Source organism: Copadichromis virginalis, linkage group LG3, assembly GCF_057382275.1.
Source record: "Copadichromis virginalis isolate Kocher_CV1m ecotype Utaka linkage group LG3, C_Virginalis_male_GT1.1, whole genome shotgun sequence".
Classification (NCBI taxonomy): Eukaryota; Metazoa; Chordata; class Actinopteri; order Cichliformes; family Cichlidae; genus Copadichromis; species Copadichromis virginalis.
In genome coordinates, this window is record NC_140620.1 from 13,126,162 (window position 1) to 13,247,504 (window position 121,343).

Genomic DNA, 121,343 nt, shown 5'->3' on the forward strand with positions numbered 1-121,343 from the left:
TTTTTAATGAATACATTCTCTTCTGACCATAGTTGTTTTATTGCCTAATGAGATTTGACTAATCAATATAATAGTCCACTCTTGTGCGCTCTATCCTCGATGAGGACATGACCCTCACTGTCCAATCAAATTCTTTCCTCCCATTAAAGGTTTGTGATTGGACAGTAAATTTATAAAAGGTCATGTCAGCACATAGTGTCCATAGTAGTAATGGTAAATTTGATTCTTTTTACTGAATCGAGTTTTAATGAGTCACTCACCAAAGTGAATCGGATTTGTTGACTCATTTGATTCACTGAGTCGGTCGACCAGAGAGTGCAAAAAATGTACATTTTCACTCAAACTTAATTTGTTTCTCTTTTCATGTAAATCCTACTGCTAAGATGAATGATTCTAAAAGAAAACAACTATTTTACAGAGCAAAAAAGAGCAAAACATTTCTAAAATTAAGCAATTTTCTATCAAAATTGCTTAATAAACATTTATTTTATTTTATTTTAATATATTTTTATTTTTTATTTTATTAGTATTTTCCTTAAATGTGTTAAATATATATTTTCTCATCTAAATGTCCACTGAGCTGTGAGCCAGTAATGCACCTTAACATTGGTTGCCAACCAAGAAGAAGAAGAAGCTGTGAGCCAGGAGGGAGGGGGTGAGTGAGTCCTGAGTGATTTGCTTATGCTTACAAATCAGCACAGGAGGGAGGGGGTGAGTAGCTCAAATGTGCTGTTAGCATGTTAGCAGAGCGATGCTACTGTGAACCGAGGAGCTATTTTCTTGATGTGAGCTTCTACTCAGGGTTTTTTCTTCCAGTTCAGAGCAGAAATTTTTTGTTACGATACTGGATGTTGTGTTTTTCTCCACAATTTTAATTATAAGCTAGATACATTGCTGCTAACAGCAACAGGGATGAGTCAGTGAGTCAGTTGGGCTTGTGAATCATGATTCACGAGTCAGTAAAGTGATTCTCGAGTATTGAACGATTCGTTCATGATTTGCGCATCACTAGTCCATAGTTATAAATCCCACCACTCAGTATTATTAACACATTCTCTCCATGACCCCAGTAAGCTACTGAAGGCTAACCCAGGCAAATATCCCAGAATGCATTTCGTCGAAAACGTAAGAGGCAGTTTCGGAGGGATGCACAGTTTAAAATATTCTTTCTGAATGTAGCTGTGTAAACTTCAAATATCTACTCGATTTATCAAGACATCACAGATTTGCAAAAGTGCTCTAACGTTTTCCGAGATGTAGGACAGTCCACAGTGGGTTGAGAGTGTGGATCTGTGACCTGCGTGAGAATCAGCTTCCTAACATTTGTCTGGAAGAAACACACAGACAGGAAGCAGCAACAAGTGTGAACATTTCACAGATCATGTGTAATCGGTCATTATCAGGATGTCTTAAAAACTCCCATAAAACCTTCAGCTGATGCAAAATGCTGCAGTCGACTCCTGACAGGGACTAGAAGGACAGAGCAGCTTCCTCCTATTCTGGCCTCTCCTCATTGGCTTCCTGTTAAATCCACAATTTAAAATCCTGCTCCTCATATAGAAGAACTTTAATCAGGCCTATCTTATTTCATTGACCTTAGAGTACCATATGTCCAAATCATGGTTCAACAGCAGCTAGGTGGATGTCAGCAGCTTACATGGTGGAGATAAATCCAGGGTTTGAGATTGTTTACAACTTAAACTCAGAGCCTTTTAACACAATTACTGACAAATAACGCACTCAGAGTACTAAACACACTGTGTACAGGACTTTGATTGGTGTTTGCAGAGATGAAAATGATGCAGCCTGCTGACCAGTTGAATCAGCTGATCCAGCCTCTTATCTGAGCTGCAGTCAGTCACACAAACAGACTGAACAGGATGTGTTCTGTGCAGCACCTGCATGTAAAACAGAAGCAAAGCTGTTCCTGTGAAATGAAACTGAAAGCCTGTCTGAGCGTCTCCCTGTAGAAAATGGAGGCTGAGCTCAGTCAGATCACTCAGCCTGCAGACAAATGGAGGCGTGTTTGAGACGTGCAGATAAACACTCAGCTTAGTGTCGGCCTCTGAGGGCTCAGGGCCGTCCTGTTGTCATGTTATCAAGTGCATGACGGCTCTCTGCACACACTTTGAGTCCTTATGCACATTTTCACGAGTCCTCATCTCTGTGGACCTGAGGGATTACCCACAGTTCATAGTGTTGTGATTAGGGATGGGTATCGTTTAGGTTTTATCCGATACCGGTGCCAAATCGGTACTTTTGAAACGGTGCCGGTGCTCAAACGGTGCTCAAACCGGTGCTTAAAGAATGGAGAAGACAAAATTGGTCCAAAAACCTCTCATGTTCAGCTGGTTTTATGTAAAAAGATAACAATGTTAGCCTTTTCTGCAGCTATGGGGCATATATGGTATCACTCTTGGCTGGAAGCAGTGCTTAAACAATGGAAAAAATACAAACTTTGTCCAAAAACCTCTCATGTTCAGCTGGTTTTTTGTAAAAAGATAACAATGTTAGCCTTTTCTGCAGCTATGGGGCATATATGGTATCACTCTTGGCTGGAAGCAGTGCTTAACCAATGGAAAAAATACAAACTTTGTCCAAAAACCTCTCATGTTTAGCCGTTTCCCTCTTTTTCTTTGGTCATTTTAGCCTTTTTGTCCAGGGTGAAGGGAGTATCTGCCATCAAACAAGAAGACAGCCGCATGTAGCTATGATGATGTTTGCTAGTTCACCTTACATGCATTAATGTAATAACGTGGTTAGCCTACTCAGCGTAAATTACACGCGAACAACATTAAGCTACTCACGCAGAGAAGAACGGCTGCTGCTGCCATCAAATACGGTGCATTTCTCGGCTTTAAAAAAAAACAAAAACGCTATGCGTCACCAGGTGTTTCATCGGATTTGAGGTGTTACCTCCTTTGCACAGTATCAGCTTAAAGCACTTGTTGCTGCTGAGTTTGCATATTTTGCTGTGAAGTACAGCCAGACTTTTGACCGCTTCGCCTTGGACATTTTTAATCTGTAGCTCTGCTCTAACAGAACGTACGTACCTGGACCTGCCTACTATCCTCGGAAACGTAAAATGATTGGCTAGAAGTGTATCACAGCTCAGGAAAAAAAAAGCACCGAAATAAAGCACCGAAATGTGCGCTGCTTTTTGGTCTGGTTACTACCGTTTATGTCAGAACCGGTGCCATCATGGCACTGGACACCGGTACCCATCCCTAGTTGTGATGGTGAAAGCATTAAGAACAAGGATGGAAAATAAATAAATAAATAACCAAACTGAAGGTTCAGAGGAATGTAGCTCATCACAAATGCTTCATGATGAAGTTTTCACAATGATGAATAATTTGATTATTTTACAGTTTCTTCCTGTAAAGTTAGAGCCTGAAAACAGACAAAATCAATCAGTAAATGTCAGATCACACGACGAGGTCTGAGGCACCACGACAGTTAGCATCACAGCAGAGGTGACAAAGTGCTTTCTGTGGCCTGTTTATCTTCAGTTCTTTGAATTTAGTTAGACATTAATTTCATTAATTAGAATTAATTTCAGTACATTAAACATTAGCAGAAGGATGGAGAGCGTGCTATATGTATTTCTTGCACTTGCACAAACACAAACAGCAGCTCTTCTTGTTTTTGCCACTCAATCTAGAAGAGAATTTAGATCAAGAAATTTCCACGATCATTATGATTTGATTTGATTTTATAGGAAATGCAGTTTGACGTGTTTCCAATACTGAGGATGAGGATACACTATAAAAAATTTAAAGCTTAGTTTTCCTGTCTTGTAAAAATAAAGTTTTTGTTCATGCACAGAAAATGAATATTTTTCAGATTTCAATGGACTTTCTGTCATTTTTGTTTTGTTTTGTTGGGGTTAAAACGATGCCACCTTAAAATGAAACTGAAAAATAAATATTGACATTAAGACAAGAAAAAAGTTTTCACACTTACATCTTTTTTTTTTCTTTTTTGCTTACAGTTTTTTTTTTCAGTTTCAGTTTGCTGGCACTGTTTTGGCGTCTGGGGGCACGATTGTTAATAACAAACACACAAATATTACATCTTTTGAATCTGTGATGACATGTGACAATATGATGAAGTTCACATGATGTAGCTTCTCTGCCAACAACACAAATGAAAGAATAAATAATTTAAACCAAAGTAAGAGTTTATTGTTCAAATACAGAGACACTCTCACACTGACCTTTGTTGTTTGTTCTCTGTCCTTCATACAAACATTTGGGGCTTACAGACTCTGTGAACACTGAGTTTTCAGGCTTTTCTAATGCTGTGTGAGCAGCAGGAAAATACAATCAGAGCATAAACACACATACATACAAGGTCAAAGACGAGTAGCTACACTTTTTAAACGCAATAACTGATCACTTATGTGAAGTCAGCGAGTACCGAGGTGAACTTTTCTTATCTTTGAGATCTATTGAAACAACTACATTAAATCATACTGCTGAGTGACAACAATAGCGTTATCTAAGGTTAGAGGGTTACCTAGGCAACCAGGGATGTGCATAACCATCTGTCAGCTACAAATTGATGCATGAACGATGGGATGAGTTCATACTTGGATGTAATTTTAGTGAAACAGCTGATCGAGGATTAGTGTTGTTGAGGTTTTGTGGTCCACAGCTCACACTCACATAATGAGGTCATATTTGATCTTATAAACAAAAACACTGATCCCAGGTCTGTAACACTGTTCATGGATACTGAGGGTAAACAACACACACAGCTCACAAAGATAAAGAGAAAACTGAAACCAGATCTTGATGATTGAAAGATTCAGGTGTGAAAAACTTCATAAATATGTAATCTGAGCTCAAAATGATGTAACTACAGTCAGTGGAAACAAAACCATCAAAGTGAAAAATGTTCAAGTGTTGATTTCATTTGTTTGAAGAGTTAAAAGTAGGCGTGCACAACAAAATGTCTCAGTGAGCTGTGTCACACTCAAAGTCAGAGCTTTCTGTGTCAGAAAGAGGCTAAATCACCATGGTAACTGATGGTGAAAGATCACCTGGTCAGGAGCATTTCATGTTCAGAGTTTTGTTTTTAAATCAGCTGTTAGAGCCACGTTTTCACTGTGATGTCGATTCTCTGCTGGAGGAAATGTTTCATATGTGCAGCTTGTTAAACTGTAACTTGCTGAAGCCACTGAGTGAAGCTAAACTGCACATCACACTGTTACAATGTACCTGTATTCATGTAGTGGAGACATTAGTGAAGTTATCAGTGAGTAACGTCTCTGATTGGACTGGGTGGCGCTCACAGGGACCATTTTGTGTAGAAGAAAAGTCACATGGTACATGAAACGCTCCTTTTCATCTGAGCGTGCTCAGAGCCTGAAGCAGAGAAAGGTGATAATCACCACGGTGATACCTGCTGTCTCTGACTGCAGTTTCAGGTTTAGTTGAGCCAGCTAACACAAAGAAAGCCTGACTGTGTTGAAGTTGATTTGTAGTCACAGCCCTCTGGATGTTCCAGTTACTATGAAATGTAAAGACTGTTTTTAAAGATGAAACTCGTCCACTGAGATGAGCTGTCAGCAAAAACAGAAGCAGCCATTAAAGATAAAACTGAAATAAACCTACAGTGCTGTGGGCCTGCTGTCTGTGCTCAGTTCATCTGTTTCTGCAGGATTTTAAACACTGACAACACCCAGAACTCTGAACAGCAGCGGCAGACTCAAAGCTGGAAAAACCTCTGAGACATTTTAAACCTGCTGCACTTAAACAGGAGGCTGGTTTGTTTCCACTCTCTGCTGTTGTTTATGTTTTCTGTAGATCAAAAAACCAACAACAGCAACAAGAAGCAGAGCAGAAACTGACAGACCAACAATCAGTCCAACAGATCCATCCTCCTTCTCTTTGTCTTCATCCTTCTCTTGTCCTCCTGTCAGACCTGCAGGTGAGAAACAGGTGTGAGGTGTCAGGTAGGTGATGAGTGAAGAACAGAACAGAATCCATTTCCTCTTCAAACTGCTGTCAGACATTATCTACTGCACTCTGATCACATCACTCAGACCAGCTGCTTTCTACAAAGTCTCATCAACAACATCTTTAGAAACAAACATCAACAACCAGGAAGCAGCTTCACCTCTGATCACACACACACTCAACTCTACTCACTCACCTGGAGGAACAACATGAAGGTGGATGCTGCTGATGAACTTCCATGAGCGTGTTTCTTCCATGAAGACACGACACTCATATGTTCCACTATCAGCAGTGTTCACATCCTTCAGAATCAAAGACACGTCTCCATCCTTCATCTGTCTGTCCTGCAGATCCACCCGGTTCTTAAAAGATGGATGCTGGTCATCTGGAACAAAGTGACCGTCCCGATAAACAAGCACATATTCATCTCTCAGGTCAGCTCTGCTCCACTCTAAAATAATGATGTTGTTGTTTGCAGCTCGACATGTCAGAGTGACGTCCTGTCCAGACTCAGCTGTGATGGTTTTCTGGTCTGAAAGATGAAACAACACAGAGCAGAGAGGTTAAAGGTCAAAGTACAGCTGTTCACTTCTACAGCAGCCAATCAGAAACACACAATAAAAGATTGTCTTCTGTTATTAGATGATGATCTTTGATTGTGTTTCTTCTTGTGTCCCTTCAGGCGTCACCACAGCGAGTCTTCTCCTCCTCCTCACCTGATCCCGAGCATCTTCATCAGGGCTGATTTGTGACAGAAGGACAGCAGCAAGAGTGAAAGGGAAGGTTTGAAGATGGCAGTGAGCTGCTGTCATGTTTGCTTTGGAGACTCTGACACAAAGACAGGAGGCCGAGCTGAACATGTTCAGATTTTCATTGAGAGCAGAATGGACGAGATTATGAACGAGTTCATCAGAGGGAAGCTCAGGCTGAGACGTTTGGAGACAAAGTTCATGAGCAAAGACTGAGACGGATGAAAAACATCATCTGAAAAACAAATCTTTGGTTTTAGAATCTGTTAGTTTGATAAAATGTTGTTGATGGACGAGTTCATTGAGACTCTGGATGTCTGTCAGACTGAGTCACTGCTTTTTATTGTAACAGCTGTACTGATGCTCCTGAATCTGGCCTCTGACACAAACCTCCAAACAGTAAGAATGAAAAAAGAATAAAACTATTAAAACTCTTCAAGCAATAAATAATCAAACCTGAAAAAGAAGAAAATCATCTGGAAACTAAACTGAACTAAACACAAAAAGTCCAAATGGAATAAAAACTCAAACTAATGAGAAAAAACTACAATAACTCTGTTCCACAAACAACAACATGTGCTGATAATAAGTGAACATAATGTGTGAGAGAAAGCAGCCTCTCATTATAAGACACTGTGAGTCTCTGCATGCTGCCTTTATGGAGCTACAGCTGTTTGTATACACTGAACAAGAAGCTTTGTAGCTGCATCCTGACTCCTGACACTACAACACATCACACTGACACACACATTACACTTCTTTGTGTCTGTGCTGCAAACTGCACCAACACACAGACTCCACCCAGCTTTGTGTCGATCGCAACACTGAATGAGTAATAAACTACTTCTTAGAGAAATATAATCAGCATGTAAACCAGACTGAGACTCTTTATCTCAGAAATAAACTCAGTTTAGTTTCTATCAGTTAAATCTCACCTGCAGAGACGAACAGGACAAACATCAGCGTGGAGCAGAGCGACGCAGTTACAGCAGACATGTCCGTGTTCTCTGTTTCTGCTGATCTGACTCTTAGTTTGTCCTAAATGTTTGAGTCTGTTGGTGTTTTCACTCAATAACTGAACCTGAGTTTAAACCTGAACACATCAGATTACATTTAAGGTTTAAATAAATCTGAAGCTGCGGTTCAAACTCTTCCGTGTCTTTGAGGACGTGGCGTTAGAGTGACGTTTGGTAGGTTGGACTGAGGATGCGCAGAAATGAGTGCGTCACAACAAACGAGGCGAAGTAGAAAAGTTTTAGTGTTCAGCTGTTGAACGATCTCCACAGAACAAAATCAGAACCGCTCATGTGTCGTCATGTAGGAACAGTTTGTGTTTCAGTCGCTGAAGCAGAAGAACGTTTTGTTTCTGACGGCAGTTTGATTCTTGTTTCATCGTCACAAACAGAAAAACTGAAACAATATGAAAATAAGTCTCAGGGAAATATTTTTACTGTGCAGCCAAAACTTCCTGTTTTATCTCAGAGTTAAATCTCACCTGCAGAGACGAACAGGACAAACATCAGCGTGGAGCAGAGTGACGCAGTTACAGCAGACATGTCCGTGTTCTCTGAGTACTTTTCAGAGCCTGTAGTTTTCACTTTTACTTCTGTAAAGAAGTTTAATGAGTACTTCAGCTATTACCGGAGTATTTGTACAGCTTGAGTATCTGTACTTCTTAACTACAGATTTTTTTTTTTACTTTTGTCCCTCTGAAAGTGTCTAATTATCAGTAATTATCTATTATTTACTGAATAATATGTAGAATATAAAGCAGAAGCTGTGGATGACTTACTGTAGTCAGTTCAGGAGAATCCTCAGAGTTTCTGCTCCTCATCATGATGGAAACATGAAAACATGTTGATGCTCTTTGAGCTGGAATCAGTCCAAAGCAGCCGTGAGTGTGAACCAACAGACATCATTATAATAAATCTGACATGAATCCTGATAGAAATCCTGCTCACTGACCTCTCTAACTGTAACTCTGTCACTGACACATCTGCCAACATCTGTTCCTGTAACAGCTCAGAGGAGTTCAGCACTTTCTGATTATTATCAGAAAAATCAGAACAGGAGGAGCGTTTTTGTAAATGTGGCTGAAAGCGGCGAGGCAAGTTTATTTATATAAGTTCATTTATATAGCACAATTCAACAACAAGGTGATTCAAAGTGCTTTACAGAGACATTAAAAAACAAAAACAATAAAAAGCATGATTTAAAAAACTGTAGATAAAATCAGTAGTTAAAATGTTAGTTTTGAAATTTAAGCTTAAAAGTGTGGATTTGGTGCTTTATTCAAATGCAGCTGAGAACAGGTGAGTCTTCAACCTGGATTTAAATAAACTGAGTGTTTCAGCTGATCTGAGGCTTTCTGGGAGTTTGTTCCAGATATAAGGAGCATAAAAGATGAATGCAGCTTCTCTGTGTCTGGTTCTGACTCTGGGAACTGATAAAAACTGGATCCAGATGACCTGAGGGATCTGGAAGGTTCATACTGGGTCAGGAGGTCATTGATGTATATGTGTATGGGAGACTGTGCATTGTGGCAACATCTGTTCCTTTGGAGGGTCTTCTCAAAAACTGGGCAGATACTAAGGAGAAACCACATCAGCCCATCCAAGCTGAGGCAGCTGGTTTTTCTGAATGTCGACCTGCACTGAGGACAAACTGTTTGGCTGCTGAGTTTGGTTCTGTTCTGTGTCCTCACAGATTACAGTCACAACATCTCCCTCAGAGACATCAGAGCTGTTGGGACTCACGATCAGACGAGCTGCGAGGAAGAGGAGAGGTTAGATATCACTCACGACTGAACTTCTGGGACCGCTCCGCCCCCTGGTGGCCTGATTTGATAGTGAAAAATTATTTTCTACCAGGCTGATGTAATAAAGCTGTGGAATCAGGACTGAGGTTTTGGGCATTTCCCCTCGGCTATTTGCAAGTAAGAAGAGCAAACATCTGAAGAGGCACAAGCTCCAACATTTTAGTAATATGAAGAACAACTTTGTTGCCTGACCAGCACGTTGTGGCCTGCAGCCTTCATAGGTTTAAGGTTTAAAAACATTTTTAGGATTATTTGGTTCAGTGGAAACTACTGCTACTGACAGTGAAAACATTTGCAGACCTTTTCAGAGGATGAGCATTTGTTCGAGGGTCCACTTTCTGCCCTGAGCCTGGTTCTGCCGGAGGTTTCTTCCTGTTAAAAGGGAGTTTTTCCTTCCCATTGTCGCCAAAGTGCTTGCTCATAGGGGGTCATATGATTGTTGGGTTTTTCTCTGTATCTATGAAGCGCCTTGAGGCAACTTTTGTTATGATTTGGCGCTATATAAATAAAATTGAATTGAATTGAATTCTGCCAGCTCTTCATTTCTGTGTGCACAGGATTCTCTCCCTTTCCTCTCCTTTCACTGGTGGGTGAGAGGAAGTGGGCAAATTCTACAAATGTCATTTAAAGATTAAACGACTCACTACATGTTAGCTAGATAACACACATGTCTTAAAGATATAAAGACCTGGATGGCCGCTAACTTTCTGCTTCTTAATTCAGATCAAACTGAGGTTATTGTACTCGGCCCTGAAAATCTTAGTAATATCGTATCTAAGCAGATTCTTACTCTGACATTGTTGGGGATCACTCCTGAATTTACTTAAGCCTTAGAAAAGTAAAGTAGCCTAACAAAGTAGCTAAAATCGTGGACGTACAGCATTTGGACAGAGAGAGTGATATTAATTTTCTTTGCAAACAAACAAGAATCTTCAGGGTGCAATGTGTGCTGGGCAGCAGCCAGGAGCGAGGTCTCTGGTGAACCAATCCCTCGCTACAGATTCTAGCGAAGGGACGAGGCGTGTCACATCTCTGGTGGGGATGGAGCCTCAGTGCTTCTTTTAATATCTCTGAGCTTTCCCAATCACAACTATCTCTACTGAACTTTGGCTCCGTCTAAACAGTTCTTTGAATTACTTACTAAAACAATATATGACAGTAATGAGAAAGTGGCCACTTTCATGAGTAAATCATGTAAGCCTTATAAGATTTACTTATATGTAGTCTATGTTGTGATTCTACTGGTGTTACTGGTTCTGCTGGTGAGACGATGTGTTCACAGGAAACTTGAAGGTTTGTACATATTCATTCTTATTCATCGTGGTATTTTGTTTCCATTCTGTCATCATAATTTGGTCCATTTAGATTCTTAAATCATAAAAGTGTTTACTTTAACTCATTTCAGCAGATGGAGAAGATGACATCACCAGTGACATCACATACAGTGTTGTGAAATCATCAAATCCTCAACAACCTCCAGTCAAAGAAACCAGAGATGGAGGTTTGTGTGTTCACCCAGGTGTCATCCACATACCTGAACCAATGACTTGGTGGTGTTTCAGGGTAGGATAGCAAAGCCCTCTTTCCCACGTCTTCCACATACAAGTTGCCCACAATGGGTGAAACTGGGGAGCCCACGGCACACCCACGTTCCTGCCTGTAGAACTGACCCTTGCATGTGAAACAGGTGGAATTAAGACACAGTTTCAAAAGCAAGCACACCTGGTCCAACAGCCTTGTCTTGTTCTAACTGCTTCAGACAGTCTGTCACCCTCGTCCTGTGACCACTTCCTGGGTCTCTTTCAGTCTTCAAATATAAAGTTTTTACAGCTTATAGATTTTAAGTTCTGCTCCAATTATTTGGGTAAAGACAATAAACACTTTGATGGTCAATAAGTGAAAGTGAAAATGTGATAAACGAATAATATAATTAATAAATAATAAATAATTATATTTTTTGATAAGTGAAGTTCACTGAACTGAAAGGAAATTTTGGTTTGATGATGGTTGACATGTTTTCCAAATAGAAGTTTTTCCTCTAGTGAGGAGATGCAGGTGCAGCAGAGCATTGCTGGAAGAAATGATCCCAAGGGTGGAATCTCCTGAGAAACCTTCAGAGACACAGCGAGAAGTAGGGACCATAGCTGACAGCCCAGGCAGGGGTTGAGGTCAAAGGTCATGCTGTTTGGGGACCTACTGGTCATCATGAGAAGATTCTGGAACCACAGCAATGACCATAAAGCTGCACTGGATGGAGAGCTGTGCCACGGGGCTTTCCAGAGGTAATCACGAGGAGATTGTGGACAACAGATGGAGATCTGAAGGATGAGGGGAGCGTTCCAAGCTCCAATCGACAGTGCAGAGAGGAAGTTCAAGGATGGCATCATGATTCTGTGAACAGAAAGCAGAAGCTATGGTGGTGACGGGGAATGACTGACAGCAGTTTCCTATGAACATCACCTAATGCTGTGTCACTGTGCTATGCATGCTTTGACACTCTGAAGAGGGTCTTCCTTTGTGTCATTGTTGTTGTCATTTGCATCATGAACAAGACTGCTGAAGTGACTCAACAGGTGGGGTTACAACAGCAGTAAAATCATTGAATCCAATACCCTTTCCAAAAAAGGTTTTCTGCAGAGACGAAAGGACAATAGAGGAGTCATAAGTATCCCCCACAGGAAGAATGCATGAAATGAGGTGATGAGGGTTGATAGAGGCCATAAAACAGGAGTGCTGACAAAGGCCTGCAGCCTTGAAGATAACTGAAAGCCACATTGACAAACAGCAAAACTAACTGGTGTGTTTGTTATACCCATGTCTGCATACATTTGGACTCTGGTCATATGGACAGTGATAGAAACAACTGGAAGAGACATTTATGAAGCTCTGAGGAACTCAAACCACTCTGCATGTGTGATTTACACACCTGGAGGAGATGCACCACAAAGCTGGAATGATTTTGCAAATGTTAATTTCTATGTTTGACTGTTAACATTCATTTGCTTACTTGGAGGGTGTCAATGGAAAATTGTATTTAGTAGTCAGTATAATCTTTTAGTGATATAAGTTTGCATATGGTAGAATGCTGCATGTAACATTCTAGGGTGTTCACCCCACATCCTAGGAGCATGAGAGAGGTCGTACCTTGTCTTATTGTTTTATGGTAGGATTAACGTAGCTATGTCTGTTTTAGTCTAAGTGCCTTTTGGTTTGATGAACTGCTGGACTTTGAGACCAGCAGGTTTAGGGAAGATCTTATGGGGCCACACTCTGACCCCCCCCCCCCACACACACACACACACACACACACACACACCCAATGAAGTATAAAATAAAGACCGGGGCAGTTTCTCAGGCGCGAGTCTCCCAGTCCGGAGACTGCCCTTGCTTGCAAGAAATTCTGTGTGTTTCTCTTCTCTGAGTCTTTGCTGAAGAAGTATTTTAGAATATATTCCTTAACAGAGAGAACGATGCTCGTCACAGTTCTCTCCCTCATGCACGAGCAACACAAAGAGCTCTGGTGACTTGCGTCTTGTCTTTGCCATTGTAGTAGAATTGTCTTGGCGTTCCAGCAATAGGTCTGTGCTAGATGAACGTATCAGCAACCTTCAAACACGTGTGGAGAATTCATTATTTCTTTGACAGATTCTTTAGTAAATAACAGAAAAAAGAAAGTAAGAGAAAAATCACCTGCACAAGTGCCGAGGTAGGTCTCCCTGCAGAATTGGTTTTCCCTTCATCAGGAGCAGCGCTGGGCTGTTTAAATCACGGACAAACAGGATCCTACAGTTGTTTATGTTTTTAAACCCATTTTGCACAGAGAGGCATTTTTTGGAAAATGCATTGATAGTAATGTTGAATATTATTACACATCAAAAAAAATAACTACAGTAAAATAATCACATCGTGACGCCTCTGCCTTTCTAAATGGAGGGACAGTAACTGTGTGTGTATGTAAGCGTGTAAAACCTGAAGATGGTAAGATTAACAGTATTTTGTCTCTATCTGCCATTCTGCTATTCATCTCAACAATAACGTGGCGCACAGCGTGGCGTGAAAATAGCCACATGCAATGGAGCAAAATATGGGTGTGTGTGGTTGGAGGATGTCTTCATGCACACAAAGGGGGGGGGGGGGGGGGGGGGGTGGAAATTTTTCTTGTGAAACAAAGTTTGGGAACCACTGGTTTAAACGATGTTAGCACAGAAATATTAGCTTCTGTCATGACTGACGAAGTTACTGGTTAATAAAGTTTCCAGTAAAGTGTTTAATCGCAGCCACAGATTGACGGTAAATATCCAGTTTTTCTTTAGTGCATCTATAATAAATATGTGCAAGTTTCAGTGCTTCGTTTGAACTGTATGATACTTATACTGACCCAGGGTCAGTGTAAAATACAATCCTAGCTGTGTGAACAAAGCCTGGCTCCTTTAATCCTGCATGACAAACCTCAGGATGCAGGTTATTATTACTCTTTCCTGCTGGCACACCTGTCACACCTGAGAGTCAGCTAGAAACTTACAGTGACGTGGACATCATGCAAAGACTGCCAGACTCTGTAATACTGCAAATGATCAGTGACTCAGGTTAACAAAAAAGAAAGTAAGAGGAAATTTAATTCTATAAAACGTGAAAAATTCCACACACATGTAACTCACCACTGTGTGAAGATCACAGGGGAGAAATCGTTTCTCTGAGTCAGAGATGAGTGTCAGTAACACAGAAGTTGTCATGGTCCCCGCACCTCGCCAGCTGACAGCAGTCAGGCGCTTTGTTTTGTTTATTCTCCTCTCTCGCCTCTGCTCTCCCTTTCTCTCTCGTCCTCTCCCACTCTCTCTTTCTCCTGCCGGGGCGGAGCTCAGTATGGGCTCCTGCTCCTGGCCCACGCACCTGGAGATGATCAGCACACCTGCCGCTGATTATGAGAATTGGAGTCCTACTTAAGATGGCGAGTCTGTTCTACTCGTCGCTGGATCGTTGAGCCGTCAGCGTCAGTCGTCCTGCACTCTGCAAAGTTTGTTCGTGTCTGAACCAGGAGACTAACTGTTTCTCTGTCTGTGTATAGATTTCCCCTGGACCTGTTTTCCCTGTGCACGGTGACTGAGCGTGAGCAAGAGTGATGGAGGAAAGAAGAGGAGCTGTGTGTGGTTGCGAGGGCTGTATGGAAATCTCCCCTCCCTGGACTCCTGCCCCTTTCACTCCCGGACCCTGGAACCCTTTTTCCCAGACACCTGTGTGTGTGTGTGTGTGTGTGTGTGTGTGTGTCACCGTGGAGAACACTGTAAATAAATTCACTTTTGATTTGAAGAAACTTGTGGTCTGCGCCTGAGTCCGCTCCACTAATCGTGACAGAAGTAAAACTCAGTGTCATGCAGTGACTTTTACACAACCAGATCAGATGAACCAGCTCACACTAAAACATTTTGCTGCACTCTTTACACTTATTTCTTTTCTTTCTGCTTTCTGAGATAAAAGCTCTTTATCAGTAACTTTTACAACTTCTGGCAGGTTAATGTCTGAACTTTGGAGTGAAACACACCCGTAGTTACAGGAAATAACACCACTGTCTGTAACTAAGTGAATCCACCTTAACACCACCTGTGTGTGTGTGACTGCATTACACTCCCACTGCTGGGAACCTGAACAAGAACCAGAACAAAGTCTAAAATAGAAGCTGACAAACAGCTGCACCACCGAGTGACACTTTATTTTATAAACTTCACAACAGGTTTCATGTTGTGACCTGTGGAGGTGAAAAGACACAAAACCTGTTTTACAGCTTTTGAGCTGCAGGCAGGATTGAAACACACCTTAGTTAAAAGTCAAACAGCAACATTTGTCTCCTCCCCTCACGTCACTCAAATGTGACAAACCAGGAAACAGGAAGTTCTTCGTCCTCAGTAAAGAGAGACGCACAGACGATCAGACTGAGCTCAGACCAAACTAGCAGCTTCCTCTGAGTGAGTCCAGCTACAGGAGAGAAAAGTGGAAAACTCCAACACTGCTGCTTCAAGCTGCTGACGCTCCACACACTGAATGTGAGTTTGAGCAAAAACACGACTCAAAGGAAGTTTCAGTGAAGGTGGTAGAGGAGGGAGGGGAGCCAGGACTGACTGTACTTCCTGTCTGCTGTTTTCAGCTTCACTCACAGACTCAATGGCTTCCAGATCAGAGGAGGATCTCTGCTGTCCGGTCTGTCAGGAGGTCTTCAGAGATCCTGTTCTTCTGTCATGTAGCCACAGCTTCTGTAAAGACTGTCTGAAGAGATGGTGGAGAGAGAGACCAACACACGAGTGTCCAGTTTGTAACAGAAGATCTTCAAGGAATGATCCACCTTTAAATCTGGCTTTAAAGAACCTGTGTGAGTCGTTCTTACAGGAGAGAGATCAGAGAGCTTCAGAGGCTCTCTGCAGTCTGCACTCTGAGAAACTCAAACTCTTCTGTCTGGACCATCAGCAGCCAGTGTGTGTCGTCTGCAGAGACTCAGAAAAACACACCAATCACAGATTCAGACCCATCGATGAAGCTGCACAACAACACAAGAAGGAACTTCAGGAAACTCTGGAGCCCTTAAAGAAGAAGTTAAAGGTTTGTGAAGAAGTTCAAGTGAAGTTTGATCAAACAGCAGAACACATTAAGGTCCAGGCCCGACACACGGAGAGGCAGATTAAGGAGCAGTTTAAGAAGCTTCACCAGTTTCTAGCAGAGGAAGAGGAGGCCAGGCTGGCTGCACTGAGGGAGGAAGAGGAGCAGAAGAGTGGGATGATGAAGGAGAAGATGGAGGCTCTGAGCAGAGAGATAGCAGCTCTTTCAGACACAGTCAGAGCCACAGAGGAGGAGCTGAGAGCTGAAGACGTCTCATTCCTGCACAACTACAAGGCTGCAGTGGAAAGAGTCCAGCGCTGCCCCCTGCTGGATGATCCACAGCTGCCCTCAGGAGCTCTGATAGACCAGGCCAAACACCTGGGCAACCTGACCTTCAACATCTGGAACAACATGAAGGACATGGTCTCCTACACTCCTCTCATTCTGGACCCAAACACTGCAAATCCAAACCTCATCCTGTCTGAAGATCTGACCAGTGTGAGACGAGGAGGAGAGAAGCAGCAGCTTCCTGATAATCCAGAGAGGTTTTATTATTCCTGCTCTGTCCTGGGCTCTGAGGGCTTTAACTCAGGGACTCACAGCTGGGATGTTGAAGTTGGAGACAGTACATGGTGGAGACTGGGTGTGTTAGCAGAGTCTGTGCAGAGGAAGGGAAGCATGCTGCCTGGATTTTGGAGAATATGGTTTGATGAAGGTAAATACTCAGCACGCTCACCATCAGCTGGTGTCACTGCTCTCTCAGTAGAGAAGAAGCTCCAGAGGATCAGAGTGAATCTGGACTGGAACAGAGGAAAGCTGTCGTTCTCTGATCCTGATACTAACACACACATACACACCTTCACACACACTTTCACTCACAGGATGTTTCCATTCATTAGCACTGATGATGGTGGTAAAGCAAAGGTGTGTCCGTTGAAGGTGTCAGTGTCAGTGCAGCAGATGAGTTGAGGATGATGATGTTTCTAATGTTGTTTCCTGTCAGTGAGTTGAAGCTGTTAAACTGCAGCTGTCCTCCTGCTGCCTCGTTGTTCCAAAGCTCTTTGTTTCTCTTTTAGTTTCACTGTTTCTTTCTGTTTCTTCTGTCCACCTTTTCACATGGAAAATCATTTCACTGTTTCTCACTGAATGACTCCCCAAACTAGATTTGAAATTCTATCAAGTTTCTAATCATTACAAGTGATTCATGTTTCTATTTGATGTGTAAATGGAGATGATTTAGTTTGCTGGGATATGGACTGACATGTGTTGAATGGGAGGAGCAGTTTGTTGTTGTCTTCTTGTCTGTTTATGACAACAATAAATATGTTGTTGAAACAATGATTCATGTTTAACTCCATATATGAAATGTTTCTGATCTTTGAATTCTGTTTGATTAAAGACTTTCTTCATGACACAAATGAGATTTCAGTGTATTAATAGAACTAAATAAGCTCAGAGTTGAAAGGCTGGAGTATTATGTACGTGCTTCACTGTCAGGATCTTCAGGGGGATTCAAAGGGAAACATCAAACTGCTGTAATGAGATAAACTAGTTGGGCTGAACACACTTATCTGTAGTTTGTCTCCATCCAGGATCATCAGAATATAATGAACATGTGTGAAGAGCCACAAAATGCTGCTGCCCTCTCAGCATGATGAGCTCCAGCCTTTGTTAACAGGACAACAGGAAACATGAGACAACTTTCAGAGACAGTAACCAACTGTGGCCACAAGATGGCAGCAGCTGATCTGAGATCCTTTATTGGACAGAAGGACTCTGCTCTGTGACGTCATCAGAGAGACGGCCTTCACTCTGATAGATCTGACGTCATGTCTGCACTGCGATGATGAAAGCTGATAAACACATTGTTATTGATCCATGAAATCACCTCTGTCCTCTCAAGTGTAGCTGTTTACAGAGCTGAAGAAGTCCTTCATCATCAAAACAGACAAACATGTATTTCCTGTATTAAGTGACGTCATCCTCACTCTGACCTCTTACATACATTCTGTTCAGTTTTCCTGCTGTAAGAAATAAACTGTGTGAAAATAGAAATGCAGGGAAACATCCATTAATCACAGCTGAGCCGTTTGTTTCTGACTCACATTCAATGAGGCTTCAGGTGTAAATCCCTCAGAAGTGTTTGTGAGTTCAGTAGAAGCAGACCCAGTCGACCATCATGGCCTCCACAGCACTACACAATGCAACAGAAAGGCCTTCATCATCTGCTGAACCACCTCTGAACCACGACGCTCTCCCTGCATCTAAAAGCTGTTAGTCAGGATGAGATGCTGCTGTGATCGCTCACAATTTACCTGTGAGACCTTTGTAAATATTGTCTTTGTTTCTGGAGGAAACACCTTTAGTCTGTTTGTATTTGGAGTGCAGATCTGGGCGTCCATCACTTTAACCTGCACACGTTTAGTTATTGAGTGTAGTTGATGTTTGGCAGCATTTTATAAGTGACAGTTCATGAACGGTGAAGGAACAGAGGACGCCTGACCATCCTACCTGTGTCAGTAAGAAGACTTTCATCACAACTTCACAACTTAACACAACTGAAACCTGAATTCAGTGTTGCATAGTTTACTAACAGTGTGTGCTGACACTGAAGTTAGCAGTTTGTTTCCTAAGAGCTGCTGGGACAAACCACAGTGAGCGGCTACAGAGTTTAGTTAAGGTGGTTCTAACATGTGACCTGTTGAATTATTTACAGGGATTTATTTTTCATTTAAAGCATCATTTGTGAAGTTTTTATGAAGTTTACTTCTTTTATGTTCTTTGTGTAACGTTTAGATTTTCTTCTCTGGTGTTTTGACTCTTCAGGTTTCCTGTAACAGAGATGTAAACCACCGTTTTCTGATGCTGCTGCACTGTGACATAAACACGGCCACTTTATTAGGCACACCTTGCTGACTGCAGGTTATAACCCCTGCTGGAAACATCCCACAGATTTGGATCCTTATTGCCATGACAGCACCACACAGCTGCTCCAGATGCTGCAGGATGCTGGTCAGGGCTCTAACAGTGAAACTTTACTGAAAGTAAGAAACCTGAGAGGAAATCAACTTTGACTTTAGTAAGCTGAGCTCTGAAGCTGTGATGGAGCTCAGTCGGTGTGAAGGCGGCTGCTGTGTAACAAACGTTTGTCTGAGGTGCTGCGACTGATCGTGGTCATGTTTATTTAAAGAAGTCGGTGATGAAGCAGGCTGTGCAGTCCGAGCTCTTCATCAGTTAACAGTCCTCCAGAGCTGCTGCAGGGAGCTGACTGTCCTCCAGGTGGCGCTAAGTGAACAAAGTCCAAAGAAGTAAACTTGGACTGTTTTTTGAAGCCTAAATAAAATGTGAATAAACTTTATAGATACATTTGAAACCAGCTACTCTGTGACTTTACACACTCACACAGTAACAGAGCTGATTCCTGATTGGAGCAGCACAGAGTTAGACTTCTTTTCTGGCTGTGGATTGGTTCGTCAGGATTTCCTCCTTTACAGGTTTAAAAACAATCTCTGTTTCTACATTTTTTGACCTCCTTCTTGTGTCTAAAGGTGAAGCAGCACCAGCCTCCTCTGATCCTCATGTTGTAGCTCTGTGTGTCCAGCAGGGGGCAGAACACCTCCAAACTGTGCCAGCAGCTCTCACTGTGAGCTCAGACGTTTGTGGACACTCAGTTTGTTTGAACATAGTAAATAATCAGAGCTTCTCACACTGTTTATGGGGACACCACCTGCCCGAGGGTGTACTGTGTCAGAGAGGTGGTGTATGGTGCTGGGTGTAGTCTCTCTGCTGGTTCACAGTTTTTACTGAGGAGCTGTGTTCATGTCAGGAAGGTTTCATCTGATCACTGTGGTGCAGTTTGGTTTACTCTGTTTCTGAGTGTTTGTAGGATCAGTCTCTGCAGGTCACCTGATACCTGGCAGTGAAGTGTTTATGAATCAGCTCCGTCAGATTTAATCCAACAGAATAACATGTAAAACACTCCAGGGCTTTTACTCTGAAACTTTCTCCAGAGCTGTCTGGAGTTTTCTTACATTAAAATATTCTGGTGGAGGCAGAGTGACAGTGTTGTAGATGCTGCATTTTGAAGCCTCAGTGTTTATATTTTTGTTCACAGCCATGTAGACAGAGAGGCAGAGAGAGACAGTGTTGTCACTGAGCTACATGTGTCAGAGCTCAGATGAGGCCCACACATGTGTGTTATCTGTTGTTGCTACACACAGTTAAGATATGGAACATGTGTGTAACCAACTTTCATAGGTTTTAATATCCTGATGTTGACAATTGATGCAAATACAATAAAATAATAACTACACATGTTATGTGTTAGTCTTTAATACAGCTCTCCAACACACACACAACAAATAAATAATCAGTCACTTTGATTTTTTAAAATCAAATTTATCATTATTTTACTAACAGATTTGCAAATCGTTACATAAAAATATTATTAACTGCTTTTAGAAGTAGAAATGATTTATGAGGTTTTAGATATTTAAGATAACTAGATTGCCACCTATTGAATTAATGCACATTTTAAAACATCAGAAGCTGGTGGATAATAGAAGACAACTTAAGGAAGCGTTTCCCTTTTTACATGGTGAAAAGAAGATGACCACTGAAGGTGGAATGGTGAAAATGATTGTCATATATTTTAAAACTAACCCAGAGACATAAAAACACCTGATCTCCAGTCTCTAGACGCAGTGAGGCTCCATTAGAAGCTGTTCCGAAATGTGAGGCCTGACGCTCCCACGCTGAAAAAATGCGTTCTCCATTCTTAAACAACACAACAGCTACACCATAAACAGGATCTCCAGGTCCACATACGTACCACTCAAAGTGGTAGGCTCCTCTCACTGGTGCAGTGAAAATACCTGTGGGACATTTGTTAAGTGGAAAATCAGATGTTCGAACATCGTGAACATCAGTCTGACATCAACATAGCTGAGAAGTGACATTCAGTCTTATTACCTGTGTGTGGGTTGTAGGCATTTCCAATGTTTGTGACAAGATGTTTAAAGACAAGCGTAGTGTGTGTGTTAAATGGGCCAGTAATTCCACCACCTTCAGCCAGTAAAGAAGCTGAAAAAGCCACCTGTTTGACTAAGAAAGAGAGAAATGTCATGAATTTAAAATTTTTGCTGCGGTGTCCCCCCCCCTCCCCAAAAGACGAAATGAAAAAAGTTTTAGTGAAAGCATTTGATAGATTTCATTCTTACAGAAGCCAAAACCAACTAAGAACAGCTGCAGTGTGGTAGCTGTCCACAGACAATTTGGAGGAGGAGTGCTGAGATAAATACATTTAAAGAAAAGGTTGTAGATATGTTTTGCCACACAGTGTGTAGCAGTCTTCTTGGTAACTGGATTGCAGCCTTAATACACAAAAAAATACACAGATATTTTAAGATGAAAATAATCAGAGCCATGTTGACTTCATCACATTACCTAGTAGCTGTTGATTAAGATTTTCAATTGCAGTCCTCTGCTTATCCACTTCCTCCAACTTTGCTGCATTGTCTGAAAAAAAAACAGTTTAAAAAATAACATTCTCTAAAAATGTATAAATACCCTGTGTGTGTGTAAGGAGTTTTAATTATTGTTCTAACTACAGAGTGCTACTGAGGATATCGTCGGGTGGTGGAAGAAATAATTCGAGGACCTCCTTAATCCCACTGACATGTGGGATTGAGGGAGATGAGTCTGTGGACAAGGAGGATGGCTCGTCTATCACCGGGGGCGGGGTCACTGAGGCAGTTACACAGCTCCTTGGTGGCAAGGCCCCTGGGGTGCATGAGGTTCGTCCTGAGTTCCTGAAGGGTCTGAATGTTGTTGAGCTGTCTTGGTTGACATGTGTCTAAAATGTTGACCTTCAACAGGTCCTGGCATCCAGCTCCCACTGGAGCAGTATGCAGCCATGGTCCTCAGTGGAAAAGGGTAGAGCGCCCACTCCGTGTCGGGGACGTGTTCCTGCACAAAGTGGAGGAGTTTAACTATCTCAGGATCTTGTTTAAGAGTGAGGAGAGTGGGAGATCAACAGACAGATTGGTGCTGTGGCTGCAGTGATGTGGACACTGTATCGGTCCATCATGGTGAAGAGACAGCTGCGTGAAAAAGTAAAGCTCTTTCCTATCCAACACGTTGCAACACGTTCTCACTCCCAAAGCGTAACATTTTACGCTAGGTGACAAATCGTCAACATATTACGTTTTCGGCTACCCACAACGTTCCTAAATGACGACCTCGGAAAAAAGAGGAAATATGAGAACCGTCTGGACTCCATCTACACGTTTTCACTCTTTTTCTTCAAATCGCTTAGAAACACGTTATTTAACATCATTATAGTCCTGGTTAAGGTCAGGAATAAGGTTATGGTCAGGGCTAGGGATAAGGTCAGGTTTACTGCTGGAATACAGGGCTGGAACGTCTGTTACCGCGGGAGCGTCATTTCACTGGATTCCAGCCATAACCCGCCGCGCACCATAAGAACGCCGAAGGTCTCCTTTCGCGTTCCTCAGGAACGCCGCGGGACGTGACAAAACGTCGACATGTTACGCCTCGGGAGTGAGAACGGGTCCTATCAGTTTGTCCCCACCTTCACCTATGGTCACGAGCTTTGGGTAATAACCAAAAGAATCAGATTCTGGATAAAAACAGTGGAAAAGAGCTTTCTCAAGCCTGGGAATGCCTTGGTGTTCCCCCGGATGAGCTGCAGGTGGGGGCCGGGGAGGGGAATGTCTAGGCTTCTGTGCTTAAGCTGCCGCCCCTGCGACCCAGCCTTGGATAAGTGGAAGATGTATGGTTGGGTTGAAACTACCCTTAGATAAATTATACTTTGCACATATTAGTACATATTACATTTTCCCCACTGAACCCATAAAAAGCACAAATTTTGATGATTTCATATACTTTAACCTATAATTATTAATCTCACACATTGGAATAAATGAACTCTAACAAATAATAATGAATCACTAATATTCTGTTATACAATGAAACATGTGTACATACAGTACCTTGTTGTTGATGTTTAAGCTTGTCAATTTCAGACCTCTGTCTCTGAAGTTCAACGTTCTGCATTTCCAGGTCTTTCAGTTTTGCGACATGGTCTGACAGAAAAGAACATAAATAAGTCAATATGAATTTTATTTATCTGCATCATTTGAATCCCTTTTCATTTTTAGTAGGTTAGATTATTGAATAAATAATGAATAAATAATAAAAATAAAAAGATTAATGAGAAACGTTAGTGATAGATTCATGAAGTGACATTGATTGAATTTCATTATCTGCCTCTGTCTGATTTGTGGAAACAGAGCAGACCAGAAGCAACAGCGGGAACTTCAGCGTGATCTCCATTCTGTCAGTGAAAACTCAACAGTATCTGTGTGTCATCTGCAAACCTGACTGACTTTTATATTACACAGTACAGAGGGGAGGTCACTGTAGCATTAGATTCAACCTTATTCTAGTGAATCAGTGACTAATGTAATCTTTATGACTTCAGATGCAGTGCAAGGAGAAGAACAAGTGAGTATCAATGATTGTCAACTGATAGTAAAACATGAGCATGTGTGTTTCCACCAACTGACCAGAGCTTAGAGGACAAATATCAAAATGTGTGCTCAGATACAGATGTTTAAGCAGCTGTGAAAGAACATATCTGGAAGTTTTTGGCACTGAGGAAGTAATTGCCTTTGATTATGGAATTCCTCTAATAACTCAGAGCAAAAATACTCTAAGCGACAAAATGCATAAAGTAATCTTTACAACTTTTACAAGGTACAAGACTACAAAGAGATAAACAAGTGAATGTCAATGATTATCAGCCGTTCATAAAATTAATCAGCACGTGTTGTTTTAGAAAATCCAATGTGAATGTAGGAACCATGAAGGTCACTGACATGGTATAACTTGAAGATGAACTTCTACTCTTCATGTGTAACATGACACTTGGTTGACCACCCTTCCCACTGCAGTTCAATAAAACCACAGCTGTCCTTTTTTGTTTCTTTCTTCTCTGACCACTTAGGTGAGAAAGCTAGTGTTCAATGCTTTTCAGAGAATGAATTAATCTCTGACCCTTCCACTCCAAGCACTCCTCCAGATGCAGTGAACAGTCTTATAAGCAATACAAGAGCATGCCGAAGAGTCTTGGTTGCTAAATACAGCAAAAGTATTCGGCCCCCTTGAATTTTTCCACATTTTGTCACATTACAGCCACAAACATGAATCAATTTTATTGGAATTCCACGTGAAAGACCAACACAAAGTGGTGACCACGTGAGAAGTGGAACGGAAATCATACATGATTCCAAACATTTTTTACAAATAACTGCAAAGTGGGGTGTGCGTAATTATTCAGCCCCCTTTGGTCTGAGTGCAGTCAGTTGCCCATAGACGTTGCCTGATGAGTGCTAATGACTAAATAGAGTGCACCTGTGTGTAATCTAATGTCAGTACAAATACAGCTGCTCTGTGACGGCCTGTGTTCACACCGAACGCGATAGAGGTGGCCAGAGCGTCAGGTTTATGGTATTTTTTTATTTTTTCACTCTTCCCAGTCTGGTGCAGGTCTACAATACTTTTCCTGGTGTCCTTCGAAAGCTCTTTGGTCTTGGCCATGGCGGAGTTTGGAGTCTGACTGTTTGAGGCTGTGGACAGGTGTCTTTTATACAGATGATGAGTTCAAACAGGTGCCATTCATACAGGTAACGAGTGGGGGACAGAAAAGCTTCTTACAGAAGACGTTACAGGTCTGTGAGAGCCAGAGATTTTCCATGTTTGAGGTGACCAAATACTTATTTTCCACCCTGATTTACGAATAAATTCTTTACAAATCCTACCATGTGAATTCATGGATTTTTTTTCACATTCTGTCTCTCACAGTTGAAGTGTACCTCTGGTGCAAATTACTGACCTCTGTCATCATTTTAAGTGGGGGAACTTGCACAGTCAGTGGCTGACTAAATACTTTTTTTCCCCACTGTATGTGCACATCTTTACTTTTAATAAGATGTTTCAACATGCAGACGTGAATCTAACACAGTAACAGCTGCCTTTGTTTCAGATCCAGCTCATTCCAGTTCACTGACAAAGATTTGGTGCTGCGATAACGACTCTGAGCCGATGAAGCTCTGATGACTCTGATAACATCTCCCTCCCAGTAATAACCTCCCAGCAGCAACTATGACAGACACGTCTCCTGACAGTGACACTCTTACAGATACACATTCAAGACTCAAGAGCTTTATTGTCAGTACAGCAGTAGACACAGTATACAGCTTACCACATGGTGCATTTATAAGTATGCAAAAGATATCTCTCTCCAAGAGATGTAAAACTCAAAATTACAAATACATAACATACTAAACTTTGATGCGGCTGCTGCTGCTCCACATGTTAGTAAATCTGACCCTAAATCTTCCTGCTTCTCTTAGAGCACACAGGTAACGGCTGCCCTGAGCATGAAGGTGTGTCTGCAACATGATGAAGCTCGTCTAGAGCAATGATTACAATCTGCTCCGGGGCAGCTGGAGAGTCCTGTTTGCTGTTTGCCTCCTTTAGAAAATATAATAAGAGCCAGAAACTTCTTCTCAACACAAAATAGTCTTTGAATGTGTTTTATCTTATTTTCTAGGGTCCATTAGAGTGACCGTGGATACAAAGTGATGTTAGTGAGAATTAAAGGTTTTAGTAAAAAGTGTGAAGGTTGACAGTTTGATTACAGCTGCTCAAACTGATTTCTTGTTCTTTGTATGTTTGTCACACTTATTAAATGTTTCAGATCAGGATGATGTAGCTTTGGATTTGTTCCCTTAATAACAAACATCTTCATTTACAAACTTCAGTTTGTGTTTCCTTTGTTTAATATTTTAATGTGTTTGATCTGAAACATTTAAGTGTGACAAACATACAGAAACCAGGAAACCAGGAAGGAAACAAACTCTGTTTCACTCTGTTTGTTTCCATCTTATGTTTTTATATGTTGTTTGACTGCAGGTTTCCTCAATCTTATAAACAGAACATTTGCATAATGACTGAAAGCAGCCCACTGAAGGAAGAATGGGCTGGGAGGTCAGAGATCAGTGGGCTTTGGTCAGTGGTTGTTGATCATGACCTGACAGATCTGTATCCTGTGTGTGCACCCACTGTGGGCCTTTCCTGTGCTTAGTGTCAGCCTGAGCTCCATGCAGGCCTCAAAGGCCAAGCAATTCAAAAGCTTCACCAAAACAAGGCACCACTCAAATAGCTGGACCCAGGCTCGCCGCCCTTATGGAGGAAAACATAGAAGATGATCTCTGTGAGTTATTTTTACTGTCATATTATAAAATGTGATGTTCTAGCATCATGTTGTTCTTCTTAAGCCTTTGAAAAGCTTCCTCTGTGTCCATTAAACTGATGACTTTAGTGCTGCTGTCTACTTGTTACATTTAGTACTGTTTAATTTTCAACCTAGGAAGATCTGTAAGAAGGACTCACAATATAACATAATACTGTAAGATTACTTACAGGTAAAATACTCAGATTGTACTTAGATAAAAGTCATCACAGACTCGCCCAGCCTGACTGCCTTGAAGCTCAGGTGTCTTCACTGCCTCCTCTGATAAGAGCTGGAGACCTGAGTAGGTTCGTCACCCATCAGCAGCAGATCACCTCTCGATCGGGCACGTTTTCATCTGGGAGGCTTTTAGAGCTCACTGCCCTCGGCGTCGCTGCTGGAACAACCAAGTTTTGCTATTGAATCTTTGACCTGCTGATCTCACAGAGGCAGGAGACCCAGAACATCCATGCGAGCTTCAGTTTATGCTCTGTCCTGTCATCCAATCAGATTTGCATGTAATACACTGATATTCAGCCCCAGCCTGGTGTTCTCTCCATCTCTGACCTTTCACACAATTTAAACTAACAAACTTTCTCTTTAAAACTGTTTGTCAATCACAATTTACTCGATTTATTATTCTTCTATCACATATTTATATCAGTCATAATGAACTCAGTATGATCTGAGCTGTAAACCTGTATTGATCATCACAAACCTTTATAGCGCTTCAGAGCAGCTCCTTCAGTGGCTGCAGCACCCACGATGTGGGACGGAGAGATTTCCTCCCCTCTGCTGTCAGACTCCACCACAAAGACTTTGCAGCTGATCAAACACACACATGTGCAATAGGACTAAGTGTAACACTCTTTTTCTGACAACGTTGTATTTGTACTCAGTTGTATATAGCATGTGTATTCTATTTTTATCCTATCATTCTATTCTATTCTACTGGGTACAGTTGTGTACAGTTTCTTATTCTATTCCAGGGTTCTCTCATGTTTGCTATGTAACTGCACTGTCCACTTCCTGCTGTAACAAAACAAATTTCCCACATGTGGGACTAATAAAGATGCTCTTATCGTTACTGTATAACCACAGGTTCACTTCACATTTGGTAGAATATAAAAGGACAAAGCTGGACAATTGTCATCACATTTCTCATTAGTTGCTGTTAGCACAGGCACACAAAGAAAGCAGAGCTTTAGCTTTAGCTCCCTACATCACTTTTAAGCCTGGATGTTGAGGCTTTTGCTTCCTCTCAGCTGTGATGACATCTCTGTCTGCTCCATCTCACCCAACATCATCCATCTGACCTGATGCTACCTGACAAACTAAAGATAAAATATTAAATTCATTTTGCATCACTTACATTTAAAATACATTTAAGGTGGATTTCTTAAAAGGGAAGGGACTGACCTGACTGTTGTGTCGAGACAGGTGTGAAGGGAGTTAAATCCAGTCTTATACTACGGACGTGTTTGGTTTTGGTCTGTAATACGTTGAGTTTATTATCTATAAGTTAACATAGCAAATCCTCCATCCAGAGGCTAAAGTGATATCAGAGCTAGACTACTTTAAGTGAAAACAGATGATCGTCTGAGCCTTAAATGAAATAAGGTTAAAAAGAAATGCTGCTATCGACAGTGTGAGGCAGTGAGCTCTGTTATACCATATTTTTTAATTTTCTTTATTATTATTATATTATAGTGTTATTACCTTCCTGTTACTTCATAATAGAATGACAGTTAATGGTAAAAGTCTTGAATAGTTTTGAATTTATTTTTCCATGATCACATTTCATTCAATCACTCGTGGACTTGTATGAATGTTACATGTGTTATTTTCACCCGTGGATTTACAGACACTGTGTGAACAGTTTTCATTTTATCCAAAGTTTTACTTGATGTCCAACTGATAAAATCACTGACAGACAACAGAAACAGGAGCTCAGAGAGAAATTCAATTCAACTTTATTCATAAAGAGACAAATCACAACGTTTGGTTTTATTTTACAGAAACTTCAAACTAAACCAAATTCAGGACGTGTATTAAACCTGCAGCTGATCCCTGTCTGCTGTTCACTCCCTTTGATTTCTGTTACCAGCATCATCTCATGTTCCCCAGGTTCACTGACAACGCTGAAACCACCAGCGGGAGACTAAGAGTGCTGATTTAAAAAGATTCAGACATTTTATTTTGCTGCAGCTCAACATGAGGCTGGATCCTGATTCTTTGTTGTTTTTGTTTTCTCTACATGAAGAAAACAGCAGCAACAAGAAGCACAGCAGGAACTGACAGGCTGACCTTCAGTCCAACAGATCCTCCTGTGTGGCCTGCAGGTGAGAAACAGCTGTGAGGTGTCAGGTAGGTGATGATGAAGAACAGAACAGAATCCATTTGCTCTTCAAACTGCTGTCAGACATTATCTCCTGCACTCTGATCACATCACTCAGACCAGCTGCTTTCTACAAAGTCTCATCAGCAACATCTTTACAAACCAACATCAGATTGTGTGTTTTGTGGTCTAAAGTTTTGTGCCTCTGGTTTCTCATTGGCTCACACTCTTGCAGAGCCGTAACACGCACATGAATGAGAGGTGGTGAGTGTAGTTCCTGTTAACAGGGTATTGCAGACCATCCCGCTAATTGCTGAATTTACTTTTGTCTGTCATATTTATGATGAAAAACAAATGTAATCAAATTAGATATTGATATTTTCATATGGGAATTGATCCTGCAACATGAAACGCTGGGACTGGAAGTTCAGCATCGCTCCGCACATCATACCTGTGAGATGACAGACAGCAGTGTGGAGGAGAGTGCGACACAAAAACACAGAAATATGACTGACAGCTGCAAACGAAGCAGCATCTGCTGCAGGTGAAAGATATTGGGACTAGCAGAGCAGAGTGGCTTCACTGTAAAACAAAATTAGCAGTGAGTGTGAAAAGTTTCTGTGTGTGGAGTTCAACACCGTCCACTCAGAAGCTGCATCACTGGATGGTAGATTTAAAAAGCTTGCATTCAGTGACAACAGAGCTGTTGATGAGGCACTTCAGAGAATAACTGCAGCAGCAAAGTGCACTCCCACCCAGCTCCACCATTACAGGGCCAAGTGAAGGAGGAGCCACAGACGTCTGCTGTGTGGAGCCTCTTTGATGAAAGAGCTGCAGGAGATGCTGCAAAGAGAAATACTACAGCTGATGTTATGATGGAGATGAAATGTTATCTTGAGGAGCCCCTCATCCAACAAGGAGAAGGCCCACAGAGCTGGTGGGAGGCCAAGGCCACAGTCTTTCCCTACCTGTTGAAGGTGATGGAGGGGAGACTGTGCATTGTGGCAACATCTGTTCCTTTGGAGGGTCTTCTCAAAAACTGGGCAGATACTAAGGAGAAACCACATCAGCCCATCCAAGCTGAGGCAGCTGATTTTTCTGAATGTCAACCTGCACTGAGGACAAACTGTTTGGCTGCTGAGTTTGGTTCTGTACTGTGGATTTGTTTACAGTGGGGCTTTTTGTGCTGAATTAAACTTAAAGGTTTGATTAAAATATTAAACAACAGTAAGAATGCCTGCTTTTGTAACAGAACAAAAACACAAAATTAGGCAATTATAAGGCTTTTCATAAAAACACTACATGCAAAAGGGTTTGTCAGCACACAAAGCATTCACATTTGCCAAGTAAAGCTAAAGTATGAGGCTACAGAGGATAATAACTTAAGAGACATTTGGGAGCCACGAGACGTGCAAGATAATCCAGAGCTTAGATCTAAATAAGGAAGTCTTAACTCAGTAATGGAGAATATCCTCACACATTAAGAAGCACCGAGGGAGGGAAGTCCTTCATTACTCTGTCAGTCAGGTAGGTGATCAGTGAAGAACAGCACAGAATCTATGTACCTGCATGTTCAGCTCAATTTGTGGATGCAATAAGAAGTAAAGTGAGAGTGATCAGCTTACCAGTGACTGTGATATTAACCAGGTTACTGATGGCACCATTACTGGACTCACACCAGTAAACTCCGGTGTCGTGAGGCACCAGCGTACTGATTGAACATGATTGATCACGTTGCTGTTGTCCCCGCCCATCTCCACACTCAGCCCTCTGCAGTTTGCTTGTGTTTCTCCTCACAGTCCAATCAGAAAAGCTTTGGTCCTCCTCACAGATTACAGTCACAACATCTCCCTCAGAGACATCAGAGCTGTTGGGACTCTCGATCAGACGAGCTGTGAGGAAGAAGAGAGGTTAGATATCACTCACGACTGAACTTCTGGGACCGCTCCGCCCCCTGGTGGCCTGATCTGATAGTGAAAAATTATTTTCTACCAGGCTGATGTAATAAAGCTGTGGAATCAGGACTGAGGTTTCGGGCATTTCCCCTCGGCTATTTGCAAGTAAGAAGAGCAAACATCTGAAGAGGCACAAGCTCCAACATTTTAGTAATATGAAGAACAACTTTGTTGCCTGACCAGCACGTTGTGGCCTGCAGCCTTCATAGGTTTAAGGTTTAAAAACATTTTTAGGATTATTTGGTTCAGTGGAAACTACTGCTACTGACAGTGAAAACATTTGCAGACCTTTTCAGAGGATGAGCATTTGTTCGAGGGTCCACTTTCTGCCCTGAGCCTGGTTCTGCCGGAGGTTTCTTCCTGTTAAAAGGGAGTTTTTCCTTCCCACTGTCGCCAAAGTGCTTGCTCATAGGGGGTCATATGATTGTTGGGTTTTTCTCTGTATCTATGAAGCGCCTTGAGGCAACTTTTGTTTTGATTTGGCGCTATATAAATAAAATTGAATTGAATTCTGCCAGCTCTTCATTTCTGTGTGCACAGGATTCTCTCCCTTTCCTCTCCTTTCACTGGTGGGTGAGAGGAAGTGGGCAAATTCTACAAATGTCATTTAAAGATTAAACGACTCACTACATGTTAGCTAGATAACACACATGTCTTAAAGACATAAAGACCTGGATGGCCGCTAACTTTCTGCTTCTTAATTCAGATAAAACTGAGGTTATTGTACTCGGCCCTGAAAATCTTAGTAATATCGTATCTAAGCAGATTCTTACTCTGACATTGTTGGGGATCACTCCTGAATTTACTTAAGCCTTAGAAAAGTAAAGTAGCCTAACAAAGTAGCTAAAATCGTGGACGTACAGCATTTGGACAGAGAGAGTGATATTAATTTTCTTTGCAAACAAACAAGAATCTTCAGGGTGCAATGTGTGCTGGGCAGCAGCCAGGAGCGAGGTCTCTGGTGAACCAATCCCTCGCTACAGATTCTAGCGAAGGGACGAGGCGTGTCACATCTCTGGTGGGGATGGAGCCTCAGTGCTTCTTTTAATATCTCTGAGCTTTCCCAATCACAACTATCTCTACTGAACTTTGGCTCCGTCTAAACAGTTCTTTGAATTACTTACTAAAACAATATATGACAGTAATGAGAAAGTGGCCACTTTCATGAGTAAAGCCTTGTAAGCCTTATAAGATTTACTTATATGTAGTCTATGTTGTGATTCTACTGGTGTTACTGGTTCTGCTGGTGAGACGATGTGTTCACAGGAAACTTGAAGGTTTGTACATATTCATTCTTATTCATCGTGGTATTTTGTTTCCATTCTGTCATCATAATTTGGTCCATTTAGATTCTTAAATCATAAAAGTGTTTACTTTAACTCATTTCAGCAGATGGAGAAGATGACATCACCAGTGACATCACATACAGTGTTGTGAAAGCATCAAATCCTCAACACCCTCCAGTCAAAGAAACCAGAGATGGAGGTTTGTGTGTTCACCCAGGTGTCATCCACATACCTGAACCAATGACTTGGTGGTGTTTCAGGGTAGGATAGCAAAGCCCTCTTTCCCACGTCTTCCATATACAAGTTGCCCACAATGGGTGAAACTGGGGAGCCCACGGCACACCCACGTTCCTGCCTGTAGAACTGACCCTTGCATGTGAAACAGGTGGAATTAAGACACAGTTTCAAAAGCAAGCACACCTGGTCCAACAGCCTTGTCTTGTTCTAACTGCTTCAGACAGTCTGTCACCCTCGTCCTGTGACCACTTCCTGGGTCTCTTTCAGTCTTCAAATATAAAGTTTTTACAGCTTATAGATTTTAAGTTCTGCTCCAATCATTTGGGTAAAGATAATAAACACTTTGATGGCCAATAAGTGAAAGTGAAAATGTGATAAACCAATAATATAATTAATAAATAATAAATAATTATATTTTTTGATAAGTGAAGTTCACTGAACTGAAAGGAAATTTTGGTTTGATGATGGTTGACATGTTTTCCAAATAGAAGTTTTTCCTTTAGTGAGGAGATGCAGGTGCAGCAGAGCATTGCTGGAAGAAATGATCCCAAGGGTGGAATCTCCTGAGAAATCTTCAGAGACCCAGCGAGAAGTAGGGACCATAGCTGACAGCCCAGGCAGGGGTTGAGGTCAAAGGTCATGCTGTTTGGGGACCTACTGGTCATCATGAGAAGATTCTGGAACCACAGCAATGACCATAAAGCTGCACTGGATGGAGAGCTGTGCCACGGGGCTTTCCAGAGGTAATCACGAGGAGATTGTGGACAACAGATGGAGATCTGAAGGATGAGGGGAGCGTTCCAAGCTCCAATCGACAGTGCAGAGAGGAAGTTCAAGGATGGCATCATGATTCTGTGAACAGAAAGCAGAAGCTATGGTGGTGACGGGGAATGACTGACAGCAGTTTCCTATGAACATCACCTAATGCTGTGTCACTGTGCTATGCATGCTTTGACACTCTGAAGAGGGTCTTCCTTTGTGTCATTGTTGTTGTCATTTGCATCATGAACAAGACTGCTGAAGTGACTCAACAGGTGGGGTTACAACAGCAGTAAAATCATTGAATCCAATACCCTTTCCAAAAAAGGTTTTCTGCAGAGACGAAAGGACAATAGAGGAGTCATAAGTATCCCCCCACAGGAAGAATGCATGAAATGAGGTGATGAGGGTTGATAGAGGCCATAAAACAGGAGTGCTGACAAAGGCCTGCAGCCTTGAAGACAACTGAAAGCCACATTGACAAACAGCAAAACTAACTGGTGTGTTTGTTATACCCATGTCTGCATACATTTGGACTCTGGTCATATGGACAGTGATAGAAACAACTGGAAGAGACATTTATGAAGCTCTGAGGAACTCAAACCACTCTGCATGTGTGATTTACACACCTGGAGGAGATGCACCACAAAGCTGGAACGATTTTGCAAATGTTAATTTCTATGTTTGACTGTTAACATTCATTTGCTTACTTGGAGGGTGTCAATGGAAAATTGTATTTAGTAGTCAGTATAATCTTTTAGTGATATAAGTTTGCATATGGTAGAATGCTGCATGTAACATTCTAGGGTGTTCACCCCACATCCTAGGAGCATGAGAGAGGTCGTACCTCGTCTTATTGTTTTATGGTAGGATTAACGTAGCTATGTCTGTTTTAGTCTAAGTGCCTTTTGGTTTGATGAACTGCTGGACTTTGAGACCAGCAGGTTTAGGGAAGATCTTATGGGGCCACACTCTGACACCCCCCCCCCCCCCCCCCACACACACACACACACACACACCCAATGAAATATAAAATAAAGACCGGGGCAGTTTCTCAGGCGCGAGTCTCTCAGTCCGGAGGCTGCCCTTGCTTGCAAGAAATTCTGTGTGTTTCTCTTCTCTGAGTCTTTGCTGAAGAAGTATTTTAGAATATATTCCTTAACAGAGAGAACGATGCTCGTCACAGTTCTCTCCCTCATGCACGAGCAACACAAAGAGCTCTGGTGACTTGCGTCTTGTCTTTGCCATTGTAGTAGAATTGTCTTGGCGTTCCAGCAATAGGTCTGTGCTAGATGAACGTATCAGCAACCTTCAAACACGTGTGGAGAATTCATTATTTCTTTGACAGATTCTTTAGTAAATAACAGAAAAAAGAAAGTAAGAGAAAAATCACCTGCACAAGTGCCGAGGTAGGTCTCCCTGCAGAATTGGTTTTCCCTTCATCAGGAGCAGCGCTGGGCTGTTTAAATCACGGACAAACAGGATCCTACAGTTGTTTATGTTTTTAAACCCATTTTGCACAGAGAGGCATTTTTTGGAAAATGCATTGATAGTAATGTTGAATATTATTACACATCAAAAAAAATAACTACAGTAAAATAATCACATCGTGACGCCTCTGCCTTTCTAAATGGAGGGACAGTAACTGTGTGTGTATGTAAGCGTGTAAAACCTGAAGATGGTAAGATTAACAGTATTTTGTCTCTATCTGCCATTCTGCTATTCATCTCAACAATAACGTGGCGCACAGCGTGGCGTGAAAATAGCCTCATGCAATGGAGCAAAATATGGGTGTGTGTGGTTGGAGGATGTGTTCATGCGCACAAAGGGGGGGGGGGGAATTTTTCTTGTGAAACAAAGGGGGGCCCAGCAAAAAAAGTTTGGGAACCACTGGTTTAAACGATGTTAGCACAGAAATATTAGCTTCTGTCATGACTGATGAAGTTACTGGTTAATAAAGTTTCCAGTAAAGTGTTTAATCGCAGCCACAGATTGACTCTAAATATCCCGTTTTTCTTTAGTGCATCTGTAATAAATATGTGCAAGTTTCAGTGCTTCGTTTAAACTGTATGATACTTATACTGACCCAGGGTCAGTGTAAAATACAATCCTAGCTGTGTGAACAAAGCCTGGCTCCTTTAATCCTGCATGACAAACCTCAGGATGCAGGTTATTATTACTCTTTCCTGCTGGCACACCTGTCACACCTGAGAGTCAGCTAGAAACTTACAGTGACGTGGACATCATGCAAAGACTGCCAGACTCTGTAATACTGCAAATGATCAGTGACTCAGGTTAACAAAAAAGAAAGTAAGAGGAAATTTAATTCTATAAAACGTGAAAAATTCCACACACATGTAACTCACCACTGTGTGAAGATCACAGGGGAGAAATCGTTTCTCTGAGTCAGAGATGAGTGTCAGTAACACAGAAGTTGTCATGGTCCCCGCACCTCTCCAGCTGACAGCAGTCAGGCGCTTTGTTTTGTTTATTCTCCTCTCTCGCCTCTGCTCTCCCTTTCTCTCTCGTCCTCTCCCACTCTCTCTTTCTCCTGCTGGGGCGGAGCTCAGTATGGGCTCCTGCTCCTGGCCCACGCACCTGGAGATGATCAGCACACCTGCCGCTGATTATGAGAATTGGAGTCCTACTTAAGATGGCGAGTCTGCTCTACTCGTCGCTGGATCGTTGAGCCGTCAGCGTCAGTCGTCCTGCACTCTGCAAAGTTTGTTCGTGTCTGAACCAGGAGACTAACTGTTTCTCTGTCTGTGTATAGATTTCCCCTGGACCTGTTTTCCCTGTGCACGGTGACTGAGCGTGAGCAAGAGTGATGGAGGAAAGAAGAGGAGCTGTGTGTGGTTGCGAGGGCTGTATGGAAATCTCCCCTCCCTGGACTCCTGCCCCTTTCACTCCCGGACCCTGGAACCCTTTTTCCCAGACACCGTTGTGTGTGTGTGTGTGTGTGTGTGTGTGTGTCACCGTGGAGAACACTGTAAATAAATTCACTTTTGATTTGAAGAAACTTGTGGTCTGCGCCTGAGTCCGCTCCACTTCACACTTTTACACAACCAGATCAGATGAACCAGCTCACACTAAAACATTTTGCTGCACTCTTTACACTTATTTCTTTTCTTTCTGCTTTCTGAGAGAAAAGCTCTTTATTAGTAACTTTTACAACTTCTGGCAGGTTAATGTCTGAACTTTGGAGTGAAACACACGCTTAGTTACAGGAAATAACACCACTGTCTGTAACTAAGTGAATCCACCTTAACACCACCTGTGTGTGTGTGACTGCATTACACTCCCACTGCTGGGAACCTGAACAAGAACCAGAACAAAGTCTAAAATAGAAGCTGACAAACAGCTGCACCACCGAGTGACACTTTATTTTATAAACTTCACAACAGGTTTCATGTTGTGACCTGTGGAGGTGAAAAGACACAAAACCTGTTTTACAGCTTTTGAGCTGCAGGCAGGATTGAAACACACCTTAGTTAAAAGTCAAACAGCAACATTTTCTCCTCCCCTCACGTCACTCAAATGTGACAAACCAGGAAACAGGAAGTTCTTCGTCCTCAGTAAAGAGAGACGCACAGACGATCAGACTGAGCTCAGACCAAACTAGCAGCTTCCTCTGAGTGAGTCCAGCTACAGGAGAGAAAAGTGGAAAACTCCAACACTGCTGCTTCAAGCTGCTGACGCTCCACACACTGAATGTGAGTTTGAGCAAAAACACGACTCAAAGGAAGTTTCAGTGAAGGTGGTAGAGGAGGGAGGGGAGCCAGGACTGACTGTACTTCCTGTCTGCTGTTTTCAGCTTCACTCACAGACTCAATGGCTTCCAGATCAGAGGAGGATCTCTGCTGTCCGGTCTGTCAGGAGGTCTTCAGAGATCCTGTTATTCTGTCATGTAGCCACAGCTTCTGTAAAGACTGTCTGAAGAGATGGTGGAGAGAGAGACCAACACACGAGTGTCCAGTTTGTAACAGAAGATCTTCAAAGAATGATCCACCTTTAAATCTGGCTTTAAGGAACCTGTGTGAGTCGTTCTTACAGGAGAGAGATCAGAGAGCTTCAGAGGCTCTCTGCAGTCGGCACTCTGAGAAACTCAAACTCTTCTGTCTGGACCATCAGCAGCCAGTGTGTCTCGTCTGCTGTGCCTCAGAAAAACACACCAATCACAGATTCAGACCTATCGATGAAGCTGCACAACAACACAAGAAGGAACTTCAGGAAACTCTGGAGCCCTTAAAGAAGAAGTTAAAGGTTTGTGAAGAAGTTCAAGTGAAGTTTGATCAAACAGCAGAACACATTAAGGTCCAGGCCCGACACACAGAGAGGCAGATTAAGGAGCAGTTTAAGAAGCTTCAGCAGTTTCTAGCAGAGGAAGAGGAGGCCAGGCTGGCTGCACTGAGGGAGGAAGAGGAGCAGAAGAGTGGGATGATGAAGGAGAAGATGGAGGCTCTGAGCAGAGAGATAGCAGCTCTTTCAGACACAGTCAGAGCCACAGAGGAGGAGCTGAGAGCTGAAGACGTCTCATTCCTGCACAACTACAAGGCTGCAGTGGAAAGAGTCCAGCGCTGCCCCCTGCTGGATGATCCACAGCTGCCCTCAGGAGCTCTGATAGACCAGGCCAAACACCTGGGCAACCTGACCTTCAACATCTGGAACAACATGAAGGACATGGTCTCCTACACTCCTCTCATTCTGGACCCAAACACTGCTCATCCAAGCCTCATCCTGTCTGAAGATCTGACCAGTGTGAGACGAGGAGGAGAGAGGCAGCAGCTTCCTGATAATCCAGAGAGGTTTGATTATTACATCTCTGTCCTGGGCTCTGAGGGCTTTAACTCAGGGACTCACAGCTGGGATGTTGAAGTTGGAGACAGTACAGTGTGGGGACTGGGTGTGTTAGCAGAGTCTGTGCAGAGGAAGGGAAGCATACTGTCTGGATTATGGAGAATACGGTTCTATCAAGGTGAATACTCAGCATGCTCACCATCAACTCAAAAAACTGCTCTCTCAGTAGAGAAGAAGCTCCAGAGGATCAGAGTGAATCTGGACTGGAACAGAGGAAAGCTGTCGTTCTCTGATCCTGATACTAACACACACATACACACCTTCACACACACTTTCACTCACAGGATGTTTCCATACATTTGGGCTGATAAAGTGAAGGTGTGTCCGTTGAAGGTGTCAGTGTCAGTGCAGCAGATGAGTTGAGGATGATGATGTTTCTAATGTTGTTTCCTGTCAGTGAGTTGAAGCTGTTAAACTGCAGCTGTCCTCCTGCTGCCTCGTTGTTCCAAAGCTCTTTGTTTCTCTTTTAGTTTCACTCTTTCTTTCTGTTTCTGCTGTCCACCTTTTCACATGGAAAATCATTTCACTGTTTCTCACTGAATGACTCCCCAAACTAGATTTGAAATTCTATCAAGTTTCTAATCATTACAAGTGATTCATGTTTCTATTTGATGTGTAAATGGAGATGATTTAGTTTGCTGGGATATGGACTGACATGTGTTGAATGGGAGGAGCAGTTTGTTGTTGTCTTCTTGTCTGTTTATGACAACAATAAATATGTTGTTGAAACAATGATTCATGTTTAACTCCATATATGAAATGTTTCTGATCTTTGAATTCTGTTTGATTAAAGACTTTCTTCATGACACAAATGAGATTTCAGTGTATTAATAGAACTAAATAAGCTCAGAGTTGAAAGGCTGGAGTATTATGTACGTGCTTCACTGTCAGGATCTTCAGGGGGATTCAAAGGGAAACATCAAACTGCTGTAATGAGATAAACTAGTTGGGCTGAACACACTTATCTGTAGTTTGTCTCCATCCAGGATCATCAGAATATAATGAACATGTGTGAAGAGCCACAAAATGCTGCTGCCCTCTCAGCATGATGAGCTCCAGCCTTTGTTAGCAGGACAACAGGAAACATGAGACAACTTTCAGAGACAGTAACCAACTGTGGCCACAAGATGGCAGCAGCTGATCTGAGATCCTTTATTGGACAGAAGGACTCTGCTCTGTGACGTCATCAGAGAGACGGCCTTCACTCTGATAGATCTGACGTCATGTCTGCACTGCGATGATGAAAGCTGATAAACACATTGTTATTGATCCATGAAATCACCTCTGTCCTCTCAAGTGTAGCTGTTTACAGAGCTGAAGAAGTCCTTCATCATCAAAACAGACAAACATGTATTTCCTGTATTAAGTGACGTCATCCTCACTCTGACCTCTTACATACATTCTGTTCAGTTTTCCTGCTGTAAGAAATAAACTGTGTGAAAATAGAAATGCAGGGAAACATCCATTAATCACAGCTGAGCCGTTTGTTTCTGACTCACATTCAATGAGGCTTCAGGTGTAAATACCTCAGAAGTGTTTGTGAGTTCAGTAGAAGCAGACCCAGTCGACCATCATGGCCTCCACAGCACTACACAATGCAACAGAAAGGCCTTCATCATCTGCTGAACCACCTCTGAACCACGACGCTCTCCCTGCATCTAAAAGCTGTTAGTCAGGATGAGATGCTGCTGTGATCGCTCACAATTTACCTGTGAGACCTTTGTAAATATTGTCTTTGTTTCTGGAGGAAACACCTTTAGTCTGTTTGTATTTGGAGTGCAGATCTGGGCGTCCATCACTTTAACCTGCACACGTTTAGTTATTGAGTGTAGTTGATGTTTGGCAGCATTTTATAAGTGACAGTTCATGAACGGTGAAGGAACAGAGGACGCCTGACCATCCTACCTGTGTCAGTAAGAAGACTTTCATCACAACTTCACAACTTAACACAACTGAAACCTGAATTCAGTGTTGCATAGTTTACTAACAGTGTGTGCTGACACTGAAGTTAGCAGTTTGTTTCCTAAGAGCTGCTGGGACAAACCACAGTGACCGGCTACAGAGTTTAGTTAAGGTGGTTCTAACATGTGACCTGTTGAATTATTTACAGGGATTTATTTTTCATTTAAAGCATCATTTGTGAAGTTTTTATGAAGTTTACTTCTTTTATGTTCTTTGTGTAACGTTTAGATTTTCTTCTCTGGTGTTTTGACTCTTCAGGTTTCCTGTAACAGAGATGTAAACCACCGTTTTCTGATGCTGCTGCACTGGGACATAAACACGGCCACTTTATTAGGCACACCTTGCTGGCTGCAGGTTATAACCCCTGCTGGAAACATCCCACAGATTTGGATCCTTATTGCCATGACAGCACCACACAGCTGCTCCAGATGCTGCAGGATGCTGGTCAGGGCTCTAACAGTGAAACTTTACTGAAAGTAAGAAACCTGAGAGGAAATAAACTTTGACTTTAGTAAGCTGAGCTCTGAAGCTGTGATGGAGCTCAGTCGGTGTGAAGGAGGCTGCTGTGTAACAAACGTTTGTCTGAGGTGCTGCGACTGATCGTGGTCATGTTTATTTAAAGAAGTCGGTGATGAAGCAGGCTGTGCAGTCCGAGCTCTTCATCAGTTAACAGTCCTCCAGAGCTGCTGCAGGGAGCTGACTGTCCTCCAGGTGGCGCTAAGTGAACAAAGTCCAAAGAAATAAACTTGGACTGTTTTTTGAAGCCTAAATAAAATGTGAATAAACTTTATAGATACATTTGAAACCAGCTACTCTGTGACTTTACACACTCACACAGTAACAGAGCTGATTCCTGATTGGAGCAGCACAGAGTTAGACTTCTTTTCTGGCTGTGGATTGGTTCGTCAGGATTTCCCCCTTTACAGGTTTAAAAACAATCTCTGTTTTTACATTTTTTGACCTCCTTCTTGTGTCTAAAGGTGAAGCAGCACCAGCCTCCTCTGATCCTCATGTTGTAGCTCTGTGTGTCCAGCAGGGGGCAGAACACCTCCAAACTGTGCCAGCAGCTCTCACTGTGAGCTCAGACGTTTGTGGACACTCAGTTTGTTTGAACATAGTAAATAATCAGAGCTTCTCACACTGTTTATGGGGACACCACCTGCCCGAGGGTGTACTGTGTCAGAGAGGTGGTGTATGGTGCTGGGTGTAGTCTCTCTGCTGGTTCACAGTTTTTACTGAGGAGCTGTGTTCATGTCAGGAAGGTTTCGTCTGATCACTGTGGTGCAGTTTGGTTTACTCTGTTTCTGAGTGTTTGTAGGATCAGTCTCTGCAGGTCACCTGATACCTGGCAGTGAAGTGTTTATGAATCAGCTCCGTCAGATTTAATCCAACAGAATAACATGTAAAACACTCCAGGGCTTTTACTCTGAAACTTTCTCCAGAGCTGTCTGGAGTTTTCTTACATTAAAATATTCTGGGATTACCAGACTGTCCACATCATGTGTCCTACCAAAACTTTCATCCACAAATATACCCTGACATTAAACCCAAATAGATGTGAGAGCGAGTCATTAGTATCAGTACTGTGTGTGTGTGTGTGTGTGTGTGTGTGTGTGTGTGTGTGTGTGTGTGTGTGTGTGTGTGATAGAGATATTCAGGTAACTTACTGGGTTACTGCACATGCTCACACCTTTTCAGCACAACAGGTGCAGTTTGGTGTTTTACTGCCTCCTGCTGGAACAATGATGGCAGCTCTCAAGACTTTATTGGTTATTGTCATTTCGTGTTACACAGCCTGAAACGAAATACTGTTCCTCAGCAGCCTCTACAGTGCAATAACCAATATATTTTAAAAAGAATAAATACAGTTTAAAGGGAATAAGTTTAAAAAAGAGCAGCAAAAAAGGCATAAATAGCTTAAAATCTAAGTTCTAAAAAAACCTCCAGTTTTTATTAATATTTTATTATTTATCAAATTATTATAAACTAAAAATATTTTTTACGTGATAAACGACTTCAGTGCTTCGTCCATGACCTCCTGAAGGTAAAGGGCCCAAAGAGCCAATCAGCAGGTCTGAAACAGGAAATATGACTCATGGAGAAGTTCACAACAGTTTCAGCTGCCATTTGTACTCATCACCATGGAGACGGTCTCCATGGTGGAGGCAGAGTGACAGTGTTGTAGATGCTGCATTTTGAAGCCTCAGTGTTTATGTTGTGCCCTTAAACAGGGGAAATAGTGAGGAGAGGTGAAAGAGCGGCACAGACACGCAGCTCTCACTCTCACTCGTCTGTATTGAGTGAAGGAGGAAGCGCGCGAACCCACCTACTGGAGCCCTGAGGCATTAACAATGGATCGACGCACAATCAACCCAGGCAAAACTTTCACTACTTATCTCCCTCTATATTCCCACTGCATATTCTATTCGAAAACAGTCAAAGCAACAAATAAAACATTAATAAGGGCATGACATGAAATGTAAGGAACAGAGATGTACAACTTCAAAACTAATCAAATTTATGATCCACCACATTTATATTTTTGTTCACAGCCATGTACACATCAAACTCTCATCTTTCTGTCCAAAAACAAAACAAAAAGATTCCCTGTAAATTTGACCTTTTCCTTCAACTGTCCATTATAGCGTGGTCTTCCTACTTATCTTGACACAATACTCAGTCGCGTTGCCTGCTGCAAACTTAAAAGAAGTCTGACGAATGAAGTGACTGTGAGTGTGTCTGACGTCACGGTGTGTGTGAAAAGGTATCCAGCTGGGGCAGACATGATTCTGCAGGTCACCTGCCCAGTGGACAAAAAGAAATAAAATAGTTGTGTGGATGATATATGAATGATAATGTCACACAGTGGAAATTTGTATTTATCTTGTATATTGTTTTTATTCTGATTTTTAGTGTTTATTTATGAGTGTTGTTTTATTTGCATGGTTTTATTCTGTTTCTATTGCATGATTTTTAGTGTTTTATGTGACATGGTTTTTATCCACTGTGGACTGGCTGCACATGGGACAAATTAGCTGATAGGGACCACCTGCTGAGGCAGGGGTGTGTCCAGAGGTGGCCTATCAGCTGTGTAAAGACCTTTTAAATACAGGCTAGCTGAGCACTGAAGGAGAGAGGCTGGAAGGTTAATGCGAGATGGCCAGTGTGATGCGGCGACCAAGTCCTGACCTCATGGAACGGCAACAGTAAGAGACAACGCGTGTGATTGGCAGCAGGGCAGAGGTTTACCTCTGCCTGCATTTGTGAATAGGGTCTCTACTGTTGTTTACTGGGTGCAGCTGGATTGGGAGAGGGTCACCATGGCCATGAGCCAGGGCCGCTTCTGGGACCATTGTTCTGGCCCCTATTTGTTATGTTGCAGGACACCGACGCAAGGGGAGCTGTGGCGGTGGTCGCATCATGGATTCGGGTGCAGAACGCAAGCCGGGCTGGGAAGTGATGGGCCAGCGGAAGGACAAGAAGATGGGTGGCTCTTTCTTTGCTGAAGACGGGGCTGGCGTGGACTCTGCTCTAAAGGAGGAATTCCTGGCCTGCTGATGGACCCATAATGAACATGTGGCCTAATTATAGCAGGGGGGGTTTTAGTGAATGTAGAAAATGGTAGTTTTATGGGTTTTAGAATTGTTTTTAGTAGAGAGCAAACATTTTATTATGTACATTTTAAGGGTGTTTTATTTGTGCTCCCTGGCCTAGTAATAAACTGTTTCGGATCAGACCTGCTCCCTCTCTGTGCCCGTGGTATCTGACTCGCTTGCTCCCCCTTGTATTTTAAAGAATCTTTCTTTTTAGCGTGACATTCTGGCGCGACCGCTTTAGTGTCCGCCGCGCGTTACATTAATACGAAGAGCGTTTTGTGTCTCTCAGCCTGAAACAACTGTAATGCCACTTTCTGTTTTGGAGAAAGGACAGTTAAAAAAAGATGTGTGTTGTTTTAAGCAGTGATGAGAATAATGAAGATGTGATGAGAGAGCAACACAAAAGTATAAGTACAGGGATGATGCTCTTTACAGGAAGGGTCAGAGCAGACTCTACCTGCTGAGGCGGCTGAGGTCATTTGGAGTCCAGGGAGCGCTTTTAAAGACCTTCTATGACTCTGTGGTGGCATCTGTCATTTTTTACAGTGTGGTATGTTGGAGCAGCAGTTTATCTCCCGCCCCATGCATGTAGATGTTGCTGAACTGCAGAGCTGCTTCAGTGACAGACTGCTGCATCCTCGATGCATGAAGGAGCGTTTCCGCAGGTCCTTCCTCCCTGCAGCTGTCAGACTGTACAATCTGAACTGCTCCCAACAAACACAGATGTTTACATCAGCGCTGTATCGTGCACTGTTTTATCAACCGATTCACACTACAACCAGGGTTGCCTCTTATCTGTATTTAATTTTATTTAATTTAACAACAGGATGGTACTCAGTTTTTGGTAACCATTGTCCTTCATGTAAATATGTAAGAATTGTGTATGTTTCTGTTCTGTGTCATGTGTACTGTTTGTTTGTATATGTGTTTTCTTGCTGCTGTTACACCCAAGTTTCCCCTTGTGGGACAATTAAATTGATATAACAACACTCGTGGTAAAGTTGTGGACTGGAAGAATACCTGACCAAGATTATCTTGCAATGTTTTGCAGCCGCCAGTCAAGGCGGTAGATAAATGTCTGTGATTGTCGCAGGTGGCTGTGTGGCTGGCAGGAGCTCTTTCCTATCAGTTTGTCCCCACCTTCACCTATGGTCACGAGCTTTGGGTAATAACCAAAAGAATCCGATTCTGGATATGAACTGCAACTCTCTTTACATTGGCCTTTCCTCCACCCTTCTCGTTAGATTGCAGACTGTCCAGAATGCGGCGGCACGCCTTTTGACAGGTAGCAGGAAGTTTTCTTCCATCACTCCTGTTCTTGCTGGCTTGCACTGGCTTCCAATTAAATACCGTATTCAATTTAAAATATTACTTTTCACCTACAAAACCATTAATAACTTTGCGCCGAGCTACCTCAATGAGCTTCTCAGGTTACACACTCCTGTCAGAGCACTTAGCTCTGCTACCCAAATTCTTCTGGAGCAACCTCGTTCTCGGCTGAAGTCTCGCAGTGACCGCGCGTTTGCTGTAGCTGCCCCGGTCTTATGGAACAACCTTCCTGTCGCTATCCGGGCGTCTGACTCTATGCCACTGTTTAAATCACGGCTTAAGACTTATTTCTTTAATCTTGCCTTTCCACCCAGTTAACACTTGTGTGCGCTGGTACATTTTTTATGCTTGTGAACTACTTTTATATCTTATGATGGTTTTTATAATTGATACGTGCCAGGTCCTTTCTCTTTTCCCTCCCATCTCCCTTTTCCTATTTTATTTTTGTCAAGCACCTTGGTATACCCTTGTTTTTTTAGTGTGCTTTATAAATAAAGTTTATTTATTTATTTATTATTTGTTGCTGTTTAAGTTTGTCAATTTCAGACCTCTGTCTCTGAAGTTCAACGTTCTGCATTTCCAGGTCTTTCAGTTTTGCGACATGGTCTGACAGAAAAGAACATAAATAAGTCAATATGAATTTTATTTATCTGCATCATTTGAATCTTTTCATTTTTAGTAGGTTAGATTATTGAATAAATAATGAATAAATAATAAAAATAAAAAAATTAATGAGAAACGTTAGTGATAGATTCATGAAGTGACATTGATATCTCTGTAACAGGGGCTCATATGAAGGTTTCCTCATGCTGTCATTTTTCTCACTACCTGACATCATACTCTACCTTTATTCTCTTGTTTTAAGGTCCTGATTTCCACTTTCTGTTCAGCCACTGAGGCAGTCAGCTCTCTGAGCACAGCATGGACTTCCTGTGGACAGGGTTGTTGGTTTGAAATCTGCTGGTCAAGAATTTCATCATCTGCCTCTGTCTGATTTGTGGAAACAGAGCAGACCAGAAGCAACAGCGAGAAAAACAGCGTGATCTCCATTCTGTCAGTGAAAACTCAACAGTATCTGTGTGTCATCTGCAAACCTGACTGACTTTTATATTACACAGTACAGAGGGGAGGTCACTGTAGCATTAGATTCAACCTTATTCTAGTGAATCAGTGACTAATGTAATCTTTATGACTTCAGATGCAGTACAAGGAGAAGAACAAGTGAGTATCAATGATTGTCAACTGATAGTAAAACATGAGCATGTGTGTTTCCACCAACTGACCAGAGCTTAGAGGACAAATATCAAAATGTGTGTTCAGATACAGATGTTTAAGCAGCTGTGAAAGAACATATCTGGAAGTTTTTGGCACTGAGGAAGTAATTGCCTTTGATTATGGAATTCCTCTAATAACTCAGAGCAAAAATACTCTAAGCGACAAAATGCATAAAGTAATCTTTACAACTTTTACAAGGTACAAGACTACAAAGAGATAAACAAGTGAATGTCAATGATTATCAGCCGTTCATAAAATTAATCAGCACGTGTTGTTTTAGAAAATCCAATGTGAATGTAGGAACCATGAAGGTCACTGACATGGTATAACTTGAAGATGAACTTCTACTCTTCATGTGTAACATGACACTTGGTTGACCACCCTTCCCACTGCAGTTCAATAAACCACAGCTGTGCTTTTTTGTTTCTTTCTTCTCTGACCACTTAGGTGAGAAAGCTAGTGTTCAATGCTTTTCAGAGAATGAATTAATCTCTGACCCTTCCACTCCAAGCACTCCTCCAGATGCAGTGAACAGTCTTATAAGCAATACAAGAGCATGCTGAAGAGTCTTGGTTGCTAAATACAGCAAAAGTATTCGGCCCCCTTGAATTTTTCCACATTTTGTCACATTACAGCCGCAAACATGAATCAATTTTATTGGAATTCCACGTGAAAGACCAACACAAAGTGGTGACCACGTGAGAAGTGGAACGGAAATCATACATGATTCCAAACATTTTTTACAAATAACTGCAAAGTGGGGTGTGCGTAATTATTCAGCCCCCTTTGGTCTGAGTGCAGTCAGTTGCCCATAGACGTTGCCTGATGAGTGCTAATGACTAAATAGAGTGCACCTGTGTATAATCTAATGTCAGTACAAATACAGCTGCTCTGTGACGGCCTCAGAGGTTGTCTAAGAGAATATTGGGAGCAACAACACCATGAAGTCCAAAGAACACACCAGACAGGTCAGGGATAAAGTTATTGAGAAATTTAAAGCAGGCGTAAGCTACAAAAAGATTTCCCAAGCCTTGAACATCCCACGGAGCACTGTTCAAGCCATCATTCAGAAATGGAAGGAGTACGGCACAACTGTAAACCTACCAAGACAAGGCCGTCCACCTAAACTCACAGGCCGAACAAGGAGAGCGCTGATCAGAAATGCAGCCAAGAGGCCCATGGTGACTCTGGACGAGCTGCAGAGATCTACAGCTCAGGTGGGGGAATCTGTCCACAGGACAACTATTAGTCATGCACTGCACAAAGTTGGCCTTTATGGAAGAGTGGCAAGAAGAAAGCCGTTGTTAACAGCAAACCATAAGAAGTCCCGTTTGCAGTTTGCTACAAGCCATGTGGGGGACACAGCAAACATGTGGGGGACACAGCAAACATGTGGGGGACACAGCAAACATGTAGGGGACACAGCAAACATGTGGGGGACACAGCAAACATGTAGGGGACACAGCAAACATGTGGGGGACACAGCAAACATGTAGGGGACACAGCAAACATGTGGGGGACACAGCAAACATGTAGGGGACACAGCAAACATGTGGAAGAAGGTGCTCTGGTCAGATGAGACCAAAATGTAACTTTTTGGCCAAAATGCAAAACGCTATGTGTGGCGGAAAACTAACACTGCACCTCACTCTGAACACACCATCCCCACTGTCAGATATGGTGGTGGCAGCATCATGCTCTGGGGGTGCTTCTCTTCAGCAGGGACAGGAAGCTGGTCAGAGTTGATAGGAAGATGGATGGAGCCAAATACAGGGCGATCTTGGAAGAAAACCTCTTGGAGTCTGCAAAAGACTTGAGACTGGGGCGGAGGTTCACCTTCCAGCAGGACAACGACCCTAAACATAAAGCCAGGGCAACAATGGAACGGTTTAAAACAAAACATATCCATGTGTTAGAACGGCCCAGTCAAAGTCCAGATCTAAATCCAATCGAGAATCTGTGGCAAGATCTGAAAACTACTGATCACAAACGCTGTCCATCTAATCTGACTGAGCTGGAGCTGTTTTGCAAAGAAGAATGGGCAAAGATTTCAGTCTGTAGATGTGCAAAGCTGGTAGAGACATGCCCTAAAAGACTGGCAGCGGTAATTGCAGCAAAAGGTGGTTCTACAAAGTATTGACTCAGGGGGCTGAATAATTATGCACACCCCACTTTGCAGTTATTTATTTGTAAAAAATGTTTGGAATCATGTATGATTTTCGTTCCACTTCTCACGTGTACACCACTTTGTGTTGGTCTTTCACGTGGAATTCCAATAAAATTCTGTCTGGACAATGTCATATCATGAGTAATAATTAAAAATAATCCATATACATAAAACAAACACATGCACACACACAGTGACATTTTAGACCTTCAGAATACTGTATATACTTTGGGCATCTCGGTGCTGATCCAGAATCCTTACATTATTATTTATTACTAGAGCTACAATAATAAAGCAATGAGGACGGGGAAGTAATAAATATGAAATAATGTATTTATGATGATTCCATTTGTTTCACTATCCACTCTGTGCAGGGCAAAGCTTATTACATGTTTAAACTGTAGAGATACAATCATTTTACTGCTGTAAAATCCAAATTTTGTCTTATTTAAAATATAAATCTAATATAATCTGCTTCTTAATGTATGTTCTTTAAAATACAGTGTGGCGTGGGTGTGGTCTCTGGCCAGCTGCAGAGGAGGGGTGACGCAGTGAGCTCCCGGGGCGGTGCAGGGGCGGGGTGAACAGGTGTGCTGGGATCTGACAGTGATTGTGTCTCTTTATATGTTGGCAGTGACAGTCGGAGGAGGAGGGCGGACATGACAGCAGAGAGAGAGCGGGAGTGTCTGTGTCCCTGTACAAACGCACAGTATTAAATAAAAGTTCGGCTGTCGTCAAATTCGCTCCAGCTTATATTTCTTGGGTCCAACGTTACATACAGCTTGTGTTTTTTAATATATCATAATTATAATAATGCATAATTATGTGGACATGCATATTAGATCGTTTTTTAGTGGAATATAATCCCTCCAGAAAGGCAGGAAAAGCTCTGTAACTTGCTTTAAAACGAAATATGTTCTAAATACTTTAAAACTAAATATGTTCCCTAAAACGGTGACAGAGCTACAGACACATGACAGCCTTACACAGGTAGCCAGCAGCTATGACCAGCACTACCTGTGCAGTTAATACAAGGACAGGTAATGTTTGTCGCGCTGTTGCACACACAGCACGCTCGTTTGTTTCAGTTCGTCAGTTGCAACAAGACAGCTTACCAACGTGTACGTCATAAGCTGATACTCCTGGGTGCTACACACTACAGTGTACGCTGTACACCTACTTACTGGTTTTGTCGCATCAGTCTGTGTCTCTGAGTTAACTTGTGTTTCTCCTACAGCTCCGGACCGCTAAAACTGCGCGTGCTCTTTGTGAGCTCGTTCCCGGCTCGTAACCAGCGCGTTCTGCCGTCAAGGGCGATCATTGGTTAAATGTGATCATGTGACTGATGCAAGCCAGATCCTTTTATTTAGCAAAACTATGATTAATAGTTAAATATTATTGTTGAGGGGCACAGACAGGACTCCGCAAAAATTTTTTAAAAGTTGCCTCAACAAAAGGGCACTCTGGGCACCCATCAGGAAAGGGGCGGGTGCTCAAGCCCCCCTGCACGTGCCTGCTGTTACACCATCGTAGGTTATACAGGCACTGATCCAATAGGTGTTTTGGCAGCCATCTGCTGTGACTGGTTGGGGGTGACGGAAAAGAGACGAGGGCAGATGGCGACAGGATAAAAGACACACATCAGGAAGAGACAAAGTTTATTACTCCTACTGATTAAATATCACAAACAACAGCCAATACAAACTAAACAACAAGCTAACAGGGGTGCTGCAGTCTTGGAATAAAACTGCAGAGATGATCAGTCTATGAAACCAAAGGTGCGTTTTATATTGGGAGAAGTACCAAAAAATGTAAATAATGGGATATAAACTTGGCACTAGGACAAGCAAATGATTTTAAACTGGGCAGGAAAAATAAGATGCTTTTGAGTGGAGTCTCATGGGTCCCCCAAATATTTGTATCTTTACAAAAAATAATAATAACCAAAGCGCAAAAAAAGAGTAATATTTGGCATAATTAAAACTTGCCTACTAAGAATGACATAAAAATTACATAAAGTAGCACAAACACTTTAATATGCCACGGGTAAATTGAGCTGTGGCATTTTTCCTTTTTAAATCCGCCTTTTTTCTGAGCTAATTGAAAGCTGTTTAGAGATCCGTGGTTCTTTCACAGAAAATGATGCATTACTGTAAACTGAACACAATATAAAGTATTTAAAATGAGTTAAGCTTTACACATGTGCCGCAGTGACATTACTGCAGGTGTGATTTTCGGTTTTCGGTTTTCGATACCCATCCCTAGTAAAACCAATGTGTCCTGCATTTGAGTCCAATTATCATGAACATAATTTCTCTCTTTTTAGTTAATAGATCAGATTGTGTGCTTTATAACATGTTTCCTTTATTTGCCTTTTCTTTCTGTGGTCATGTTAAAAAGCAGAGTGTAGTATATTGTTAGAGAATTGAGCCTGTCCACAGTAAAATAGTCACTTCTTTAAACTTAGTCCAAAATGGTGAGAAGAACCTTAACCTCACCTCAGAGTCTGACCTTAAACAACATTCAGTGTTCTGTTCTTCTTTCTGCTTTGTCCTCTCTTGTTTTCATCCATGTTTCTAGAGTTACATTTATTTATACTTTGTGTCGGCTCAGTGATTTATTTTTCTGTCTGCAGGTAGAAAAATCATTGACGTTTGCAGATGACACAGATGCTGTTATGTTTTCAGTGACTGAATGGAGATCATTGCAGTTTTCTTTGTTCTTTTTCCACAGATCAGACCACGAGCAGACTGCACTCCAACAACCCCGTCCACACTACATTTGACTGGTACTCACACTGCCCTTGAACATAAACTAAACAACATGTTGATTCCACCATGTTAGAAGATTTATAGAACTATCATATCATCCCCTTTATGCCTCCGTACTTAAGTAAGTACTTAAGTAAGTAAGTACTCATTCACCCCTCTTTCTGTCATGGTATAAAAAGCTCAGGTTTGCACAGACACACATACTACGTCTGAAAAGAAGATCCAAGGTAAAGTGTTGGGTCGGGTAGTGAGACTATGCTTAATGGTAATTTGTGACATGACAATATTGCTGTAATTTCCAGAGAAATTGATGGCGGAAGGAAGAAGATCTTGCACAGTTCATTTTGCACTTGCATTAGAGCATGAAGCAAAGGTGGAGAGTCAGAAGACTGAAACTGACCAGTTGAAACAACAGCAGTTTTTTTTAATCATACGCACTGGACTCTAAACTAAAAAGTGATTATTAAATGTGAAAAAATGTAAAATTGCTGTACTGCATGGTAATTGGTTTGTTTCAGTGTCATGGAGCTGCAGATGTTTTAGAACATAAATCCTGAAAAATGCAACCAAAACCACCCCAAAAAAATTATACACCAGCATATATGTATATATATATATATATATATATATATATATATATATATATATATATATATGTATATATATATATATGTGTATATATATATATATATATATGTATATGTATACATATATATGTATATATATATAATTTTTTAGGGGTGCAACGATACACAAAATTCACGGTTCGGTTCGGTTCGATACTTTGGTGTCACGGTTCGATATTTTTTCGATACAAAAAAATGTTCATGCATTTTTAATTTGTCATTTATTAAAATTATAAATATATATTTTAACTCAAAAGTACAGTTTTTAAATTTAACCCTAACCCTTGTGCGTGTTTTTTATTTTGACAGCGAATGCGCACCTGCGGACCACTTATGTGCAGCCCTGGTTATTTAGCTCGTCATATTGCAGCCACAGAAATTATTTTGTCCATGAAACCATAAAGCTGCACTTTCTTTTTGTCTTATAGTCTGATTTGTCATAACTTCTCCGTTTTGTGGTAAGCTTTTCTTTGGCTGTCACTTCTTCACCCTGACCTGTCTTATTTGGCTCAGCAGAACTGAAATATAAATCCTGCTGCTTTTACACACGCACTCACATAAGCTCAGCGATTCTCTGCGCGATCAACCTCTCACATGTTTAAGCTGCGGGAGATTTCACTTGTCATGTTTGCATAGTAAGCTAACGATTAATAAGACGATGTCAGAGGAATTGGTGCACAAATTATCATCACTCACAGATCAGTGCTGTCGCTCTCTATACACCGTTCGCACGATTGCAAAGTGAAAGCAAAAAAACAAGCGCAAATTCAAACGCGACTTCAATATGTCACATATTGACAGTGGCTCACCGATGCCAATGACATAATTACCCAGCTACATTTCTGAAAGAATGCAAAAGCATTGACATAGATTTTTCCTACAATAGCCCGACGGGCAGGGAAGAGATAGATTTTGGTAGCCCGACTGAAAAAATCGCTAGCTCCGGGACGTCGGGCTAGCGATATTGCAAGCCCTGTATCTGATTGAGGACACGGAAGTGATCCCAGGACTATGTTATGGGTAGCCAACACTTTTTCCATGTTTGAACTTAATGTGACCACTAGAGGGAGGTATGTGCCTCTTAGTGCCATAAGCCAGCTGTGCAGCAGGCAGGTTGTTTGGCTTCATTTTTGCACAATGGGAGGAGGCGCTGTCGCGTCGTCCATGTTTTCTACAGTCATTGATTTGGACACAGCCAATGTGTTTAGTTTTACTCTTCCCCATGTGATGTCATTATGTCCATTTGTGTCAGCTTTTTTCCCAGGTGCCTCCACTTCCCCATCACCTCATATGTGTATGTAAGTCTTCTGTCTCCCTTTGTTCATTGTTGCTTCGTCTGTGTTCCCACCCCCATGTCCTCATAGTCACAGAGTCATAGTGTGTGTCATAGTGCCCTCATATTATCACAGTATGTCATAGTTGTTCATAGGTTTCTTAGTTCTCCTGTCACCAGCCAAATAAAGGCTCGCTTTTGGTTTCAAGTTCCATCTCTCTGCCTATGTCTGTTCGTGGGTCGTCTACATACACTCCACAACCGAGACAGGAGAGGAACCTGATAACAGCTGAACGTTCTTTTGTTCACACGGAAAATAGGTGTGAAAGGCAAAATTATAAATTGTTTCTAAAAATAATTAAATAAAGCTGTTTTATTAAATGAATATATACATAATGCAAATGTGCTCATAAATGAGTTGACTCTGTGTTTTCAGAGTTAACAGATTCATTCAGCGATATTGTCTGGATCTGAAATATTGCAGGTACACGCAGAGTGCAGAGGATTTTTACACATACACTGATAATTGTTTTCTATAAGTCTCTGGGTCAGGAAGTCCAAACATGACGTCCTGAACTGGGCCTTAGAATAAGCTGAAGGATAACATTAGATAATCAAGGCAGGATGTGTTTTTGTGTCCATGTGTTTCTGATTCCAGGAGGAGCAGATACCAGGTGAGGTCGGATGTGGACGGGGAGGATTCGCAGCAGACTGCCACGTTGGATTTGGGAGAAGATAATAATATTTTGTCATTGTCAAAGTATAAAAGCTGTACAGCCCATTTCAGGGTTAGGGTTGGGGTCAAAGTGAAACTAGAAATATTTAGAATCACAATGAGTTCAAAGCGTGAGGAGGTCTGATGTTCCAACAGTGTTCAGGATGAGAATTATTACCTGCAATGCTCCAGTTTGACCTCATGGTGGCAGTGCCGTCTCACTGTTATAATGGCTACACTCAGACTACAGGAGAGAACAAGAGGCTGTACTAAAACTCTGATGTTTTATCGTGTGTTTATGACATCATGCTGACGTCAGCCTGATAATACCTGTTGATTCAACTAAACAGCCAAGGTTTCCAAGGTTCTTAAATGAACCACAAACTACAGGGTAAGAGTGAGCTGCTGAAAGTCAGATCTGTTCTTCAAAGCAGACTTTCAGCTTTATTACAAACTAAGAGTCGGATCAGCACAAATACTGACACAGAGATGGCTGCTGGCACTGCGCTGCTCTGCTGCACTTTGCTGTTTGTCCTTGTCTTCGTCTCTGCAGGTGAGATTGAACTAAACTGAGGTTCTCTCTGAGATAACAAGAAGTACAGGAGGATTATTTTCATCTGGATTCAGTTTGTCTGTGTGTGAAGGAGACACCAGGCTGGGTGGACACTTAACATCTGTAATCCAGCTGTGACAGAGACAAAGAAGTGTAATGTGTGTGTCAGTGTGATGTGTTGTAGTGTCAGGAGTCAGGATGCAGCTACAAAGCTTCTTGTTCAGTGTATACAAACAGCTGTAGCTCCATAAAGGCAGCATGCAGAGACTCACAGTGTCTTATAATGAGAGGCTGCTTTCTCTCACACATTATGTTCACTTATTATCAGCACATGTTGTTGTTCTGTGGAAGCTAACATCTTGTAGTTTCTGACACTTTGCATGTTTAGCATGAGGCTAAAATTCCCCCTCAGTGGGTCACTGGTGACCTGCTGGATGTTCAGAGGTTCATTAAATCCAACATGACTAAAAACTCAAATGTCAAAGTGTTGTTTCCTCTTTCAGAGCAGAAAACCATCACAGCTGAGTCTGGACAGGACGTCACTCTGACATGTCGAGCTCCAAACAACAACATCTTCGCTCTAGAGTGGGAGAGAGCTGACCTGAAGTCAGGAAATGTTCTTTTCCGAGTTGGTTGTGATATTATTCTAGACGACCAGCATCCATCTTTTAAGAACCGGGTGGATCTGCAGGACAAAGAGATGAAGGATGGAGACGTGACTTTGATTCTGAAGGATGTGACGATTAATGATGCTGGAACATACGAGTGTCGTTTCCTCATGGTAGAAGCACGCTCATTCAAACACAGCTTCATCAAACTGGTTGTTGATCCTCCAGGTGAGTGAGTAGAGTTGAGTGTGTGTGATCAGAGGTGAAGCTGCTTCCTGGTTGTTGATGTTTGTTTGTTGTATGGATGAGCTGGTGGATGTCAGAGGTAGACAGATGTTTCTCCAGCTGTTGTCTTTGTGGCTGGTAGTCTAGAGTTGTAGAGCAGCATTGTTTGGTTAGAGCAGAAACAAAGACATTTATGTCTCTTCTTCTCTTGCTCTCTAACTCGTCTGTAAACATGTGTGGGGAAACTCAATGTTAAAGCCTACAGCTGGAGGGGGAGGGGAGGGGTGGAGCTGGTGGTTGTGAGTCTGTGAAAGTGAATCCTGCCGGTGCCATAGCTGCTGAAAACGTACTTAGTGCAGACACAAAACGTCCATCAGCTTCAAAGTGTGTCAGAAAAATGTCCACATGGTGACTGATGGATGAGAGAGGTCCCATTGTTGTTGTTGTGCACAAATCATTGAACAACACAAACACTTAGAGCTGCTTTCAGTGCTGCCTGTTTTGTTACTGCACACATTTCTGATGGTCCTACAGTCCAACGTAGCAAACGTCTCCCTGAAGCCTCTTCTTAGAGACCAAAGGTTGGATCAGAGCGAGCAGCTGAAAGGACACATCTATGAATGCAGTCAGACACTTTCTCACAACCTCACACTTCATCTGGTCACATTTACACTCAGGTTCTCTGTTAGTCACTGAGATTACAGACTCGCACATTTAAAATAATCTGAATGTTGGATCAGATGAAGTTAATATTTTTTATTTCTTGAACATATGTTTAATTGTTGCTAAAGCTTTAAGTAATGCACTGGTGACCTGGTGTATGTTAACAGGTCAATTAATCAAATCCAGAATAACTCAAATGTAAGCTAAACAGCATAAATATTAAACATAAACAACATCATATTTCCCCCATGGCACAGTCCACTCAGCACTTCCTGGAGTTTCTCATTTGATCGTTCATTGACACTCATGACTTACAGAGACTCTGATCATCAAACACAGGAATAAAACAAGCAGTGAGCACAACAAAGGATTATTAAAGAAGGAATATTAACTCTATTCTAACTCTAGTAACTCTACACCAGGAAACCACCAAATCTTCTGCAAACGTGATTTTAACCAGTCAAAATGTTTTTGGATATTTATTTAGTGTAGAAACCTAAAAAGTCAGTTTTATTTTTAGATGTTTGGTTGTTTTGAACAATTATATCAAACTGTAAGTATGATGTTTGGTATATAGTATTATATATTGCATGGTATTGATATATTGCACTGTTTGAAGTGCTTCGTATATAAAAGTAGTAAACTGTGTACACAGTGTTTGGTGTGACAGAGCTGTTGTCACTGAATCACAGGTTCAGATGTTTCAGCCTCATAATAAACAAACACGTTTTCAGAGACTCGAGGATTTGACCTTCCAAAAGTCTCAGACATGTTTTAATGAGCTCTCACAGTCTGCAGCCAAACAGGTCAAATTATAAAGAACAGCTGGATCAACCCAACATGACCTCTGACCCCGAAGCAGCTGTTAGACCTGTGTATTTGAAAAAAATTATGATTTTTTTATGGTGAAAGCAAGATTCCAGACTGCAGTTTTGGTCAGATCATGTTTTTAAATAAAAAGCAGAAAAATCAACATTAACATTTTCTCACTTTATAAATGTTATGAATGATTTTTTCATCTAATCTCCTGAACTAGAAGAGGACACCTCACAGCTGTTTCTCACCTGCAGGTCAGCCAGGAGGAGACAGAGATGAACTGTGAGTCGGACCATCTGAGGACAGACAGAAACTCTCCTGAACATCCAGCAGTCGACTCTGATGATCATCATGTTCAGACTCGGACCAACAGTGTGTGTCTGTGCTGTCAGTGACTCTGAACTACAGTTTATTCATCTTCAGGCTGTTCATGAGATTTACTGACACAAAGTCAAACTGTGTTACAAACACACATGAATTTCTGATCTCAGAGTCAGTGAGTGTTGGAGCTTCAGGTTAGACAAATTAACTATTTTATGTTGGTGTGATTGTTTATTAGCTTCATGTGACTTTTTCTTCTTTAAGTACAGTCCACTGGAAAACACTTTGTATAAAAATCATCTCTTTGGCTGACATTGTTTTTAGTTTGTAAACCAATCTTACCCAGTTTAACAGATTGTACAAACTGTTAACGTCTTTCTCTGATCCTGCACTGAGAAGTTTGACAACCTCTTCAACTTTTCTTTAACATGACACACTGTTCAGCTCAGATTTAAACTGCTTTGACCTTTGACACCAGCAAAACATCCTGAACAACTTTGCTGGGTTGAGACCTGATTACTTTTCATAAACAGACCCATAAGACAAAAATATGAAACATATTTTCACATTTTATACTGTTGTATAGATGATGCAAACTTTTGTACACTGATGCTCTTTTGGGTGAAGTTTGACTCATTTGTTTAGATGGATTTTCAGATCCACCAGTTTGGCTCAAGTTAGAAACATTGTGATTTTAGGGAAAATTGCCACTCATAATGTATAAATATACACATCATGTTTGTGTGGATTTGTAATGAGACAGCAGTGAAGCAGTGAAGTCATCCTGTTGCCCACAGAAACAGACTGTGAATTAGTAAAGTAACACATGGAGCACATGAGGAACAAAGGTCATACATGTATCTCCTGAAGTGGATTCTGGGTCTCTGACTTCCTCCCACAGTCCAAAGACATCAACGGGTGTTTTTTATTTATCCGTGTGTGCTGTGTGTGAATGTGTGGTTCCTACAGAACTTAATGGTCAGTAACACTAACATGTAAACATGAGTACATCACATCAGCACATGAAAGAACAACAGTGTGGCATTAATATTACAGCAGTGAGGACAGTGTGATGAACTGATGCTCTGATCTCTGGTCTGACCGAAGCTTTAACTCCAAACATCTCTCCACTGTTAGAGCTTCTGCACTGTTTCAGGTTCAAATCATGGTTCATATTTTCATGGCCTGATGGTGTGACGCCTCCACCTACATCACTGAACTGCTCCACTTCTGTACTCTTCTCTCTGTGGCCTTCTTGAAACATCCTCTTGGTGTTTGTGGGGTTTTTCTCAGTTCATGTGTGCCTTATAAGAGTTTGTTTTTTAAAGACAATGACAATCAGTGAATTCCTTCTGTGATTGAATGAAATATGAGCACTATGTAAGTGTGTAAGTGTTAATAAAGATTTACATGTACCTGTTGAATTCTCTTTTCATTGTTTTTGTCCCTCCAATAACAGACAAACCTCTGTTTCTGAAGTGCCTTAGAGCAACGTCTTCCTCTGTAACTGAATGCTGTGGGTAAACATGTCTTTACTTCTGTGCCTGAAAACAACATCTCCCTGTAGAAAGTGAAGGCTGAGCTCACTCAGATCACTCAGTCAGATCAACTGAGCTTAGAAATAAACTGATTTGTTGATTTTACAATGCTGTGATTGCAGCTATTCCACAACTCTCTCTGTTAATGGTACACATGGCCACTGATTAAATGGTCATTGATCAATGATCATTATTCTTTCGGATAGCGATTGAGATTGCGGATAGAAGTGGCAGAAATGGGCTTCCTCCAAAGAGTGGTTGGCCTCTGCCTTAGAGATAGGGTGAGCAGTTTGGCTATTGGAGGGGCTCAGGGTAGAGCTGCTGCTCCTTCACATCGAAAGAAACCAGTTGAGGTGGTTTGGGCATCTGACGAGGATGCCTCCTGGGTGAATTGTTCCATGCATGTCCCACAAGAAGGAATCGAATGGAACTGAAGAAATCACTTGGAAGAGTGACAAAGCATTTCTCCAATTGAATGCGTCCAGATAAACAGAATCAACCTTTTGTGACACTTTTATAATGTTCAACACGATTACTAACAGATAACACACCCAGTGCACTAAACTCACTGTGTGCAGGACTTTGTTTGGTGTTTACATAAACGGTAAATGGTCTGAATTTCTATAGCGCTTTACTAGTCCCTATGGACCCCAAAGCACTTTACACTATATTCAGTCATCCACACATTCACACACTGGTGATGGCAAGGCAGACATACATTGTAGCCACAGCGGCCCTGGGGCGCACTGACAGAGGCGGGGCAAAATGAAAACAAACTACAAACTGCTGAGCTGTTGAACAGCTGATCCAGCCTCTTATCTGAGCTGCAGTCAGTCACACAAACAGACTGAACAGGATGTGTTCTGTGCAGCACCTGCATGTAAAACAGAAGCAAAGCTGTTCCTGTGAAATGAAAGTGAAAGCCTCTCTGAGCGTCTCCCTGTAGAAAATGGAGGCTGAGCTCAGTCAGATCACTCAGCCTGCAGACAAATGGAGGCGTGTTTGAGACGTGCAGATAAACACTCAGCTTTGTGTCGGCCTCTGAGGGCTCAGGGCCGTCCTGTTGTCATATTATCACATGCATGACAACATGCGTCTCAGTCCTCAGAGTCCTCTGCACAGTGCTCAGGGATTTTCATATTGTGTGCCTGTTTGAATTCAAGCATCATCGTCTACAACTGGACACCCAGCTCTATCTGTCCATGAAGCCAGATAACACACACCATTTAGTTAAACTGCAGGAATGTCTTAAAGACATAAAGACCTGGATGATAACTTTCTGCTTCTTAATTCAGATCAAACTGAGGTTATTGTAATCGGCCCTGAAAATCTTAGAAATATGGTATCTAAGCAGATTCTTACTCTGGATGGCATTACCTTGGCCTCCAGTAACTCTGTGAGGAACCTTGGAGTCATTTGTGACCAGGACATGTCCTTCAACACACATATTAAACAAATATGTAAGACTGTTTTCTTCCATTTGCGCAACATCTCTAAAGTTAGAAATATCCTGTCTCAGAGTGACGCTGAAAAACTAGTTCATGCATTTATTACTTCCAGGCTGGACTACTGTAATTCATTATTATCAGGATGTCCAAAAAACTCACTGAAAAGCCTTCAGTTAATCCAAAATGCTGCAGCAAGAGTCCTGACAGGGACTAGAAAGAGAGAGCATATTTCTCCTGTTTTGGCTTCCCTTCATTGGCTTCCTGTTAAATCCAGAATTGAATTCAAAATGCTGCTCCTCACATACAAGGTCTTAAATAATCAGGCCCCTTCTTATCTTAATGACCTTGTGGTACCATATCACCCTATTAGAGCACTTCGCTCTCGCTCTGCAGGCCTACTTGTTGTTCCTAGAGTATTTAAAAGTAGAATGGGAGGCAGAGCCTTCAGTTTTCAGGCCCCTCTTCTGTGGAACCAGCTTCCAGTTTGGATTCGGGAGACAGACACTATCTCTACTTTTAAGATTAGGCTTAAAACTTTCCTTTTTGCTAAAGCATATAGTTAGGGCTGGACCAGGTGACCCTGAATCCTCCCTTAGTTATGCTGCAATAGACGTAGGCTGCCGGGCAATGTTCCCTCTAATTTTTCATGTGTCTGAGCGAGTCGCAATATGGCGCCCCCCAGTGGCTGCAGCCAGACTCTTGGGGCCCCTTTTGGTCTCTGCAGGCATAATTAATCAATCACATGGATCATTTCTCAGAAAGGCTCAACAAGTACACGTAATTTTTAATGGAACTATTTAATTTGTAAATTCTATTTATTTTTTTAATGAATACATTCTCTTCTGACCATAGTTGTTTTATTGCCTAATGAGATTTGACTAATCAATATAATAGTCCACTCTTGTGCGCTCTATCCTCGATGAGGACATGACCCTCACTGTCCAATCAAATTCTTTCCTCCCATTAAAGGTTTGTGATTGGACAGTAAATTTATAAAAGGTCATGTCAGCACATAGTGTCCATAGTAGTAATGGTAAATTTGATTCTTTTTACTGAATCGAGTTTTAATGAGTCACTCACCAAAGTGAATCGGATTTGTTGACTCATTTGATTCACTGAGTCGGTCGACCAGAGAGTGCAAAAAATGTACATTTTCACTCAAACTTAATTTGTTTCTCTTTTCATGTAAATCCTACTGCTAAGATGAATGATTCTAAAAGAAAACAACTATTTTACAGAGCAAAAAAGAGCAAAACATTTCTAAAATTAAGCAATTTTCTATCAAAATTGCTTAATAAACATTTATTTTATTTTATTTTAATATATTTTTATTTTTTATTTTATTAGTATTTTCCTTAAATGTGTTAAATATATATTTTCTCATCTAAATGTCCACTGAGCTGTGAGCCAGTAATGCACCTTAACATTGGTTGCCAACCAAGAAGAAGAAGAAGCTGTGAGCCAGGAGGGAGGGGGTGAGTGAGTCCTGAGTGATTTGCTTATGCTTACAAATCAGCACAGGAGGGAGGGGGTGAGTAGCTCAAATGTGCTGTTAGCATGTTAGCAGAGCGATGCTACTGTGAACCGAGGAGCTATTTTCTTGATGTGAGCTTCTACTCAGGGTTTTTTCTTCCAGTTCAGAGCAGAAATTTTTTGTTACGATACTGGATGTTGTGTTTTTCTCCACAATTTTAATTATAAGCTAGATACATTGCTGCTAACAGCAACAGGGATGAGTCAGTGAGTCAGTTGGGCTTGTGAATCATGATTCACGAGTCAGTAAAGTGATTCTCGAGTATTGAACGATTCGTTCATGATTTGCGCATCACTAGTCCATAGTTATAAATCCCACCACTCAGTATTATTAACACATTCTCTCCATGACCCCAGTAAGCTACTGAAGGCTAACCCAGGCAAATATCCCAGAATGCATTTCGTCGAAAACGTAAGAGGCAGTTTCGGAGGGATGCACAGTTTAAAATATTCTTTCTGAATGTAGCTGTGTAAACTTCAAATATCTACTCGATTTATCAAGACATCACAGATTTGCAAAAGTGCTCTAACGTTTTCCGAGATGTAGGACAGTCCACAGTGGGTTGAGAGTGTGGATCTGTGACCTGCGTGAGAATCAGCTTCCTAACATTTGTCTGGAAGAAACACACAGACAGGAAGCAGCAACAAGTGTGAACATTTCACAGATCATGTGTAATCGGTTATTATCAGGATGTCTTAAAAACTCCCATAAAACCTTCAGCTGATGCAAAATGCTGCAGTCGAGTCCTGACAGGGACTAGAAGGACAGAGCAGCTTCCTCCTATTCTGGCCTCTCCTCATTGGCTTCCTGTTAAATCCACAATTTAAAATCCTGCTCCTCACATAGAAGAACTTTAATCAGGCCTATCTTATTTCATTGACCTTAGAGTACCATATGTCCAATATGGTTCAACAGCAGCTAGGTGGATGTCAGCAGCTTCGATGGTGGAGATAAATCCAGGGTTTGAGATTGTTTACAACTTAAACTCAGAGCCTTTTAACACAATTACTGACAAATAACGCACTCAGAGTACTAAACACACTGTGTACAGGACTTTGATTGGTGTTTGCAGAGATGAAAATGATGCAGCCTGCTGACCATTTGAATCAGCTGATCCAGCCTCTTATCTGAGCTGCAGTCAGTCACACAAACAGACTGAACAGGGTGTGTTCTGTGCAGCACCTGCATGTAAAACAGAAGCAAAGCTGTTCCTGTGAAATGAAACTGAAAGCCTGTCTGAGCGTCTCCCTGTAGAAAATGGAGGCTGAGCTCAGTCAGATCACTCAGCCTGCAGACAAATGGAGGCGTGTTTGAGACGTGCAGATAAACAGTCACAGCTTAGTGTCGGCCTCTGAGGGCTCAGGGCCGTCCTGTTGTCATGTTATCAAGTGCATGACGGCTCTCTGCACACACTTTGAGTCCTTATGCACATTTTCACGAGTCCTCATCTCTGTGGACCTGAGGGATTACCCACAGTTCATAGTGTTGTGATTAGGGATGGGTATCGTTTAGGTTTTATCCGATACCGGTGCCAAATCGGTACTTTTGAAACGTGCCGGTGCTCAAACGGTGCTCAAACCGGTGCTTAAAGAATGGAGAAGACAAAATTGGTCCAAAAACTTCTCATGTTCAGCTGGTTTTATGTAAAAAGATAACAATGTTAGCCTTTTCTGCAGCTATGGGGCATATATGGTATCACTCTTGGCTGGAAGCAGTGCTTAAACAATGGAAAAAATACAAACTTTGTCCAAAAACCTCTCATGTTCAGCTGGTTTTATGTAAAAAGATAACAATGTTAGCCTTTTCTGCAGCTATGGGGCATATATGGTATCATTCTTGGCTGGAAGCAGTGCTTAACCAATGGAAAAAATACAAACTTTGTCCAAAAACCTCTCATGTTCAGCTGTTTCCCTCTTTTTCTTTGGTCATTTTAGCCTTTTTGGCCAGGGTGAAGGGAACATCTGCCATCAAACAAGAAGACAGCCGCATGTAGCTATGATGATGTTTGCTAGTTCACCTTACATGCATTAATGTAATAACGTGGTTAGCCTACTCAGCGTAAATTACACACGAACAACATTAAGCTACTCACGCAGAGAAGAACGGCTGCTGCTGCCATCAAATACGGTGCATTTCTCGGCTTTAAAAAAAAAAAAAACGCTATGCGTCGCCAGGTGTTTCATTGGATTTGAGGTGTTACCTCCTTTGCACAGTATCAGCTTAAAGCACTTGTTGCTGCTGAGTTTGCATATTTTGCTGTGAAGTACAGCCAGACTTTTGACCGCTTCGCCTTGGACATTTTTAATCTGTAGCTCTGCTCTAACAGAACGTACGTACCTGGCCCCGCCTACTATCCTCGGAAACGTAAAATGATTGGCTAGGAGTGTATCACAGCTCAGGGAAAAAAAGCACCGAAATAAAGCACCGAAATGTGCGCTGCTTTTTGGTCTGGTTACTACCGTTTATGTCAGAACCGGTGCCATCATGGCACCGGACACCGGTACCCATCCCTAGTTGTGATGGTGAAAGCATTAAGAACAAGGATGGAAAATAAATAAATAAATAACCAAACTGAAGGTTCAGAGGAATGTAGCTCATCACAAATGCTTCATGATGAAGTTTTCACAATGATGAATAATTTGATTATTTTACAGTTTCTTCCTGTAAAGTTAGAGCCTGAAAACAGACAAAATCAATCAGTAAATGTCAGATCACACGACGAGGTCTGAGGCACCACGACAGTTAACATCACAGCAGAGGTGACAAAGTGCTTTCTGTGGCCTGTTTATCTTCAGTTCTTTGAATTTAATTAGACATTAATTTCATTAATTAGAATTAATTTCAGTACATTAAACATTAGCAGAAGGATGGAGGGCGTGCTATATGTATTTCTTGCACTTGCACAAACACAAACAGCAGCTCTTCTTGTTTTTGCCACTCAATCTAGAAGAGAATTTAGATCAAGAAATTTCCACGATCATTATGATTTGATTTGATTTTATAGGAAATGCAGTTTGACGTGTTTCCAATACTGAGGATGAGGATACACTATAAAAAATTTAAAGCTACTGTTAGTTTTCCTGTCTTGTAAAAATAAAGTTTTTGTTCATGCACAGAAAATGAATATTTTTCAGATTTCAATGGACTTTCTGTCATTTTTGTTTTGTTTTGTTGGGGTTAAAACGATGCCACCTTAAAATGAAACTGAAAAATAAATATTGACATTAAGACAAGAAAAAAGTTTTCACACTTACATCTTTTTTTTTTCTTTTTTGCTTACAGGTTTTTTTTTCAGTTTCAGTTTGCTGGCACTGTTTTGGCGTCTGGGGGCACGATTGTTAATAACAAACACACAAATATTACATCTTTTGAATCTGTGATGACATGTGACAATATGATGAAGTTCACATGATGTAGCTTCTCTGCCAACAACACAAATGAAAGAATAAATAATTTAAACCAAAGTAAGAGTTTATTGTTCAAATACAGAGACACTCTCACACTGACCTTTGTTGTTTGTTCTCTGTCCTTCATACAAACATTTGGGGCTTACAGACTCTGTGAACACTGAGTTTTCAGGCTTTTCTAATGCTGTGTGAGCAGCAGGAAAATACAATCAGAGCATAAACACACATACATACAAGGTCAAAGACGAGTAGCTACACTTTTTAAACGCAATAACTGATCACTTATGTGAAGTCAGCGAGTACCGAGGTGAACTTTTCTTATCTTTGAGATCTATTGAAACAACTACATTAAATCATACTGCTGAGTGACAACAATAGCGTTATCTAAGGTTAGAGGGTTACCTAGGCAACCAGGGATGTGCATAACCATCTGTCAGCTACAAATTGATGCATGAACGATGGGATGAGTTCATACTTGGATGTAATTTTAGTGAAACAGCTGATCGAGGATTAGTGTTGTTGAGGTTTTGTGGTCCACAGCTCACACTCACATAATGAGGTCATATTTGATCTTATAAACAAAAACACTGATCCCAGGTCTGTAACACTGTTCATGGATACTGAGGGTAAACAACACACACAGCTCACAAAGATAAAGAGAAAACTGAAACCAGATCTTGATGATTGAAACATTCAGGTGTGAAAAACTTCATAAATATGTAATCTGAGCTCAAAATGATGTAACTACAGTCAGTGGAAACAAAACCATCAAAGTGAAAAATGTTCAAGTGTTGATTTCATTTGTTTGAAGAGTTAAAAGTAGGCGTGCACAACAAAATGTCTCAGTGAGCTGTGTCACACTCAAAGTCAGAGCTTTCTGTGTCAGAAAGAGGCTAAATCACCATGGTAACTGATGGTGAAAGATCACCTGGTCAGGAGCATTTCATGTTCAGAGTTTTGTTTTTAAATCAGCTGTTAGAGCCACGTTTTCACTGTGATGTCGATTCTCTGCTGGAGGAAATGTTTCATATGTGCAGCTTGTTAAACTGTAACTTACTGAAGCCACTGAGTGAAGCTAAACTGCACATCACACTGTTACAATGTACCTGTATTCATGTAGTGGAGACATTAGTGAAGTTATCAGTGAGTAACGTCTCTGATTGGACTGGGTGGCGCTCACAGGGACCATTTTGTGTAGAAGAAAAGTCACATGATACATGAAACGCTCCTTTTCATCTGAGCGTGCTCAGAGCCTGAAGCAGAGAAAGGTGATAATCACCACGGTGATACCTGCTGTCTCTGACTGCAGTTTCAGGTTTAGTTGAGCCAGCTAACACAAAGAAAGCCTGACTGTGTTGAAGTTGATTTGTAGTCACAGCCCTCTGGATGTTCCAGTTACTATGAAATGTAAAGACTGTTTTTAAAGATGAAACTCGTCCACTGAGATGAGCTGTCAGCAAAAACAGAAGCAGCCATTAAATATAAAACTGAAATAAACCTACAGTGCTGTGGGCCTGCTGTCTGTGCTCAGTTCATCTGTTTCTGCAGGATTTTAAACACTGACAACACCCAGAACTCTGAACAGCAGCAGCAGACTCAAAGCTGGAAAAACCTCTGAGACATTTTAAACCTGCTGCACTTAAACAGGAGGCTGGTTTGTTTCCACTCTCTGCTGTTGTTTATGTTTTCTGTAGATCAAAAAACCAGCAACAACAACAAGAAGCAGAGCAGAAACTGACAGACCAACAATCAGTCCAACAGATCCATCCTCCTTCTCTTTGTCTTCATCCTTCTCTTGTCCTCCTGTCAGACCTGCAGGTGAGAAACAGGTGTGAGGTGTCAGGTAGGTGATGAGTGAAGAACAGAACAGAATCCATTTCCTCTTCAAACTGCTGTCAGACATTATCTACTGCACTCTGATCACATCACTCAGACCAGCTGCTTTCTACAAAGTCTCATCAGCAACATCTTTAGAAACAAACATCAACAACCAGGAAGCAGCTTCACCTCTGATCACACACACACTCAACTCTACTCACTCACCTGGAGGAACAACATGAAGGTGGATGCTGCTGATGAACTTCCATGAGCGTGTTTCTTCCATGAAGACACGACACTCATATGTTCCACTATCAGCAGTGTTCACATCCATCAGAATCAAAGACACGTCTCCATCCTTCATCTGTCTGTCCTGCAGATCCACCCGGTTCTTAAAAGATGGATGCTGCTCATCTGGAACAAAGTGACCGTCCCGGTAAACAAGCACATATTCATCTCTCAGGTCAGCTCTGCTCCACTCTAAAATAATGATGTTGTTGTTTGCAGCTCGACATGTCAGAGTGACGTCCTGTCCAGACTCAGCTGTGATGGTTTTCTGGTCTGAAAGAGGAAACAACACAGAGCAGAGAGGTTAAAGGTCAAAGTACAACTGTTCACTTCTACAGCAGCCAATCAGAAACACACAATAAAAGATTGTCTTCTGTTATTAGATGATGATCTTTGATTGTGTTTCTTCTTGTGTCCCTTCAGGTGTCACCACAGCGAGTCTTCTCCTCCTCCTCACCTGATCCCGAGCGTCTTCATCAGGGCTGATTTGTGACAGAAGGACAGCAGCAAGAGTGAAAGGGAAGGTTTGAAGATGGCAGTGAGCTGCTGTCATGTTTGCTTTGGAGACTCTGACACAAAGACAGGAGGCCGAGCTGAACATGTTCAGATTTTCATTGAGAGCAGAATGGACGAGATTATGAACGAGTTCATCAGAGGGAAGCTCAGGCTGAGACGTTTGGAGACAAAGTTCATGAGCAAAGACTGAGACGGATGAAAAACATCATCTGAAAAACAAATCTTTGGTTTTAGAATCTGTTAGTTTGATAAAATGTTGTTGATGGACGAGTTCATTGAGACTCTGGATGTCTGTCAGACTGAGTCACTGCTTTTTATTGTAACAGCTGTACTGATGCTCCTGAATCTGGCCTCTGACACAAACCTCCAAACAGTAAGAATGAAAAAAGAATAAAACTATTAAAACTCTTCAAGCAATAAATAATCAAACCTGAAAAAGAAGAAAATCATCTGGAAACTAAACTGAACTAAACACAAAAAGTCCAAATGGAATAAAAACTCAAACTAATGAGAAAAAACTACAATAACTCTGTTCCACAAACAACAACATGTGCTGATAATAAGTGAACATAATGTGTGAGAGAAAGCAGCCTCTCATTATAAGACACTGTGAGTCTCTGCATGCTGCCTTTATGGAGCTACAGCTGTTTGTATACACTGAACAAGAAGCTTTGTAGCTGCATCCTGACTCCTGACACTACAACACATCACACTGACACACACATTACACTTCTTTGTCTCTGTGCTGCAAACTGCACCAACACACAGACTCCACCCAGCTTTGTGTCGATCGCAACACTGAATGAGTAATAAACTACTTCTTAGAGAAATATAATCAGCATGTAAACCAGACTGAGACTCTTTATCTCAGAAATAAACTCAGTTTAGTTTCTATCAGTTAAATCTCACCTGCAGAGACGAACAGGACAAACATCAGCGTGGAGCAGAGCGACGCAGTTACAGCAGACATGTCCGTGTTCTCTGTTTCTGCTGATCTGACTCTTAGTTTGTCCTAAATGTTTGAGTCTGTTGGTGTTTTCACTGAATAACTGAACCTGAGTTTAAACCTGAACACATCAGATTAAATTTAAGGTTTAAATAAATCTGAATGTCACTGAGGGTTAGAGCTGATCTGTTGTTCAGCTGCTCGTTTAAACTCAACACTTCCAAGACAAGCGTCACGTACGGAAGATGCTTTGAAAGTCTGATATGTTCGACCAATATAATTTGAATTTTCTACCAATGATCTTTCAGGCTTTTCATGGTTAACATCCACTGAAAATGAAATTATATTTTAAATTTAGTTTCACTCGCTTTTGGAGTTTCTGTTCAAATATTTTTGTGGGTTGATGTTAACCAAACGTTAACCAAGAAAACTGAAACGTTTTACCTAAAGAACTGAAAATGATTTTAGAAAAAGGCAACAAACACTTACTGTTGTTCTTAACAGATCTGTTAAATCCTCAAACACTCTTCTGATCATCAGGATGGAAAAAAAATCCACATGAAGATAAAAACTGTGAGGCTGGTTTAATCGATCTGCTTTCTCTGTAGGTTCAAAAGAAACTACTTTAGGTGAGCTTTTTTTTTAAAGTGAGCGATTAAAAAAGAAAAAAAATGCTAAAAATGTAAATCTGTGGCTGAACTGACCTCTGTGCCAAACAGCTGAACCAACTGACTCTTGTTTCACTTTGCTGTCCTGTTTAACAGGTAAAACAAGGTGTCACAGTTATAGGAAATGAACCTGTTTCCAATGCAACAGGTAGACGTGTAGAGACAAGCTGTCAGTGAATTGAAATGAACTTGTCCTAATGAATAAAAAGTCAAAAGTCAGTTGTGTTGGAGCCACAGAGAGCAAATCTCTGTTCTTTATGGAGAACCAGTGAGTCCTACTTCCTGTGTCTAGTTTTACTTCGTCTGTCTCGTCCTCTGTGATTGGCCCATGAAGGTTATAGTTTCAGATGGTGATGAGTAGATGACACATGGAGTGTGTGGCACATTCACTTTGCTGTGTTGACACTGTGTTGGTGTGACACTGAAGGGCGATTAATTAATAATTGCCAACAACCTGGATAAAGAGTGTGAGACTAAACTTGGGTGATTCATTCTGACAGCTCTGTACTGTACTGTGTTACACGAGCGCTGATGGCTCACGTCTGCCTGTAGATCAGCTGATCACAGCCTGGAAACAGCTGGAGCTCACAAAACAAATGATTCTGACTTATTTCTTTATCCCTGCTGCACTCAGTCGTAGAGTTCCTCTACCTGCCACATCCACTTTAACCCCAGACTACCTTTTACTGAGTACTACGGTAGGACCTGAGTACTTTTCAGAGCCTATAGTTTTCACTTTTACTTCTGTAAAGAAGTTTAATGAGTACTTCAGCTATTACCGGAGTATTTGTACAGCTTGAGTATCTGTACTTCTTAACTACAGATTTTTTTTTTTTACTTTTGTCCCTCTGAAAGTGTCTGATTATCAGTAATTATCTATTATTTACTGAATAATATGTAGAATATAAAGCAGAAGCTGTGGATGACTTACTGTAGTCAGTTCAGGAGAATCCTCAGAGTTTCTGCTCCTCATCATGATGGAAACATGAAAACATGTTGATGCTCTTTGAGCTGGAATCAGTCCAAAGCAGCCGTGAGTGTGAACCAACAGACATCATTATAATAAATCTGACATGAATCCTGATAGAAATCCTGCTCACTGACCTCTCTAACTGTAACTCTGTCACTGACACATCTGCCAACATCTGTTCCTGTAACAGCTCAGAGGAGTTCAGCACTTTCTGATTATTATCAGAAAAATCAGAACAGGAGGAGCGTTTTTGTAAATGTGGCTGAAAGCGGCGAGGCAAGTTTATTTATATAAGTTCATTTATATAGCACAATTCAACAACAAGGTGATTCAAAGTGCTTTACAGAGACATTAAAAAACAAAAACAATAAAAAGCATGATTTAAAAAAACTGTAGATAAAATCAGAACAGTAGATAAAATCAGTAGTTAAAATGTTAGTTTTGAACTTTAAGCTTAAAAGTGTGGATTTGGTGCTTTATTCAAATGCAGCTGAGAACAGGTGAGTCTTCAAACTGGATTTAAATAAACTGAGTGCTTCAGCTGATCTGAGGCTTTCTGGGAGTTTGTTCCAGATATAAGGAGCATAAAAGCTGAATGCAGCTTCTCCGTGTCTGGTTCTGACTCTGGGAACTGATAAAAGACCGGATCCAGATGACCTGAGGGATCTGGAAGGTTCATACTGGGTCAGGAGGTCACTGATGTATTTTGGTCCTAAACCATTCAGAGCTTTATAGACCAGCATCAGGACTTTAAAGTCTATCCTCTGACGGACAGGCAGCCAGTGTAAAGACCTCAGAGCTGGACTGATGTGGTCCACTTTTTTGGTCTTAGTGAGGACTCGAGCAGCAGAGTTCTGAATGAGCTGTAGTTGTCTGACTGATTTTTTAGGTAGACCTGTAAAGATGCTGTTACAGTAATCAAGCCTACTAAAGATGAATGCATGGACTAGTTTTTCCAGGTCCTGTTGAGACATCAGATCTTTTATCCTTGAAATATTCTTGAGGTGATAGTAAGCTGACTTTGTTATTGTCTTAATGTGTTTTTCTAAGTTTAGGTCTGCATCCATCACTACACCCAAATTTCTCGCCTGGTTTGTGGTTTTTAGATGTATAGATTGAAGTTCTCTGGTGAGCTGTAATCGTTTTTCTTTGGCACCAAAGACTATTACTTCAGTTTTGTTTTTGTTTAGCTGGAGAAAATTGTGGCACAACCAGTCATTAATTTCCTCAATGCATTTACCAAGAGCCTGTACAGGGCCTCGGTCTCCTGGTGACATTGTGATATATATTTGTGTGTCATCTGCATAGCTGTGGTAGTTTATTTTGTTGTTCTTTATAATCTGTGCCAGTGGGAGCATGTAGATGTTAAACAGAAGGGGTCCCAAGATGGAACCTTGGGGAACTCCACATGTGATACTTGTCTGCTCAGATGTGAAGTTACCTATTGATACAAAGTATTTTCTGTTTTCTAAGTATGTTTTGAACCAGTTTAGTACAGTTCCTGAAAGACCTGTCCAGTTCTCCAGTCGTTTGAGTAATATGTTGTGGTCAACTGTATCAAATGCTGCACTGAGATCCAGTAAAACTAAGACTGACATTGTTCCACTGTCTGTATTCAGACATATGTCATTAAACACTTTGGTCAGAGCGGTTTCAGTGCTGTGGTTCTGTCTAAAACCTGACTGGAAGGCATCGTAGCAGTTATTCTGTTTTAAGAAGTAACTGAGCTGTTGGGAAACTGCTTTTTCAATGATCTTACTTAAAAATGGGAGATTTGAGATCGGCCTGTAGTTTTTCATTTGTGTCTTGTCAAGATTGTCCTTTTTCAGTATAGGTTTTATTACAGCAGTTTTTAGTGATTCTGGAAACACACCTGACATTAAAGAAAAGTTGCCGATCTGTAACAGGTCTGACTCCAAAGTCTTTGAGACCTTTTTGAAAAAACTTGTTGGCAGGACATCTAAACAGCAGGAGGAGGAGTTCAGTTTACCTAAGATGTCCTCCAGGTCTTTGCTGTTAATGTAACGGAGCAGAAAGGCTGATTTTATTTCCAAGTTGTTTTGTGTTTTTAAAAGGAAGGAAACCTTCCTAAAAACGGGCAGAGCAGTGGAGCCGCCAAGGGAAACACACAATTTAAACTGTAAGATTAAAAATATAATTTATTATATTTAAATAGTTAAAAATGTAAGATAAATTAAAACAACCTTGGCCAAGGGATAACACAATAAAAATCAATAAAACACAACATTAAAAGTCCAGTGGAATCCACCACAGCATAAAAGTCCCAGGGAGTTAAGAAATCCAGCGAAGTAAAAGGGAAACCCAGCGGAGTCCTCTCCTTCCTTTCCGCATTCGCGTCTTGATATGCTAGAGAAAGGGAGGAGCGGCAGTCACTATTCTTCCGGCAGTTTTTATTCAATAAAAGGGGATAAGTCAAAGACTTACCCCGGGTGGGCAGAGCTCTCAACTCCGCCCGCCGCTTCTTAAAAACTGCAAAGCTACACAGCCGTCCCGTGCCTTCCGCTGGTGCTGTCTCCGCTCTCCCCGCTGGTACTGTCACTCTCCGCACTGGTGCCCTCTGCGCTGGTGCCCTGTGCGCTGGTACTGTCCGTTCTCCCTTAACGCCCAGCTCCACCAGCCCCTTCGGCTTGCAGGCGCTGCCGCCTGGCACCACTTACTCCTGGCCGTCTCTCAAGCCTCTCGGTCGAACCCCTTCCTTTGGTCTGCCAGGCCCTCTTATTGGCCTCTCTGGGATCTCTCGCAGGTGTGAATAGTTTATTATCAGGTAGGGGCGGAGTCTTTCCAGGACAAGTGTTCAATTTAAATAAGATAAAAACATGCAATAAAGCTCACACAAACAAACCCAATATACAATATTAAAATATTAAAACAGATAAAACATTGCAAAACATGCACAATAAAACTCTAAATAACTTGTCCCGTTTCCACCCCGTGACATTAATAGGTTGAAACTGTTTCATGGTGTTTAAACAGTTTTTCGGTGGACACAGTACATATCCTGGATCTGCTGTTGATGTACCAACTGCTTGTCTAATCTTTTGGATTTTTTCTGTGAAGAATTTGGCAAAGTCATTGCAGGCCATGGTTGAATGAAGTTCAAGCTCAGCTTTCCTACACTCTCTTTTTTCATTTTTCACCAGTGTGGAGTTTCTCCATGGAGACTTTTTCCTTCCAGAGATAACCTTCACCTTAATGGGAGCAATAGTGTCCATTACATTTAACATGTTAGCATTGAAGCTATTGACGAGCTCATTGACTGAACCTTTGGACAGGTCAGGTGTTAATGGGAAGACCTGGTTAAAGATCTCACTACTGTGTTCAGTTATACACCGTTTTGTGATCACAGCTGTTGATATATTTGTGTGGGCTGAGATTTTACTTTCAAAGAAAACACAGTAATGATCAGACACGCCCACATCAGACACAGTAATGTTTGAAATGCTCAGGCCCTTGGAGATCAGTAGGTCAAGAGTGTGTCCTCTATTATGTGTGGCCTCTGTTACATGCTGAGTCAGCCCAAAGTTGCCCAGAGTGTTACTCAGGTCTTTAGTCCCTTTGTCCTGAGGGTTGTCCACATGGATGTTAAAATCCCCAACAATAATTACACAGTCGAAATCAACACAGATCACAGACAGCAGTTCACTGAGGTCATTAAAAAAGTCTGTGCAGTATTTGGGAGGCCTGTAAACATTAAGAAACACAACTTTGGATGGGCCTTCAGCTGTAAAGCCACATATTCAAAAGATAGCTGCTTACATCGAAATGATTCATAAAATAAGACAGCAAAATAATTATTCTGTCCTGATTTTAGTTTTTATAAAAAAAAACCAAAATCCTCAGGAATAAAAACTGAATATAAATAAATAATAAGTAAAATATATTACATATAATCAAAACACCGTACTAAATGAAAGTTTATATAAATCACATTTATAACAAATAAATTCTAATCAGAAGCCTCTTTATGATTATGATTTCCCCACCATCAAATAAAACAGAAGAGATAAATGCTGATTATAGATCTTCTTTTGTTGTTGTTCCTTAAATTATTTATTTATTTAAAATATTCTGGAAACATCCAGAGGATGTGTTTTAGTTACATTTTTGGTCATGTGTTTTTTAAAACTTTATTTAAATTTAATGTTTTTCTCAATAATTACTCCAAGGTTTTTTTTGTCCAAATGTCAGCTTGTTGTTGTCATAGTAACAATGTCAGTCAGTGTACTTACTGCTTTCCTTGGGTTACTGTGTCTATAACATAGCTAGCATTGTTTTATCCTATTAAACAGAAATGAGGCATCTTTGGCACAATTTTGGTTTTAGATGCTGTGATTTGAAGCATTGGGTTTTGCATTATGTCCACTGACATTTTTACATGGTGTTCAAAATTACTGCCCAAATATCTGCCCAGAGATGTATGCAACACAAAAAATGACTTCCCCATTCAAGCACCAATGCCACAGCAAGTTTTACAGTTTCACCAAAACAAAATGTTTTATTTGTCTTTAGAGGAACATCAGAGGGACACATCTAACACAACAAACAAAGCCTTGTAGAAAGGAAACAAAAATGACGTAAAAGGCTTCCCACTCCTACAGCTACAAAAATGTATAATTAATTACAATAATAATAATTTCTACAAAAAACTAATTTAGCTCTTCTAGATGCAGAAACTTCATCACACAAGTAAGCACAGCCTGATTGGAAATGGGGCATAGGTAGGGACAACCAGTCTTGTAGTCGTCCCCATTCAATCTCCAACCGATGATCACCTTCCAGCTGGAACTTACATAACCATAAAGGTAAGGAAAGGAAAAACTCAATGCTTCATGGGAATCCCCCGGCAGCCTACGTCTACTGCAGCATAACTAAGGGAGGATTCAGGGTCACCTGGTCCAGCCCTAACTATATGCTTTAGCAAAAAGGAAAGTTTGAAGCCTAATCTTGAAAGTAGAGATAGTGTCTGTCTCCCGAATCCAAACTGGAAGCTGTTTCCACAGAAGAGGGGCCTGAAAACTGAAGGCTCTGCCTCCCATTCTACTTTTAAATACTCTAGGAACAACAAGTAGGCCTGCAGAGCGAGAGCGAAGTGCTCTAATAGGCTGATATGGTACTACAAGGTCATTAAGATAAGATGGGGCCTGATTATTTAAGACCTTGTATGTGAGGAGCAGGATTTTGAATTCAATTCTGGATTTAACAGGAAGCCAATGAAGGGAAGCCAGTGTCAGACCAACAGAATAGACCCAGCAGAAGAAGCTACTTCCATTTAGGAGTTTTCAAGGCCTCTGAGGATTTCCTCCAGTTTTTATCCATCTATTGGTATCAAGACTGCATCTGCGAGGATTTTCTGCCACAGAGGGAATTTTCCACGACTGCTACAGCTGCCAAACGTCTTGATGCATGCTCAATCATCCAGGTAAGTAAATCTCCAAAAGTTGATTCTGTTCATCTGGACGCAGCGTTTTGTGGGAGAAACGTTTAGTCACTCATCCAGGTGACTTCTTCAGTCTCAGCTGACTGCAGGTTTCCTCAATCTTATAAACAGAACATTTGCATAATGACTGAAAGCAGCCCACTGAAGGAAGAATGGGCTGGGAGGTCAGAGATCAGTGGGCTTTGCTCAGTGGTTGTCGATCATGACCTGACAGATCTGTATCCTGTGTGTGCACCCACTGTGGGCCTTTTCTGTGCTTAGTGTCAGCCTGAGCTCCATGCAGGCCTCAAAGGCCAAGCAATTCAAAAGCTTCACCAAAACAAGGCACCACTCAAATAGCTGGACCCAGGCTCGCCGCCCTTATGGAGGAAAACATAGAAGATGATCTCTGTGAGTTATTTTTACTGTCATATTATAAAATGTGATGTTCTAGCATCATGTTATTCTTCTTAAGCCTTTGAAAAGCTTCCTCTGTGTCCATTAAACTGATGACTTTAGTGCTGCTGTCTACTTGTTACATTTAGTACTGTTTAATTTTCAACCTAGGAAGATCTGTAAGAAGGACTCACAATATAACATAATACTGTAAGATTACTTACAGGTAAAATACTCAGATTGTACTTAGATAAAAGTAATCACAGACTCGCCCAGCCCGACTGCCTTGAAGCTCAGGTGTCTTCACTGCCTCCTCTGATAAGAGCTGGAGACCTGAGTAGGTTCGTCACCCATCAGCAGCAGATCACCTCTCGATCGGGCACGTTTTCATCTGGGAGGCTTTTAGAGCTCACTGCCCTCGGCGTCGCTGCTGGAACAACCAAGTTTTGCTATTGAATCTTTGACCTGCTGATCTCACAGAGGCAGGAGACCCAGAACATCCATGCCAGCTTCAGTTTATGCTCTGTCCTGTCATCCAATCAGATTTGCATGTAATACACTGATATTCAGCCCCAGCCTGGTGTTCTCTCCATCTCTGACCTTTCACACAATTTAAACTAACAAACTTTCTCTTTAAAACTGTTTGTCAATCACAATTTACTCGATTTATTATTATTCTATCACATATTTATATCAGTCATAATGAACTCAGTATGATCTGAGCTGTAAACCTGTATTGATCATCACAAACCTTTATAGCGCTTCAGAGCAGCTCCTTCAGTGGCTGCAGCACCCACGATGTGGGACGGAGAGATTTCCTCCCCTCTGCTGTCAGACTCCACCACAAAGACTTTGCAGCTGATCAAACACACACATGTGCAATAGGACTAAGTGTAACACTCTTTTTCTGACAACGTTGTATTTGTACTCAGTTGTATATAGCATGTGTATTCTATTTTTATCCTATCATTCTATTCTATTCTATTCGGTACAGTTGTGTACAGTTTCTTATTCTATTCCAGGGTTCTCTCATGTTTGCTATGTAACTGCACTGTCCACTTCCTGCTGTAACAAAACAAATTTCCCACATGTGGGACTAATAAAGATGCTCTTATCGTTACTGTATAACCACAGGTTCACTTCACATTTGGTAGAATATAAAAGGACAAAGCTGGACAATTGTCATCACATTTCTCATTAGTTGCTGTTAGCACAGGCACACAAAGAAAGCAGAGCTTTAGCTTTAGCTCCCTACATCACTTTTAAGCCTGGATGTTGAGGCTTTTGCTTCCTCTCAGCTGTGATGACATCTCTGTCTGCTCCATCTCACCCAACATCATCCATCTGACCTGATGCTACCTGACAAACTAAAGATAAAATATTAAATTCATTTTGCATCACTTACATTTAAAATACATTTAAGGTGGATTTCTTAAAAGGGAAGGGACTGACCTGACTGTTGTGTCGAGACAGGTGTGAAGGGAGTTAAATCCAGTCTTATACTACGGACGTGTTTGGTTTTGGTCTGTAATACGTTGAGTTTATTATCTATAAGTTAACATAGCAAATCCTCCATCCAGAGGCTAAAGTGATATCAGAGCTAGACTACTTTAAGTGAAAACAGATGATCGTCTGAGCCTTAAATGAAATAAGGTTAAAAAGAAATGCTGCTATCGACAGTGTGAGGCAGTGAGCTCTGTTATACCATATTTTTTAATTTTCTTTATTATTATTATATTATAGTGTTATTACCTTCCTGTTACTTCATAATAGAACGACAGTTAATGGTAAAAGTCTTGAATACTTTTGAATTTATTTTTCCATGATCACATTTCATTCAATCACTCGTGGACTTGTGTGAATGTTACATGTATTATTTTCACCCGTGGATTTACAGACACTGTGTGAACAGTTTTCATTTTATCCAAAGTTTTACTTGATGTCCAACTGATAAAATCACTGACAGACAACAGAAACAGGAGCTCAGAGAGAAATTCAATTCAACTTTATTCATAAAGAGACAAATCACAAGGTTTGGTTTTATTTTACAGAAACTTCAAACTAAACCAAATTCAGGACGTGTATTAAACCTGCAGCTGATCCCTGTCTGCTGTTCACTACCTTTGATTTCTGTTACCAGCATCATCTCATGTTCCCCAGGTTCACTGACAACGCTGAAACCACCAGCGGGAGACTAAGAGTGCTGATTTAAAAAGATTCAGACATTTTATTTTGCTGCAGCTCAACATGAGGCTGGATCCTGATTCTTTGTTGTTTTTGTTTTCTCTACATGAAGAAAACAGCAGCAACAAGAAGCACAGCAGGAACTGACAGGCTGACCTTCAGTCCAACAGATCCTCCTGTGTGACCTGCAGGTGAGAAACAGCTGTGAGGTGTCAGGTAGGTGATGATGAAGAACAGAACAGAATCCATTTGCTCTTCAAACTGCTGTCAGACATTATCTGCTGCACTCTGATCACATCACTCAGACCAGCTGCTTTCTACAAAGTCTCATCAGCAACATCTTTACAAACCAACATCAGATTGTGTGTTTTGTGGTCTAAAGTTTTGTGCCTCTGGTTTCTCATTGGCTCACACTCTTGCAGAGCCGTAACACGCACATGAATGAGAGATGGTGAGTGTAGTTCCTGTTAACAGGGTATTGCAGACCATCCCGCTAATTGCTGAATTTGCTTTTGTCTGTAATATTTATGATGAAAAACAAATGTAATCAAATTAGATATTGATATTTTCATATGGGAATTGATCCTGCAACATGAAACGCTGGGACTGGAAGTTCAGCATCGCTCCGCACATCATACCTGTGAGATGACAGACAGCAGTGTGGAGGAGAGTGCGACACAAAAACACAGAAATATGACTGACAGCTGCAAACGAAGCAGCATCTGCTGCAGGTGAAAGATATTGGGACTAGCAGAGCAGAGTGGCTTCACTGTAAAACAAAATTAGCAGTGAGTGTGAAAAGTTTCTGTGTGTGGAGTTCAACACCGTCCACTCAGAAGCTGCATCACTGGATGGTAGATTTAAAAAGCTTGCATTCAGTGACAACAGAGCTGTTGATGAGGCACTTCAGAGAATAACTGCAGCAGCAAAGTGCACTCCCACCCAGCTCCACCATTACAGGGCCAAGTGAAGGAGGAGCCACAGACGTCTGCTGTGTGGAGCCTCTTTGATGAAAGAGCTGCAGGAGATGCTGCAAAGAGAAATACTACAGCTGATGTTATGATGGAGATGAAATGTTATCTTGAGGAGCCCCTCATCCAACAAGGAGAAGGCCCACAGAGCTGGTGGGAGGCCAAGGCCACAGTCTTTCCCTACCTGTTGAAGGTGATGGAGGGGAGACTGTGCATTGTGGCAACATCTGTTCCTTTGGAGGGTCTTCTCAAAAACTGGGCAGATACTAAGGAGAAACCACATCAGCCCATCCAAGCTGAGGCAGCTGGTTTTTCTGAATGTCGACCTGCACTGAGGACAAACTGTTTGGCTGCTGAGTTTGGTTCTGTTCTGTGGATTTGTTTACAGTGGGGCTTTTTGTGCTGAATTAAACTTAAAGGTTTGAGTAAAATATTAAACAACAGTAAGAATGCCTGCTTTTGTGACAGAACAAAAACACAAAATTAGGCAATTATAAGGCTTTTCATAAAAACACTACATGCAAAAGGGTTTGTCAGCACACAAAGCATTCACATTTGCCAAGTAAAGCTAAAGTATGAGGCTACAGAGGATAATAACTTAAGAGACATTTGGGAGCCACGAGACGTGCAAGATAATCCAGAGCTTAGATCTAAATAAGGAAGTCTTAAGAAGAATATCCTCACACATTAAGAAGCACCGAGGGAGGGAAGTCCTTCATTACTCTGTCAGTCAGGTAGGTGATCAGTGAAGAACAGCACAGAATCTATGTACCTGCATGTTCAGCTCAATTTGTGGATGCAATAAGAAGTAAAGTGAGAGTGATCAGCTTACCAGTGACTGTGATATTAACCAGGTTACTGATGGCACCATTACTGGACTCACACCAGTAAACTCCGGTGTCGTGAGGCACCAGCGTACTGATTGAACATGATTGATCACGTTGCTGTTGTCCCCGCCCATCTCCACACTCAGCCCTCTGCAGTTTGCTTGTGTTTCTCCTCACAGTCCAATCAGAAAAGCTTTGGTCCTCCTCACAGATTACAGTCACAACATCTCCCTCAGAGAAATCAGAGCTGTTGGGACTCACGATCAGATGAGCTGTGAGGAAGAAGAGAGGTTAGATATCACTCACGACTGAACTTCTGGGACCGCTCCGCCCCCTGGTGGCCTGATTTGATAGTGAAAAATAATTTTCTACCAGGCTGATGTAATAAAGCTGTGGAATCAGGACTGAGGTTTCGGGCATTTCCCCTCGGCTATTTACAAGTAGCACAGAGAAGAGCAAACATTTTAGAAGTATGAAGAACAACTTTGCTGCTTGATCAGCACGTTGTGGCCTGCAGCCTTCATAGGTTTAAGGTTTTAGGAAACAGTTTTAGGATTATTTGGTTCAGTGGAAATTACTGCTACTGACAGTGAAAAAATCTGCAGACCTCATAGTTTTCAGAGGATGAGCATTTGTTCGAGGGTCCACTTTCTGCCAGCTCTTCATTTCTGTGTATGCACAGGATTCTCTCCCTTCCCTCTCCTTTCACTGGTGGGTGAGAGGAAGTGGGCAAATTCCACAAATGTCATTTAAAGATTAAACGACTCACTACATGTGAGTTCATGTTAGCTAGATAACACACATGTCTTAAAGACATAAAGACCTGGATGGCCGCTAACTTAATTCAGAACAAACTGAGGTTATTGTACTCGGCCCTGAAAATCTTAGTAATATGGTATCTAAGCAGATTCTTACTCTGGATGGCATTACCTTGGCCTCCAGTAACACTGTGAGGAACTGGAGCTGGAGGCTGCATGCCCCGTTGGAAGGCTTTAATTCATTTCATCTGTGTTTGTTTAACAGGAAAAAAATAATCACAATAAAAGTAAGACTAGTGAGGAACATAAGTATTTGAACTCCCTGCGATTTTGACAGACAGTGATATTAATTTTCTTTGCAAACAAACAAGAGTCTTCAGGGTGTACGTCAGATGTCTTAAATGAGGAAGACTTTAATGCTTTACATTAAGGAGGAGGAGAAATTGATGTTTTCTGAAAAATATAAAGTGAAATATTTCTCTTGTCAGCGATGAAGTAGGTGGTGGTCGGCCCTTAGTCCACGGCTGGGCGCAACCTGAAAAAGTTACATGAGCCCTCCACCCACAGTAGGTGCCGTAGGGGTTGGGTGCAATGTGTGCTGGGCGGCAGCCAGGAGCGAGGTCTCTGGTGGACCAATCCCTCGCCACAGATTCTAGCGAAGGGACGAGGCGTGTCACATCTCTGGTGGGGAAGGAGCCTGAGGTAGTGCACGAGGTTGACGCGTAACCTGCTTTTAAAATGAAGTGTGGAGTTGGGAGGGGGGCATGGGGGTGCTGAGAGCTTTCCCAATCACAACTATCTCTACTGAATTTTGGCTCCGTCTAAACAGTTCTTTGAATTTTGTGGCTTTTTCGCTCATCATTTTTAACCAATCCTGAGTAGGGATTCAGAGCACCGTATGAAACAGGGCTGCTGATGAACTCGTCTGCATTAGCGCTGTCCTCTGTAATCTGATGGAGACTCTGCAGTCCCATTTGCACTATTTCCCAGGGCCATAGGTTATAACTCTTTTAATTAGATTTAGAGGCTGATGTTGATCTTCCTCTTTCACAGAGGGATAGTGAGTCTGTGTAAGTGGATTTCTCATCCTGGTGTCTCCATGCTGACGTGTCTCTTGCAGGCTTCTGTGCAGCTTGCAGGTGACGATTAGACTCAGAACTGCCCAATCAGATGCAGTCGATGTGATCCTTGTTGTTAACAGCCCAAAAACTTCACTGACTTTCAGCTGGTAAAAACAGAGCTCAGTAGCTCTGTAATTAAATGCATAACCCCAGACTCTGGAGGAATTTCATTGCTCCTCCAGAGTTTCTTCATCAGGTCTCTGCACTCTACATATTAGCATCTGATGCCTCTTGGGTGTTACTGGTCCATTCGTGTCCATTCCCTCCTCAACCTTTCTCCTCTCAAGATCAACATTAGAAGCATTAGTTTGCAAAGAAAAGCGTCTGGACGCTCCAGACGCTTTTCTTTGCAAACTCCTTTGACTATGATGACCTGGATGACTGAGAACCTTCACAGACATATTAGAAGCATTAGTTCAGAGTAGGTTAATTAGATAGGTATAACTCAAGTGATTTGATTATGTGATCATAATTATTAGTATTATTTGATTTGGCTTTTGTTTTGCTTCTGCTAAATGGCTTTAAAAAAATATCCTGATTTCAAAAATTGTGGACTTTTTAACCTTTTGTGAAACAGTAATAGTAAAAACTTGTGTATTGCTATTGCATCATTCAAAGTGTTCTTACTCTATCCTTTAAATTATCCTTGGGGCCGATTTTTCCAGGGCACTAAATTTAACCTAGTTAGTTACAAATTGTACAGATTTGGAGGTGAACTGCTAATAACAGGTGTGACTGAGGGGAGGGCTTGACCAGAGGACCACCCTGGCAAGCACACCTTTAGACTGAGCGGGATCAACATCCGGAGGACTAAGAAGCACTAAGAGCATGGGTCTCCGACTGCAGTCCTCAAGGGCCGGTGTCCTGAAACTTTTGAATGCGTCCCTGCTGCAACACACCTGAATAAAATTATTAGGTCATTAGCAAAACTCTATAGAACGTGACTGCATGCTGAGGTGTCAAATCACCCTTTTGATTCATGTTACAGCAGCTCATGAGTGAATGAACATGGTGAAATAAAAGTATCTTTAGAAGCACATTTTTCCAAACACTTCCATTGACTTACATTTATTCAAATTTACTTGAGTAGGGTTTCCACCTCTGCATGCAGTCAAGTTCTACCCATATGGAAAAGATATATATAAATCTGATAAAGTTTGTATCTGTCTTGAGTGAAACTTGTATGAAAAGCATACGAGAGTGAAAACAGATATAATCTTGAAAAATTATATAATGAAACTTGAATGTTTTGGATACTTACTAAAACAATATATGAAAGTAATGAGAAAGTGGCCACTTTCATGAGTAAATCATGTAAGCCTTATAAGATTTACTTATATGGAGTCTATGTTGTGATTCTACTGGTGTTACTGGTTCTGCTGGTGAGACGATGTGTTCACAGGAAACTTGAAGGTTTGTACATATTCATTCTTATTCATCGTGGTATTTTGTTTCCATTCTGTCATCATAATTTGGTCCATTTAGATTCTTAAATCATAAAAGTGTTTACTTTAACTCATTTCAGCAGATGGAGAAGATGACATCACCAGTGACATCACATACAGTGTTGTGAAATCATCAAATCCTCAACAACCTCCAATCAAAGAAACCAGAGATGGAGGTTTGTGTGTTCACCCAGGTGTCATCCACATACCTGAACCAATGACTTGGTGGTGTTTCAGGGTAGGATAGCAAAGCCCTCTTTCCCACGTCTTCCATATACAAGTTGCCCACAGTGGGTGAAACTGGGGAGCCCACGGCACACCCACGTTCCTGCCCTGTAGAACTGACCCTTGTATGTGAAACAGGTGGAATTAAGACAGTTTCAAAAGCAAGCACACCTGGTCCAACAGCCTTGTCTTGTTCTAACTGCTTCAGACAGTCTGTCACCCTCGTCCTGTGACCACTTCCTGGGTCTCTTTCAGTCTTCAAATATAAAGTTTTTACAGCTTATAGATTTTAAGTTCTGCTCCAATCATTTGGGTAAAGACAATAAACACTTTGATGGTCAATAAGTGAAAGTGAAAATGTGATAAACGAATAATATAATTAATAAATAATAAATAATTATATTTTTTGATAAGTGAAGTTCACTGAACTGAAAGGAAATTTTGGTTTGATGATGGTTGACATGTTTTCCAAATAGAAGTTTTTCCTCTAGTGAGGAGATGCAGGTGCAGCAGAGCATTGCTGGAAGAAATGATCCCAAGGGTGGAATCTCCTGAGAAATCTTCAGAGACCCAGCGAGAAGTAGGGACCATAGCTGACAGCCCAGGCAGGGGTTGAGGTCAAAGGTCATGCTGTTTGGGGACCTACTGGTCATCATGAGAAGATTCTGGAACCACAGCAATGACCATAAAGCTGCACTGGATGGAGAGCTGTGCCACGGGGCTTTCCAGAGGTAATCACGAGGAGATCGTGGACAACAGATGGAGATCTGAAGGATGAGGGGAGCGTTCCAAGCTCCAATCGACAGTGCAGAGAGGAAGTTCAAGGATGGCATCATGATTCTGTGAACAGAAAGCAGAAGCTATGGTGGTGACGGGGAATGACTGACAGCAGTTTCCTATGAACATCACCTAATGCTGTGTCACTGTGCTATGCATGCTTTGACACTCTGAAGAGGGTCTTCCTTTGTGTCATTGTTGTTGTCATTTGCATCATGAACAAGACTGCTGAAGTGACTCAACAGGTGGGGTTACAACAGCAGTAAAATCATTGAATCCAATACCCTTTCCAAAAAAGGTTTTCTGCAGAGACGAAAGGACAATAGAGGAGTCATAAGTATCCCCCCACAGGAAGAATGCATGAAATGAGGTGATGAGGGTTGATAGAGGCCATAAAACAGGAGTGCTGACAAAGGCCTGCAGCCTTGAAGATAACTGAAAGCCACATTGACAAACAGCAAAACTAACTGGTGTGTTTGTTATACCCATGTCTGCATACATTTGGACTCTGGTCATATGGACAGTGATAGAAACAACTGGAAGAGACATTTATGAAGCTCTGAGGAACTCAAACCACTCTGCATGTGTGATTTACACACCTGGAGGAGATGCACCACAAAGCTGGAACGATTTTGCAAATGTTAATTTCTATGTTTGACTGTTAACATTCATTTGCTTACTTGGAGGGTGTCAATGGAAAATTGTATTTAGTAGTCAGTATAATCTTTTAGTGATATAAGTTTGCATATGGTAGAATGCTGCATGTAATCATTTGTGTGTAGAAGTATATAGTTGGTGGCATATTGAAAGAATGTCTCATCCTAGGAGTTCTGTAACATTCTAGGGCAGTGGTTCTTAACCTGGGTTCGATCGAACCCTAGGGGTTCGGCAGAGCCTCCACCATGACATGCACGGCTCATTTTGTGCACCAATAAAAACATATCTATGTCTTGAATTTGAAAATTTTTTTTTCACTAAAGAGGGGTTCAGTGAATGCGCATATGAAACTGGTGGGGTTCGGTACCTCCAACAAGGTTAAGAACCACTGTTCTAGGGTGTTCACCCCACATCCTAGGAGCATGAGAGAGGTCGTACCTTGTCTTATTGTTTTATGGTAGGATTAACGTAGCTATGTCTGTTTTAGTCTAAGTGCCTTTTGGTTTGATGAACTGCTGGACTTTGAGACCAGCAGGTTTAGGGAAGATCTTATGGGGCCACACTCTGACCCCCCCCCCCCCACACACACACACACACACACACACACACACCCACCCAATGAAGTATAAAATAAAGACCGGGGCAGTTTCTCAGGCGCAAGTCTCTCAGTCCGGAGGCTGCCCTTGCTTGCAAGAAATTCTGTGTGTTTCTCTTCTCTGAGTCTTTGCTGAAGAAGTATTTTAGAATATATTCCTTAACAGAGAGAACGATGCTCGTCACAGTTCTCTCCATCATGCACGAGCAACACAAAGAGCTCTGGTGACTTGCGTCTTGTCTTTGCCATTGTAGTAGAATTGTCTTGGCGTTCCAGCAATAGGTCTGTGCTAGATGAACGTATCAGCAACCTTCAAACACGTGTGGAGAATTCATTATTTCTTTGACAGATTCTTTAGTAAATAACAGAAAAAAGAAAGTAAGAGAAAAATCACCTGCACAAGTGCCGAGGTAGGTCTCCCTGCAGAATTGGTTTTCCCTTCATCAGGAGCAGCGCTGGGCTGTTTAAATCACGGACAAACAGGATCCTACAGTTGTTTATGTTTTTAAACCCATTTTGCACAGAGAGGCATTTTTTGGAAAATGCATTGATAGTAATGTTGAATATTATTACACATCAAAAAAAATAACTACAGTAAAATAATCACATCGTGACGCCTCTGCCTTTCTAAATGGAGGGACAGTAACTGTGTGTGTATGTAAGCGTGTAAAACCTGAAGATGGTAAGATTAACAGTATTTTGTCTCTATCTGCCATTCTGCTATTCATCTCAACAATAACGTGGCGCACAGCGTGGCGTGAAAATAGCCTCATGCAATGGAGCAAAATATGGGTGTGTGTGGTTGGAGGATGTGTTCATGCGCACAAAGGGGGGGTGGAAATTTTTCTTGTAAAACAAAGGGGGGCCCAGCAAAACAAGTTTGGGAACCACTGGTTTAAACGATGTTAGCACAGAAATATTAGCTTCTGTCATGACTGATGAAGTTACTGGTTAATAAAGTTTCCAGTAAAGTGTTTAATCGCAGCCACAGATTGACTCTAAATATCCCGTTTTTCTTTAGTGCATCTGTAATAAATATGTGCAAGTTTCAGTGCTTCGTTTAAACTGTATGATACTTATACTGACCCAGGGTCAGTGTAAAATACAATCCTAGCTGTGTGAACAAAGCCTGGCTCCTTTAATCCTGCATGACAAACCTCAGGATGCAGGCTATTATTACTCTTTCCTGCTGGCACACCTGTCACACCTGAGAGTCAGCTAGAAACTTACAGTGACGTGGACATCATGCAAAGACTGCCAGACTCTGTAATACTGCAAATGATCAGTGACTCAGGTTAACAAAAAAGAAAGTAAGAGGAAATTTAATTCTATAAAACGTGAAAAATTCCACACACATGTAACTCACCACTGTGTGAACATCACAGGGGAGAAATCGTTTCTCTGAGTCAGAGATGAGTGTCAGTAACACAGAAGTTGTCATGGTCCCCGCACCTCTCCAGCTGACAGCAGTCAGGCGCTTTGTTTTGTTTATTCTCCTCTCTCGCCTCTGCTCTCCCTTTCTCTCTCGTCCTCTCCCACTCTCTCTTTCTCCTGCCGGGGCGGAGCTCAGTATGGGCTCCTGCTCCTGGCCCACGCACCTGGAGATGATCAGCACACCTGCCGCTGATTATGAGAATTGGAGTCCTACTTAAGATGGCGAGTCTGCTCTACTCGTCGCTGGATCGTTGAGCCGTCAGCGTCAGTCGTCCTGCACTCTGCAAAGTTTGTTCGTGTCTGAACCAGGAGACTAACTGTTTCTCTGTCTGTGTATAGATTTCCCCTGGACCTGTTTTCCCTGTGCACGGTGACTGAGCGTGAGCAAGAGTGATGGAGGAAAGAAGAGGAGCTGTGTGTGGTTGCGAGGGCTGTATGGAAATCTCCCCTCCCTGGACTCCTGCCCCTTTCACTCCCGGACCCTGGAACCCTTTTTCCCAGACACCGTTGTGTGTGTGTGTGTGTGTGTGTGTGTGTGTGTCACCGTGGAGAACACTGTAAATAAATTCACTTTTGATTTGAAGAAACTTGTGGTCTGCGCCTGAGTCCGCTCCACTAATCGTGACAGAAGTAAAACTCAGTGTCATGCAGTGACTTTTACACAACCAGATCAGATGAACCAGCTCACACTAAAACATTTTGCTGCACTCTTTACACTTATTTCTTTTCTTTCTGCTTTCTGAGATAAAAGCTCTTTATTAGTAACTTTTACAACTTCTGGCAGGTTAATGTCTGAACTTTGGAGTGAAACACACCCTTAGTTACAGGAAATAACACCACTGTCTGTAACTAAGTGAATCCACCTTAACACCACCTGTGTGTGTGTGACTGCATTACACTCCCACTGCTGGGAACCTGAACAAGAACCAGAACAAAGTCTAAAATAGAAGCTGACAAACAGCTGCACCACCGAGTGACACTTTATTTTATAAACTTCACAACAGGTTTCATGTTGTGACCTGTGGAGGTGAAAAGACACAAAACCTGTTTTACAGCTTTTGAGCTGCAGGCAGGATTGAAACACACCTTAGTTAAAAGTCCAACAGCAACATTTTCTCCTCCCCTCACGTCACTCAAATGTGACAAACCAGGAAACAGGAAGATCTTCGTCCTCAGTAAAGAGAGACGCACAGACGATCAGACTGAGCTCAGACCAAAATAGCAGCTTCCTCTGAGTGAGTCCAGCTACAGGAGAGAAAAGTGGAAAACTCCAACACTGCTGCTTCAAGCTGCTGACGCTCCACACACTGAATGTGAGTTTGAGCAAAAACACGACTCAAAGGAAGTTTCAGTGAAGGTGGTAGAGGAGGGAGGGGAGCCAGGACTGACTGTACTTCCTGTCTGCTGTTTTCAGCTTCACTCACAGACTCAATGGCTTCCAGATCAGAGGAGGATCTCTGCTGTCCGGTCTGTCAGGAGGTCTTCAGAGATCCTGTTATTCTGTCATGTAGCCACAGCTTCTGTAAAGACTGTCTGAAGAGATGGTGGAGAGAGAGACCAACACACGAGTGTCCAGTTTGTAAGAGAAGATCTTCAAGGGAACCACCTTTAAATCTGGCTTTAAGAAACCTGTGTGAGTCGTTCTTACAGGAGAGAGATCAGAGAGCTTCAGAGGCTCTCTGCAGTCTGCACTCTGAGAAACTCAAACTCTTCTGTCTGGACCATCAGCAGCCAGTGTGTCACATCTGCAGAGACTCAGAAAAACACACCAATCACAGATTCAGACCCATCGATGAAGCTGCACAACAACACAAGAAGGAACTTCAGGAAACTCTGGAGCCCTTAAAGAAGAAGTTAAAGGTTTGTGAAGAAGTTCAAGTGAAGTTTGATCAAACAGCAGAACACATTAAGGTCCAGGCCCGACACACAGAGAGGCAGATTAAGGAGCAGTTTAAGAAGCTTCACCAGTTTCTAGCAGAGGAAGAGGAGGCCAGGCTGGCTGCACTGAGGGAGGAAGAGGAGCAGAAGAGTGGGATGATGAAGGAGAAGATGGAGGCTCTGAGCAGAGAGATAGCAGCTCTTTCAGACACAGTCAGAGCCACAGAGGAGGAGCTGAGAGCTGAAGACGTCTCATTCCTGCACAACTACAAGGCTGCAGTGGAAAGAGTCCAGCGCTGCCCCCTGCTGGATGATCCACAGCTGCCCTCAGGAGCTCTGATAGACCAGGCCAAACACCTGGGCAACCTGACCTTCAACATCTGGAACAACATGAAGGACATGGTCTCCTACACTCCTCTCATTCTGGACCCAAACACTGCTCAACCAGAACTCATCCTGTCTGAAGATCTGACCAGTGTGAGAGAAGGAGAGAGGCAGCAGCTTCCTGATAATCCAGAGAGGTTTGATTCGTTGTGCTGTGTCCTGGGCTCTGAGGGCTTTAACTCAGGGACTCACAGCTGGGATGTTGAAGTTGGAGACAGTACAATGTGGGCACTGGGTGTGTTAGCAGAGTCTGTGCAGAGGAAGGGAGACATAGAGTCTGGATTATGGATAATATTGTTCTTTTTAGGTGAATACTCAGCACGCTCACCATCAGCTCCATCCACTGCTCTCTCAGTAGAGAAGAAGCTCCAGAGGATCAGAGTGAATCTGGACTGGAACAGAGGAAAGCTGTCGTTCTCTGATCCTGATACTAACACACACATACACACCTTCACACACACTTTCACTCACAGGATGTTTCCATACATTCACACTGTTGATAAAGTGAAGGTGTGTCCGTTGAAGGTGTCAGTGTCAGTGCAGCAGATGAGTTGAGGATGATGATGTTTCTAATGTTGTTTCCTGTCAGTGAGTTGAAGCTGTTAAACTGCAGCTGTCCTCCTGCTGCCTCGTTGTTCCAAAGCTCTTTGTTTCTCTTTTAGTTCTCACTCTTTCTTTCTGTTTCTGCTGTCCACCTTTTCACATGGAAAATCATTTCACTGTTTCTCACTGAATGACTCCCCAAACTAGATTTGAAATTCTATCAAGTTTCTAATCATTCCAAGTGATTCATGTTTCTATTTGATGTGTAAATGGAGATGATTTAGTTTGCTGGGATATGGACTGACATGTGTTGAATGGGAGGAGCAGTTTGTTGTTGTCTTCTTGTCTGTTTATGACAACAATAAATATGTTGTTGAAACAATGATTCATGTTTAACTCCATATATGAAATGTTTCTGCTCTTTGAATTCTGTTTGATTAAAGACTTTCTTCATGACACAAATGAGATTTCAGTGTATTAATAGAACTAAATAAGCTCAGAGTTGAAAGGCTGGAGTATTATGTACGTGCTTCACTGTCAGGATCTTCAGGGGGATTCAAAGGGAAACATCAAACTGCTGTAATGAGATAAACTAGTTGGGCTGAACACACTTATCTGTAGTTTGTCTCCATCCAGGATCATCAGAATATAATGAACATGTGTGAAGAGCCACAAAATGCTGCTGCCCTCTCAGCATGATGAGCTCCAGCCTTTGTTAGCAGGACAACAGGAAACATGAGACAACTTTCAGAGACAGTAACCAACTGTGGCCACAAGATGGCAGCAGCTGATCTGAGATCCTTTATTGGACAGAAGGACTCTGCTCTGTGACGTCATCAGAGAGACGGCCTTCACTCTGATAGATCTGACGTCATGTCTGCACTGCGATGATGAAAGCTGATAAACACATTGTTATTGATCCATGAAATCACCTCTGTCCTCTCAAGTGTAGCTGTTTACAGAGCTGAAGAAGTCCTTCATCATCAAAACAGACAAACATGTATTTCCTGTATTAAGTGACGTCATCCTCACTCTGACCTCTTACATACATTCTGTTCAGTTTTCCTGCTGTAAGAAATAAACTGTGTGAAAATAGAAATGCAGGGAAACATCCATTAAGTGAACAAAGTCCAAAGAAATAAACTTGGACTGTTTTTTGAAGCCTAAATATCAAATCAAATCAAATCACTTTTATTGTCACATCACATGTGCAGGCACACTGGCACAGCACATGCGAGTGAAATTCTTGTGTGCGAGCCCCACAAGCAACAGAGATGTGCAAACACAACAACACAAACCAGCAAATACAAGAATGGCTACATCTGAAACTAATAAATATATGTACAATATATAATAGTGTATGCATTTCTGGATGTGTATACTAAATATTATCCTACGTGTGTGTGTGTGTGTGTGTGTGTGTGTGTGTGTGTGTGTGTGTATACACATTTTTACAAATTAAATAGTAATAATAATAAATAAAATATATAAAAATATACAGAGTTGAATATGTGCAAAACAAGTGGCATTTATATACAGTGTGGAGTGCATAATGTTGAAGTTCCCGTAGTGAAGCTGAGGTGTCTATGACGTGTTCAGCAGTCTGATGGCCTGATGGAAGAAGCTGTCTCTCAGTCTGCTGGTACGGGACCGGATGCTGCAGAACCTCCTTCCTGATGGAAGCAGTCTGAACAGTTTATGGCTGGGGTGACTGGAGTCCTTGATGATCCTCCCCGCTTTCCTCAGGCAGCGCTTCCTGTAGATGTCTTGGAGGGAGGGAAGCTCACCTCCAATTATCCGTTCAGAGCACCGCACTACTCGCTGGAGAGCTTTGCAGTTGTAGGCGGTGCTGTTGCCATACCAGGTGGTGATGCATCCAGTGAGGATGCTCTCAATGGCACAGTGATAAAAGGTCCTGAGGATGCGGGGGCTCATGCCGAATCTTTTCAGTCTCCTGAGAAAGAAGAGGCGCTGCTGCGCCTTCTTCACTGTTTTGTTTGTGTGTACTGACCATGTAAGATCCTCAGCCAGATGTACTCCAAGGAACCGGAAGCTGCTCACTCTCTCCACAGCAGCACCGCTGATGGTGATGGGGGTGTGTACTTCTCTGCACCTCCGGAAGTCCACTATCAACTCCTTTGTCTTTGCGACGTTGAGGGTGAGATGGTTGTCTTGACACCAGTGGGTCAGGGCGCTGACCTCCTCCCTGTAAGCCGTCTCATCACCGTTGGTGATAAGACCCACCACTGTAGTGTCGTCGCAAACTTCACAATGATGTTGGAGTTGTTAGTGGCTGTGCAGTCGTAGGTGTAGAGTGAGTACAGGAGAGGGCTCAGTACACACCCCTGTGGAGCACCAGTGTTCAGTGTGATGGGGGATGAGGTGATGCTGCCCAGTCTGACCACTTGGCGTCTGTCAGACAGGAAGCTAAGGATCCAGCTGCAGAGGGAGCTGCTCAGTCCTAGATCCTGCAGTTTCCTGTCCAGCTTCGAGGGAACGATGGTATTGAATGCTGAGCTGTAATCTACAAACAGCATTCTCACATACGTGTCTCTCTTCTCCAGGTGTGACAGGGCAGTATGTAGTGTCAGGGCTATGGCATCATCAGTGGACCTGTTGTGGCGGTATGCGAACTGTAGAGGGTCCAGTGAGTCGGGTAGTGCAGAGCGGATGAAGTCCCTGACCAGCTTCTCGAAGCATTTGCTCACGATGGGGGTCAGGGCTACAGGTCGCCAGTCGTTCAATGAGGAGATGGTGGAGGATTTGGGTACAGGGACGATGGTGGCCATTTTGAAGCAGGCTGGGACTACAGACAGAGAGAGGGAAAGGTTGAAGATGTGTGTGAACACTCCAGCCAGCTGAGCCGCGCATGACTTGAGGATGCGGCCGGGAATCCTGTCCGGACCAGTAGCTTTGTGCGCGTTCACCTTCCTGAAGCACCTCCGCACATCCTCCTCAGACACAGTGTGCGCACTGACGTCATCCGCGGTGCGCACACTGTCCGGTCTCTTGGTGTTCGCTGTGTCGAATCTACCGTAGAATACGTTTAGATCCTCACACAGAGAGGCCGTGGTCTGCGGTGTGCTGGTTTTCCCTCTAAAGTCTGTGATCGTGTTTAGTCCCTGCCACATACTCCGAGGGTTGTCAAACTGTTGCTCCACCCTGTCCCTGTACTCACGTTTGGCTGCTTTGATCGTCTTCCGGAGTTGGTAATGTGCGTGTTTGTAGTCCGATGTGTTCGCGGAGGCAAAAGCGGTGCTCCGTGCCGCCAGTGCCGCGCGAACATCTCCGTTAATCCAGGGTTTTTGATTTGGGAAGGATTTAACTGTTCTGGATGGGACGACATCTTCCACGCATTTCCTGATAAATCCACAGACTGAGTCTGTGTACTCATCAATGTCTCTAGCGGCCACGTGAAACATTTCCCAGTCCGCGTGATCAAAACAGTCCTGCAGCGCAGACTCCGATTGGTCCGTCCAACAGTGCACCGCCCTCCGGGTTGGAGCTTCCTGTTTCAGCTTCTGCCTGTAGGCGGGCAGGAGCAGGATGGAGCAGTGATCTGATTGGCCGAATGGGGCACGGGGGAGGGCTTTGTACGCATCCCGGAAAGAGGTGTAACAGTGGTCGAGTAGCCGGTCTCCACGTGTGTTAAAAGGAATGTGTTGATGGAGTTTTGGTGAGACTTTCTTCAGGTTTCCCTTATTAAAGTCTCCGGCTGTGATAAACGCTGCCTCTGGGTGTGCGGTTTCCTCACTGCTGATCGCGCTGTACAGTTCCCTGAGTGCTCGGTCAGTGTCGGCTTGTGGGGGAATGTAAACAGCCGTAATAATCACTGCTGTAAATTCTCTCGGTAGCCAAAATGGCCGGCACTTAATCATCAGGTACTCCAGGTCCGGTGAGCAGAAGGATTTGACCGGGTGCACGTTTGCATAATCACACCAGCTGTTGTTGATCATGAAACATACACCACCGCCTCTGCTTTTCCCAGTAAGATCCTGTGACCTGTCCGCGCGATGCACAGAGAACCCCGGTAGTTGTATTGCGGAGTCCGGTACCTTGTCCGATAGCCAGGTTTCTGTGAGGCAGATCACGCAGCAGTCCCGCATCTCTCGCTGGAATGAGATCCGTGCCCGAAGCTCGCACAGCTTGTTCTCCAGAGACTGCACATTAGCCAGTAATAAACTGGGTAACGGTGGTCTGTAAGTGCGCCGTCTCAGTCGAACCAGAACGCCAGATCTTCTCCCTCTGCGTCGGCGTTTGCGGCCTCCAGGGACAGAGAACAAAGGCGTCTCAGGTGAGATGAATGGGGGGTCTGCAAACGGAGCGTCCGTGTTGCAAAACTTGAACTCCGGAAAGTTATAAGAAAGACCGTCTTTTATGTCCAGTAAGGTTTGTCGGTCATACACAAGGAGACAAGTGCTGCTTGTGAAAAAATAAAGGAAAAGTAAAATTAAACACAGAAGAAAGCCGTTGCTTGGGGGAGGCTGCGACGAGGCTGCCATACTCGGCGCCATCTTGGCACATCTGGCAGTGAAGTGTTTATGAATCAGCTCCGTCAGATTTAATCCAACAGAATAACATGTAAAACACTCCAGGGCTTTTACTCTGAAACTTTCTCCAGAGCTGTCTGGAGTTTTCTTACATTAAAATATTCTGGGATTACCAGACTGTCCACATCATGTGTCACGGTCCGGGGCAGCGGCCGTGTGAAGGGTGGAAGGAGGACTCAAACGCAGCACTATTTCAGATGTGAGGGTGATTTATTGATGACATCAAACATAAAGTGGAGAGGGCAAAACAGAACTAAGGATGAACTAAACTGGGTGAAACTACACAAAGGAGTGGCAAACCTGAACATGAAGGGAGAACAGCAGGGAGAGCACGCAGGGGATTACACCAGGTATGAACACAGACGACGCGACGAGGAGCAGAGGAAATCACACACTATAAATACACAAAGAGATACTGGGAAATCACACACAGGTGGGGGAAACAGCTGGACCTGATTAACCTGACGAGACAGGGGAACACTAACACCAGGGACCAACAGAGGGAGCACAAACCCAGAACCCAGTGTCTAAAACCCCAAACACAAACCATCCCAAAACAGCCATGAATAATAATGAAAGTAATAACAATAAGTACATAAACATAAAGTCACTGAGTCATGGCCGCAGGACCATGACAGTACCCCCCCTTCAAGGGCTGGCCCCAGACAGCCACAGAAACACACCACCAGACCCGGGCGGGCGGCAGGGGGCCCAGGACGGAGGGACCGGGCCACGACCAAAACGGAGGCCCCAGAGTCCCAAACAAATGTTCACAAAAGTCACAGGGGAGCAGAGTCCGAAGCACAGTTCAGGCGGCCGGCCCCGAAGAAGGCCGTGGCGGCGTGTAAAGAGTCCGGGAGGCTGTCCACGAAGAAGGCCGTGACGGCGCGCAAAAAAAGTTCAGGGGGCCGGCCGTGCGGAAGGCAACGGCGGCCGCTTAGGCGTTGGCGGTCCGGGGGCTGGCCGTGCGGAAGGCAACGGCGGCCGTTCAGGCGTTGGCGGTCCGGGGGCCGGCCGTGCGGAAGGCAACGGCGGAAGGCAACGGCGGCCGCTCAGGCGTTGGCGGTCCGGGGGCCGGCCGTGCGGAAGGCAACGGCGGCCGCTCAGGCGTTGGCGGTCCGGGGGCCGGCCGTGCGGAAGGCAACGGCGGCCGCTCAGGCGATGGCGCCCAGCCAGTAGCCTAGCCAGCGGACCAGAAAACGGCCGTTTAGCTCCAGACCCAAACGAGGCCGGGCCAGGCGAGGCTGAGGACACGTAAGCCGGGACCGCAGCAGGCAGAGACGAGGATGCAGACACGAAGGCTGGCAGAGACGAGGATGCAGACACGAAGGCTGGACCAGACGAGGATGCAGACACGAAGGCTGGTCCAGACGAGGATGCAGACACGAAGGCTGGACCAGACGAGGATGCAGAAGGTGGAGCTGGACCAGGCGAGGATGAAGCAGAAGCAGAAGCTGGAGCTGGACCAGACGGAGATGAAGCTGGAGCTGGACCAGACGGAGATGAAGCTGGAGCTGGACCAGACGGAGATGAAGCTGATGCTGGACCAGACGGAGATGAAGCTGATGCTGGACCAGACGATGCTGATGATGCTGGACCAGACGATGCTGAGGATGAAACCAGACCAGACGAGGATGAAACCGGGCCAGGCGAGGATGAAACCGGGCCAGGCGAGGATGAAACCGAGCCAGGCGATGAAGAAGCTGCAGCTGAAGCTGGGCCAGGCGAAGCTGACGCTGTAGCTGAAGCTGGGCCAGGTGAGGATGAAGCTGGACCAGAATCAGGCGAGGATGAAGCTTCAGGCTGAGGCGTGGCAGTAGCAGGTGGTAGCGCTGCAGGTGATGATACTGCAGGAGGCGGCGCTGCAGCCACAGGTGGAGAAGCAGCCACAGGTGGAGAAGCAGCCACAGGTGGCCGGACGGGATCCTCGGGCCCCCCAGCCGACGTGGCAGTCAGTGTGGCATGAGGCTGGATGGGCTCCTCGGGCCCCCTAGCAGGCAAAGCAGGAGGCTGGACGGGCTCCTCGGGCCCCCCAGCAGGCGAAACAGGAGGCTGGACAGGCTCCTCGGGCCCCCCAGCGAAAACAGCCGCAGAACCAGTGGGCACCGGGGCCCCCGGCACACACGAAACAAAACCAGTAGGCACGCGGGCCTCTGGCACATGTGAAACAAAACCAGTAGGCACGCGGGCCTCTGGCACATGTGAAACAAAACCAGTAGGCACGTGGGCCTCCGGCACACATGAAACAAAACCAGTAGGCACGTGGGCCTCTGGCACATGTGAAACAAAACCAGTAGGCACGTGGGCCTCTGGCACATGTGAAACAAAACCAGTAGGCACGTGGGCCTCTGGCACACATAAGGAGGGCTGCAGCTGCGCAGAGCACTGACCCTGCTCAGGCAGTGATAGCCCGGTGCAGTTCACAGCTGGCATCTTGGCCACTAGGGGTCCAGAGTAAGCTGAGGGCTGTAACCCAGCCTCTGGGGAAGCCCCGGAGAGAGCAACAGTCTCTAAGGTTGCCAGCTTTTGAGGAACAAGTCCGTAGTGAAACAGTTTATCTCCCTGCTCAGAAACAGCGGTGGAAAAACAGTGCGAAAATTGTGGCTCAGCCATTACCGTAACTGTGGGCTGTAGCGATGCTAGCGGTGGTGGTGGCTGAGTGGCTGACTGGAGCGGCGGTAGAACATGTAATTGTGCCCCTAGGGAGGCTAACGGAGGAGCTACAGACTGGGAAGCTTGTAGCTGGACACAGAACTGAGCCGGAGAATGGCGATACAGTCCTGGCTCAGAAGGAGCGGCAGAGACACAGTCTGTCAGTTTAGCAGCGGGTTTGTACACGCCCACTTGGGAGGGATCCGTTACCACGAAGGTGGGTAAGCGATCCGTACAGTCTCCCATCCCGCTCTGAATAGCCCCAGAAAATAAAGTCCCGGAAACTGGGGAAAGCAATGCATCCCGCTCACTCACCGCATCGGGCTGCTCGAAAGTGAATGCAGACGGAGGGTGAAGTCCAAGGTCCAAAAGGAGAAACTCCCGCTCCCACGGACATAGCGAGCCTAGCAGCCACGGGAGACCGGTCACCAGACGCTGTAGCCGCCTCTCTATAGCGTGCTGGGACTCCCAACCCGGACCTTCCAGCCACAGGTCGATGAGCTCCTGCGTGGCATCGATTAGATTCTCCCGTAGATCCTTGGATGGGTTAAGCGCTGCTGGGTCCATATTGTGGTCGCGTCGTACTGTCACGGTCCGGGGCAGCGGCCGTGTGAAGGGTGGAAGGAGGACTCAAACGCAGCACTATTTCAGATGTGAGGGTGATTTATTGATGACATCAAACATAAAGTGGAGAGGGCAAAACAGAACTAAGGATGAACTAAACTGGGTGAAACTACACAAAGGAGTGGCAAACCTGAACATGAAGGGAGAACAGCAGGGAGAGCACGCAGGGGATTACACCAGGTATGAACACAGACGACGCGACGAGGAGCAGAGGAAATCACACACTATAAATACACAAAGAGATACTGGGAAATCACACACAGGTGGGGGAAACAGCTGGACCTGATTAACCTGACGAGACAGGGGAACACTAACACCAGGGACCAACAGAGGGAGCACAAACCCAGATCCCAGTGTCTAAAACCCCAAACACAAACCATCCCAAAACAGCCATGAATAATAATGAAAGTAATAACAATAAGTACATAAACATAAAGTCACTGAGTCATGGCCGCAGGACCATGACATCATGTGTCCTACCAAAACTTTCATCCACAAATATACCCTGACATTAAACCCAAATAGATCTGAGAGCGAGTCATTAGTATCAGTATTGTGTGTGTGTGTGTGTGTGTGTGTGTGTGTGTGTGTGTGTGTGTGTGTGTGTGTGTGTGTGTGTGTGTGTGTGTGTGAGATATTCAGGTAACTTACTGGGTTACTGCACATGCTCACACCTTTTCAGCACAACAGGTGCAGTTTGGTGTTTTACTGCCTCCTGCTGGAACAATGATGGCAGCTCTCAAGACTTTATTGGTTATTGTCATTTCGTGTTACACAGCCTGAAACGAAATACTGTTCCTCAGCAGCCTCTACAGTGCAATAACCAATATATTTTAAAAAGAATAAATACAGTTTAAAGGGAATAAGTTTAAAAAAGAGCAGCAAAAAGGCATAAATAGCTTAAAATCTAAGTTCTAAAAAAACCTCCAATTTTTATTAATATTTTATTATTTATCAAATTATTATAAACTAAAAATATTTTTTACGTGATAAACGACTTCAGTGCTTCGTCCATGACCTCCTGAAGGTAAAGGGCCCAAAGAGCCAATCAGCAGCTCTGAAACAGGAAACATGACTCATGGAGAAGTTCACAACAGTTTCAGCTGCCAGTTGTGCTCATCACCATGGAGACTGTCTCCATGGTGGAGGCAGAGTGACAGTGTTGTAGATGCTGCATTTTGAAGCCTCAGTGTTTATATTTTTGTTCACAGCCATGTAGACAGAGAGGCAGAGAGAGACAGTGCTGTCACTGAGCTACATGTGTCAGAGCTCAGATGAGGCCCACACATGTGTGTTATCTGTTGTTGCTACACACAGTTAAGATATGGAACATGTGAACATGAGACATATGAAGAGACTGAACAGATAAAATGTCCTTTATATCCATCAGTGACTTTTTATTCTTTTAAACTTGTGCTGCTTCTTTTTGACTCGAGTTAGTGTGACACTGATGGAGCTTCTTGCTGCAGTGTGTTTGGGTTTGGCTGATAACACTGGTCATGCATGTTTCCTTCATGCTCTGTGGTAAAAGTGCATCAGTCTGCAGCTCTGTGGCCACCCTTCTTCTTTTTCTCAGAAACATCCTAATTTCTTTGTTCTCACTGTTTTGCAGAGGTGTTAAGATTAAAAAATAAAAACTGTGAAAAGTTGCTGCTATTTATAAAAAGACACCATTTAATGCTTTTAATAAGCTTAAAAGAACAGAATGAAATGTCTCCATCGCTGTAGTGTAATAATATCACAGCACTGTTGCAGTAATTTTAATGTGTTTATTGTACAGAGACTGATTCAGCTGTGATCTACTCAGCAGTGACAACTGAAGACGTCCGTTATGGACAAACAACCATCAGAACAAGGAGGCCCAGGTACAGCTGCTCTTTATCTTTGACTGTGGACAGAGACGAGCTCGCTGCTCACCTTGTTTACAGCCATCATGCTAAGCTAAGCTAACCAAACCACATTGTGACTCAAGCCCAGAGCTCAGACTTCAAAGACATCAAACTCTCATCTTTCTGTCAAAAAAAACAACAAAAAGATTCCCTGTAAATTTGACCTTTTCCTTAAACTTTCCTTAAACTGCACTTCAGTTAACTTCAGTTTTATTTCTAATTTAAAATTTCATATCAGGTTTAAGTTTCAAGTTTTATTGTCATGTACAGATAAAAAGCGTAGTCACATTTACCCATTATGAAATTCTTTGGCTCGTGCTCCTAATAAATGTGTTTATTTATTAGATCTACTGATACAGCCAAAACATATAGTCACAGCGTGAGGAGATTCTGGACCCAAATGCAGGCACAGCAGCAAGGGCAGATGAATAACAAATGGAGAGCCTTTATTTTAGAGGCTTAACAAAACAGAAATAGAAGGCAAGGAACAGGAAGGAACTAACAAAACATAGACTGGGAAAGCTAAACTAAGGAACATGAGGAATATGTAAAACGAATTCAAATTCAAATTCAGATTTTATTAGTCAAATCTTAACCCTTTAAGACCTACCATAGAACCAAGTTCGCCAGAGCTTATACTATATTTTTACATGCTGTGGAGCCATTTTTGGGAGCATTTCAAGTTGCTATACATCAATACAACCATTATAGCCCAAACTTTAATAATATGTCTGCATTAGGTGCATAGTAATTACATAAATTGCAAAAAAGTGCAATAAACTACAAAAAAATTGAAAATTGTTTTTGTTTTTTTAACATATATTTCTAGTTAGAGAAATTTAAGAGGCTTATCCCTCAAAACTGTAAATACAAAAAAGTTACACAAACTAGTTTCCCACCACAGGAAATTTATTTTGAGTGTCTTCATAGTTTTATTTTTGAAATACACCAATTTTTATATACTGCAGGAAAAACGAAAATAAATATTATAGTGCAAATTTGCAAAATAACAGCATATGCATCAAAATAAACTATTTCCAGCAGTGCAATATGAGTCCTAAGCATCCCAGAAACGACACAGAAAGTCATAAACTCAAACATAACTTTTTAAAACACATAACAAGTAAAACACAAGCTCATAAGGCCCCGATAGTAAAAAACTACATTTCCGCAAAATGACGTCACTTCCGGTTTCGGGCAGGTCATGCGGTCATGTGATAGTTCGCGCTGATGGACGTAGGAAGTGTTACAAACAGCTGATGGATCGGCGAAGCGTGTTTCTGGAATATCATGTTTTTGTTGCTGCAAGTGATTTTTATGCAGTTTTTGCAAAGCTATATGTGGAAGGAAACTGTGACCTAGGACAAGCTGATGGCATAAGATGTGAGTACAACTCCTCCAGTTTCATATGCAAAAAAAATTATTGCGCTAGCTTACGTGGTTGCAGAGCTACCGGGATTTAAAAATAGTTACGCAAAACAGAGCGTGCCCGCTCCGATCGGCTGTAAAGGGTTAATAAATATGTAAATATGTATACAAATGGTTGTTTTTTTGTACTGTTTTTATCAATAAATCTCAGCAACAAAGGACATACACCCATGTGTGTTGATTTCTCCCTAAGATGGCAAACTGAAACACTCCAAGTTGGTGACTTTTGGAGATTTATTTCCCTGGATGATTGAGAATGCATCAAGATGAAACACAAAAGGAAGTTCACAGCTTTTAGCAGCTCCAGCACCCCCTCATCCACACACCCCCACTCCCCTCCCTCATGAATACCTTTTTAACAACCTAATATACATATGAATGACTAGCCAATTTAGCTTCCGCTTGGCTGAAGCTAAAGCTTAGCTAAAAGCCTACCAGTCATTTGGCTGGTGGCGGGTTTTCTAGGTAGAAACGTAGAAGCCTGGGAGTCCTAGTGTTAAACCTATGCAGCGGATATGGACTTGTGTGTGTGTGTGTGTGTGTGTGTGTGTGTGTGTGTTAATCTCTTGCGGTAAATGTCACAGGGTGAACTTCCTGTCCTATTAAGAGTAAAATATGAACATATACTTTAATGCAACACAAACCTTATAAAAGCGTTTCCTACTTAACACAGGTGAATACCTCATGAAGTTCATCAACAGAGTGCCAAGAGTGTGCAAAGCAGTGATCAAAGCAAAGGTTGACTATTTAAAAAATATAACATAAACATAACAAACATATTTGAGTTATTTCATTCTTTTTTTCTTTACTACAAAATTACACATGTGTTCATTTAGAGTTTTGGTGCCTTCAGTAACAATCTACAAAATAAAGAAGAACCATAAAATGAAAAGCTGTGTCCAAACTGTTTGTGTGTATTATGTAGAAACGTCTCCACTAGTTTCACATAAGCATGACCTCACAAAATAATTTTTAATCCAGCAGACCTGACGTTATTTTGTCCCTCCAAAGCGTAAAACACAACAAAATCATCCTGATTCCTGACAGGATTGTGGCATAATATTACACAGAATCTGACACCTCAGCTCTATAGAAGATGGATGGACTAAGCAAATTTAGTCCATCCATCTTCCTCTGCTTATCCAGGGACTGTCACTAACCAAATTTTTAAGCAGGAGAAAAATAGCACTTGTAAGGACATTGTTAGGGGTTAAGACACTTTTTCAAACACAAGTAAGTGAAATAAGACATTAATTCAACACAAGTAAGATAAAGAAGACACTGCAGACCAACTCAGAGTTTTACATGCATGGGTGTTGTTCTCTCAGTGAGATCACACACACTGAGAGCCATGCTGGGTGCTTTATTTATAAGGCAAAAAACGGGTAACAATACTTCCTCTTTTACCAGAAAAGAGGAGAGTTCAGACATAAAGTTCAGACATAAAGTTCAGACATAGCTTATCTGATCTTTCACACACTAAAATAAGAATACAGAAATATATCATGCTTATCTGATCTTTCACGCTTAAAGTAAGGATACAGAAATATATCATGTCTTGTCCAAACATCTTAAACACTTAAGCAAGGAGTGCGTTGTGTTCTCTTTTAACAATAAGCTTGGTTATGTGAGAATATATGAACACTCGATTATAAGGCATACTTGTTTATATTGCATTTGAATAAAAAGCATATTTGTTTTTACTTGATTACACTCAATGATTTGTATTTAATAAAAATCTCCTGACAGACATGAAAAGCTTTATTGACAAAAACAAGAAACCCTGCCCCTGTAATCTTTTATTTACAATATTGTATTTGGTTAAAATGTTCTGATGGTTCAAATATTTTCTTTTCTTTAGTTGTTGCAAAATAATGTGTGTGCCAGTCTCCAATGAGACATTTACAAGTGTGTAACAATATACTATGTCTATATATTTGCAGGTAAAGAGATAAAAACAGTAAATAGTTTGACCTTGGTCTAAAGATAAGTCCACACGGTTGCAGGGAATGTGTGAAAGTTGGCTGTTAATTCCCATTATGTGTGGTTACTGTATATTACTGGTAGTGATGTAGATTAGCCATGATGCTACCGATTAGCAGCTGGAGCTAATTTGCCCGTTCGTGTGGAAACCTCGTGGCGCTGTGGTGGATCTCCACCTGTACTGGGCTGTAATCACAGTGGATTCAGACCTGGGAATCACATCTTCTGTTTATGTTTATTTCATCTATGCTACTGTAAGAAGTATCGGTGTTTCGAGTTTGAAACAAGCCAGGCCACTCACCATAATGCAGTGCGCCTAAGAAACTGTGTACAAGTGTATAAAAGTGTTTTTATATATTGCAGAAGATACAGTAAAGGCAGACTCACAAAGCTGCCTAATTCTTTTTAATCAAAGTGTGTAACATATGACATCTTAAAGAATTCTTCATGTGGACATTATCCATGTTTTATTTGTGTAACACAAAGTCACTCATAATGTGACCTCTGTGTTAAATGTAGCAGTGTAGTTTTCATCTGTTGCTTGCAAAGATAAACAACAAACTGGGCAAAGATGTAAGGCTTCACGGGGTCCATAGCGCAGTGCTTTGGGTCTAGATACTTAAATACTAATTAGAAATCTCCACAATTAAAGAAGAATAAAAGCCGTGTTGCATTATTCTTTTAATCCTGATCTTGCTGAGCGACTGTGTTAAAACTTCTTTAAAGAACTGAATTGTTGTCTTATTAATTGCGTTCATTTGATATTTCAGCTTCATTAAAATTTCTCTCTTGGCAGAGGTGGAAACGTCTTTTTTCCCTCTCTCTATGTTTCCGTGCTTGGCTTGTACTGCACGTATAATTATGTACACATGTTGTGCAACTGGAACCAGATGATGTTTGAAGATTTGTAATTATCTCGCTGATATTTTCCAGAATTGAATGATTGTACAACATATATCTTTAGATTCTTAAAAGAACAAGACTTGGGTGCACAGGTATACATTTATTTGATATTTTCTCTAATCCACAAGGCACAAAAATTCTTCAGGCTTAAATATCTACATAGACTCACTTAAATCTTTTAAGAAGTGGTGCTAAAGCTTCTACAGAGCCAAGATCAGCTAAAACAGTTGTGTGTCAGTACAGGTTAATCTGATGTGTCACCAAGACTGAAGCTGCCACATTCAAATGAACATTGACTCTACATCTACATCATCAGTGTGCATGTCCTTCATAGAAGCTGCTGGGAGAGTTCAAGTAACACAATGATGAGTATACACACTTTGTACGTCAAAATGTTTTAGAAATGTTAAAGAAAACAGTATAAATGTATAAAGGACTTAAAGAAATTAAAGGAGCAAATTTTAAAATATTTGAGGAAGGATAAAAAGTAAAGACTGTTATTCATGAAACTATATTTTCATCCAACTCTTGGTAAATAAGTGGTTTAAAGCAAAAGTGGACTGTGATCTTTTCCCCATCAGCTAAGAGAAAAAGACCAAAGAGATCAGCGGGGACAGAAAAAGCAGGAGGTGGGCTGTTGTACTGCTGGCTCTGTTGCAGAGGTCACCCTGGCAGCAGCTGATTTTTCCTCCAATGTCTGCTGAGAGCTGTTCAGTTTTTGAATGTGAACAAATCGTCTTGGAGGCACAGCCCTTTAATTTAGTAGTTGTCACTCCTGCTTTCACTGAGAAAACAGAAAATATTCAACTACAAGTTTGAAAAAAGAATCACTGAATGTTCCTCTAAGCAGAAAAGAAGAAACATGCAGAAACGTAATGCTGTAGGCCCATTACCTGCTGCTGAGATGCAGTAGTCCTCATTTCCATTGCAGCTGAGAGTTTTGGTGCAGTCCTTTTCATCACACTGGAAGCACTTTTTCCCATTTGGAGAGGAGATGCTCCAATCTATGAAGCACAAAAATATATGTCATATTTCTTTCATTGATTATTTCATCAAGTGCCAAAAAACTTCAGATACACAAATACTGGATTCTTTCTCATCAAGTGAACTTGGTGAGTGAAAAAATAAATTGTCTTAAACCTCATTTTGTAACTTTTTTCACATAATTAATAAAATCTAGTTATTTATCACAACAGGAAATACTATTCCACAATACCAAGAAACATGGTGTGAATTACCAGGGACATCTTGAGATGGTATATTCAATTAAAAAAGATCAGACCCAGACATGTTTCATCGCATGCATTTTCCACATATTTCTACTAATATTGTAGTTTGATTCCAAAAATGAAAGAAAAGGCTGTAAAGGGTTTTTTTTAACTGTTCACATTAATATATATTTTCTAAAATGCATTCATGGATAAGCGGAAGCGAATGGATGGATGGATGGATGGATCACCTAATGCTGTGTCACTGTGCTATGCATGCTTTGACACTCTGAAGAGGGTCTTCCTTTGTGTCATTGTTGTTGTCATTTGCATCATGAACAAGACTGCTGAAGTGACTCAACAGGTGGGGTTACAACAGCAGTAAAATCATTGAATCCAATACCCTTTCCAAAAAAGGTTTTCTGCAGAGACGAAAGGACAATAGAGGAGTCATAAGTATCCCCCCACAGGAAGAATGCATGAAAGGAGGTGATGAGGGTTGATAGAGGCCATAAAACAGGAGTGCTGACAAAGGCCTGCAGCCTTGAAGATAACTGAAAGCCACATTGACAAACAGCAAAACTAACTGGTGTGTTTGTTATACCCATGTCTGCATTTGGACTCTGGTCATATGGACAATATTAGAAACAACTGGAAGAGACATTTATGAAGCTGTGAGGAACTCAAACCACTCTGCATGTGTGATTTACACACCTGGAGGAGATGCACCACAAAGCTGGAATGATTTTGCAAATGTTAATTTCTATGTTTGACTGTTAACATTCATTTGCTTACTTGGAGGGTGTCAATGGAAAATTGTATTTAGTAGTCAGTATAATCTTTTAGTGATATAAGTTTGCATATGGTAGAATGCTGCATGTCATCATTTGTGTGTAGAAGTATATAGTTGGTGGCTTATTGAAAGAATGTCTCATCCTAGGAGGTCTGTAACATTCTAGGGTGTTCACCCCCACATCCTAGGAGCATGAGAGAGGTCGTACCTTGTCTTATTGTTTTATGGCAGGATTAACGTAGCTATGTCTGTTTTAGTCTAAGTGCCTTTTGGTTTGATGAACTGCTGGACTTTGAGACCAGCAGGTTTAGGGAAGATCTTATGACCCCCCCCCCCCCCCCCCACACACACACACACACACACACACACACCCAATGAAGTATAAAATAAAGACCGGGGCAGTTTCTCAGGCGCGAGTCTCTCAGTCCGGAGACTGCCCTTGCTTGCAAGAAATTCTGTGTGTTTCTCTTCTCTGAGTCTTTGCTGAAGAAGTATTTTAGAATATATTCCTTAACAGAGAGAACGATGCTCGTCACAGTTCTCTCCCTCATGCACGAGCAACACAAAGAGCTCTGGTGACTTGCGTCTTGTTTTTGCCATTGTAGTAGAATTGTCTTGGCGTTCCAGCAATAGGTCTGTGCTAGATGAACGTATCAGCAACCTTCAAACACGTGTGGAGAATTCATTATTTCTTTGACAGATTCTTTAGTAAATAACAGAAAAAAGAAAGTAAGAGAAAAATCACCTGCACAAGTGCCGAGGTAGGTCTCCCTGCAGAATTGGTTTTCCCTTCATCAGGAGCAGCGCTGGGCTGTTTAAATCACGGACAAACAGGATCCTACAGTTGTTTATGTTTTTAAACCCATTTTGCACAGAGAGGCATTTTTTGGAAAATGCATTGATAGTAATATTGAATATTATTACACATCAAAAAAAATAACTACAGTAAAATAATCACATCGTGACGCCTCTGCCTTTCTAAATGGAGGGACAGTAACTGTGTGTGTATGTAAGCGTGTAAAACCTGAAGATGGTAAGATTAACAGTATTTTGTCTCTATCTGCCATTCTGCTATTCATCTCAACAATTACGTGGCGCACAGCGTGGCGTGAAAATAGCCACATGCAATGGAGCAAAATATGGGTGTGTGTGGTTGGAGGATGTGTTCATGCGCACAAAGGGGGGGGGGGGGTTGGAAATTTTTCTTGTGAAACAAAGTTTGGGAACCAGTGGTTTAAACGATGTTAGCTCAGAAATATTAGCTTCTGTCATGACTGATGAAGTTACTGGTTAATAAAGTTTCCAGTAAAGTGTTTAATCGCAGCCACAGATTGACGGTAAATATCCCGTTTTTCTTTAGTGCATCTGTAATAAATATGTGCAAGTTTCAGTGCTTCGTTTAAACTGTATGATACTTATACTGACCCAGGGTCAGTGTAAAATACAATCCTAGCTGTGTGAACAAAGCCTGGCTCCTTTAATCCTGCATGACAAACCTCAGGATGCAGGTTATTATTACTCTTTCCTGCTGGCACACCTGTCACACCTGAGAGTCAGCTAGAAACTTACAGTGACGTGGACATCATGCAAAGACTGCCAGACTCTGTAATACTGCAAATGATCAGTGACTCAGGTTAACAAAAAAGAAAGTAAGAGGAAATTTAATTCTATAAAACGTGAAAAATTCCACACACATGTAACTCACCACTGTGTGAACATCACAGGGGAGAAATCGTTTCTCTGAGTCAGAGATGAGTGTCAGTAACACAGAAGTTGTCATGGTCCCCGCACCTCTCCAGCTGACAGCAGTCAGGCGCTTTGTTTTGTTTATTCTCCTCTCTCGCCTCTGCTCTCCCTTTCTCTCTCGTCCTCTCCCACTCTCTCTTTCTCCTGCTGGGGCGGAGCTCAGTGTGGGCTCCTGCTCCTGGCCCACGCACCTGGAGATGATCAGCACACCTGCCGCTGATTATGAGAATTGGAGTCCTACTTAAGATGGCGAGTCTGCTCTACTCGTCGCTGGATCGTTGAGCCGTCAGCGTCAGTCGTCCTGCACTCTGCAAAGTTTGTTCGTGAGTACGTCTGAACCAGGAGACTAACTGTTTCTCTGTCTGTGTATAGATTTCCCCTGGACCTGTTTTCCCTGTGCACGGTGACTGAGCGTGAGCAAGAGTGATGGAGGAAAGAAGAGGAGCTGTGTGTGGTTGCGAGGGCTGTATGGAAATCTCCCCTCCCTGGACTCCTGCCCCTTTCACTCCCGGACCCTGGAACCCCTTTTTCCCAGACACCGTTGTGTGTGTGTGTGTGTGTGTGTGTCACCGTGGAGAACACTGTAAATAAATTCACTTTTGATTTGAAGAAACTTGTGGTCTGCGCCTGAGTCCGCTCCACTAATCGTGACAGAAGTAAAACTCAGTGTCATGCAGTGACTTTTACACAACCAGATCAGATGAACCAGCTCACACTAAAACATTTTGCTGCACTCTTTACACTTATTTCTTTTCTTTCTGCTTTCTGAGATAAAAGCTCTTTATCAGTAACTTTTACAGCTTCTGGCAGGTTAATGTCTGAACTTTGGAGTGAAACACACCCTTAGTTACAGGAAATAACACCACTGTCTGTAACTAAGTGAATCCACCTTAACACCACCTGTGTGTGTGTGACTGCATTACACTCCCACTGCTGGGAACCTGAACAAGAACCAGAACAAAGTCTAAAATAGAAGCTGACAAACAGCTGCACCACCGAGTGACACTTTATTTTATAAACTTCACAACAGGTTTCATGTTGTGACCTGTGGAGGTGAAAAGACACAAAACCTGTTTTACAGCTTTTGAGCTGCAGGCAGGATTGAAACACACCTTAGTTAAAAGTCCAACAGCAACATTTGTCTCCTCCCCTCACGTCACTCAAATGTGACAAACCAGGAAACAGGAAGTTCTTCGTCCTCAGTAAAGAGAGACGCACAGACGATCAGACTGAGCTCAGACCAAACTAGCAGCTTCCTCTGAGTGAGTCCAGCTACAGGAGAGAAAAGTGGAAAACTCCAACACTGCTGCTTCAAGCTGCTGACGCTCCACACACTGAATGTGAGTTTGAGCAAAAACACGACTCAAAGGAAGTTTCAGTGAAGGTGGTAGAGGAGGGAGGGGAGCCAGGACTGACTGTACTTCCTGTCTGCTGTTTTCAGCTTCACTCACAGACTCAATGGCTTCCAGATCAGAGGAGGATCTCTGCTGTCCGGTGTGTCAGGAGGTCTTCAGAGATCCTGTTATTCTGTCATGTAGCCACAGCTTCTGTAAAGACTGTCTGAAGAGATGGTGGAGAGAGAGACCAACACACGAGTGTCCAGTTTGTAAGGAAATATCAGTTTATGAACCACCTTTAAACCGAGCTTTAAAGAACCTGTGTGAGTCGTTCTTACAGGAGAGAGATCAGAGAGCTTCAGAGGCTCTCTGCAGTCTGCACTCTGAGAAACTCAAACTCTTCTGTCTGGACCATCAGCAGCCAGTGTGTGTCGTCTGCAGAGACTCAGAAAAACACACCAATCACAGATTCAGACCCATCGATGAAGCTGCACAACAACACAAGAAGGAACTTCAGGAAACTCTGGAGCCCTTAAAGAAGAAGTTAAAGGTTTGTGAAGAAGTTCAAGTGAAGTTTGATCAAACAGCAGAACACATTAAGGTCCAGGCCCGACACACAGAGAGGCAGATTAAGGAGCAGTTTAAGAAGCTTCAGCAGTTTCTAGCAGAGGAAGAGGAGGCCAGGCTGGCTGCACTGAGGGAGGAAGAGGAGCAGAAGAGTGGGATGATGAAGGAGAAGATGGAGGCTCTGAGCAGAGAGATAGCAGCTCTTTCAGACACAGTCAGAGCCACAGAGGAGGAGCTGAGAGCTGAAGACGTCTCATTCCTGCACAACTACAAGGCTGCAGTGGAAAGAGTCCAGCGCTGCCCCCTGCTGGATGATCCACAGCTGCCCTCAGGAGCTCTGATAGACCAGGCCAAACACCTGGGCAACCTGACCTTCAACATCTGGAACAACATGAAGGACATGGTCTCCTACACTCCTCTCATTCTGGACCCAAACACTGCTCATCCAAACCTCATCCTGTCTGAAGATCTGACCAGTGTGAGACGAGGAGGAGAGAGGCAGCAGCTTCCTGATAATCCAGAGAGGTTTGATAATTACTGGTCTGTCCTGGGCTCTGAGGGCTTTAACTCAGGGACTCACAGCTGGGATGTTGATGTAGGAGACAGTACATGGTGGGAACTGGGTGTGTTAGCAGAGTCTGTGCAGAGGAAGGGAATCATACAGTCTGGATTTTGGACTATATTGTTATATAAAGGTACATACTCATCATGTTCACCATCAGCTCCTCTCACTGTTCTCTCAGTAGAGAAGAAGCTCCAGAGGATCAGAGTGAATCTGGACTGGAACAGAGGAAAGCTGTCGTTCTCTGATCCTGATACTAACACACACATACATACCTTCACACACACTTTCACTCACAGGATGTTTCCATACATTAAGACTGGTGGTAAAGTGAAGGTGTGTCCGTTGAAGGTGTCAGTGTCAGTGCAGCAGATGAGTTGAGGATGATGATGTTTCTAATGTTGTTTCCTGTCAGTGAGTTGAAGCTGTTAAACTGCAGCTGTCCTCCTGCTGCCTCGTTGTTCCAAAGCTCTTTGTTTCTCTTTTAGTTTCACTCTTTCTTTCTGTTTCTGCTGTCCACCTTTTCACATGGAAAATCATTTCACTGTTTCTCACTGAATGACTCCCCAAACTAGATTTGAAATTCTATCAAGTTTCTAATCATTACAAGTGATTCATGTTTCTATTTGATGTGTAAATGGAGATGATTTAGTTTGCTGGGATATGGACTGACATGTGTTGAATGGGAGGAGCAGTTTGTTGTTGTCTTCTTGTCTGTTTATGACAACAATAAATATGTTGTTGAAACAATGATTCATGTTTAACTCCATATATGAAATGTTTCTGCTCTTTGAATTCTGTTTGATTAAAGACTTTCTTCATGACACAAATGAGATTTCAGTGTATTAATAGAACTAAATAAGCTCAGAGTTGAAAGGCTGGAGTATTATGTACGTGCTTCACTGTCAGGATCTTCAGGGGGATTCAAAGGGAAACATCAAACTGCTGTAATGAGATAAACTAGTTGGGCTGAACACACTTATCTGTAGTTTGTCTCCATCCAGGATCATCAGAATATAATGAACATGTGTGAAGAGCCACAAAATGCTGCTGCCCTCTCAGCATGATGAGCTCCAGCCTTTGTTAGCAGGACAACAGGAAACATGAGACAACTTTCAGAGACAGTAACCAACTGTGGCCACAAGATGGCAGCAGCTGATCTGAGATCCTTTATTGGACAGAAGGACTCTGCTCTGTGACGTCATCAGAGAGACGGCCTTCACTCTGATAGATCTGACGTCATGTCTGCACTGCGATGATGAAAGCTGATAAACACATTGTTATTGATCCATGAAATCACCTCTGTCCTCTCAAGTGTAGCTGTTTACAGAGCTGAAGAAGTCCTTCATCATCAAAACAGACAAACATGTATTTCCTGTATTAAGTGACGTCATCCTCACTCTGACCTCTTACATACATTCTGTTCAGTTTTCCTGCTGTAAGAAATAAACTGTGTGAAAATAGAAATGCAGGGAAACATCCATTAAGTGAACAAAGTCCAAAGAAATAAACTTGGACTGTTTTTTGAAGCCTAAATAAAATGTGAATAAACTTTATAGATACATTTGAAACCAGCTACTCTGTGACTTTACACACTCACACAGTAACAGAGCTGATTCCTGATTGGAGCAGCACAGAGTTAGACTTCTTTTCTGGCTGTGGATTGGTTCGTCAGGATTTCCTCCTTTACAGGTTTAAAAACAATCTCTGTTTCTACATTTTTTGACCTCCTTCTTGTGTCTAAAGGTGAAGCAGCACCAGCCTCCTCTGATCCTCATGTTGTAGCTCTGTGTGTCCAGCAGGGGGCAGAACACCTCCAAACTGTGCCAGCAGCTCTCACTGTGAGCTCAGACGTTTGTGGACACTCAGTTTGTTTGAACATAGTAAATAATCAGAGCTTCTCACACTGTTTATGGGGACACCACCTGCCCGAGGGTGTACTGTGTCAGAGAGGTGGTGTATGGTGCTGGGTGTAGTCTCTCTGCTGGTTCACAGTTTTTACTGAGGAGCTGTGTTCATGTCAGGACGGTTTCGTCTGATCACTGTGGTGCAGTTTGGTTTACTCTGTTTCTGAGTGTTTGTAGGATCAGTCTCTGCAGGTCACCTGATACCTGGCAGTGAAGTGTTTATGAATCAGCTCCGTCAGATTTAATCCAACAGAATAACATGTAAAACACTCCAGGGCTTTTACTCTGAAACTTTCTCCAGAGCTGTCTGGAGTTTTCTTACATTAAAATATTCTGGGATTACCAGACTGTCCACATCATGTGTCCTACAAAACTTTCATCCACAAATATACCCTGACATTAAACCCAAATAGATCTGAGAGCGAGTCATTAGTATCAGTACTGTGTGTGTGTGTGTGTGTGTGTGTGTGTGTGTGTGTGTGTGTGTGTGTGTGTGTGTGAGAGAGATATTCAGGTAACTTACTGGGTTACTGCACATGCTCATACCTTTTCAGAACAACAGGTGCAGTTTGGTGTTTTACTGCCTCCTGCTGGAACAATGATGGCAGCTCTCAAGACTTTATTGGTTATTGTCATTTCGTGTTACACAGCCTGAAACGAAATACTGTTCCTCAGCAGCCTCTACAGTGCAATAACCAATATATTTTAAAAAGAATAAATACAGTTTAAAGGGAATAAGTTTAAAAAAGAGCAGCAAAAAAGGCATAAATAGCTTAAAATCTAAGTTCTAAAAAAAACCTCCAGTTTTTATTAATATTTTATTATTTATCAAATTATTATAAACTAAAAATATTTTTTACGTGATAAACGACTTCAGTGCTTCGTCCATGACCTCCTGAAGGTAAAGGGCCCAAAGAGCCAATCAGCAGCTCTGAAACAGGAAATATGACTCATGGAGAAGTTCACAACAGTTTCAGCTGCCAGTTGTACTCATCACCATGGAGACGGTCTCCATGGTGGAGGCAGAGTGACAGTGTTGTAGATGCTGCATTTTGAAGCCTCAGTGTTTATGTTGTGCCCTTAAACAGGGGAAATAGTGAGGAGAGGTGAAAGAGCGGCACAGACACGCAGCTCTCACTCTCACTCGTCTGTATTGAGTGAAGGAGGAAGCGCGCGAACCCACCTACTGGAGCCCTGAGGCATTAACAATGGATCGACGCACAATCAACCCAGGCAAAACTTTCACTACTTATCTCCCTCTATATTCCCACTGCATATTCTATTCGAAAACAGTCAAAGCAACAAATAAAACATTAATAAGGGCATGACATGAAATGTAAGGAACAGAGATGTACAACTTCAAAACTAATCAAATTTATGATCCACCACATTTATATTTTTGTTCACAGCCATGTACACATCAAACTCTCATCTTTCTGTCCAAAAACAAAACAAAAAGATTCCCTGTAAATTTGACCTTTTCCTTCAACTGTCCATTATAGCGTGGTCTTCCTACTTATCTTGACACAATACTCAGTCGCGTTGCCTGCTGCAAACTTAAAAGAAGTCTGACGAATGAAGTGACTGTGAGTGTGTCTGACGTCACGGTGTGTGTGAAAAGGTATCCAGCTGGGGCAGACATGATTCTGCAGGTCACCTGCCCAGTGGACAAAAAGAAATAAAATAGTTGTGTGGATGATATATGAATGATAATACGAAGAGTGTTTTGTGTCTCTCAGCCTGAAACAACTGTAATGCCACTTTCTGTTTTGGAGAAAGGACAGTTAAAAAAAGATGTGTGTTGTTTTAAGCAGTGATGAGAATAATGAAGATGTGATGAGAGAGCAACACAAAAGTATAAGTACAGGGATGATGCTCTTTACAGGAAGGGACAGAGCAGACTCTACCTGCTGAGGCGGCTGAGGTCATTTGGAGTCCAGGGAGCGCTTTTAAAGACCTTCTATGACTCTGTGGTGGCATCTGTCATTTTTTACAGTGTGGTATGTTGGAGCAGCAGTTTATCTCCCGCCCCATGCATGTAGATGTTGCTGAACTGCAGAGCTGCTTCAGTGACAGACTGCTGCATCCTCGATGCATGAAGGAGCGTTTCCGCAGGTCCTTCCTCCCTGCAGCTGTCAGACTGTACAATCTGAACTGCTCCCAACAAACACAGATGTTTACATCAGCGCTGTATCGTGCACTGTTTTATCAACTGATTCACACTACAACCAGGGTTGCCTCTTATCTGTATTTAATTTTATTTAATTTAACAACAGTATGGTACTCAGTTTTTGGTAACCATTGTCCTTCATGTAAATATGTAAGAATTGTGTATGTTTCTGTTCTGTGTCATGTGTACTGTTTGTTTGTATATGTGTTTTCTTGCTGCTGTTACACCCAAGTTTCCCCTTGTGGGACAATTAAATTGATATAACAACACTCGTGGTAAAGTTGTGGACTGGAAGAATACCTGACCAAGATTATCTTGCAATGTTTTGCAGCCGCCAGTCAAGCCGGTAGATAAATGTCTGTGATTGTCGCAGGTGGCTGTGTGGCTGGCAGGAGCTCTTTCCTATCAGTTTGTCCCCACCTTCACCTATGGTCACGAGCTTTGGGTAATAACCAAAAGAATCCGATTCTGGATATGAACTGCAACTCTCTTTACATTGGCCTTTCCTCCACCCTTCTCGTTAGATTGCAGACTGTCCAGAATGCGGCGGCACGCCTTTTGACAGGTAGCAGGAAGTTTTCTTCCATCACTCCTGTTCTTGCTGGCTTGCACTGGCTTCCAATTAAATACCGTATTCAATTTAAAATATTACTTTTCACCTACAAAACCATTAATAACTTTGCGCCGAGCTACCTCAATGAGCTTCTCAGGTTACACACTCCTGTCAGAGCACTTAGCTCTGCTACCCAAATTCTTCTGGAGCAACCTCGTTCTCGGCTGAAGTCTCGCAGTGACCGCGCGTTTGCTGTAGCTGCCCCGGTCTTATGGAACAACCTTCCTGTCGCTATCCGGGCGTCTGACTCTATGCCACTGTTTAAATCACGGCTTAAGACTTATTTCTTTAATCTTGCCTTTCCACCCAGTTAACACTTGTGTGCGCTGGTACATTTTTTATGCTTGTGAACTACTTTTATATCTTATGATTGTTTTTATAATTGATACGTGCCAGGTCCTTTCTCTTTTCCCTCCCATCTCCCTTTTCCTATTTTATTTTTGTCAAGCACCTTGGTATACCCTTGTTTTTTTAGTGTGCTTTATAAATAAAGTTTATTTATTTATTTATTATTTGTTGCTGTTTAAGCTTGTCAATTTCAGACCTCTGTCTCTGAAGTTCAACGTTCTGCATTTCCAGGTCTTTCAGTTTTGCGACATGGTCTGACAGAAAAGAACATAAATAAGTCAATATGAATTTTATTTATCTGCATCATTTGAATCTTTTCATTTTTAGTAGGTTAGATTATTGAATAAATAATGAATAAATAATAAAAATAAAAAGATTAATGAGAAACGTTAGTGATAGATTCATGAAGTGACATTGATATCTCTGTAACAGGGGCTCATATGAAGGTTTCCTCATGCTGTCATTTTTCTCACTACCTGACATCATACTCTACCTTTATTCTCTTGTTTTAAGGTCCTGATTTCCACTTTCTGTTCAGCCACTGAGGCAGTCAGCTCTCTGAGCACAGCATGGATTTCCTGTGGACAGGGTTGTTGGTTTGAAATCTGCTGGTCAAGAATTTCATTATCTGCCTCTGTCTGATTTGTGGAAACAGAGCAGACCAGAAGCAACAGCGAGAAAAACAGCGTGATCTCCATTCTGTCAGTGAAAACTCAACAGTATCTGTGTGTCATCTGCAAACCTGACTGACTTTTATATTACACAGTACAGAGGGGAGGTCACTGTAGCATTAGATTCAACCTTATTCTAGTGAATCAGTGACTAATGTAATCTTTATGACTTCAGATGCAGTACAAGGAGAAGAACAAGTGAGTATCAATGATTGTCAACTGATAGTAAAACATGAGCATGTGTGTTTCCACCAACTGACCAGAGCTTAGAGGACAAATATCAAAATGTGTGCTCAGATACAGATGTTTAAGCAGCTGTGAAAGAACATATCTGGAAGTTTTTGGCACTGAGGAAGTAATTGCCTTTGATTATGGAATTCCTCTAATAACTCAGAGCAAAAATACTCTAAGCGACAAAATGCATAAAGTAATCTTTACAACTTTTACAAGGTACAAGACTACAAAGAGATAAACAAGTGAATGTCAATGATTATCAGCCGTTCATAAAATTAATCAGCACGTGTTGTTTTAGAAAATCCAATGTGAATGTAGGAACCATGAAGGTCACTGACATGGTATAACTTGAAGATGAACTTCTACTCTTCATGTGTAACATGACACTTGGTTGACCACCCTTCCCACTCCAGTTCAATAAAACCACAGCTGTCCTTTTTTGTTTCTTTCTTCTCTGACCACTTAGGTGAGAAAGCTAGTGTTCAATGCTTTTCAGAGAATGAATTAATCTCTGACCCTTCCACTCCAAGCACTCCTCCAGATGCAGTGAACAATCTTATAAGCAATACAAGAGCATGCTGAAGAGTCTTGGTTGCTAAATACAGCAAAAGTATTCGGGCCCCTTGAATTTTTCCACATTTTGTCACATTACAGCCACAAACATGAATCAATTTTATTGGAATTCCACGTGAAAGACCAACACAAAGTGGTGACCACGTGAGAAGTGGAACGGAAATCATACATGATTCCAAACATTTTTTACAAATAACTGCAAAGTGGGGTGTGCGTAATTATTCAGCCCCCTTTGGTCTGAGTGCAGTCAGTTGCCCATAGACGTTGCCTGATGAGTGCTAATGACTAAATAGAGTGCACCTGTGTATAATCTAATGTCAGTACAAATACAGCTGCTCTGTGACGGCCTCAGAGGTTGTCTAAGAGAATATTGGGAGCAACAACACCATGAAGTCCAAAGAACACACCAGACAGGTCAGGGATAAAGTTATTGAGAAATTTAAAGCAGGCGTAAGCTACAAAAAGATTTCCCAAGCCTTGAACATCCCACGGAGCACTGTTCAAGCCATCATTCAGAAATGGAAGGAGTACGGCACAACTGTAAACCTACCAAGACAAGGCCGTCCACCTAAACTTAGTGATGGGCAGATGAAGCCCCATGAAGCACTGAAGCTTTTCATCCAATTGGTTCACCCCAACGCGAAGCTTCATGAAGCTTCATTTGCTCTAGCAGGACACCTACTGGACGTAAAAATAATAGCTGGTATGAATTTGAAGAGTGTGGCATTTTGCACACAGCCTGTAAATGTCAACAACAAAAGGAGTGTGTAAAACATCTATATTGTAGTGATGCAGCATACTGTGTATATTTATGCTGGCAGTATGGAAAATGATTATTTGGAAATGCTTGAAATGGAAATGATCATTTACTGTGAGGTGAGGTGTGGTTGGGGTGTGGACAGTGGTTGTGCTTTTGTAACGTTGAGGTATGGACAGCTACACACTGAGGCTTTGAGCCTCAGTCCTGCCTGTTCACATTTTATTCAGTAAAAACTAAATTTTCACTGCTTTTATAACCTTTATTGGGGAGAACGTAGCTAGGATTTAATGATTTAACAAATCTTTTGAATCCTTTGTCCTCCACAATGCTAAATGGCTGTGAGTCCTCAATCACCATGCTAACCAGGTCTCCATCTATTTGAGATTGTTCTCCTGAGGAAAGACAATAAAGATAAAGCACAAATATAAATATCACACACGTCACTTATTGCATTGTATGATATTGTTATATCATTTAGTAACATTACTGCATGCTATAGTATCATGGCATTTGATGGCTCACCTGGTCTTGCTCCACAATCGGTGTTCCCCTTATTCTCATGCATAGCTCTGTAGTGCCTAAGCATGGATGAGGTGTTGTTGTTATATCCCAGCCTCCTGGCACATAGCAAACACCTCACCTTGTACAAAAGTACAGACAGCCTAACATAGGTTTTATTGCACCATCAGTATTATGAAAATCCATCTTCTGTGGAAATTCACATACCTTGTTGGGAGGAATAAGATCAAAATGTTCCCACACAGGGGAGGACATCCTCCTCTTCTTAGCTGGCTCCATTCTCTCCTGACTTTCTCTCCTCACTCTCATAAACCTCCAAACTGTCTCCAAACTCTCACTAACCGCAACTCTCCATCAAACACCCACATTTTGAATGAAGTCTGAGGGGTTTATATCGCTCTCATAGCTCGCGGAAAAAATTCGAACCGCTTCATGAACCAGTCACGTGGTACAGCCGGGCAGCGAGGCTTCGGACGTCATCATTTTCAGCTCCTCCCATAAATGAAGCAAGCCTCGATACGCGCTTCGCGGAAACGCCCCCTCATTACTCGACACACGCTCCGAAGCCTCGATACAGAACGTCCCATCACTACCTAAACTCACAGGCCGAACAAGGAGAGCGCTGATCAGAAATGCAGCCAAGAGGCCCATGGTGACTCTGGACGAGCTGCAGAGATCTACAGCTCAGGTGGGGGAATCTGTCCATAGGACAGCTATTAGTCGTGCACTGCACAAAGTTGGCCTTTATGGAAGAGTGGCAAGAAGAAAGCCATTGTTAACAGCAAACCATAAGAAGTCCCGTTTGCAGTTTGCTACAAGCCATGTGGGGGACACAGCAAACATGTGGGGGACACAGCAAACATGTAGGGGACGCAGCAAACATGTGGGGGACACAGCAAACATGTAGGGGACACAGCAAACATGTGGGGGACACAGCAAACATGTAGGGGACACAGCAAACATGTGGGGGACACAGCAAACATGTGGGGGACACAGCAAACATGTGGAAGAAGGTGCTCTGGTCAGATGAGACCAAAATGTAACTTTTTGGCCAAAATGCAAAACGCTATGTGTGGCGGAAAACTAACACTGCACCTCACTCTGAACACACCATCCCCACTGTCAGATATGGTGGTGGCAGCATCATGCTCTGGGGGTGCTTCTCTTCAGCAGGGACAGGAAGCTGGTCAGAGTTGATGGGAAGATGGATGGAGCCAAATACAGGGCAATCTTGGAAGAAAACCTCTTGGAGTCTGCAAAAGACTTGAGACTGGGGCGGAGGTTCACCTTCCAGCAGGACAACGACCCTAAACATAAAGCCAGGGCAACAATGGAAGGGTTTAAAACAAAACATATCCATGTGTTAGAATGGCCCAGTCAAAGTCCAGATCTAAATCCAATCGAGAATCTGTGGCAAGATCTGAAAACTGCTGATCACAAACGCTGTCCATCTAATCTGACTGAGCTGGAGCTGTTTTGCAAAGAAGAATGGGCAAAGATTTCAGTCTGTAGATGTGCAAAGCTGGTAGAGACAGACCCTAAAAGACTGGCAGCGGTAATTGCAGCAAAAGGTGGTTCTACAAAGTATTGACTCAGGGGGCTGAATAATTATGCACACCCCACTTTGCAGTTATTTATTTGTAAAAAATGTTTGGAATCATGTATGATTTTCGTTCCACTTCTCACGTGTGCACCACTTTGTGTTGGTCTTTCACGTGGAATTCCAATAAAATTCTGTCTGGACAATGTCATATCATGAGTAATAATTAAAAATAATCCATATACATAAAACAAACACATGCACACACACACAGTGACATTTTAGACCTTCAGAATACTGTATATACTTTGGGCATCTCGGTGCTGATCCAGAATCCTTACATTATTATTTATTACTAGAGCTACAATAATAAAGCAATGAGGAGGGGGAAGTAATAAATATGAAATAATGTATTTATGATGATTCCATTTGTTTCACTATCCACTCTGTGCAGGGGCAAAGCTTATTACATGTTTAAACTGTAGAGATACAATCATTTTACTGCTGTAAAATCCAAATTTTGTCTTATTTAAAATATAAATCTAATATAATCTGCTTCTTAATGTATGTTCTTTAAAATACAGTGTGGCGTGGGTGTGGTCTCTGGCCAGCTGCAGAGGAGGGGTGACGCAGTGAGCTCCCGGGGCGGTGCAGGGGCGGGGTGAACAGGTGTGCTGGGATCTGACAGTGATTGTGTCTCTTTATATGTTGGCAGTGACAGTCGGAGGAGGAGGGCGGACATGACAGCAGAGAGAGAGCGGGAGTGTCTGTGTCCCTGTACAAACGCACAGTATTAAATAAAAGTTCGGCTGTCGTCAAATTCGCTCCAGCTTATATTTCTTGGGTCCAACGTTACATACAGCTTGTGTTTTTTAATATATCATAATTATAATAATGCATAATTATGTGGACATGCATATTAGATCGTTTTTTAGTGGAATATAATCCCTCCAGAAAGGCAGGAAAAGCTATGTAACTTACTTTAAAACTAAATATGTTCCCTAAAACGGTGACAGAGCTACAGACCCATGACAGCCTTACACAGGTAGCCAGCAGCTATGACCAGCACTACCTGTGCAGTTAATAACAGGACAGGTAATGTTTGTCGCGCTGTTGCACACACAGCACGCTCATTTGTTTCAGTTCGTCAGCTGCAACAAGACAACTTACCAACGTGTACGTAATAAGCTGATACTCCTGGGTGCTACACACTACAGTGTACGCTGTACACCTACTTACTGGTTGTGTCGCATCAGTCTGTGTCTCTGAGTTAACTTGTGTTTCTCCTACAGCTCCGGACCGCTAAAAATGCGCGTGCTCTTTGTGAGCTCGTTCCCGGCTCGTAACCAGCGCGTTCTGCCGTCAAGGGCGATCATTGGTTAAATGTGATCATGTGACTGATGCAAGCCAGATCCTTTCATTTAGCAAAACTGTGATTAATAGTTAAATATTATTGTTGAGGGGCACAGACAAGACTCCGCAAAAAATTTTTAAAAGTTGCCTCAACAAAAGGGCACTCTGGGCACCCATCAGGAAAGGGGCGGGTGCTCAAGCCCCTCCAGCCCCCCCCCCCCCCCCCCCCTCTGCACGTGCCTGCTGTTACACCATCGTAGGTTATACAGGCACTGATCCAATAGGTGTTTTGGCAGCCATCTGCTGTGACTGGTTGGGGGTGACGGAAAAGAGACGAGGGCAGATGGCGACAGGATAAAAGACACACATCAGGAAGAGACAAAGTTTATTACTCCTACTGATTAAATATCACAAACAACAGCCAATACAAACTAAACAACAAGCTAACAGGGGTGCTGCAGTCTTGGAATAAAACTGCAGAGATGATCAGTCTATGAAACCAAAGGTGCGTTTTATATTGGGAGAAGTACCAAAAAATGTAAATAATGGGATATAAACTTGGCACTAGGACAAGCAAATGATTTTAAACTGGGCAGGAAAAATAAGATGCTTTTGAGTGGAGTCTCATGGGTCCCCCAAATATTTGTATCTTTACAAAAAATAATAATAACCAAAGCGCAAAAAAAGAGTAATATTTGGCATAATTAAAACTTGCCTACTAAGAATGACATAAAAATTACATAAAGTAGCACAAACACTTTAATATGCCACGGGTAAATTGAGCTGTGGCATTTTTCCTTTTTAAATCCGCCTTTTTTCTGAGCTAATTGAAAGCTGTTTAGAGATCCGTGGTTCTTTCACAGAAAATGATGCATTACTG

At 42.3% G+C, this 121,343-nt stretch overlaps 8 protein-coding genes and 1 long non-coding RNA gene across 12 annotated transcripts; 5 read left to right on the top strand and 4 right to left on the bottom strand.

Annotated features, from left to right (window-relative positions):
* Positions 1–4,162: 4,162 nt before the first annotated feature.
* Positions 4,163–7,968, bottom strand: LOC146712883 (butyrophilin-like protein 2). The gene is made up of 3 exons (XM_085445661.1): positions 7,651–7,968; positions 6,163–6,498; positions 4,163–5,931 (listed from the first exon to the last, which is right to left on the bottom strand). The coding sequence occupies exons 1-3, from the start codon at positions 7,709–7,711 to the stop codon at positions 5,759–5,761; spliced, it is 570 nt and encodes a 189-aa protein (XP_085301787.1). The 5' UTR covers positions 7,712–7,968; the 3' UTR covers positions 4,163–5,758.
* A 7,709-nt stretch (positions 7,969–15,677) lies between these two features.
* LOC146712884 (nuclear factor 7, brain-like) lies at positions 15,678–23,323 on the top strand. Of its 2 annotated transcripts, XM_085445268.1 has the most exons (2): positions 15,690–17,069; positions 23,303–23,323. In XM_085445268.1, exons 1-2 carry the CDS (start codon positions 15,690–15,692, stop codon positions 23,321–23,323), a joined length of 1,401 nt encoding a protein of 466 aa, XP_085301394.1. The 2 variants fall into 2 exon arrangements, with proteins under 2 accessions (XP_085301404.1, XP_085301394.1); XM_085445278.1 differs by lacking the exon at positions 23,303–23,323 and having other exon boundaries at positions 15,678–17,195.
* Positions 20,577–45,805, bottom strand: LOC146712885 (complement C1q-like protein 2). The gene is made up of 3 exons (XM_085445576.1): positions 45,601–45,805; positions 21,090–21,221; positions 20,577–20,992 (listed from the first exon to the last, which is right to left on the bottom strand). The coding sequence occupies exons 1-3, from the start codon at positions 45,803–45,805 to the stop codon at positions 20,709–20,711; spliced, it is 621 nt and encodes a 206-aa protein (XP_085301702.1). The 3' UTR covers positions 20,577–20,708.
* Positions 36,831–38,611, top strand: LOC146712886 (nuclear factor 7, brain-like). The gene has a single exon (XM_085445538.1). The coding sequence runs from the start codon at positions 36,843–36,845 to the stop codon at positions 38,229–38,231; it is 1,389 nt and encodes a 462-aa protein (XP_085301664.1). The 5' UTR covers positions 36,831–36,842; the 3' UTR covers positions 38,232–38,611.
* An 8,836-nt stretch (positions 45,806–54,641) lies between the features above and the next one.
* Positions 54,642–58,192, top strand: LOC146712887 (uncharacterized). The gene is made up of 2 exons (XR_014917461.1): positions 54,642–54,971; positions 56,702–58,192. It is a non-coding gene; the product is annotated as an uncharacterized LOC146712887 (long non-coding RNA).
* Positions 58,193–64,738: 6,546 nt separating this feature from the next.
* LOC146712888 (butyrophilin-like protein 2) lies at positions 64,739–69,150 on the bottom strand. 2 transcript variants are annotated; one of them, XM_085445672.1, is made up of 3 exons: positions 68,227–68,420; positions 66,739–67,074; positions 64,739–66,507 (listed from the first exon to the last, which is right to left on the bottom strand). In XM_085445672.1, the coding sequence occupies exons 1-3, from the start codon at positions 68,285–68,287 to the stop codon at positions 66,335–66,337; spliced, it is 570 nt and encodes a 189-aa protein (XP_085301798.1). In that variant the 5' UTR covers positions 68,288–68,420; the 3' UTR covers positions 64,739–66,334. The 2 variants fall into 2 exon arrangements, 1 of the variants encoding a protein (XP_085301798.1); XR_014917424.1 differs by lacking the exons at positions 64,739–66,507; positions 68,227–68,420 and adding an exon at positions 68,753–69,150 and having other exon boundaries at positions 67,010–67,074.
* An 18,997-nt stretch (positions 69,151–88,147) lies between these two features.
* On the top strand, positions 88,148–89,728 carry LOC146712889 (nuclear factor 7, ovary-like). The gene has a single exon (XM_085445554.1). It carries the CDS (start codon positions 88,160–88,162, stop codon positions 89,543–89,545), a length of 1,386 nt encoding a protein of 461 aa, XP_085301680.1. The 5' UTR covers positions 88,148–88,159; the 3' UTR covers positions 89,546–89,728.
* Positions 89,729–103,677: 13,949 nt separating this feature from the next.
* On the bottom strand, positions 103,678–105,378 carry LOC146712890 (uncharacterized). Its single transcript, XM_085437144.1, has 3 exons — positions 105,375–105,378; positions 104,456–104,566; positions 103,678–104,346 (listed from the first exon to the last, which is right to left on the bottom strand). The coding sequence occupies exons 1-3, from the start codon at positions 105,376–105,378 to the stop codon at positions 104,144–104,146; spliced, it is 318 nt and encodes a 105-aa protein (XP_085293270.1). The 3' UTR covers positions 103,678–104,143.
* A 3,377-nt stretch (positions 105,379–108,755) lies between these two features.
* LOC146712891 (nuclear factor 7, ovary-like) lies at positions 108,756–115,164 on the top strand. 2 transcript variants are annotated; one of them, XM_085445365.1, is made up of 2 exons: positions 108,768–110,138; positions 115,144–115,164. In XM_085445365.1, the coding sequence occupies exons 1-2, from the start codon at positions 108,768–108,770 to the stop codon at positions 115,162–115,164; spliced, it is 1,392 nt and encodes a 463-aa protein (XP_085301491.1). The 2 variants fall into 2 exon arrangements, with proteins under 2 accessions (XP_085301501.1, XP_085301491.1); XM_085445375.1 differs by lacking the exon at positions 115,144–115,164 and having other exon boundaries at positions 108,756–110,536.
* Positions 115,165–121,343: the final 6,179 nt, after the last annotated feature.

Bases quoted from the DNA above. Each gene is read 5' to 3' on its own strand.
- LOC146712888 (XM_085445672.1), bottom strand. From the start codon at position 68,287: ATGTCTGCTGTAACTGCGTCGCTCTGCTCCACGCTGATGTTTGTCCTG. The intron at 67,075-68,226 runs GTGAGATTTAAC...TTCCTCTTTCAG, and splicing joins TGTCCTGTTCGTCTCTGCAG to ACCAGAAAACCATCACAGCT. The intron at 66,508-66,738 runs GTGAGTGAGTAG...TCTCACCTGCAG, and splicing joins CCTTCATGTTGTTCCTCCAG to GTCTGACAGGAGGACAAGAG.
- LOC146712891 (XM_085445365.1), top strand. From the start codon at position 108,768: ATGGCTTCCAGATCAGAGGAGGATCTCTGCTGTCCGGTGTGTCAGGAG. The intron at 110,139-115,143 runs GTGCAGCAGATG...CATTTTTAGTAG, and splicing joins CGTTGAAGGTGTCAGTGTCA to GTTAGATTATTGAATAAATA.
- LOC146712883 (XM_085445661.1), bottom strand. From the start codon at position 7,711: ATGTCTGCTGTAACTGCGTCGCTCTGCTCCACGCTGATGTTTGTCCTG. The intron at 6,499-7,650 runs GTGAGATTTAAC...TTCATCTTTCAG, and splicing joins TGTCCTGTTCGTCTCTGCAG to ACCAGAAAACCATCACAGCT. The intron at 5,932-6,162 runs GTGAGTGAGTAG...TCTCACCTGCAG, and splicing joins CCTTCATGTTGTTCCTCCAG to GTCTGACAGGAGGACAAGAG.
- LOC146712890 (XM_085437144.1), bottom strand. The intron at 104,347-104,455 runs GTAATGGGCCTA...CTGTTTTCTCAG, and splicing joins CTACTGCATCTCAGCAGCAG to TGAAAGCAGGAGTGACAACT.
- LOC146712886 (XM_085445538.1), top strand. From the start codon at position 36,843: ATGGCTTCCAGATCAGAGGAGGATCTCTGCTGTCCGGTCTGTCAGGAG.
- LOC146712889 (XM_085445554.1), top strand. From the start codon at position 88,160: ATGGCTTCCAGATCAGAGGAGGATCTCTGCTGTCCGGTCTGTCAGGAG.
- LOC146712884 (XM_085445268.1), top strand. From the start codon at position 15,690: ATGGCTTCCAGATCAGAGGAGGATCTCTGCTGTCCGGTCTGTCAGGAG. The intron at 17,070-23,302 runs GTGCAGCAGATG...CATTTTTAGTAG, and splicing joins CGTTGAAGGTGTCAGTGTCA to GTTAGATTATTGAATAAATA.
- LOC146712885 (XM_085445576.1), bottom strand. From the start codon at position 45,805: ATGGAGATCACGCTGTTTTTCTCGCTGTTGCTTCTGGTCTGCTCTGTT. The intron at 21,222-45,600 runs GTAGAGTATGAT...TCTCTTTCTTAG, and splicing joins CTTAAAACAAGAGAATAAAG to TCAAACAGGTGGCTTTTTCA. The intron at 20,993-21,089 runs GTAATAAGACTG...AATGTCCCACAG, and splicing joins TGCCTACAACCCACACACAG to GTATTTTCACTGCACCAGTG.